The 134,941-nt window shown below is 50.8% G+C and overlaps 42 protein-coding genes across 42 annotated transcripts in view; 24 read left to right on the top strand and 18 right to left on the bottom strand.

The window, feature by feature from the left end:
* KD926_008639 (putative capsular associated protein) overlaps positions 1 to 1,204 on the top strand; it is a gene marked incomplete at both ends in the record, with an annotated part of 3,192 nt that extends 1,988 nt beyond the window's left edge. The window contains one exon of the mRNA XM_053101384.1: positions 1 to 1,204. This exon is cut by the window's left edge and continues 354 nt beyond it. Within this exon, the coding sequence (XP_052955057.1) occupies positions 1 to 1,204 (1,204 nt within the window).
* Positions 1,205 to 1,704: 500 nt separating this feature from the next.
* Positions 1,705 to 2,926, bottom strand: KD926_008638 (glycoside hydrolase family 16 protein; the record flags this gene model as incomplete). Its single annotated transcript, XM_053101383.1, has 3 exons — positions 1,705 to 2,025; positions 2,096 to 2,519; positions 2,577 to 2,926. The coding sequence occupies 3 exons, from the start codon at positions 2,924 to 2,926 to the stop codon at positions 1,705 to 1,707; spliced, it is 1,095 nt and encodes a 364-aa protein (XP_052955056.1).
* Positions 2,927 to 3,756: 830 nt separating this feature from the next.
* On the bottom strand, positions 3,757 to 9,095 carry KD926_008637 (CORVET complex membrane-binding subunit VPS8; the record flags this gene model as incomplete). The annotated part of the gene is made up of 4 exons (XM_053101382.1): positions 3,757 to 3,973; positions 4,255 to 8,206; positions 8,273 to 8,711; positions 8,769 to 9,095. The coding sequence occupies 4 exons, from the start codon at positions 9,093 to 9,095 to the stop codon at positions 3,757 to 3,759; spliced, it is 4,935 nt and encodes a 1,644-aa protein (XP_052955055.1).
* Positions 9,096 to 10,247: 1,152 nt separating this feature from the next.
* KD926_008636 (alpha/beta hydrolase) lies at positions 10,248 to 13,459 on the top strand (the record flags this gene model as incomplete). Its single annotated transcript, XM_053101380.1, has 5 exons — positions 10,248 to 10,496; positions 10,562 to 10,700; positions 10,758 to 10,866; positions 10,919 to 11,617; positions 12,775 to 13,459. 5 exons carry the CDS (start codon positions 10,248 to 10,250, stop codon positions 13,457 to 13,459), a joined length of 1,881 nt encoding a protein of 626 aa, XP_052955054.1.
* A 1,448-nt stretch (positions 13,460 to 14,907) lies between these two features.
* On the top strand, positions 14,908 to 15,913 carry KD926_008635 (uncharacterized protein; the record flags this gene model as incomplete). Its single annotated transcript, XM_053101379.1, has 2 exons — positions 14,908 to 15,478; positions 15,552 to 15,913. 2 exons carry the CDS (start codon positions 14,908 to 14,910, stop codon positions 15,911 to 15,913), a joined length of 933 nt encoding a protein of 310 aa, XP_052955053.1.
* A 350-nt stretch (positions 15,914 to 16,263) lies between these two features.
* Positions 16,264 to 19,517, bottom strand: KD926_008634 (DEAD/DEAH box helicase; the record flags this gene model as incomplete). Its single annotated transcript, XM_053101378.1, has 9 exons — positions 16,264 to 16,295; positions 16,357 to 16,471; positions 16,519 to 16,939; positions 16,997 to 17,443; positions 17,500 to 17,661; positions 17,712 to 17,883; positions 17,944 to 18,424; positions 18,479 to 18,661; positions 18,726 to 19,517. The coding sequence occupies 9 exons, from the start codon at positions 19,515 to 19,517 to the stop codon at positions 16,264 to 16,266; spliced, it is 2,805 nt and encodes a 934-aa protein (XP_052955052.1).
* A 5,873-nt stretch (positions 19,518 to 25,390) lies between these two features.
* Positions 25,391 to 30,675, top strand: KD926_008633 (DNA-binding E3 ubiquitin-protein ligase SNT2; the record flags this gene model as incomplete). The annotated part of the gene is made up of 2 exons (XM_053101377.1): positions 25,391 to 26,162; positions 26,273 to 30,675. The coding sequence occupies 2 exons, from the start codon at positions 25,391 to 25,393 to the stop codon at positions 30,673 to 30,675; spliced, it is 5,175 nt and encodes a 1,724-aa protein (XP_052955051.1).
* A 4,536-nt stretch (positions 30,676 to 35,211) lies between these two features.
* On the top strand, positions 35,212 to 38,462 carry pdeB (3',5'-cyclic-nucleotide phosphodiesterase PDE2; the record flags this gene model as incomplete). Its single annotated transcript, XM_053101376.1, has 4 exons — positions 35,212 to 35,383; positions 35,457 to 36,057; positions 36,129 to 36,191; positions 36,248 to 38,462. The coding sequence occupies 4 exons, from the start codon at positions 35,212 to 35,214 to the stop codon at positions 38,460 to 38,462; spliced, it is 3,051 nt and encodes a 1,016-aa protein (XP_052955050.1).
* Positions 38,463 to 39,476: 1,014 nt separating this feature from the next.
* Positions 39,477 to 40,606, bottom strand: KD926_008631 (SelT/SelW/SelH family protein; the record flags this gene model as incomplete). Its single annotated transcript, XM_053101375.1, has 3 exons — positions 39,477 to 39,571; positions 40,009 to 40,213; positions 40,418 to 40,606. 3 exons carry the CDS (start codon positions 40,604 to 40,606, stop codon positions 39,477 to 39,479), a joined length of 489 nt encoding a protein of 162 aa, XP_052955049.1.
* Positions 40,607 to 41,920: 1,314 nt separating this feature from the next.
* On the bottom strand, positions 41,921 to 42,339 carry KD926_008630 (guanine nucleotide-binding protein subunit gamma; the record flags this gene model as incomplete). Its single annotated transcript, XM_053101374.1, has 3 exons — positions 41,921 to 41,983; positions 42,043 to 42,100; positions 42,188 to 42,339. 3 exons carry the CDS (start codon positions 42,337 to 42,339, stop codon positions 41,921 to 41,923), a joined length of 273 nt encoding a protein of 90 aa, XP_052955048.1.
* A 1,570-nt stretch (positions 42,340 to 43,909) lies between these two features.
* On the top strand, positions 43,910 to 47,345 carry tif32 (putative eukaryotic translation initiation factor 3 subunit EifCa; the record flags this gene model as incomplete). The annotated part of the gene is made up of 3 exons (XM_053101373.1): positions 43,910 to 43,951; positions 44,096 to 44,320; positions 44,391 to 47,345. 3 exons carry the CDS (start codon positions 43,910 to 43,912, stop codon positions 47,343 to 47,345), a joined length of 3,222 nt encoding a protein of 1,073 aa, XP_052955047.1.
* Positions 47,346 to 47,931: 586 nt separating this feature from the next.
* KD926_008628 (uncharacterized protein) lies at positions 47,932 to 49,005 on the top strand (the record flags this gene model as incomplete). Its single annotated transcript, XM_053101372.1, has 1 exon — positions 47,932 to 49,005. The coding sequence occupies one exon, from the start codon at positions 47,932 to 47,934 to the stop codon at positions 49,003 to 49,005; it is 1,074 nt and encodes a 357-aa protein (XP_052955046.1).
* Positions 49,006 to 49,553: 548 nt separating this feature from the next.
* KD926_008627 (putative GARP complex subunit Vps53) lies at positions 49,554 to 52,319 on the bottom strand (the record flags this gene model as incomplete). Its single annotated transcript, XM_053101371.1, has 3 exons — positions 49,554 to 50,315; positions 50,383 to 52,178; positions 52,247 to 52,319. 3 exons carry the CDS (start codon positions 52,317 to 52,319, stop codon positions 49,554 to 49,556), a joined length of 2,631 nt encoding a protein of 876 aa, XP_052955045.1.
* Positions 52,320 to 52,881: 562 nt separating this feature from the next.
* On the bottom strand, positions 52,882 to 55,224 carry KD926_008626 (mRNA export factor mexA; the record flags this gene model as incomplete). Its single annotated transcript, XM_053101369.1, has 3 exons — positions 52,882 to 52,929; positions 52,988 to 54,571; positions 54,805 to 55,224. 3 exons carry the CDS (start codon positions 55,222 to 55,224, stop codon positions 52,882 to 52,884), a joined length of 2,052 nt encoding a protein of 683 aa, XP_052955044.1.
* Positions 55,225 to 56,116: 892 nt separating this feature from the next.
* Positions 56,117 to 57,589, top strand: KD926_008625 (retrograde cargo receptor ERV46; the record flags this gene model as incomplete). Its single annotated transcript, XM_053101368.1, has 3 exons — positions 56,117 to 56,309; positions 56,389 to 56,569; positions 56,653 to 57,589. The coding sequence occupies 3 exons, from the start codon at positions 56,117 to 56,119 to the stop codon at positions 57,587 to 57,589; spliced, it is 1,311 nt and encodes a 436-aa protein (XP_052955043.1).
* Positions 57,590 to 58,552: 963 nt separating this feature from the next.
* Positions 58,553 to 62,266, bottom strand: KD926_008624 (PH domain protein; the record flags this gene model as incomplete). Its single annotated transcript, XM_053101367.1, has 4 exons — positions 58,553 to 61,534; positions 61,616 to 61,773; positions 61,831 to 62,181; positions 62,251 to 62,266. 4 exons carry the CDS (start codon positions 62,264 to 62,266, stop codon positions 58,553 to 58,555), a joined length of 3,507 nt encoding a protein of 1,168 aa, XP_052955042.1.
* A 5,681-nt stretch (positions 62,267 to 67,947) lies between these two features.
* Positions 67,948 to 69,611, top strand: KD926_008623 (uncharacterized protein; the record flags this gene model as incomplete). Its single annotated transcript, XM_053101366.1, has 3 exons — positions 67,948 to 68,587; positions 68,647 to 69,395; positions 69,477 to 69,611. 3 exons carry the CDS (start codon positions 67,948 to 67,950, stop codon positions 69,609 to 69,611), a joined length of 1,524 nt encoding a protein of 507 aa, XP_052955041.1.
* A 1,562-nt stretch (positions 69,612 to 71,173) lies between these two features.
* KD926_008622 (uncharacterized protein) lies at positions 71,174 to 72,808 on the bottom strand (the record flags this gene model as incomplete). Its single annotated transcript, XM_053101365.1, has 1 exon — positions 71,174 to 72,808. The coding sequence occupies one exon, from the start codon at positions 72,806 to 72,808 to the stop codon at positions 71,174 to 71,176; it is 1,635 nt and encodes a 544-aa protein (XP_052955040.1).
* Positions 72,809 to 73,838: 1,030 nt separating this feature from the next.
* KD926_008621 (uncharacterized protein) lies at positions 73,839 to 75,669 on the bottom strand (the record flags this gene model as incomplete). The annotated part of the gene is made up of 2 exons (XM_053101364.1): positions 73,839 to 75,523; positions 75,591 to 75,669. The coding sequence occupies 2 exons, from the start codon at positions 75,667 to 75,669 to the stop codon at positions 73,839 to 73,841; spliced, it is 1,764 nt and encodes a 587-aa protein (XP_052955039.1).
* Positions 75,670 to 76,082: 413 nt separating this feature from the next.
* On the top strand, positions 76,083 to 76,851 carry KD926_008620 (DNA-directed RNA polymerase core subunit RPO26; the record flags this gene model as incomplete). Its single annotated transcript, XM_053101363.1, has 4 exons — positions 76,083 to 76,117; positions 76,258 to 76,548; positions 76,620 to 76,739; positions 76,818 to 76,851. The coding sequence occupies 4 exons, from the start codon at positions 76,083 to 76,085 to the stop codon at positions 76,849 to 76,851; spliced, it is 480 nt and encodes a 159-aa protein (XP_052955038.1).
* A 2,206-nt stretch (positions 76,852 to 79,057) lies between these two features.
* Positions 79,058 to 80,452, top strand: KD926_008619 (MCT family MFS transporter; the record flags this gene model as incomplete). Its single annotated transcript, XM_053101362.1, has 2 exons — positions 79,058 to 79,245; positions 79,324 to 80,452. 2 exons carry the CDS (start codon positions 79,058 to 79,060, stop codon positions 80,450 to 80,452), a joined length of 1,317 nt encoding a protein of 438 aa, XP_052955037.1.
* A 636-nt stretch (positions 80,453 to 81,088) lies between these two features.
* KD926_008618 (peptide alpha-N-acetyltransferase complex B subunit NAT3) lies at positions 81,089 to 81,918 on the bottom strand (the record flags this gene model as incomplete). Its single annotated transcript, XM_053101361.1, has 3 exons — positions 81,089 to 81,260; positions 81,388 to 81,619; positions 81,750 to 81,918. The coding sequence occupies 3 exons, from the start codon at positions 81,916 to 81,918 to the stop codon at positions 81,089 to 81,091; spliced, it is 573 nt and encodes a 190-aa protein (XP_052955036.1).
* A 605-nt stretch (positions 81,919 to 82,523) lies between these two features.
* KD926_008617 (uncharacterized protein) lies at positions 82,524 to 83,850 on the top strand (the record flags this gene model as incomplete). The annotated part of the gene is made up of 2 exons (XM_053101360.1): positions 82,524 to 83,218; positions 83,286 to 83,850. 2 exons carry the CDS (start codon positions 82,524 to 82,526, stop codon positions 83,848 to 83,850), a joined length of 1,260 nt encoding a protein of 419 aa, XP_052955035.1.
* Positions 83,851 to 85,111: 1,261 nt separating this feature from the next.
* Positions 85,112 to 86,166, bottom strand: KD926_008616 (60S ribosomal protein uL10; the record flags this gene model as incomplete). The annotated part of the gene is made up of 3 exons (XM_053101358.1): positions 85,112 to 85,803; positions 85,864 to 85,933; positions 85,993 to 86,166. The coding sequence occupies 3 exons, from the start codon at positions 86,164 to 86,166 to the stop codon at positions 85,112 to 85,114; spliced, it is 936 nt and encodes a 311-aa protein (XP_052955034.1).
* A 295-nt stretch (positions 86,167 to 86,461) lies between these two features.
* Positions 86,462 to 88,056, top strand: trm82 (putative tRNA methyltransferase; the record flags this gene model as incomplete). Its single annotated transcript, XM_053101357.1, has 3 exons — positions 86,462 to 86,871; positions 86,925 to 87,608; positions 87,669 to 88,056. The coding sequence occupies 3 exons, from the start codon at positions 86,462 to 86,464 to the stop codon at positions 88,054 to 88,056; spliced, it is 1,482 nt and encodes a 493-aa protein (XP_052955033.1).
* Positions 88,057 to 88,316: 260 nt separating this feature from the next.
* KD926_008614 (uroporphyrinogen decarboxylase HEM12) lies at positions 88,317 to 89,615 on the top strand (the record flags this gene model as incomplete). Its single annotated transcript, XM_053101356.1, has 4 exons — positions 88,317 to 88,371; positions 88,427 to 88,468; positions 88,566 to 89,489; positions 89,542 to 89,615. 4 exons carry the CDS (start codon positions 88,317 to 88,319, stop codon positions 89,613 to 89,615), a joined length of 1,095 nt encoding a protein of 364 aa, XP_052955032.1.
* A 119-nt stretch (positions 89,616 to 89,734) lies between these two features.
* KD926_008613 (cytosine deaminase) lies at positions 89,735 to 90,439 on the bottom strand (the record flags this gene model as incomplete). Its single annotated transcript, XM_053101355.1, has 4 exons — positions 89,735 to 89,756; positions 89,861 to 90,126; positions 90,201 to 90,271; positions 90,352 to 90,439. 4 exons carry the CDS (start codon positions 90,437 to 90,439, stop codon positions 89,735 to 89,737), a joined length of 447 nt encoding a protein of 148 aa, XP_052955031.1.
* A 1,779-nt stretch (positions 90,440 to 92,218) lies between these two features.
* Positions 92,219 to 93,709, top strand: KD926_008612 (type I HSP40 co-chaperone YDJ1; the record flags this gene model as incomplete). The annotated part of the gene is made up of 4 exons (XM_053101354.1): positions 92,219 to 92,254; positions 92,330 to 92,399; positions 92,510 to 93,331; positions 93,393 to 93,709. The coding sequence occupies 4 exons, from the start codon at positions 92,219 to 92,221 to the stop codon at positions 93,707 to 93,709; spliced, it is 1,245 nt and encodes a 414-aa protein (XP_052955030.1).
* A 1,178-nt stretch (positions 93,710 to 94,887) lies between these two features.
* Positions 94,888 to 95,673, top strand: KD926_008611 (NAD(P)-binding protein; the record flags this gene model as incomplete). The annotated part of the gene is made up of 1 exon (XM_053101353.1): positions 94,888 to 95,673. One exon carries the CDS (start codon positions 94,888 to 94,890, stop codon positions 95,671 to 95,673), a length of 786 nt encoding a protein of 261 aa, XP_052955029.1.
* A 4,958-nt stretch (positions 95,674 to 100,631) lies between these two features.
* On the top strand, positions 100,632 to 103,283 carry KD926_008610 (SLC26/SulP family anion transporter; the record flags this gene model as incomplete). Its single annotated transcript, XM_053101352.1, has 3 exons — positions 100,632 to 100,932; positions 100,985 to 101,674; positions 101,746 to 103,283. The coding sequence occupies 3 exons, from the start codon at positions 100,632 to 100,634 to the stop codon at positions 103,281 to 103,283; spliced, it is 2,529 nt and encodes an 842-aa protein (XP_052955028.1).
* Positions 103,284 to 103,979: 696 nt separating this feature from the next.
* Positions 103,980 to 106,513, top strand: mfs56 (putative MFS multidrug transporter; the record flags this gene model as incomplete). The annotated part of the gene is made up of 8 exons (XM_053101351.1): positions 103,980 to 104,352; positions 104,421 to 104,760; positions 104,847 to 104,859; positions 104,915 to 104,950; positions 105,018 to 105,414; positions 105,475 to 105,582; positions 105,665 to 106,359; positions 106,445 to 106,513. 8 exons carry the CDS (start codon positions 103,980 to 103,982, stop codon positions 106,511 to 106,513), a joined length of 2,031 nt encoding a protein of 676 aa, XP_052955027.1.
* Positions 106,514 to 106,788: 275 nt separating this feature from the next.
* KD926_008608 (EMC6 family protein) lies at positions 106,789 to 107,370 on the bottom strand (the record flags this gene model as incomplete). Its single annotated transcript, XM_053101350.1, has 2 exons — positions 106,789 to 107,160; positions 107,296 to 107,370. The coding sequence occupies 2 exons, from the start codon at positions 107,368 to 107,370 to the stop codon at positions 106,789 to 106,791; spliced, it is 447 nt and encodes a 148-aa protein (XP_052955026.1).
* Positions 107,371 to 110,113: 2,743 nt separating this feature from the next.
* KD926_008607 (uncharacterized protein) lies at positions 110,114 to 111,049 on the bottom strand (the record flags this gene model as incomplete). Its single annotated transcript, XM_053101349.1, has 3 exons — positions 110,114 to 110,340; positions 110,414 to 110,780; positions 110,984 to 111,049. The coding sequence occupies 3 exons, from the start codon at positions 111,047 to 111,049 to the stop codon at positions 110,114 to 110,116; spliced, it is 660 nt and encodes a 219-aa protein (XP_052955025.1).
* Positions 111,050 to 111,403: 354 nt separating this feature from the next.
* On the top strand, positions 111,404 to 112,671 carry KD926_008606 (LysM peptidoglycan-binding domain-containing protein; the record flags this gene model as incomplete). Its single annotated transcript, XM_053101347.1, has 3 exons — positions 111,404 to 111,607; positions 111,798 to 112,157; positions 112,264 to 112,671. The coding sequence occupies 3 exons, from the start codon at positions 111,404 to 111,406 to the stop codon at positions 112,669 to 112,671; spliced, it is 972 nt and encodes a 323-aa protein (XP_052955024.1).
* A 1,388-nt stretch (positions 112,672 to 114,059) lies between these two features.
* Positions 114,060 to 114,924, top strand: KD926_008605 (uncharacterized protein; the record flags this gene model as incomplete). The annotated part of the gene is made up of 2 exons (XM_053101346.1): positions 114,060 to 114,154; positions 114,210 to 114,924. The coding sequence occupies 2 exons, from the start codon at positions 114,060 to 114,062 to the stop codon at positions 114,922 to 114,924; spliced, it is 810 nt and encodes a 269-aa protein (XP_052955023.1).
* A 605-nt stretch (positions 114,925 to 115,529) lies between these two features.
* Positions 115,530 to 116,341, bottom strand: KD926_008604 (LysM peptidoglycan-binding domain-containing protein; the record flags this gene model as incomplete). Its single annotated transcript, XM_053101345.1, has 2 exons — positions 115,530 to 115,816; positions 115,927 to 116,341. The coding sequence occupies 2 exons, from the start codon at positions 116,339 to 116,341 to the stop codon at positions 115,530 to 115,532; spliced, it is 702 nt and encodes a 233-aa protein (XP_052955022.1).
* Positions 116,342 to 117,397: 1,056 nt separating this feature from the next.
* Positions 117,398 to 118,189, top strand: KD926_008603 (uncharacterized protein; the record flags this gene model as incomplete). Its single annotated transcript, XM_053101344.1, has 1 exon — positions 117,398 to 118,189. One exon carries the CDS (start codon positions 117,398 to 117,400, stop codon positions 118,187 to 118,189), a length of 792 nt encoding a protein of 263 aa, XP_052955021.1.
* A 1,799-nt stretch (positions 118,190 to 119,988) lies between these two features.
* Positions 119,989 to 120,588, top strand: KD926_008602 (uncharacterized protein; the record flags this gene model as incomplete). Its single annotated transcript, XM_053101343.1, has 1 exon — positions 119,989 to 120,588. The coding sequence occupies one exon, from the start codon at positions 119,989 to 119,991 to the stop codon at positions 120,586 to 120,588; it is 600 nt and encodes a 199-aa protein (XP_052955020.1).
* A 1,082-nt stretch (positions 120,589 to 121,670) lies between these two features.
* KD926_008601 (uncharacterized protein) lies at positions 121,671 to 126,059 on the top strand (the record flags this gene model as incomplete). The annotated part of the gene is made up of 1 exon (XM_053101342.1): positions 121,671 to 126,059. One exon carries the CDS (start codon positions 121,671 to 121,673, stop codon positions 126,057 to 126,059), a length of 4,389 nt encoding a protein of 1,462 aa, XP_052955019.1.
* Positions 126,060 to 127,105: 1,046 nt separating this feature from the next.
* Positions 127,106 to 128,423, top strand: KD926_008600 (cytochrome P450; the record flags this gene model as incomplete). The annotated part of the gene is made up of 4 exons (XM_053101341.1): positions 127,106 to 127,118; positions 127,191 to 127,251; positions 127,443 to 128,158; positions 128,224 to 128,423. 4 exons carry the CDS (start codon positions 127,106 to 127,108, stop codon positions 128,421 to 128,423), a joined length of 990 nt encoding a protein of 329 aa, XP_052955018.1.
* A 510-nt stretch (positions 128,424 to 128,933) lies between these two features.
* On the bottom strand, positions 128,934 to 131,649 carry KD926_008599 (WD40 repeat-like protein; the record flags this gene model as incomplete). Its single annotated transcript, XM_053101340.1, has 4 exons — positions 128,934 to 128,959; positions 129,018 to 129,939; positions 129,988 to 131,448; positions 131,533 to 131,649. 4 exons carry the CDS (start codon positions 131,647 to 131,649, stop codon positions 128,934 to 128,936), a joined length of 2,526 nt encoding a protein of 841 aa, XP_052955017.1.
* A 2,180-nt stretch (positions 131,650 to 133,829) lies between these two features.
* KD926_008598 (uncharacterized protein) lies at positions 133,830 to 134,267 on the bottom strand (the record flags this gene model as incomplete). The annotated part of the gene is made up of 1 exon (XM_053101339.1): positions 133,830 to 134,267. One exon carries the CDS (start codon positions 134,265 to 134,267, stop codon positions 133,830 to 133,832), a length of 438 nt encoding a protein of 145 aa, XP_052955016.1.
* Between the last annotated feature and the right edge of the window lie 674 nt (positions 134,268 to 134,941).

Raw genomic sequence — 134,941 nt, 5'->3', positions numbered from 1 at the left:
TCAGGCCAGATCGCAAGCATTCCCCCCTACCGAAAGTGTAGTAAAGGAGTGGTCGGCAGACCGTGCGAAGAAATGGAACCCAATAGAACCAGCCGACCAAACAACGGAGACCATGTTCACCGACAGCTCCTTCAAAAACATCTTCGACCGCTACGCCAGCCTTGTGTGCCCGCCATCCTCGAGGGCTCGCTCTCAGCGAATCTGGGATCGACACAGCTTATGCTTGGGATGCACACGCCCTCACTCCATTGGTCAATTTCCTTCGGACTGGAACTTTGCCTCCGATATCTGTCACCAGCCAGATCTTGCCTATCTCCACGGGTTTCTCATCTCACCGGCCTCGTTCAAAGTCACCCAGGAGCTTACCCCACTGTTCAGCCAGAGCTCGATCTCCGGTTTCAACGACATCATGTTCCCAAGCCCATGGAACTACGTCGATAAGATCAAATATGAGCCCTCAGATGACCACCTGGATCTAAACTATACTGACAAAACCAACGATCTATTCTGGATCGGCAGCACGTCGGAGGGCGTGAGCCGCAACGGCGAGTGGCAGGGCATGCCGCGGCAGCGCCTAACTCACCTTGTCAATAAAAACATCTATAACAAGGTCTCCGTCCTCCTGCCCGCAAACGACTCCCAAACCTTCTCCTACCAAGTCCTCGACGGCCGCGCTCCCACCGAAACCCTCGGACTCAACACCACAGTCCATCTCAGCAACGTCATCCGATGCCGCAACGACTGCGAAGAACAAAAGGAAGAACTCGGCATGTCCCCGTCCGTCGATTTCCAAAGCCACTGGGAACATCGGTATCTCTTCGACGCCGACGGCGCCGGTTTCAGCGGCCGCTTCCTTCCCTTCCTGCAGAGCCACAGTCTGCCGTTTAAATCCGGTCTCTTCCGTCAATGGTTCGACTCGCGACTCTCCCCGTGGCTTCACTTCGTCCCTGTCGACCTCCGTCTGCACGGTCTCTGGAGCACCCTAGCCTACTTCGCCGGTGTGGATGCCTCTACCAACGAGGGCGGGTCCAAATTCCCCATGGAACGACACGACGTCGAGGGCCAGTGGATCGCCGAAGAGGGACGCAAGTGGGCCGAGAAAGCGTTGCGGAAGGAAGACATGGAGATCTATTTCTTCCGTTTACTTCTGGAATGGGGTCGTATTACAGATGACCAGAGAGATGTTCTTGGATATATACCGTAAATTTCTTTTCTTTTTGTTCGTTTCCGTTTTTTATATGTTGTTCTTGTGGATGGCGCATAGGACAGGATAGAAAGGTCCTTGTGGTTGATTGATCCAGTTATATTATGTCTTTATCATTGGCGCGAAGGATATCTGTCGTCGTGTCTTTGTCTGTCTGCGTGTGCATGTGTATTTGTTTATTGCTGTCATGATGAGATAATGTGTACCTATGTAATTATATAGACGTCTTGCAATAACGATAACCCTTTTTAGTGTTTTATTCTACGGTACCAAATTAGTTTCGCGAAAGACTCTTCCACTTAGAAAATAAGCCATCTCCAACGAATATATAATTCAACCGAAAGAAATAAAGAGGGTATAGTATATAAATAGAAAATTATAACCAATTGAAATCGTATATGTATAGCCAATCAAGCCCATCAATCCCTAGCTCCATTTCCTTTCCATCTAAATCAAACCCTTAATTCCCTAAACGAAGCTCAATATAGCGAGTGACCTTTCTACGCATGAGCATGTCCATGACCATGACCATGGGTGTGGCCTCTGCGGTTCCTCCGCACAAAGGAAGGAGCAGGAGTACCGCTAGGGGCCGGAGTGAACGAAGGAACGGGGAAACTGCTCGGGGCCGGAGTCGACAGGACGTTGTTAGCGACGGCGTCGCCGGACTGGTAGACCTTGAGGGAGTTGATGGTCCAGAAGGCGTCGGTGAAGGCGGAGGGGTTGTTGGCCACGAAGTCCTGGCAGGAGTTGGCCTGGGAGGAGCAGGAGCTGGTACCCCAGGTGTTGCCGGCCCAGTCGCCGCAGAAGGTGGTGTCGAAGACCTGTGTGGAAGGGGTTTGGTTAGTTCGTCTTTTGGTGGCTGGGATGAGAAGGGGTAAATGGTGAACGTACGATTTGCAATCCCTTGAAGTGGGCGTTGATGTCGCATTCGCCAGCGAATCGTCCGTCCGGAGTACCCCACGAGGATGGGTCCGGGTTTCCATTGCCAATGTCGGCGGGGACGTTGTCGTGAGAGAAGTACCAGATGCTGATGGCGTCGCCGGTCCATTCAGTAGCGTAGACACCGCCACCGCCGTTGTTGAACCCTGTGCCAAATGACTGGTCGGAGGGTGCCTCGAGACCGCAGCCAGCGTTGGTATCTTGGCCTTCAGCCTCCACGAAACAGTTGCTGGTCGTGAGGGTGCCGGAGAAGCCGGAGTTGTCGATGCTGCATCCATCGCTTGTGTGGAGCGCCATGTGGTTGTTGGTTTGGTCATTGACACCTTCGATGATATCGATTTCGCCGTTGTTGGGCCAGTCAGGGCCGACGAGCCAGCTAGGGTTGTGTTAGTAGAGGGGACCAGTCAATGTATGAATGGGTAGAAGAGCTTACAAGGCAGGCCAGGTACCACAGATACCACCAGGCATATGATCAAGATCCAGGATGAAAAGACCTTTGTCGTAACTCTGTGTGCTGGTAATGCGCACACTCTGGCGGCCATCCGCAGCCACGTTGGTAGAGTCCACGCCCATGTGGATACCCTCATCCGTATTGATCAAACCGGCATTCTGAGCGGTGTCACGGTCGACATAGCTGACAAACCCATTGGTAGGATCCGGGTCGGTAAAGAAGGTGAACTTGTCAAAGAAACCGGTTCCGTAGTCGTCTTGCAGAGTGTAGGCTGCAGCGGCAAGCTGCGTCGAAAATCCCAGAACTGGGAGAAGAGTAGAAAAGACCTGCATGTTGCTTTCTTTCCGAAGGTAAAAAGGAGCGTGGAATCTCAGAATAGAGAAGAGTTTAGAAAATATTAATAGGGGGGAACTGTGAATCCGCACAGGTAAATATATACAAGCAGAAGGTAAGAATGCAAGGAATGGCGCCCCAAAGCCAGAAGACAAAGGAGTGTAAGAGAGTTGCCGCCGACAGGCAAAGGAATGTTACAGAGCAGTTTGGTGTTTTACCTCCCCCAAAGCGGGCCACCATTCATATATACATAATGGACCAGAGACAAGCGACAAGGAAATGTCAACACGGTCAATGCCGCTATTGAAGCGTGGCGCTCAGCCATGACGCGCCCAGCCGACCTGGTCTTCGGACCTGCTACAGAGCCCATGTGGATGGGGCATGTATCATTCATGGCGGTACGCAAAGAAAAGAGCCAATCCTTAGATCGGGGCTAGTTTCTGGATTTCAGGAATAATGTTTCGGATTTATTTCGAGAGCGTAACTAGAGCACGGGGCCGAAAGGCACGGCAAGGTAAGCACTGGATGACAGCGACTAAAAGACCGAGGAATTGGCCCCTTGGTTGGATGGCGAAATAAGGTTGGTGGAACCGGAAAATTAATTTCCTCAGACGTCCCGGTGATTGGATCTGGATGGAAGTCATTCTTTTACACTATCGAGTGTTTTGACACGGCATGAATCAGATGGAAATCCAATCCCGCCATTCAGCCCGCGAGGAGCAGGATACCTCGTGAAAGGGAGCAAAACGAGCAACTCCAGTGGGGAAATTGGAGGGACGATCCGGAGGTCTTCTCCATTCAGGTAAAGGAAAAGAAGCCGTGATGCGAGTCAGAAGGAGGAAAGCCAAGCGCCGACAAGGTTGGAGGAGGATAGGAAAAGAGAGAAGATCGACCGGTCATTGAGCACTTTTTTGCGCTTCGGACGCCCGGCGGCAGGTGACCGCACCAAGCCCTCTTGGGAAAATCCTCTCCCGCCTTCTTCAGCTTCATCTCCATTCCTACGATCGACAGTCATTTCCACCAGGGTCAAGCCGATTGAGCTGGTCCTACGATGGGTGAACATCCCGGTCCAGAGTGCCATGGGTCGCCATCCTGTGATGCCCCACCGGTCAGAAAATAGGCAGAGGATCTCGAGGACCGGAAATGAACCGACTCAGTGGAATCAAGGCGATGCCCCCAAAGCACTACCCCGTAAGCAACAAACAAGAATACAAATAAGAATAGGAAAATGGAGGTATTATTATCATCGCCACGCTCGTCAACATGGTAAAAATCGCTCGCTCATTCAGTATGTACAGAACAAATTGGACAGGTTAAGTGATCCCACTCCGACTGGGGCGCAAAATGGCCCTGCTTCTCCGGCTTTGAAGGACCGAACTTCACCAGACACGGTCGATGGAAGAGGTGTCGACAGGAGAATACAACCGCAGGCCCTATCGGCATCCCACGGTCATCTCCGGCTGACTCCTGCATCTCATCCGCGTTATTATCCAAGGACCCTTGTTGTTCCGCATGTTCCGCCTCGTGAGGATGCAACGTCTGACCAAATCCCGCTACTGCAGCGGCTTTACCCTTGCCCCGGGTAGTGGCCGGGTCAGCTCCTTCGTGGAGTTGGCGAGCGATACGACGCTGTTGTGCTTCGGCCTGCTTTTGCTCCCAAGCTTGCCAGTGGTGAGATCCGACCCCTGGCCCCCAAATCCGCTGCCGGCAAATTTCACATACTTGGCCCCGTGGCCGCCATCCCCTTTGGCGTAGTCGCGCTACCTCGTCCACATGGACAAATAGATCCCGGTCCAGCATGCCGTTGGCCAGCGACAGCAATGACTTCTCATATGTGTAAGCCGAAAAGATGGACGCCAGGACGGCACGCAGCTCAAGTAGGGAGGGAGACCATTGTGCGGCACGCGTGAGGAACGCGCGCAAGATGCGAAGAAACGCCACGTCGCTGCGCTCGTGGGTAGACGATCCTCCTACCCTGACTGTGCTGGAAAGCAGCGCAGTGAAGACCTGCTGGACGAGTCTACGGAAGGAAGTCATGAGTTGGGCTGCATTGCTCCCCATTTGGGATGTCATCGGCGCAAGATGAGTCAATTTGTGATCGGACTGTTCCTTTTGGATCAGCGCAAAGACGCTGCTGGTGGTGCGGACAATGGCTTCGATCAGATCGAGCCATAGATTCTCATCAAAGGAGAGTGGTTCGTCGACGGCGGTCTTTCTGCCAACATTTCTTTCGACGGCTCGGGGTTTTTTAGCGGTCTTCGTCTGGCCCTGGCAGAGCCATGTTCCCACTCGTGTATACTTGTCCAAGGATTCCACGAGGTCATCAATGGCTTCTGCGGTGCTGTCTGAATCTGGACTCTCCCGGATACTTTGAAGAATTCCGACGAGCCCCGATTCTAGGGTCTTCAGATGAGCGACAAGACGGTCCATGGCGGCCCGAACTTGGCCTTGCCTAGCCAACAGAATGACCGCCGCATCCACTACTCCACTCCCTTCCATTGCAGGCATCAGTTCCTCGAGACGCACGTCGCCAACCCGAAGTTCGTCCACAAAGTCTGCGACGTGAGACGGGTCATATTTACAGAGTAACTGCACGTAACGTTCGATCATGCCGTTCTCTACCGATTTCGACGGTCGGCCCTCCGCAGTGGGTTGCGATGCAGGCTCCACGATGACATTCAGGTATCGATATTGCCCGAAAGTGTCGTTGTGGAGGGCTTTGATCATTATTTCGTGAGTCTCCGGGGCAAAATCCTGCATTGTCTGGGCAGTGGCTTCGACGTCAATTGCCACCAATTGACTGGCATGGTTTTTTATCACGTCAATCACATCCCGCCTCTGCTTCTTGCCAACTCGAGAACCAGAACGAAGACAGTCTTGTAGGCAAGTAAAGATTGCTTTCTGCTCGTTCGGGTCCTCAAGGTAGGTCAGCACCAACTGAGGAAATTGCTTCTCCGAGCGGTAGGTTGATTTTAGGATCCGGAAGAATCGTGCCTGCTTGAAGAGGGGAATCATGCTTTGGATATCCGGAGGGTGGTAAAAAGAAAGTAAATACTCGGCACTAAGTTCGCAATCTTCCGCCATGTCTTGGGTCGGGTACTGGCACAGCCGCTCCAGGACCTGGTGGAGGGTGGTTCCAGAAAGAAGGATATATTGGGGGTATTTTGGGAGATTGCGAGCAATGAAAATGTCGAGATAAATCGTGTCGGTGATGGAGAAACTTGCAGGAGTCATGATTTGCAACAAGAGACTGGTCAGATATTGTCGGTTGATTGAGACTCCTTGGAACGAGTTCTCCTCGGGCTCCTGTTCGTTCAAGAAGCTGTCCTCGAAGGCTTCGTTGAGCATGCTCATGAAACCAGGCGTGTTGAATTTGAGCATGGCTTGGAGGTCCGGGTACGACCCTGACTCTGCGCCAGACGAATTCCCTGAGAACAGATACTCGTACAGGGACGTCTTAGCCCGGTTGGCTTCGGCTTCTTCCATATCATCTCCAGTAGGATAGATGCGACCAGTAAGAACAAACGAGAGGTACGGAAACATCTTCGTAGCATTCGTGTACTGTCTAATCCCATTCACGGAGTCGCCATTGACCAACGTCTCCTGGGACGGAGCGAGCCCCAAAAGCTCCTGCAACGGGCCCACGTAGTCTCCCAGGCAGCGATTCCAGACATATATAAAGGCATCGTATAGGTTGTAGTGCTTGCATAACGTTGTGACTTGATCGATGTCCATTGTGGTGGTATCAAGGAGACATATGATCTCCTCCAAGCGGCTGGCTGTATGGTTAGTGGTGAAATGATTGATGAGTGCCTTGACCGCCGTAGGAGGTAGGGACCGCACGGTCCCGTCGATGATATACGGTTCAAGAGCATCAAGGAAGATTCCTTGCGAGTCATGCTCCTCATACCAGTTGAAGACCTCGTCCCAGAGGAAGTCTTCGTCCGCCATGTAAATACAGGCGGAAATGGAAACCTCGGCCAGTTCTTCGAGTTGCCGACTGCCAAGTCGCTCATTGTTCGCCTCTATGTTCTGACCGAAGGCATATTTCAGAGATGCTGACACCATCTCTAGGAGCTTCTCTCGAACAATTGGCTGTCTCAGGGAGTCTTCATCCGGCAAGCCAACGGTGAGCTTTTCTCCGCTGCCCTGGTAGTAGGAAGTCGCCAGTCGAATTGCCCCGATAAAATCACCCGCCTCCATAAGCGCCAGCAATCGATCTGCCCAGTTGGAGAGGCCTCCAACCAAGGCTTCGTTGTGACCCAACAGAAACAAACGCCCCTTGTATGAGCGGAAAGACATGTAAAAGGCATCAGCCACCACACCATGCATCGAAGTGTCCTCTTCGTCTAACTGCTCAACCAGTGAATGCAGCTGAGAGGAGAACAAATCAGCGTGGTAGATATGTCGGCTAAGCAAGTCGATCGCATCGGTTACGCGCATAGAATAGTCTTCAAGGATAAGCAACTGCTGCGTGATGGTAAGCACTGCTAATACCGAGCGACTTAGCCACTGGACCGCAACGATTGCCTCCTCCGCTTTCCATCGATTCCGTGCCTTGAAATCCAGACTTGGGGGCCTATCTCTGTCCGGCGCTTCTTCCGTTTCGAATTCCGATACGTCCAGGACCGTCAGCACATTCGACCAACAATATACCAGTTTTGTTTTGGACACTTGCGCATCCTTGCCCTTGAGTCGAATGGCAGGAAACCAGGCCAAGGCACCGGTCATTGCACCATGGGCCGTGACTTCCTTCGGACGGGGAGCTTTGTGCTGCGTTTGAGCTACCGGGGTCGTGGAAACGATGACCAGGAGGTAAGGTGTAAGCATGGCAACCAACCCCAAAGAGTCGGTTGGCTGCTCCACATTACCCAGGGGCAGAGGCGAAAAGGCAAGCACCGAGCTCGGTTTGCGCGACCGATTGCCATGCCCGACGTATTGCGGATATCGCCCCAAAATCCTGGTTGTTTTCACCGTCCGTCCCAAAGCGCCGGTGCCCCGGGTCGCCAAGTGAGAGAAGGCCATGCCCCGCTTGTCAGCCGACACCAAAGCAGTGCGTCGGGTCCCCAGGAATCCCACATGGATCACCGACGATCCGGACAAGTGTCCGTCCGAAGTGCGACTGTCAACTTGGTTCATCGGAATGGGCGGGATATGGAGAAAAGGCCGCGCTGACTTGGAGATCTCCCATGTGAATATGTCGCCCGAATCGTGACCTCCAGCGATCGTTGAATGGTCGGCAGAAAGCGCGAGCGACATGATCGCTCCGCACTCAGTAGCTGATGTCAGGAAACCCCATTGTTAGCGACTGATGCTAATAAATACAGAGATAGCTTCAATCTTACCCTTGGTTCCCGATCCGATTATAGTTCGCAGGTTTTGTTGGTAATCAAATACCAAGATTATACCTTTAGACGTCCCTATCACAATGCTTGTAGACACCGCCATGCAGGTCGGATAGCCGAAATTTCGTTTTCCGACCTCCGAAAACGCATGTCCGGTTATTTTCCTTAATTTGGTCCATCTCACTACATCCCAAGGACCCTGAGCTTCGGAATCGGAGTGAACGGTGGCCGGGGACAGTCGACTGGTGAGGGACGAATTTCGAGAGTGAATCTGGGCTAAAAACGGCGATGACGGGCGGAAGCCACTCAGCGACGAAGAGGAGAGCCGAGATTGAAAGCGAAGGTCGAAAGGGCGGTGCGACGGACTGGGGCTGGGGCTGGGCCGAGGGGAGCTTCGAAAGGCCAAAGCACTACTACTTTGTGAGGACAATATAGAACCCTATGGCCGTCAGCAAACATCACAGACCGAAAAGCAAAGGCGATTCCGGCAACGAACATGTAAAGAAGGGGTATCATCAGGGGTTGATGCGGTTTCGTCAACACTCCCGGGAGCGCCAGGCTGCCCGGGACGGGGAGAGGCCGGAGCATCGTTCGCATCAACGTCAACGGGAGGGGCGTTTTTCGCGGGAGTCAGGTCGGGACTGTCTACACCCGGGAGATCCTCCTCAATATGTGCCATTGAGTCATCTCCCAGTCCATTTTCTGGCCTCGCATCATCCAGGGAGCCGTTGGGTGTTGAGTGGGGGTATTCCAGGTCCTCTTCGCCCAAGTCGAGCTCGTCTTCTCGTGCCCGGTCATCACTGCCCTCAATCATGGAGCTCATCGGCAGAGTGTAGGCAGGACCATCGCTCCCACACCGATTTGCGATAAAGTATTAAGGAGTATGGGTCAAGGTCAAGGACGGCACCGAGTCGGTCAAGGCGAAATGGCGACTGATTCCCAACCAGGATGTGTACAGAGCTTCAGTGGGCGGACTGATCGGGTTACGGGTAAAGCGGAGCACGAGGAAGACGCGAATCAGGGATTCAGATGGTGGGGAGTTTCTATAAAGATGCCCGATGGGAGATGAGGCGAGAGGCGCGACGGTCGGCTCGACGGCAGGTAGAGGATGCGAGGCTGTGTTGGAGTCTTGGAGACGGCGAGCTCGGCGGGCTGAAAAGGTCGGGGAAACTGGAAAGCACGAAGATCAGTTGAGGGCCTGGTTGCCTGGTTCCTGGGCCGTGCTCGGAGTCACCGCTCGCCGTGGCATTGCGTCCCCACCGCCGTCATCGCGCACTTCTGGCGGCAGAGATCATTCGGCCACTTTCATGTCAATATCACCACAGCTCTTATGCTGCTACCTCACTGTCAAGGAGAGAAGGTGACGGGTTATTACAACATCACTTCTTCTCCGTTCTCTTTGTTGCATTTCAGCCATTCTTCATCGGGGACATTTTCCGTGGTTACACCAGCCACTCATGTCTTAAGCGACCTAATGCCTGGTCCATTATTACCTCCACATTGACCCGTTTTGAACTGAAACAGATCTCCCGTCATAGAGGACACAAACGATTTATAGGTTCTATGCATCTGCCCGGAGAGGATTCCACCAAATACATACATTATTTCTTGACGAAGCACGTACACAATTCCTGCATGCGATAATCCGAGGCATACCCTTTTAGAGGAGGAGCAACGGCTAGTTTCGGTATGTCCCAATGTAATAAATACAGTAGGGCGTAGGGCGTAGGGCGTAGGGCGTAAATCTTAAAGAGCCAGCTCACGCCATAATCCTGTAAATCCGGGCCTTTACTTGGAATATTTGTTCCAGTTTGGGGGCAATGACTGGATGGATCATCTCGGGTATTCCACATCCTCGGCAAGTTGTCCGAGGCTCGCGATTTTCAAGCATCGGTCGATAGTCAACCACTCAGACAGAAATAAGACACTAGGCATCGCGTGTTTGGACCATGACATATCACTACTTCCTCACATCATGTTGACCCGCTTGAGGCCCACCCTGTCGCCCCGTGGAAGGGTATTATTGAGACGGGAAATGTCACACTTCAAAGTCATCGAACATAATGTCCGATGCCAGAATATACGCGAGCGCCCTGGCGCCGTTGAGCCCGGATTTGAGCATCAATTAAGGCTCGCCGTGAAGCAATACATTCCGAAGGATAACCCTCATCCTCGAGAAGGAGATGTGACGATCATAGGAGCACATGGAAATGGTTTCCCAAAGGTATGGAAGCATATGTGCATGATCTGCTCAACAACATAAGGAGATCGTTGACTGACAGCCTGCAGGAGTTATACGAGCCCTTGTGGGATGAAGTATATGAGAAATTGCGCGCCGCCAACCGACAGATTCGGGGGATTTGGATTGCCGACGTAGCTCATCAAGGTCAAAGTGGTGTCCTGAACGAGTCCATCTTGGGAGATGACCGTACGTGGCCGAACCCTTTTAACTAATCAGGCTGTATCATACTAACACATAGGCTAGCAAGCTTGCTGGATCATGGTCGTGACCTTTTCGCGCTGGTGAATCGATATCAAGATGAAATGCCCCATCCCATCGTCGGCATTGGGCATAGTATGGGTGCATTGCAGCTGTATGTATCTCCCATCAAGTGTGCATGAGAGTGACTAAACATAAGACACCAGGGCTCACCTTTCTCTGATGCATCCATCCCTGCTCCAAGCTCTGGTATTAGTCGACCCAGTGACCCAAAAAGGAAACCCCGGCAAAGAGCTGGCTCTTCTCACTACATACCGACGCGATTGGTGGTCATCACGCAAGGAAGCGCTTCAGAAGTTCCAGTCCAACCCTTTCTACCAAGCATGGGACCCGCGGGTCTTGGAGAAATGGGTTGAGTACGGACTACGCGATACTCCGACCAGGCTGTATCCTCAACCCAACGAGAACGGTCAGCAAGCCGTGACTTTAACCACAACCAAGGCCCAAGAGCTTTTCACATTCTTGCGGCCATCTTATATAGACAAGCGGTCAGGGCTTCCTCGCGGGACCCCGCATGGAGAAGTGCATCCGAGTGAAATTGACGACTTTCCGTTCTACCGTCCCGAGCCGTCACATATATTCCGTCATCTTGGCGAGTTAAACCCAAGTGTTCTATATGTCTTCGGGGAAAAGTCGCCTTTCTCCACACCAGAGGCACGAAAAGAGAAGACACAGGCGACTGGCACTGCGCTTGGTGGTAATGGCGGGGTTTCTCGGGGGCGCGTGAAGGAGGCTATCGTTCCCAGTGGCCATCTCGTTCCCATGGATAATGTGACTGGATGCGCTACTGCCAGTGCTAGCTTCATTCAGGATGAGCTGCAAGGCTGGGAAGCACGAACGAGGAAGTTGAGGGAAGCCTGGAAAGGGGTAACTCAACAGGAACGAGTTAGTATTGATGATCAATGGAGGGAGAATATTGGGGAGTCACCAAGGAAGCCAAAGTTATAGACAAGTTAATTCCATATTACATAGAGATATGACTATTGACATAGATAGTACCAAATAAACGAAGACATTTCAAGCAAGACATGTCCCAATGATATTAGAAATGATGAGAATTAAGGAAAAGGCTAACTTAAAAAGAAGATAGGGGATAGTGCTGGTGAAAACTTGAAATAATAAATGTGAAGTACAGTCCCATCAAGTAAAACATGGGCAAATCATTGGTTGCATGAAAATGCATTGCATGCATGGAAGGCTCCACTCAGGTGCAGCATGCATCGATGTAGATGATCAAGAACATGGAACTATCCGGGCTGAAAGGATTGGAAAAGACACCAAATTTCTACAATGATACCATTTGATATCACGAATGCATTCCCCGGTAAGGTTAAGATATCCTGTACTGATTCTGCTTCTGCTGCTTATATACCTATAGACTAGAACTTGCAAGGACCTTGGCTCACTTGCCCCCTTTGCAAGACACAACAATCACAGAATGAAGTTCGAAGACCCGCCGCCCGTTCCGTACAAATTAGTGTATCTATGTCTTTTAGCTCCCTTGGGTATTCACATCATTGATACATGCCGAGAAATCATACAACAGCATCAAGTCATAGAGTGTGCAAAGACCTTCATTCCGTCGCCCTCTTTGCCAATCTCAGAAATCACAATACTGAGAATTGAAGCTTGGTTTAAGAATGATCTGGCCAATTATTTAACCTATGGCTTCTAATTTTATTGTTTCTGCCCAGCATTTACCTGTTGCTGCAAATCCTTGATGTGTGTCGATTGATGCTGATATACAGGGTTTATAAACACATTATAAACCCCATTAAAGAAAAAGCCGAATCAGACGCAGAACAATCCCGTCTACTTTTTCAAGAGAGGCTCAAACCAATAGCCAAATCAAACACAACCCCTCCTCCACTCCTTCAAAAGCCCCTCGAAACAAATCCCACTTCAGACACAAAACCTCTTCCTCCCCCTGCTATTCCTGCCCCTCCTCCTCCTTCTCTACCACCTCCTCTGATCGAGCTGGACAGCTAATTACTATCGAAAGTTCTCGACCTCGCTCTCCAACCAGGATATTCCCATTCTACAAAGTGCGTGACCACTCGAAATGGCGTTCCAATCGTCGCGCGCAGAGAAACAAAATCGCTATCAACGAAGGCACAACCAGAATAACCAGTCTTGGAAACAACATCCCCATCGCAACCGTGGCCGAAGACCAGGCAGTGGATTACCTAGCCCACCGAAAGAAGGTACTAGGCGCCCGGAGATATCTCACAGCAAATATCCCAGTCATCGCAGCCATGATCTCTCTTCCTAGCTCGAGACCTAGAGCCCCCGGGTCTGTGAAGCATATCGGCGGTCCATTCACGAAACAAGAGCGTACGGCCACATGGAAAAGAATGCAGAATTCACTGACGACTCCGATTATGAAAATAATCCTCGCCAACAAGTACACGCCAACGGAGAACCATGTCGCTTATGTGCGACGGTGTCGGGCGCTCTTTGCGGAGCTACGGGCTCTCAAGGAGGTTGAGGACCGGATGGAGCTCGATTGTGTCATGGAGCCATTGCAGCACGCCGTGTTAAAACCATTCTTGAGGTATATTGCGCAGGAGAGGGTGAAATTATCGCTGGATGATGTTTATGCCAAGTTCATCGTTCATGAGAATGTGAGGAAATCGTACTTGCCTCTTTGGCTAGGCGATTCGATGCCTGAGTTGCTCTGCAATTGAGAGCATAGGGTATGGAAGTGGTCTTATTCTTATTCTTCTCATTTGTGACTGAATCTATGTACATGGCTCTATTTCTTCTTTGCCACTCGCATCCTAATAAAGGATTCAAATACTTAAATTTAGGCTAGACAGTCACGCAGATACAAATTCCCCGCATGGGGTACATAAACCAGGCTATCATGCGCACAGAACAATCACGGATAGCAGATCAGCAGGTCAAGAATAACCAGCATGGCTGCTATTACGACTTAGTGGACGGAAATACAGAAGTTGAACAAATTGAACAAATAGAAGAAAAATCCGCGAATCGAGCATGAAGAACGAAATCTAAACAAAAATCCAAAGCGATCAGCATATCCGGTCTGACAAGGCGGGGTTCTTCAAGGATCGGGCTTGGCTGTTGTGTTTCCCCTCGCGGGCTCAGGAACAACCCTCTAGAGGAAGATGTTATTGGTTCTGCATTTGATTTGCAGGTTCATACATGAAGGTAGATCTTAATCTTTCTGTTCAGGATTAGAAGTTGTGTTGACCACCTAGTACTTACATACCTCGACCATAATTTCCTCGCTCTTTATCTAGGTATCCCTTGTTTCAGTAGGTGATGTGAATAACTACCTACAGTACAACGAGTGCTAGGTAACTATCCATACTACCAACTACCAGCTGATCCCTCTTCCAAATAAACCCAAAATACAAAAACGTCCCATAAATCATCTACGGTGTATGTTGATAAACTGATCCCTACTCCTACCAGCCAGCCATCATGCGCCGCCCCAACAAGACCAAGACCCGAGGACCCGGTGCTCATTGGACAAGAATCCACCACAACTAATGCAACAAGGTAGTACCCTCTCTCTCTCGGCCTCGCCGTGACCGACTACAACTGTTTCGTCCGTTTTCAGCTGAAGCGGAAGGATGAAGGAAGCTTAGCTGAAGGATTCGGTACCTGTCATCTTCTTAAATCCCCCTTGTCCTGAGATCCATCAGGGGACTCTTCAGGGAGGGGAACGGGTTGTTATTGTCAGGAACAGGGGTACGCGTGATCACAAGGGACACCAAAGTGACTTGACTGGCTGATTATCGTCAGCATACTATCCACCAACATCCATAGGTCCGGAAATACTCCGTACTGCGGGATGATTTGATCATTTACTAAGTGTTGAGGGCAGGCAGCGGGCGTCTCTTTCCCTGAGGACTCGGTCGATGGGAGGTATAAATGCAGGAAGTGCGCATGTTAAACACTGCCTGCCTGGGTGTTCATTTTATCTACAGATCATGGAGGTATTGGGTATTTTCTCGCCTTCTCATATTTATATATAGCTGTTCATTTATCGTGAGCGGTTAGACACTCACTCGCTCATACAGTACTTTATACTGTTTACCTTTTTTTCATTATAGCTTCACCTTCGGTATCTTGAAGAGAGAAGAACCCAAGAAAAAAACCGACCATGGCTCGCCCAACACTCTTTTCCTCTCTTCTGACTAGCTTCATAATTATCTTCTCCATCATCCCAACAACCATCGCCGCCGCAAACGCAACAGCAACCTCCTGCAACGGCCAATCCGCCTTCTGCGACCGCAAATACTCCAACATCACATACCTCGGGGCGCACGACAGCCCCTTCGTCGGCCCTCTCCCCCAACACAACCAGAACCTCAACGCAACCGCACAACTTGATTTCGGCATCCGCTACCTCCAAGGGCAGACACACAAGATCGAAACCGACGACGCCCTCCGTCTGTGCCATACCTCCTGCTTGCTAGAAGACGCCGGGACGCTCGAGTCGTTCCTCGTCACGGTCAAGACCTGGCTGGACGGTCATCCGAATGAAGTGCTGACTCTGCTCCTGACAAATGGCGACGGGGTGCCGGTGTCCAAGTTCGACGAGACGTTTACCAAGGCGGACATTAAGAAGTATGCGTTCGTGCCGGAGCCCTCGTCAGAGGTCCTGCCGCTCGGGTCGTGGCCGACTCTGGGAGAGCTGATCAGTAAGGGAAAGCGGCTAGTGGTTTTTTTGGGTATGTTGTGGAACTTTTGCTTTGCGTGAATGTCAGAATAAGTCGAGGCTCGTGATATTGACTTTGGTTATAGACTATGGTGCCGACGTCGCCACTGTCCCTTACATCCTCGATGAATTTGCCTATTACTTCGAAACCCCGTTTGGCGTGACCGACCGCAAGTTTCCAAATTGCAGTATCGATCGGCCACCAAATGCGAATGCAGACGGGCGCATGTACATCGTTAACCATTTTCTAGACGTTGATATTCTAGGAGTCTTGATCCCCGACCGTCTTCGAGCCCCGAGGACGAACGCTGTCTCTGGGGAAGGGAGTATCGGAGCGCAGGCCGATCTCTGCAGCTCGAAACATGGCCGACTGGCCAATGTAGTCCTGGTGGACTTTGTCGATCAAGGCCAGGTGATAGCGGCCCAGAAGAAGTTTAACAGGGTTTAATGTCTGTATCTTGGTTTGAATCATTGTGGATGTTGTTTTTGGATGCTTTCTGCATTATTGAAAGCGATGAATTACTGGAGTAGCATTTCTTGATTGGTAGAATCGTCAGTCCATCATTTCATTAAAATCCTAGGCTTCCAAGTAATGCACAGCCCAAGTTTTCAATCCGTGTCTTTATTCCAATCAAGACAAAAAGGTGGATATCTATCATGTATACCCTTAAAGATCAAAAATATCACCGTTAAAGTCTAACAATCAAATACACAAAGAATGAACTGAGATCGCGTACCCAGATGTTTTTCAAAAAGATACTTATGCAAAAAGATACTTATCTAATATAATAAAATATGTCACTCTTCCAACTCCATTTGCATCTCGCGTTCTGTACAATTTCAAAAAAGGTTAGCTGCATCACCATAAGAACAATTAGGTACTACACTTACCCCAGATTTTGTTCGCTGATGCGATGATGATCTCGGCCTTAGCCTGCAACTTTTTAGAATAGCGTTCAGCTTCGCTAGGATGCAGTTGACTTTTTTGCGCTTTGCGCGGATTAACCTAAATCGGGTCAGCATCGCATACTCCGTTATGGCATGTCCACATACCATCATTAGAACAGGGACAAGATCCTTCGCATCTGCCTCTGCCAGGGCTCGCAGGTTTCGGAATCCGTTATCCCTAAGCAGCCGTGCGGTCCAACCCTTCACATAGGTCACCTGGGCCATCTCCAGTAGATCGGCGCGAGCTCCGGCTTCCAATCGATCTCGCATGTGATCGAGAACTGCCGCGAGCATGCCCCATCCCATCCGTTGGCAGAACTTTACCATGCCGGCTGCAAACCCATGGCACTGTTGGGCCAAAGTTTGCACCGCCCCACGAGGGATTCGATACCGGGCGGCGATTGTTGATAATGGCACCTCATTGCTCAAATCACGAAGTTGGAATGCAGTATAGGCGCGTCGGTAGATTCTAGCAGTTTTCACCTGGTCCGGAGTACTCTCCTTCAAAGACGCACCGCTCTGTACCCTATGACAATGTTAGCTCCTCAGGATATGTGAATTGAGCACCGGCTGGCTGGCGTACATCGAATTTACAAACCCAGGCTGCACGCCGACAAATTGTAAAGCTCGCAACCCACTATCATCAAGAAAATCCAACTGATCTCGGAAAATAGGCCAGTCAATCTGAGTGTTAATCGCCACTTGGAGAGGAGTAAACATGTAAAAAATGTGCATGTCCCCGTCCATCACAAAGGCTTGCAAGGCTCGCTTCAGTTCTTCATGGACAAAAAGGCCATCTTCGGGAGCGAAGGCAGAAGCAACCACGGCTTGCCCAAGCAGTGTCGCTTCATACGCTTCATCTTCTTTCTGTAAAAGAAGCTCCTCATCAATCAATTCTCGAAGCGCAGAGTTCATAATGCTGTAGGCTAATTTCTTGTCTACCATTCGACAAAGAAGAGTGCATTTCACATATTCCTTGACTGCATCGAATCCCGAGACGAGCCCTGTTGCTATAGCCTCCAGCAGTGCCCTTCAAACACTGGTTAGCAACCATAGTACCCAAGACGCATGACTCAAGCCTCTTACCTTTTGAGTCCTCTTTTTTCCGGGGCAAGGCAGCTTTCAATGGCAGGCATATCGGCTTCCAACAGGTCGCATACAGCTTCAAAATCCGACTTGCCGCAAATGAGATATGTCTCACCTACTTCGTCCTTTCCTTTGCGGCCTGCTCGCCCACACATTTGTCGTCTATTTTGGTTAGGACGCTCCATGCATTCTTCATCATTGAGGGAGCTTACAGCATCGCTGGACCGACCAAGTCCCGACCCATCCGTGCACCGTTTATAATTACTCTTCTTGCGGGAAGATTAACACCCGCAGCAAGACTGCAAGTAGCCACAAGTACCCTCAGGGTCCCTTGGTCATAAGCCTGCGCAATAAGTTCACGTTCCTCCGCAGTCATCCCCGCATCTGAAATTAAGTCAGTCGACAAAGCGGACCACATAAAACCATGCAAATAGGGCATCTCACGATGAAATCCTACTCCTCTAATAAGAATATTCTCTAGGGCGGGGTCAAGACCACTAGGCAGACTTCGTAGTTCGGCAAGTAAATCAAGCCGCCTGCTCAGTTCCTGGGGGTCGACCATGGAAGAGCCGGGCATTGCCTCGCTTATGATGGCCGCATGAAACTGACAAGCTTGTCTGCTGCCACAAAACACCAGCGCGCCATATCCCGCAGCGGCTGTATTCACGGAGAGCGCCACCATTGAATTTGTCGACGGGTTCGCGAGTTCTCGGAAACTTGAAGCTTGAATGATACTATGAGGGGGCATGGTATCCGCAATAGAGACACTTGTTGATGCTAATTTAGTAATTGTGTGAAAGAGCTGTCGGGACGTTGCGGCAGGGTAAATTGCATTTTCATAGACAAGATAGTCATCAATTGGAATGGGCCGATAAGTCGAGATATAGTATTCTGCGTTCATCCATTCCGCCAATACTTCCGTATTCTATACTTTGATGAGTCTGTGGAAATGCTATGCCACTAGAAATTGAGTTCATACCGAAAGGGTGGCACTCATGCCGATGATTTGGATGTCTTGCTGTAGCAAAAGCAACTTGGTGACCATCAGTTCCATAAGGTAGCCCCGATGTTCATCGTCAAGCATATGCAGCTCGTCTAGAACGACGACGCCTAGGTTTCCGATGGTATATTCTTCGATCGCGGTGTTAATCAGTGAATTGGCCTAAAAGGCAATACAGCAGTCAATTGGATATTCAAGAAATACAGGAGATGCCCTTAAAGCAGACCTTCTCTATGGTACAGACAGCGATGTCCATATCAGCCCAGGAAGCGGTGGTCCTGCTGCCGCCGAAGAAACCAGTGACACGGATCGATTTCTGGAGTTTCTTCCATCGCTGATAGTAAGGCTTCGCCCGAGTTGGATCGTCGTCGTCGTCGTCATAAACATGCTTTTCAAGATCCTGCACAATGCGTCTGAGCCACTTCAACTTCTCCTGCACCAAAGCAACGTAGGGGAGAACTAGGATCGCTTTGCAGGAGGGATTTTCTATGATGCGTTTCAGCATCAAGACATCAGCCACCAGGGATTTGCCACCGCCCGTTGGGGCTGTATAAATTAAATGCCGCTTCCCTTCCAGGAGGCCGGGGGCCAGCAAACATGCTGATTGCCAAGGATAGATGCTGCTCACCCCGACCGCCGCAAAATTTTTGACGAGAATGGGAGGTAATCCATATCGACGATGTTGCAAGAACAAGATCGGATCTCCGTTTAATTCATGACTCACGGTATCCGTTCTTTGTTGTTGAGGGACCTGGGCAGCCGCGACGGGAGATATTTCACTAGCAACCAAGCGATTCTTGGGAACAGAGGAAGTTACACGAGGCCGAACGAAATCCACCGAAGGCGTCGAATGACCTGATTGCTTGGAGTTCGAGACTTTCAAGGAGCTCTCAGGGGACCGATCCGGTAGTCGTTTCTGCCCCGCCAGGGGAGCTACAGAATACGCCTGTTGGCGAGCAATATCAACCGAGGTTTGAAAGCCATGAGACTGGAATGGCTGTCCGGGCTGTGCAGACATGCCTTGAACGGCCCTCTTGGTTATCTAGGTACGGAATAGTTATCTAGTCAACGGCAGAGGCGATTCCATCGATCGTATACCGGGAACAGGGAGGAAAGGCAGGACCTTAGGTAGATGGGCGCTTATAAGATGTCTTTTCCCTCGAATCTTCCCTGCCAAGGGTGAAACAGATTACCGGATGACCTCGGACCTCCCGACCGTTTGTTACGCAAGTGGAAGGCGCAACGCGGGTGCAACGGACGCGTTTCATTTTGGGAAGGCGCAGACAAGTTGTGATGCCTCAGGCCAGTAAGGCGGCAGAAGCGGCACTGAGACTAGGCGAACTAGCCGGGCAGCCTAAGGCGTTGTTGACAAGCCGACAACCCTGCAAGCCTTCCAATGCGGAACGTTCCTGGATCGTCTCGTCATCCGCTAATCGGAGCCCTGCTGATCCGCATATTCCCATATGAATGGATCGGGGGGATGTCTGCTCGCTCCGAACGGGTTTAGCCTGCCTGTGCAATTTCTGGCCTTGTCCTTGACTTTTTTCCTCCGTGAAAGGCAAGCCAGATCATTGTCATCGACTCATTAATTAATCATCATGCTCCGAGGTGACCACGATTCCACGCGACCGAAAAAAATAAATAAATATGATAAAAATAAAATAGCACGCAAATCCGTATTTTCTTCATTCTCTCGAATTGTTTGATTTGATTCTCATGCTGACTACTCGCCTCCATCGCGGGAAAAGACTTCCTGTGGCAGGGAGGGCGAGCAACTGGAACCATCTACCGACTCCGCCCGTTGATCCTTCGAGTCGAGAGCACAGACGGTATGGAGTAGCAGGTACACATTCCTCCGCCACGCTTTCTTCTTTTTCTCTGCCCCGTACCGCGTACGGGAATGAGCAAGGGCTACGTGCTATTTATGAGGTGCGTCTTCCACAGAGAACCTCCATAGGAAGCAATTCCCGCACAGGAAAGCAGTCACTGCAGTTTGAACGACTTGCACATCACTCTTTTGCTCACATTTATTGTAGACTCCCCCGCCCAACGGGGTTGTTGTAGGCATCTACCAACACGCCAACTGCTGGTCACCTGACAGCGCCGGTTTACTGGCCTGGACCCAAAGTAAGTGTTGTTTCTGACTGACCTTCCTAACCAAACCCTGCTCCGCATGAGCAAATGGTGGCTTATGTACAGAATTGTTATTATTGACATGCCCCTTGACACCGATAGTTCCAACTTAACTCGCCCCCGCCTCCCCTCACGTCCTGTCGACGCAGATCCTACTTTTTGGTTGTTAAACAACGACAACAAAGAAGATTTAAGTTGATGCCCGTAATAATAAGCACACGGAGTCTAGTCGTCCGTAAATCCCAGGTACGGATGTCTCGGCGGACGCGCCATTTAATCTTCAGCCTTGACCCGGAGTAATGGCCTGAAAGCAGAGGGAAAAGGGAAAAAAGAAAAAAGAAAAAGAGGCCACCTCGAGGGACCCACTCCCGGTTTGCTCAGAGGGAACCATACTACGTAGTATCCGTACGGAGTAAAAGATATATTTATCTACGCAATACTCAAGAGTCAAGACACTTACTACTCCGTAATGTGTTGACACCAGGGGTTGACTATAACTACAAGATGTCTTCCGAGATAACTCCAGCCTAGGAAATATTCGGATTGTTCATCGATGGTAAAAGTATTGAATTATCGAACGGTCTTTAGCTCCAATTTTCCTTTCATCCCGGTCCGACGGAAGATAATACCCCAATATCTTTTGCGACCTCTACACTCGACCAACACCATGTCCCAACTTCCAACGTATTTAAGCGACCGATGTGATTGGGTTTCGCAGGCATGTGATAACCCGGATCCCTAAACCGTAATTGAATGATATTCTTGGTACAAGTGCGTTCAGGCGCAGGACTCGCCCTTATTCACTCTCACGGAACATGGATGGCAGGTGGCCGGGTTAGTAACAAACGCAAGAGAGAGGTGTGGTATTTCGTGCACATCCCTCGCAGTAAGGAATAATGCCACCCAAATCATATATCGGTCAGGAATAGGCAAAGCATCTCGAGTCCTATCAGCTCATCAAGCTACAGACACACCCTGTCGACGACTAGGCAAGAGGTACGATTAGAATCGGTCATTCCACAATCCACATCAATAATCCCGAGCCCAAGGATGGGGCCTCTGCTTTCGGTGGTGTGGCAGGCTAGTCGTCGATTGTAATGTGGCAACACAGAGTCGGGACGGCCACCAGGCAGCAAATCATCGGCCATGGAGGTATTTTTTCCTGCAGCAGAAGACATCATTGGCTCACATCCCGAGTGGTATATCACCCTCGGAGCACCCAAGGTACGTAAGTCGCTTGACCGTTTTGCATCATGGCAAGAGAGAATGCCAGTACTAGTGCGGCTTGGGGAGCGATGCAAGATTCCCAAAGCGATCTGATTTTACCAAGCACAACGAAGACAGCGGAACCTTTGTGATATTTTTTTATTTATTATTTTGTAACTCTGCTACATGCAACGATTGTACGGAGTACTCTACATACAATCGCCTAGAGGATCATCGATCAGCTCCAACAGGCTGCCAGATCAATGGGTGGCCAAGAACGTAAGAAAAAAAAAAAAAGTAAGAAGAAAAGAGCCCCGTCGCGGCGGGGAAGGAAAAGGCATTCTCCTTCCCAGCGCTTTTCAGCCGGCAGGAATAGCCAACCATATTAATGACTAGGTTTTCCGGAGGCGCTAGCAAAGGGTTTCCCTCCAGATTGTGTTATCATTTGACTCAACTTTACCACCAGGCGATCAGCACGCTGCCATGGCGCCTAGTGATACCTTGAGGAAGAAGAAAAAAAGCTGCTACGTTCTCTGATATTGTAGTAATAAAAAAAGAAAGAAGAAATTAGATCGAACCAGCGGCTATACCGTCCGCCCTTCCGATGGCAACGCCGCCCGGCGTATGGCAGACGGTCCGTAGTTCGCATAAGAACTCGCGCCCATGCCTAAGGATCTACTGTGTAGCTGCTAATCATCACTAGTTGGTTAGCACTGCAGGAGCCATGGAACCCGTGTTCTGCTCCCTTTTCGGTGCTGTTTCTGAAGTTCTGAACCGAGTTTTCGGTCGTCTATTTGGAGCTTTACCATTTTCAGCGCCTCCCCATCCATGCTCTTTGAGGCCCTCTTGGGTGGTACAGAAGTCCCATTCTGCAAAATGCCCCTCCCCTTGGTTTAGCTTCCCTTTGCCCCCCCGTAATTATTGTTGCCGCACTCGGTTGAATAATAAATTCTTACACTCGACCTCACGTCAGGGGAAGGATGTTCGACATTATTTTACTCACTCCTTCCCTTCTTCTATCTCTTTATATAAGAGACTTGTCAGGCTTTGCTATTTTCTTCTTTTTTTCTTTCTCTTGGATTCTTGACATGGTCTTGAAAACAGTCCCAGCTTGTGCCTAGTTTCACTAGGTATCATCCAAAGCAGGCAGTATCATACCGATGTCATCTACATCTGTTACAAGACAAACAAGGGAAGGAAAGGAAAGGAGGGCCCCGTAAATTGGGTATTCAAGAATCATCATCCATCCTTCTTGAAACCTCCCTATGCTGATCTTATCTATATCCACATTCAACCCAGAGAATGATAGTGATAATGATAATAATCTCATTGTGAAAGCCGGAGTCATGGATTATTGATCAGTAGCCCAACGGGATAAAAACAGGCCGTTGACCAGAAGATTCCGACCTACAGTGCTCCGAACGGTAGGGACTTGGGTTGTCTGCTGCGCCTGCAACGCCATTTAACTCGGAGGACTTGGCAATTTGAATTTCAGATCCAACGCGCATGCGCTGCCCTACGTGACAACATTCCTGCCACAGATTATTATTGTGCATCCATACCCTTTAGGTTTCCCTCGGGTCGACTGTCCCTCTGCGGTGTACGGAGTACAAGCCCGTAAGAAAGAGAGAGGAAGGGGGGAGAGAAAAGAAAAAGAAAAAGAAAAAGACAACGACCCAACCCTCGATGCTAGTTTAGTCTATCTGTGTAAGAAATATAACCATTTCAGCCCTGACCCAATCAAAAAAAAAAATCTAAAATAATAATCAAATAAAATCACTTCCATTCCCTGAATCGTTTACCCGTTTATCTTCTGTTTCTGCCTTCCCTTGATTCCACTGCCCATCCGTCTTTTTTTCTTTCCTTCCCATGCCCCCTTCCCATATACCGCCACCAGTGGTTCGGTCCACTCGCAATCCCTTTCCGCCAGGACTGGCGACAAGGCGTCTATAACTACTCCGATTCCTTCCCGCTAACCCAGTTACTACTTACTACGTAGATCATTCAACGGGGCAGCATGCCATTCGAAGGGAGCAAGGGGAGCAACCACCGATCTAGTTATGGTTTTATATAGTAATCTTCCTCTGGGAAAGAAGTAATTCGAGACATATGAATTGAATAATGATCGTGATCATGATAGTCAAAACCCCGAGGCGGGACCAGCGAGATGACCACCGGCACGCTGGGCCCGGCCCAAGTATCAACCCATAATTCATGATTATTATTTTTTTTTCGCTCAAAGGGCAAGGAGATGGTCATCATGAATTTTCTCTGGTTCTTGGTGGATGGAGGATCCGTCATATTAACACATCGGGACTAGGGGCGAGGACGTGGACTGGTCGGGATCCTGGACGGCTTTCCTGAGTCTTCTGTTCTCTTTCTTTCTCGCTTCTGCTCTTTTCTCTTCCTCTTCTCTCCTCTCCCTCTCTTCCTCACCTTCCCTACCGGCGACTCTCTGCCACTCTTGGCTTAGTCGCCTTTTCCTCTCTTGTGTCCCTCTACCCGACTCCACTGACCCACCGACGTTTGTCCTTTCTCTCTTCTTATCCCTCCTCCCTTTCCCGTGGTGTATTCGCCTCAATATCCTCCTCAACTCCCATCTTCCCTCCCCCCTTCGCTGCACTTGCATACACCCGGTCAGACTATCCACTAGTTCGAGTCTATTATCGGCTGGCTACGTCTGTTCCAGATTCGTTTACTCTTCATTTACTACACTCACGCCACGGGGTCTTCTCTACACCCCCCCCCCAATCGGTTCTAAGGGCTTTGTTCTTGTGTTGCTTTCACTGCACTGTTACTATCATTGGACTACAAGCACCTTTGACAGCCCGTTTTCTTTTTCTTTCCCCTTCCTTTTTTTAATTTCTTTCCTTTCTCTCCTTTATCTTGTCTCATCTTGTCTCGTAAATTTTTCCTTCCTACATATATTCGTCTTTCGTCTTTTGTCTTCCCTGCTCGGAGGTCTTCGAAGGTTCGATTCTCTTTCGGCTAGTAGTTTATTCTTGTCATTCCCGGCTGGTTGTCGATCCTGATAGTCGGGTACGCCTGTGTGCCATTTTTCGTTTTCCTCAATTCGCCATTGACCTTCCAACTCCCTTGCGGAAAACCAAAGGCACCATTCAAAGGGGAAAAAAAGCAGGAAACGAGAAGGGGAGATAGGACGATTACGATTTTCTAACCTGGGCAACGAAAGTGACGCTCTAGTCCATTTTGGGCCGACACTCTTGCCCTCCAGCACCTTTTCTCCCTTTTTCGTTTTCCCCCATTTCTCTTTTTCTCTTCCTCCCTCTTCTGATACTCGGCGGATAGTGTTCGACACCAACCATCTGCACCATCACATCTCATGAGGGATCTTCTACCCGACACGGCCCGTTGCTGAGCTTTTGCATCTCTGCGTCCGAGGCATTCGGTGTTCCCACCCGTATCGAAGACCCTCCGACGCAGCGCTGGAGGCGCATTGCTGCTTCCTCACGGGTCTTTGATTTTTGTTTTTCATTTTTTTGTCCCTGATCTTTCATCCTTTTTTTCTCCTTTCGCGCTTGAGGGTTGGTCATGGCCTCGGATAGGTCACCGCCCCAGAAGTCGCAGCAACACGTGAGTCCCGACTCTCCCTCTGGTGCTCCTGTTGCTGCCGGCCAACGACGCATGCCCACCCCTGGTCAATCTTCACGAACGGAATCGGCCGACTCTCCCACCCCCCAAGGGGCCGCCACCGTGAATGACCCGCCCACTCAACTCATGGCCACCAGCGCATCTCCTTCAGAGGCTGCTGGTACGGAGCCACCCAGCACCTCTGCTACTCCGGCTCCTTATGGCACCCGTTCCAGAGGCCGTAATGCTGCTCCCCGTCCTAACTACGCGGAGGATCGCGACATCGACATGGATCTAGAGGCCTCCCAACCCGCAATCAAATCTGGCAAGCGGACGAGTGGTGTCAACCCCAATGCTAACAACACCCCGAATGGCTCAAAACAAGAAGCCGAAAAGTCAACGCTGTCGTCTTCAAACGCGCGGAAAAATCAAACGGCGGTGAATGGTGCAAACGTCGCCTTCGCCGCCAAAGATTCGATTCCTGGCACTTCGTCCTTTTCTGCCAAGCCTGAGGAGACCGGCGGGTCGTCAACTTCGAGGAAACGAAAACAACCCGCCAGTTCGTCAAGTACCAACACCCCCAATGGCAACGCAACCAAGAAGGTCTTCACAACAGCCCCGGGAGCTACCCAGGGACACGGTGAATCTAACATGGTCTCTTTCGAGAGTCGCGGCGCCTACTTGGAAGATGGAAAAATCACGGCTGACGATGGCACCACATTTGCGGTGAATGGTGAGTGTCTGCCTTTATTTTTTTTTTTTTAAATTTTTATCTTGTCTTGGGTTTTCCCCAGCCTTCGTTTCTCTATTGAAATTTATTATGATTGACTCTTCCCCCTTTAGACCATGTTTATCTCATCTGCGAACCGCCGGGTGAACCGTATTATCTGGCGCGGATTATGGAGTTCATCCCTTCCAGAAACGCGCCCTCCGGCCCGATCGAGGCGCTGCGGGTGAATTGGTATTATCGACCACGTGACATTCAACGCAAGGTGGCCGATACGAGGCTTGTATTTGCGTCGATGCACTCCGACACGTGCCCGCTTACCTCACTACGAGGGAAATGCCACATCGCGCATTCGTCGGAGATTGAAGACTCCGACGAATATCGGAAGAGCCGAGACTGCTTCTGGTATGACAAGATGTTCGACCGTTACATCCATCGGTATTATGAGGTAATTCCCACCAAAAAGGTGATTAACGTCCCTTCGAATGTCAAGAAGGTTCTGGATGAGCGCTGGCGGTTTGTTCTTGTGGAAATTGGGAGAGGTAAGGAGTTATGCAGTGCGGTCAAAACTTGCAAGCGGTGTAGCTTGTATGCCGCGAGCAATAACTCTGTGGACTGTGCCGTTTGCCACGAAACATACCATATGTTATGTGTACGACCCGTCCTGACCAAAAAACCGGCACGAGGATTCGCGTGGGCCTGCGCCGCCTGTAGTCGAGCCCAAGAGCGCAAACTTGAGGCTCGACATACTCCGGTTCTCGGCGAAACGCAGCCAGAGGTCGAGGAAGAAATCGTCGAGGAGGAAGAAGAAGAACCACATGTCGCAACCGATACGGCCGGTAATACCCCCGCACCCGTCGAGGAGCAGGCGACCCGACCAGCTACGGAAGAACAGAAGGCGCAAGCGCGGATGTGGCCGTATCGCTATCTAGGCCACCATTGCAACGTTGAAGATGCTCTCGACTACGACGACCGAATATACCCTCGAGCGAGTTCCCGTTTAGGTGGACGACACCAGGCTCAAGTCACTGAGTGGCTTGGACGCCCCGTGAAATACGTCAAGCCGGTAGACATCAAAAAGAAGCTCCCCAAGGGCTCCAGCAATCGGAAGGATTCGAAACTCGCCAAGGAAGCACACGCCGCCCAAGAAGCCGCGAAGCAAGAAAGAGCCAATCGACCGAAATATGTCCTAGATGAGCCGAAGGGGTACGTACCAAGAGGCGAGGATGAGCTGGTCACCGTCGACGGGAAGCAAGTTTACACCGCAGAACCGCTATTCAAAATGCCCACTCCGACCCAACTTTCTTTACGCGGCGAGGAAGACGCCCCCGGCGCAGATCTGAACCCCACCGACCGCGAGCAGTTTATCGATCGATACATGGCCCGGGCAAAGGAAATAGCGCCCGACCTGGATGTGACACCATACTCTACGAATTTTCTGGACAAAGCCTTGGAACTACTGTACTCTAATAGTTTCGACGCTGATGTCGCCCTAGGCAAGTTGAAGCAGATGAACAAGTACGAGGACCTCAAGGAACCGCATCTGAGCCCGGATGAGGTGAAGCTGTTCGAGCAGGGGGTCTCCAAGTTTGGGTCGGAGCTGCGTCATGTGACCAAACATGTCGGCACGGTGCCGCATCGTCAGATTGTTCGCTTTTATTACATGTGGAAAAGGACGAATCGCGGTCGCCAAATATGGGGCACCTATGAAGGTCGGCGGGGCAAGAAGGAAGCTAAGCGAAGCAGTGCTGCAAAGCTTGTTGACGACGTGGCAGACGACCACGACGACTCCGCATATGACAACGACAAAGCAACCGAGAAGAAACGCGGATTTCAGTGCAAGTTCTGCTTGGAACGAACATCACGCCAATGGCGACGTGCCCCGGGAGTTCCGCCCGGCACCACGACGCCGAGCGAGCCGTCTTCTAGGCAACGCGACAAAGGCCCGCAGCTTACCGTGGCCCTCTGTCTGCGTTGCGCTCTGCTGTGGCGGAAATACGGCATCCAGTGGGAGAGCGTTGATGAGGTCGCCAAACGCGTTAACCAAAGCGGCAACAAGTCGTGGCGCCGGCGCATGGACGAAGAACTGCTGGTCCAACTTCTCCTCGGAACGGAAATCCCAATCAGCATCAGTCCCGCGACCGCGGCTACGGCCGCCTCGATTGGTGTCGTGGTGAACGCCAATCCCCAGGTGCAGCAAGAGTCGACCAAGAAAAGGAGGCCCATTAACGACAAGGATAGTGGTGCCAACTCTACAGCCACTTCAGTCGAGCCCCCACCGAAGAAGAAACCAGCCCCCGAAAAGGCTCCGGATCCGCCGCCCATCCACCCGGATCCTCCCAGGGCCAAAACGCTCCCTTGCGCCGTTTGCAACAAGATGGAACCCATGGGCGATCAGCATCTTTCCTGCCGAGACTGCCGTCTAACCGTCCACCGAAGATGCTATGGCGTCAGCCCGACTAGCAATTGTGTCAAGTGGTTGTGCGATATGTGCTCGAACGATCGGAGCCCGAAACTCTCGACTCGCTACGAATGTGTCTTGTGTCCGGTGACCTGGACTGAACATGAGCTGATGGAGACCCCGAGATCGACCCACAAGAAGAAGAGTGAACGAGACCGGGAGAAGGAGAGACTGGAAAAGGAAATGGTGAGCGAGGCCATCAAGCTGTATCGACAAAGACAAGAAGCCGTGGGGAAACCGGTCGGTCCTCGAGAACCACTCAAAGCGACTACCGGCAGCAACTGGGTTCATGTTACTTGCGCGGTCTGGACGCCGGAAATCAAGTTTCGCGACGCGAAAAGTCTGGAAGTTGCAGAGGGATTCGGACTCATTCCCTCGGAACGGCATCAAGAGGAGTGTAAGATTTGCAACTCCACCCGGGGAGCATGCGTGCCGTGCCATTTCAACGGCTGCAATGCTCGGTTCCACGTCGGCTGTGCGCACCAGGCGAACTATCTTTTTGGGTTTCACGTGACACCCGTCAAAGGCTCGCGAAGAGATTCCGTGAGTAGCGTCAAGCTTGGCGAGGAGACGGGAGTCATCACGGCAGGGATCTGGTGTCCTAACCACACCGTGACTTCCGTTGTCCACGAAATCGGCGAGCCAACTGGGGAAGATGGCGAAAACGCCCTCGCGCGGTTTTCTGAGATCTACAAGCAAGCGGATCTGAGCAAGACCGAGACTGAACGGAGGGCTGCCTCTGTGCAGCAATATCCTAGCGCGTCATCGCATGGAGGGACATCCGTGATAAGCCGCCGGTCGGCTTGTGCTGCCAATGGTATCTCCAATCCCCAACCGATTACTGTCAAGGACAATCCGAAGAACACCGTTACATCGCCCGAGGCTGCCCCGGACGAGATGGACATCGATTCCGACAATCGCCCCCCGGCCCGGATCCTCGGCGGAGGAGATACGACGAAGAAATGTGCACGTTGCTCGACCGCGTACAGCCCCAGGTGGTGGCCCGTGGATAAATCACGGTTGGCGACCATTGTTCATCACGGTACGCCATTGCTCAATGGTGGAGGCTTGAATGAACCTGCCGGACCCAGATATCCGAGTGCTGCATCGGCGAGCCCACCGTACCTTCATCGAACCCCCTCGCAGCCACCGCTCCCGAAGCTCAACGGGGAGTACAGCCTTGCCGAGCGAAATACGACTAGTCTCGACGGACCTGGAGGCCCGCAAGGCCAGGCGTTGTACGAATGCCATAAATGCCACCTCAAGAAAATAGCGGCTCAGCCATCTCCCGAGCCACGGCCGTCTCCGTACTCCGCTCAGCGTCCTGTCCTTCCGGCTCCTCGACTTGCCGAATACCACGGCCACTCTTACGCGCCTCACGCGCATCCTCCGCAGACGGGAGGAGTCCTTCCAAGGCCGATCGCACCCCCGCAAAATGGACACAACGGACCGGAATGGTACGCGGGATATGAGCAACGACCGAGTGATTACGGCGACAACAAGCTCCGAAACGGCATCCCAATTCCCAGTTACCGCGGAGGGCCTCCGGGACCGCCGCCGCCGCCGCCGACAGCACACCACATGAATGGATATGCGCCTTCGCCTTCCCACCACGCGCCTCCGCCTCACTACAGCGGAGCTCATCCTGCCCACCCGCCTCCTCAGCCGTACCCACCCCATCAAAGTCCCTACGGGCCCGTCGCCATGTCCTCGCCTCATCCCTCACACACGGCAGGGTCACGTGCGTACGCGCCATCAGCCTCACCTCCGGACGTGCAAGCAACAATGGTTCGACACTCGCCTCCGCATTCGCTCAGTGCCCTGAATGGCGGGCCGCCGGCACGTGTCTACTCGGTTGACCGCGTCTTGAAGGCGGCGACCCAGTCGCCGCCAGTTTCCCAGGCGCACGTCGATCCCCGGGGACTCACCCCGGCCAAGTTGGAGGAGACGCCCGTCCTGGCACCGGCGGCCCTCACGAGCAGCAGTCGGCACACCAACGGCACCAACGGGTCGTCTGGTGCCAGCGCCAGCCCGTCGTTGAAGAACTTGCTCTCCTAAGGCAAATGTCTTAGCCTTTCCACCTACCCCTTGTGTACGATAGTTTCTTCGTTTCCTCGATTTCCTGTTTCCCGTCTCTGGCATTTAAAAGTGGGGTTTGGGATACTTGCCATCAGCGTTGCTTTTTAGACTTTTAACCGATTTACCTCTGTTGTTCTTTATTTAATGTTCGTTCATTTTACCCTCGACATGTTTTCTTTTCTTTTCTTTTCTTTGTACCCCATGAATTTTATTCCTTTTCGATGTTTCCGTGTGTATTTTCCTTGGTCCTACATTTTCTCTTCCATGCGTTTTACGGAAGCCGCCGTGTCTTGATTACACCGCCATTTACGAGAAGTCTGTCTGGGATTAGGAAGTTAGGGGAAGGTGCATGGGCAGGTTTCCATCCCTCAGCGTTCAGGATTTTGCATTTACAATCGCACCGATACTACCACGACGATGAATGAGAGAAGCTAATCAGTTCTAAATGTACACTTCTAAATACGATGTCCAATCCCGACCCCGGATTCAAACAAAGGCGACCCCCGGTCCCGGGTCGACTTGGCCCGCCACGGCGATGCGGGGTAGCGTACCTTGTCTGTGGACTTGGGGGGACGAGAAAACCTAGTAGAACGAAACGACATGGATGGGACTCCGGGGTAGAGGAGAGAGGGCGAGAGGACGGCGGGGATGATCCCTGAATGCGAGGGGGTCGATGTTCCTATTCCGCAGATATATAGTGGTCGAGCCACATGCGACCGGCCTTGGACTCCCTACGTACAGCATATACCGACCTTAGTAGCAGGAGCAGGTAATATGGGTGGTACGATGTACTCCGTATGTCTCCAGATAGGATAGGATCTCGCGGGATTCCTTGCCCAAGAGTAGGTACTCCGTCGTAAGTAAGGTACGCCCTCAGATCGGTGGATCGTCGACTGGTAGGTGAACAGCAAACATAGAGTTTAAAAGAGCTCGATCTGTTCGACCTCCTCACATGGAACACAAAGAAAGTCCAGTTGGTTCCCGGGGAACTAGGCTACCTACCTACACCGTCCTACTGAGTAACCGTCACTGGGGAACCTAGTCTACTCAGTACTCCCCGCCCTTTGGCAGACGCGGAACGAATCGGCGTGACGGGATTTGCAAAGACTATGGCCCCAGGCAGTCAGGCAACTAATTAGATAATCGGCCGACCTGAGTCCACTTTTTCCTGCCCACTTTCTCAAGACGAGTCCACATTTACTTGCAAGAATAATATTCAGGTAAATTGATTAAGCATGAAAATTTATCCCGTGGGTTTTGAAAGTCCCTCACCTCTGCTAGTCAGTGCCAGCCAGTGCCAGTGCCAACCCGGTTAAAAAAAGAAAACACCGAAAATTAATGAGTAATAAAAAAAGATCGAATCATCGTCATCGCGAGGGAGGGATGCTGGAGACCTGATCGCATGATCGCATGATCGACCGTTACCCCGGAATGCAGCGTAAATTGAGGACAGGGAGAAAAGAGAGAGTCGAGGACTCGGACTCGAGAGTTCGGCAATAACACAATCAAATAAATCGAATCAATACTCCCTACTCATACTCCGTGTACAGATGTTGCCTCCTACACCTCTGTACCACGCCGATTATATCATAATGCATCACCTTCAGGGAGTTGCGTCAGTGGTTGGTTGCCACCCCTGAGGGCTCCAACCAGCTCAGCTTCCCCTCAACGTGTTGCCAAGTCAGTCGCTGCAGGAATGCGGATGGAATTTCTAGAATCACAAACAAAGATCGCCCAAAATTACAGCTGGCTTTTTACTTACTCGTAGTACGGAGTACGACTGGTACGTAGTACGAAGTAGATGATTGCTTCCCTCCACTCTGTACTCTGTAGATCTCTGCCTCACTTACCCAGGCTTTCTCTCTTCAGATCAGTCCACAAACCACGCCCGGTAGCGAAAATCAAAAGAGAAAGAAAAATAAAAATAGGAAAGACAAGTGATGACTGACGACTGAGTCAGTGGGACACGATGCGACCGAAATCCTTCGACCATCCTGTGAGGCGGAGGTTATTCTTAGTCTGGCGTAGTCGATGGATTCCGTCCAGCCCGCGAGATTCTAGAAAACCCACGAAGCCTGTCCTGGACTAACCATTTCGTCCCCGCTCCACTCTCTCCGCTCACTTTATCTGTCTCTCTCTCTTTTTTTTTTTTTTTTTTTTTTTTTTTTTTTTTTCCTGTCTACGGAGTATCTTTCCGTCGGAATGGAGGGATGGATGAGTATCTAGTATATACTCTGTACTATCTGTACGGAGTAGACAGGGTACAGGGATCGTGGGGTGATTTCTATACGGTGTACTCCGGATGTTCATCGCTCCTCTCCCTAGATGCTGGGGCTGAGGATTCGATCCCTGTGTGTAGGGTATTAAGTATATTAGGTACATACCTACCTACGACGAAGAAGAGGAGGGAATTCATGCCTGGACTCTGGAGGACTAACGTGGACATTTTATATCGATCCCGGTCACGGTCCCGATAGTGAGTCAAAAAACAAGATCCAGGCAGGCCATCAGATGATCGTAATATCGCGGGCAGAATCTAGACTGCCTCTGGTGAGGAGGACCGACGGAATAAATAAAAATACCAGTACCGGATCGGCCCCATCGGCGAGTCTCTGACGACGCCCGCACCCGCCGTGCCGCGACCTTCTGGAAGTCTGGAAGAATCATGTCTTCTCTGCAAGTCGTTTCTTTTGCCAGTCATCCTCACTGAATAACTACTCAGTACTCAGTAGTTAGTTAAACAACGGAGCTGAGTAACGAACACCTACGCAGTAGAATCATTGATCCAGTGCATACTCCACACTCTCTATCTCCCCATCGGTCCCTCAGTGCCAGACGATCGATTCGAAGCCTTGGATCGCACTGCCCAAAGAACCTCAACCCACACTTTCCTCGCCCTCCTCCACTTTTTTTGCCCTTCGTCTCTCCCTGTCTTTCTCTCTTTCTCTCTCTCGGTTCCCATCCTTTCACCTCTCATTTCTCCTCTCTTTTTCCCTCGCTCACCAATTATCAGCATCCCCGGTCATATCGCCTGTCCGAACCTCTGGCCCGTTGCAGGCCCTCTCGCCATCCACTCCCCCTCTTGTTCTGCCTCTGTTCATTCCCTTCTCCTCACTTTACCAAGTTACCATTTACTGCCACTGACTGGCAACCTTTTTTCTTTTTCTTTTTTCTCTTTTCTTTTTTTCTTTCTTCTTTTTTTCTTTTTTTTCTTTCGTTTTATCGTTGTTCCCGGGTTCCTATTTTCTTTTACTGGAATTATTGCAGTACGGACCATCCTCTGAAGCCCGAACCTATTCCCACATCACATCCACACACCCTCCGCCCCCCTTGCAAGTCCCTCCCGTCTGGTCTCGGGACTTGTTTTCCCTTCTCTCTGTCTGTCTTTCTGGCTTTCTCTTCAAGCCATTTCGGCCCCTTTATCTGTGACATTCACCCCGTACTTTGCTTTGCTTTGCTCGCGCTCTCTCTCTCCCTCTCTTCCTCCTCTCTTCTCCTCCCCCCCCCCCGGGTCACCCACCCGATCGATTTCTCCCTCTCCACTTTCCACTGTTTCGTCTTCATCTTCTCTCCGTTCAGCCCGGTTGGTGGCCCGTCATGACGCCCTAGTATTTTCTTTGTCTCTTTTTTCACCCCCTTCGAATTTGGACTGGACACTCGATCCTTGGATGTGTCGCGATTCCCGTGCGATTCCCCCGATTGAATACTCCCGGCCGCCTTTTAGTCTGCGTGGAACGTCGAAGTGACCCTCTCGAGTACTACTTCTAACCCCATTGCCTTCCTTTTCGGTCACCTTTCTCGCCGCTCAATTCCTTTCTTCTGTCGACCTTGGTCGCTTCTTAATTTCTTTCTCGACTGTGAAATGTAAGTGATCCTGCGTCTCCGGTGGTCGCGGTCGGTGGAAAGCGACAAAAAACGTGCGTGCGGTACAAAGAACTGGGATTATGTCTCAGGGAAAAGGGGAATTTCCGACAGATCCTGACGCTGGCCACCTCCCTCGATTGTCACTGGGTCATTCAATCAATCTGCCGGAGGATAACCCGCAGTGGACAAATACATTGTTCGATTGAGCGCTCCGACCTGGATCGTTGTTCGGGGATCTCCGATTCTCTGGTCGCATATCGTGGTTCGACTGTTACGCCGTTGTCGCCTTTGCCCCGATTGCACCTCCTAGCTCTCTCGTGAAAAAATGAAAGAAAAAGGGTTACTGACGCAGTTATACAAATCAACAGAACGAAACCTTACATTCACTCCCTTGATATTGCAGCAATTTTCTTCTCACCACCCAAGACGTTACCGTCGTCGCTTCCCTTTTGTATATTTTCCGCCTGCCGCTCGTTTCTCCCACGTCTCGGCTTGCCCTCAACCATTGCATCTCAACCTTATGAAGGTCGGGTGCTAACCGAGTAGAACTTAACGTCCTCTTCTCTTTCTCTCGCTTCTCGTAGTGCGTTGTGAAACGGACTGCGACCTCGAATTTCCTTTCCGCTTTGTGTACCGAATCCAACCGCCATCATGGATCGCATTGAATGTTCAGCAGTATATATTGATCATCGCGTTAGTTCGGAACGATGGGTGTCAATCGATGGATCGGCAGATACTGCTAACGCCAATACCTTTCTAACTGCCGACGAGCCCGAATCCCTTCGCTCCGACGTAAAGCTTTTGTTGGGAGTTTCCGATCGAAGTATGTACCTTGCGGTTTCGCTATAGCCACCCTGTGATTAGATCCTTGTGCTAACGATGGGGTTGGAATGTAGTCTACCTTTGCCAATCCGGAGCTTCTCTCGCCTCGAAATTGGCCGAATGCAATGACAGGGGCATGAAGTCCTGTTCGCCCATCTTCGCGTTCTTCGATATCGACATGAACGACACCGAGTCCGGCCTATCTCGGCGCAAGAGCAGCCGTGGTTCGTGGCCAGAAATCGCCCCTCCCTCACCGACGTCGTTACATCGCCAATTCACATTTTCGTCGCAATCCGAAGGAACATACGATCTGAAGCTGCTCTCCGGATTATCCGCCGATATTCAAGTCCAGGAAACTCCGAACCTCATCGTGCCAGTCGCAATTTTGCGCTCGCCGCAAGGTGTCCCCACCAGCGCTCCTTCCGATGACCAGCGCGGCGATGTCCCGGTTCCAGGGCTCCAGCAGATTTCGAGATGTTTAGATGCCGGCGCGGTGGACGTTCTAGCGGCTCCTCTAGACAAGGCCAGAGTGCAGGGTCTCATCGTACACGCTTTCAGGATTCGGAAATCTGCGCTGAAGGAGCAGTCGCGCTTCTTATCGAAGAAGAAATTGCGCAAACACTCGTGGGTGGGCGTGCATGATGAGCAGCCCTATGCTTATTTGAGAGAAGCCATGTAGGTTTGCGCCGGAGGGGAATCCTTGGCCAACAGCGAGTGGTTGCTAATGAACATGTGTTTTTTCGCAGGGTATCGAAATTGATGAAGGGCATCTGCAACCCCGAAGACTTTATAGAAGATTTTCAGGAACGGTAGGCGAAACGTCCCACCCTTTTCCTCCGGATGATTTGCTCATGTTGGCTTGCAGGGAACTGGACATACAGCCCGAACGCTTGGAACTCATAAGAGAGAAAATTGGGTCATGGTCGTACAATGGCCACGATTTCTCCGAGGATGAGCTAGTGCAAGCTGCGTTTGAGATGCTCCAGCACGCCTTCACCCTACCCAACCTGGAACATTGGCATCTCACGTCGGATGAGCTCTTGGAGTTCTTGCTTGCCTGCCGCACCTCCTACAACTCTTTCGTCCTCTATCACAACTTCCGACATGCTATCGATGTTCTGCAGTCCGTATTCTGTTTTCTGCTCCACATTGGCGCCTTGCCGCCCGTTGGATCCGTTTCCCAGAAGCCTGAGTCCATCTCGCCGCTCGCAACTCTTCTGACGCCGTTCGACACTTTGACGTTGCTGATTTCTGCGATTGGACATGATGTCGGCCATCCCGGTGTGAACAATTTTTTCTTGGTCAAACTCAATGCGCCTTTGGCCCAATTGTACAACGACAACTCGGTCTTGGAAGCCTTCCACTGCGCCGCGTTCTCGCAAATTCTCCGTCGCTACTGGCCCGCAGCCTTCAAGGATAAACAACTCCGCAAACTTCTGATCAGCTCGATTCTCGCTACCGACATGGGCGTTCACCAGAAGTTCATGGAGCGGCTCGGGTCGTTACAGGAAAAGTTCCACGAGAATGGCAAATCTCTGGACGGGTGGAAGCCGCAGGATCTTGATATGTACAAGACGCTCCTATGCGGCCTGTTGATCAAATGCGCCGACATCAGCAATGTGGCACGCCCGTGGCACGTGGCGGAAAAGTGGACCAAAATCCTGCAGGAAGAATTCGCCAACCAGGGAGAGATGGAGAAGGAGGTCGGGATGGAAACGGCTCTGTTCGGCGGCCCTCCGGAACTGGGGAACACCTTCAAGCTTGCGACGGGCCAAATCGGGTTCATGTCGATATTCGCTCTCCCCCTCTTCGAAGGCGTGGCGGACATCTTGCCCGGCATGGAGTTCACCGTTGAGCACATCCGCAACAACCAGTCTAATTGGCATCTGCTCGCCGACCTGGAGCGAAAGAAACAGGCGTTGCGCGGTGAGCTCAACCCAGAGGACGTGCTTTCTCCCCGCACGCAGAGCCCCGCGACCAGTATCAGAGGTCTTCAAGGCCTCCGTGCGCCGTTGGCCACGCCGGGCCCTGATACGCCGGTCAAGCCAGTGTTCCCGCCCACTGCGACGAACAACCGAAACCAGGCCAATGATTACTTTGGATCGATTCGGTCGCCGTCGGAATCCACGTCGCAATCGGGAGATAGCCTGAACGAAAACGCCATCAGCCCGGTAATGTCGCCGGATACGCCCGGCCCATCGATGGACATCACCGGAATTCCCTTCACGACCGAAACGCCGACGCGAAAGTCTTCCAGTGCCGTGCCTGATCTCGCCAGGATGTCCATCGCAGAGGCATCTCCGGAAACCGAAAATGCGACGACGCCGGTGCCATCCCATGCGAATGTTGCAGGCCACCACGCTAGCGGTGATGCGAACGGCTCTTCAACTTCCTCCCAAGACCCAGCTGTTTTGGCCGCCGTCGTCTATGCGCAGGAAAACCAAGACCACGATGACTCGGTCGAGGACGGCACCGGAGAAAGACCCAGCAGTTCGCGCAACATGCCATACCGCCGCCATCACGCCAACACCGGCTCGTCCGGTCGCACGTCGGGCCCGTCGAGCTCTCAACGGAACAGCTGTACTCGGACGCACAGTCTCAGCAATTATAGCAACAACATGACGCCCATCTCTCCTGCGACAAACGCCACCAGCTTCCTCACCGTGGACAGCGGTGATGAAAAGGGTCTTTCACCGGAGGGCAGCCCAGACCAGGACGACTTTGGAAGGGACAGCAGCGCACGCCCTAGCTCGTCGAGTTTCGCCGACAACAGTGGGGAACAGCATCCCCGATCTCCCAACAGTCCCACCTCCCATCCGATGGACGACGCTAGCAAGGGTCATCACCTGCACTTGAACTCGCCGCGCCGAGAAAACGGTGTCGGCAGTTCTCATTCTACGTCGACCGATGCGAGTATGAAACATGGCCATGATCCGCACCACTGGAATGACATGTCCGGTGGTGAACAGCAGCAGCAACCGCAGCAGCAACCTCGCAAACGCCGAAGCCGTCTCCGGTTGGCCTTTTGGCGGCGCAAAAATCATCATTCGCATCAACACGAACTGAGCGGCGAATCATGAATGATTTTGTTTCTTATTACTTACCATTCTTCTTATCGAGGAAAATTTCCATCATTTTTCCCGATCTATGTTTTGATATATCTACTTCTTTCACAAAAAACGGTGTTTGTAGCTGGGAAATCCATTTGGAAATGAATGGACAGGTATATGGTGAGAGCCTCATCCTTTGGGACAATGGGCTTCTCTTTACGATGGAATTGCATGATTGTGACGACAATGCTCGGTAAACATACGAACATCGAGCTATCAAACCAAAAAACAACACCTTTTCTGACTGGAGGGCGCCGCGATATTCGAGTCGCATCCGAGTTCTTCAGGAACAACTCTTCACCCTTCTTTTACGAATATCTGACGATATTGACGACGCTATCCGGCGCGACCTGACGAGAGAATGCCTTGGTTGGCTTAACTCGTTTGCCTAGAAAGTGGACGGTCTCGATCTATTCGACCGGCTCAGTCGATGTCGGATGGCCGACGATCTCCGACGGATTTGATTATCTTTTTTTTTTTTTTTTTTCAACGAATTGCAACAACAACATGGAGTTGGGGCACTTACTTTATTCACTTATTCACATATGGTTCTGTTCTTTGCCTCGCAATAGGGACAGGCAGGCTCTGGGTTTTGGGAGGGTAAATTTAGAGTCGGGGGCGTGCGTGTTTGGCGTTTTTGAGTTGGAAGAATCCAGGTCTACCTGGCCTTTCATTTCTTGAGTTGCTCTTGGGGATTCTATATAGTTTCCTCCTGTGCATTTTGCTTTCATCTTGATCTTCTTATCTTGTCTTGTTCGTTTTATTTTTATTTTTCTTTCATATTAGCATAGTATGGTATGTTTGTGAAATGCACATGCCTGCCTGGTTTGGATATATATTGAGATATTAATATTTATGAAAGTATTAATATCATTTCATTTCGAATGAGACGTTCTTGTCGAGGATATTGTCTATCTATCTATTTTCTAGTTATCGATAGTAATAGTAGATCCTTGTATCCTTGCAACCCCTAGTGTAGGATTATCACCGACAATCTTCACATTCCTTCGTCCCTGCATCTGCATTTGACTCTGACTGACCCTGTCCCTGTGTCTGCACATTCGACGAGGTCGAAGTGACTGCAGGGGTGAAAGTGGATGTCTGCCCCTGTCCCTTATTCAACGCCCGATCCGTATGTCCGAGGCTTCTTCCAGGCGAGACGATGTTTCTGACGAGTGATTTTAGGACTTTTACTTCTGTTTGTGGGAATGGGGAATTGGATGGGTTGTTAGTTTTATATTGTATCAGGATCAGTAGTGGTGTGTTTGTATAGATGAGGGTAGGTAGGTAGGTAGGTATATCTTATCTTGCAGAGTAGATAGATATGGTGATGGAGATGAAGATAGATGGTGGTTCCAATCATATACCATACATAGCATAGATATAATAGAACAAACAAGATAGAATAGAGACGAGGGTATAATCAAACAGAAAAGCCGAGGAGAAAAATGGAAGCGGAGTAAGGAATAGGGAATAGTAATGAGAAGGGAGGGGGAAGGGGGGGTATAAGACGAACCAGGAAACCCGCCATCAGTCTTGCGATCCCAGAGCCGCGTTGCGATTTCTTGTCCGTCAGATTGAGTACTCTGAGTAGTTTCTGACTCTGACTCGGTACTGCCCGGGGTGTGATATATCGTCACGGTGAAGATCCCGCCCGTGCTCGGGACGAGGGAGACTTCTTGGAGGTCGGTGGAGAAGGTGGAGAGGAGTTCTTGGGCGAACTATTATTCATGGATCATAGATTAATGGGTGTAGGTTTATAGGGTATGCATGTATGTATCCAGGAGGATGTATATATGTGTGTATATACCACCAACAGTATACATATACCAAGTAGGTACGTCTACCGTAAGTACGCACCCGCCTAGCCAAAAGAGAAAACCCAAAAAGGAAACCAAAAAGGGAAAAGGGAAAAGAAAACCTACATAGGCAGCCCTCAACATCCACTTACACTGCGTACAGTATTGGATGGCAATGCGCGGACGAGGACCAGGACGGCTCGGCTCCGTTCCAGCGGCGCCAATGCCAGGGTTGGCACTGGCTGTGGCGGCGGAAGGAGGAGGGGTTGTGCCTGTGGTGGTGCCGCTGGTTGGGGGCGGTTGGTGCTCGGACATCGTTTCTTTGCTTTCAGTCTCTTGACCGCTGGGTGTGGCTTACGGAGGGCCAGAGGGGAGAGGGTATTGGTACAGTGTATATGGAAATATTAGCAAAGAGGTCAAGTGTAGGAATCAATAATAATATGTAAAAGAATCGGTCCGTATAAACCGGGAATTTGATCTGCAAGAGGGGCTGTCAGACTCACGGAACTGAGGGGAGGGAAAAGGAAACGCAAAGCAAAGCAGAAGGAATGAGACTGTTGTTTCGGAGGGCGGATGATGTCAGCGGCAAGGCTGCTTTGCTTGGGTCTGGATGGATGTGGTCCGTGTTTATGGATTCTATATTCTATCTGGTTGATTTTATCTCTCTCTGTCTGATGATATCGTTTTTATCATCATTGTGATCATGAGTTGATTTAACATTTTCTGATACACCCTGCAATATACACTGCATTCTGGCTGGATGTCGATCGATCGGGTCAGTGCAGATGATTATTGCATGGCACATGATTCGGATGCATTCAGCTAACCAGAATACTTCTGTGTACAGTGTACATGCTGACTGCCACCTGCCACTGCTCACCTTACAGAATGATCTTCGTAATTCTCCGTCCCTCAGGTGGGATATGATGTTACGCTCTACCTACCGAGGATCATGGAAATGATGACAGTATAAACACTAGTCGATAACAACATCTATATTACATCGGTCAGGCTTGACTGAGTGAAATTATTCTGTTCTTTTTTTGTTATTTAATCTGCTTTTGTCCATCCAGGCGGCTGATAGTTTGATCCCACAAACCCGTCCATAATTCACTGACTGCTGCAACAAAGGAAATCCGGAGAATAAGGAAATAAAGAAAAGGAAAATTGAAAAGAGATAAGTCGGGAGAAATTGACACAGATTCCACGGTCAAGGAGTTTTTCAAAAGACGAGTAGGGAAAATGCGATAGAAAAGAAAAAATCAAAAAAGGTCATCAACAATCCGAACCAGGTTTTTCACCGGTCAGCATCCGAAGTTTATGCAAGTCCAGCGCGATCCTTCGGCGGCCCGTGGAACGGCCGTTCTCACTCCATCTTCGAAAGATTCTCTCCCCTAGGTAGTATAGAAAGGTAAAAAAAGGTAGGACAGCGTAATATCCCAAGACTGACGAAGTGAAAAGTGATAGAAGAGAAGAAGTTAAATATCACGACAAATAAATTAGGGTAGTAAGAAGTGAAAAAAGGTCATAGCGATGAGGATATAATATGCGGCAAATAGAGAGGCAAGAACTGCGACCCGACACAGTCCTGTTCAATTTCAAAAGAGACGTCGAAATGTCATGAATCCGTTACATGACCGTGCAGCAACCCTTTTGCTGCGGAGGAGCATAGGGGTCATCGTGCTTGGTAATCTGGATGCGTGGTTAGCGATCGTCGGGGAATCTCCTTGAGAGCAAAAGAAATCGCATACCGGACCCCATACGGACGGCACCATAAAGTCGCGAGTGTTGTTGCAATAATCGATCAATCTGCGAAACAGGAACGAGGCAGATTAGTACACGTGGGCAGGCCAAACGAGGTTGAAACGCATTGATGATGGGGAGATCCCAACGTACGATCCTGCGGCATCCGACACCTTCACCCGGGGGCGGTCCAAATCCTCCTTCAGACGAGCATTGAGCTCGGTCAATCGTCGGTACTTCAGGTCGGCCACACTTTGCTTCTTGTTCTTCACGTCTCCCCCCGATCGGAGTTCGTAGGCAGGCATGTTGATTTTGGCGTTGTGGGATGGTGTCGAGATCGAACGTCGGCAGCGAGGGAAATAAGATTAACGGTATGACGCAGGTAATTAATTAAATCGAATTAATTAATTAGACGTAGGAATTATGCGACGACGTGGGCAGTCGAGCGAAGAGAGTGGGTTGAGAGAAGACAATTGCAGGCAAGCTCCCAGTCGCGCGCTGGAGCCGGCAGTAAGGGGAAGTTGGTGGAAGGTCGGGAAAGGCGGGCGCGACGGGGAAAAGGAGGAGAGGAGGGGAGAGACGGCGGTTCGTCAGAGAGTGAGCGTGTGTGGAACAAAAATTAGAATCTCCTGTTTCCTTGTTTTGGTTTTTATTGTCCTCCGTAACAATGGGGGGATCAACACAAAAATATGGAGAGAGCGAACGAATGGTTGATCCGATATATCGAACTAGGGGAGGGATTAAAGAAGAGGGAAAGAAGGAAAGGAAGGAGGGAAAAAATTAAAGAAGGGGGAGGAGAAAAAAGGCCCCAAAAAGACGAATTGAAAAAAAGAGAGTGACGGACGGTAAAAAGAGGAGGCGGAGGGAAAAAGGCTAAGAAAAGAGAGGAGAAGGAGGAGAGAGAAATGAGAATAAGAGAGAGGAAGGGAGAGTCTGAGTGAGAGGGAGTTCGTTAGTGCCGTCCGGGTGGTCTGTGAGTGGGAATCTTTTAATTAATTCCGGCCAAAAGTCCCCTTTTAGTTGTCGCGGATCTTCGTGCTCTTTTGGCTCTCTCCCCTGACGATGCTGGACGTTGGTGACAATAATGGGGTGCGAGAGAGGTCAGAGCAGGAGATCTATCGACCTGGACTTGGGATCAGGCAAGAGAGCACAATTGTAAACCCAACCAGGCCAAGGTTTGAAGTGCGATGACGTTGGTTGATCTGTCTGTCTTCAGGTGAGCTCCTCTTGTCTCTTGTCTCTGGTCTGTCAGTCTGTCGGTCGCGATGCCCTCACGTGTCCCCTCTGTATCGGTATTGTCACCCTGTGGTCTTCATTACCGGATAGCCCGTGGATACACCGCCAGGCAGAATCAGCGAGCAGAGTCGTTGAGTCAGCAGAGCCACGTGATGTGCGGATGGAGGCAGCCCATCCGCAAGAGACTGGCGGGGAGACTCGGTCGTTCGTTCCTGACGACAACAGATGTCGATTGTAGGAATTCTACCTTCACCGTAGTATTGAAATTATAGTCCAGTAAACCATTCCGCTCATTGTATACACCATACACACCACCCTCCCCTATTTCCTGCTGGAACGCCCTCTGTGGCCGACACCACGTGACCCCCGTCGCTTAACCCGAAGTGGGAACGCCCGGCCGGCCTGTTTTTTTTCGAGATTCTCGCACAACGCCTCTGCTTGCCTGCCCCAACGATCCATCTGGGCCATCTTATCGACCGTCGCGTGGCAGCGTCTTTTTCAATCCAGGCTCCGTATCGCCTTCGACTCTTGCTGCCCGCCCACGTCGTTGTGCCAACTTATAGCCTCCCCGTGTGTTGGCTTGTCTCGACCTCTGTGAATCGCTTATCCTAGACGAGACCTGTTCTCCCCTTGCCCACCATGCCGCCTCCACCCCATATCAAACCGGAGAATGTCCTGAAGGTGAGTCGGTCCCTTCCTGTCGCCGTCTCCGTCCGGATGAATTCGATGTGGAGGATAAAAGCATGGAGGAATTTTGGACTGGACGGAAACAACAACCAAAAAAAAAAGCCCTCGTCGCTAACGCAAGATTTTCTTCACCCGTAGCGGGCTCAGGAACTTATCGCCGTCGGTCAGGCTCCCGCCGCCCTGAACGTCCTCCACGAACATGTCACCTCCAAGAGGACACGCAGCAGCCCCATCTCCTCGCTGGAGCCGGTGATGCTCCTGTTCGTCGAGCTGTGTGTCGACCTGCGCAAAGGAAAGGCCGCCAAGGATGGATTGTACCAGTACAAGAACATCGCCCAGAACACCAACGTTGGAACCATCGAGGTAAATTTCGACAGTCTATGGATATTGGAGAGGATGAACACTCCGCTGATACGTGTTACTTGCTATATAGGTTGTTCTGAAGAAGTTCATCGAACTGGCCGAGAAGAAGGTCACCGAGGCTCAGACCAAGGCCGACGAGATCCAGTCTTCGTTGGAATCCGCCGCTCCTTCTTCCAATGTCGAGGATCTGGAAGCCATCGAGACTCCCGAGACCATTCTCCTGGCCACCGTGTCCGGTGAACAGTCTCGGGACCGTACCGACCGTGCCGTGGTGACCCCCTGGTTGAAGTTCCTGTGGGAGACCTACCGTACCGTTCTGGAGATCCTGAAGAACAACGCCCGTCTTGAGGTCATGTACCAGACCACCGCTCTGCAGGCCTTCCAGTTCTGTCTGAAGTACACCCGCAAGACCGAGTTCCGCCGTCTCTGCGAGCTTCTGCGCAACCACGTCCAGAACGCCGCCAAGTACTCCGCTCAGATGCACGCCATCAACCTGAGCGACCCCGACACCCTGCAGCGTCACCTCGACACTCGCTTCCAGCAGCTGAACGTCGCCGTTGAGCTGGAGCTCTGGCAGGAGGCCTTCCGCAGCATTGAGGATATCCACACCCTGCTGAGCCTCAGCAAGCGCCCTGCCAAGAACGTCATGATGGCCAACTACTACGAGAAGCTGGCCCGCATCTTCCTGGTCAGCGGCAACTACCTCTTCCACGCTGCCGCCTGGAGCCGCTACTACAACCTCCTTCGCCAGTCCGCCGCGACCCTCGCCGTCGGCCAGGGCACCAAGAAGGAGAACCCCTCCGTTTCGGATGCCGACATGACCAAGGCCGCTTCCTTCGTGCTCCTGTCGGCCCTCGCTATCCCCGTTATCAGCACCTCTCGCTCTCGTGGCGCCCTGGTCGACGTGGACGAGGTCCGCAAGAACAAGAACACCCGCCTCACTAACCTGCTCGGCATGGCTCAGTCCCCCACTCGTGCTGTTCTGTTCAAGGACGCTTTGAACAAGGGTATGCTCCAGCGTGCGCGCCCCGAGATCCGCGACCTGTACAACATCCTGGAGGTCGACTTCCACCCTCTGTCGATCTGCAAGAAGATCACCCCTATCCTCAAGCAGATCGGTGCGGATCCCGAGATGGAGAAGTATGTCGGACCTTTGCAGCAGGTCATCCTCACCCGCCTCTTCCAGCAGCTGTCTCAGGTCTACGAGTCGGTTGAGCTCAAGTTCGTCTACGAACTCGCCCAGTTCCCCGACCCCTTCCAGATCACCCCCGCCATGATCGAGAAGTTCATCATGAACGGTTGCAAGAAGGGCGACTTGGCCATCCGCGTCAACCACATCGCCGGCGTGTTGACCTTCGACACCGACGTTTTCTCCTCCGCCAAGGCCCTGCACTCCGGCAGCGCCGCCGGTTCCGCCGAGAGCGACATCGGCACCGTCCAGCGCCTGCAGAACACCCCGGCTGAAATCGCCCGCCTGCAGCTCACCCGCCTGGCCAAGACCCTGCACGTCTCGTGCATGTATGTCGACCCCTCCTACAACGAGTCCCGTCTCCAGGCCAAGCAGGCCGCCCAGGCCCGCGCCCTGGCCGGTGCCGCCAAGGAGCACGAGGAGACCCTGGCCCGCCGGGTCGTTATCGACAAGAAGAAGGAGGCCGCCACCGACGCTCTTCAGCGCAAGCAACGTGAAGAGGAGACTCGCAAGCGCATTCGCACCCAGCAGCTGCAGGAGGCTGAGCGCCAGCGTCTGGCGGACGAGCTCCGCGAGCGCGAGACGAAGCGCATCAAGGATGAGCAGGAACGCATTCGCCAGCAGGAGCTGAAGAAGCAGCTAGAGGAGCTCAAGAGCGGCGTCAAGGGCATTGACCTCAGCGAGCTTGATCTCGAGGATATTGACTCCAACCGCATCCGCGCCATCAAGCTGGCCCAGCTTGAGAAGGAGAAGAACGAGTTGAACGACCGCATCCGCACCACTGCCAAGCGCATTGACCACTTGGAGCGTGCCTTCCGTCGCGAGGAGCTGAAGCACATCCCCGAGGACTACGAGGAGCAGAAGAAGAGCGACCTTGAGCTGTACGAGGCCACCAAGGCCGACACCCTCAAGGATGCCGAGAACACGCACAAGGAGGCCGTCGCCCTGAAGCACCGTCTCAGCCGCCTGGTACCTCAGTTCTCCAGCTTCCGCAAGGAGGTCTCCGAGAAGCGCCACGAAGAGTTCGAGAAGCGCCGCAAGGCCGCCGAGAGAGAGTTCGAGGCCAAGAAGAAGCAGCGTGTCAAGGAGGTGCAGGACCGCCGCCGCCGCGAGAAGGCCGAGCGGGAGGAGGCCGAACGCCGCGAGAAGGAGGAAGAGGAGCGCGTCAAGCGCGAGGAGGAGGAGCGCATCGCCAGAGACGAAGAGCGCCGTCGTGTCATGACCGAGGAGAAGGCCAAGCGCGAAGAGGAGAGAAAGTTAGTGTCACCTTCTGCTGGATGCCATGATACATCTGCTAACCTTTTGTTTCTTCCCTATAGGAAACTCGACGAGATCGCTCTCCGACAGAAGCAGCGCGAAGAAGAGGCGGAAGCCCGTCTTGCTGCCAAGAAGTCTGGCGCCGCCTACGAGGCCCCTGCTGCCCCTGCCGAACGCACCGCTCCTCGCCTGAACCTTGCGTCTCGCCCCGGTGGATCGAGCTGGAGAGAGCGTCTGGCCGCCAAGGAAACTTCGGGTGCCCCCGAGCCCCCCAAGGCCGAAGCCCCCAAGGCCGAAACCCCCAAGGCCGAAAGCCCCAGGGAAGAGGCCCCCGCTCCCCGGAGGGCCGGTGGCGGCTACGTGCCTCCCCATCTCCGTGGCAGCTCCAACGCTGCTCCCTCGGCTCCTCCTTCGGCTCCCTCGAACGGTGCCTCTTCCGAACGGTGGTCGCGTCCCCCGCGCGACTCCGCCCCTCAGCCTCCCTCCCGAAAGCAAACTCCCGCCAGCAGCTCCGACAAACCCGAGGAGTCCAAGGGCGGTCCCCAGAAGTGGGTTCCCCGCTGGAAGCAGCAGCAGTAAATAATCCGTGTGTGGTAAAAAAGTTTCTTGGAATGACCGGGGATGAACAAAATAGGGATATGAGTTGTGGTTTTTTTCTTTTTCTTATCTTATTGATTGACGCCAACATTATCTCCCCTTCCCCGCCTACGATATCTTTTTTCTCTCACCTTTAGTTTAGCTTTGCTATTATCTTATGAATGAAGCTGGAGATGTTTGGGGGACTTGGATTATTTCGTTCCAAAGGTCCCTGGTTGTTTTTCATTTTCTTCATTTTCATTTTCTTTAGTCTCTGGGCCATCTTATGTTTGATAAATGCATTATGTTTTTATTAAATGAAGCTTTCTCATTTTTCTTTCATTTATTTGTCCTATCTTATCTCATTGCATCTCTTTGTGCCCCTGCGGGTACACGGTTTGGACTTCAAACGACATCTTCCTTTATGTTCCCAGCCATTTGATACATTGAGAGCCTAACATGTCCGACTGGCTGTCTATATCATACCCTTCCCTTCCACCCATCCCTCTATTCCATTCTTCCATCTCTCTCACCTTGTTCGCCAGTCACATTGACCACGCCAAACCGACCAACCCAGACGAGAGAAACCATGTCCACTCCTACCACCGACGCTCCTGTCCTTACCCAAGATGACCCCCCTCCCACCGCAACGCAGCTCTACAATGAAGGCCGCAAACTCCCCGAAGAGCTCCCCAACCTAGGCGACCTCCCCGATCGCCTAGAAGGCATCGCCAACTACGACAGCTGGTCCTACCTGATCGAAACGACGCTCGAAGTCGCCGACATCCCCCAAATGATCCAGCCTTCCATCCCTCACCCATCCCCCTCCGACCCATCCTACCCCCTCTGGCGCCGCACCTCCATCCAGGTCAAGAACTGGCTCGTCCGCCAACTCAAACCCGATGTTCTCTCTCGTGTCCTCCGCCGCCCAACCCTCCTTCCCCGTTCTTCCCCCTCTGATAATAACCGCGCGGCCCCCAGATTCGCAGACGAAATGTACACCCATATCCACCGCGTCATCATGAATTACTCCCCAGGCCTGCAAGCCCTGAACTGCGAAATGGCCTACATTAACTGCATCTTCATGACGCGAGGAGCCCACCAGACCCTGCGCGACTTCATCACCGCGTTCCGCGAAGCCGTGCACCTGACGAATCAAAGGGATTGTGACGTGACGCCCTACTGTGCTGCGCTGATGTTGTTACGCAGGGTGCGTGACGATCTGGGTGCTGTTTTTGTGGGTGGACTGATTCGGGAGTTGGATCGTCCGAATGCGCCGACGAGGTATTCGTTTAGGGAGTTTGATACGTTGTGTGATTTTTTGATGTTGAGGGATCGGGTTGAGGAGCTTGGAGAAAGGGTAGGGGATGGGAATGGGGAGGGTGATGGTGGTGGTGGTGATGATGGGGATATGGCTAGGGGTGGGGATCAGGATGGAGGTGATGGGGATGAGGTTGGGGTTGCGCTTAAGTTTGTGATTGAGGTTAGAGATGAAGATGGCGATGGCGAGCATGATGGCGCTCAGGATGGGAATGAGATTGCGAATGCAAATGCGGTTGCAGATGAGATTGAAGATGAAGATGAGGATGAGGATGAGGATGGACAGGGAAAGGGGAAGAAGAAGAAGAAGAAGAAGAAGAAGAAGAAGAAGGGAAAGAAATGAGATCAGGCTGATGAGTGGAGGGGGGTCTCCTTTCTTATTCTCTTGTTTTGGTTGCAAGTGCATACATACTTACATTTATGTACAATGAGCATCATCTTTCCTACCTACACTGCCTTCTCTTTCGTATTCTACTCATATGTCTTTGCTATTCTCCATAACTCTTAATGAAGAAAGTAAAGCTTTGTAGGTCGATGAAAGATATTCACAACCAAGTATCTGACAAATTTACTCTCGATACTTTGCTGCCTGGGTGCCTGGATTGGTCGGCTTACCTACTATTCTTTAAGTATGAATATGGTAGAGGGCGAGTGAGTAGGTGTGTACGAATGTAATGAATTCCATAGATATATCCACAGCTATGTCTATGGCAAACAACCTATGCTATTGAGTATGCTGATGCTGATGCTGATGCTGATGTCGATGCCTGTCTAAAAGAAACCCCATTCATATAATTACATACACTCACTCTCACTCTCACACACTGATATGTATATACTTGCTTTCCAAAATGCTAGACACGTAGAGAAGTAGGTAGGTAGTCATCCCAATCAACCATCATCACCGCTTCTTCCGAACCTTCCACCAAAACCACCTAGATCACGACGGAAGAACTTGCCGATATTCTTCAAATTCTCGTTCAGATTCCCCGAGGTCGAGCCGCTGCTTTCGCCGGGTTGGGTGTTCTGTCCGGGACCCGACGGACCACCATCACTGGGGGTCATGGACGCAGAGGTAGCAGTGTTGGCGAGGGTAGCGGATCCGGAGCCTACGACACCAGCAGCGGCAGAGCTGGCATTACCAATAGGGGTGCCGAAGCGGTCGACGCCGTCTTTAGCGGCGGAGATGAGGGCAGAGCCGAGCATGGAGGGATCGAAGCGGGTAGGGAGGTTAGAAGCGCCGATAGAGGCGGCGGCGGAGCCGAGGCCGAGGCCCTGCGAGACGGAGCTAGAAGAAGGGGCGTTGGAGGTCTGGAGGGCGGCGAGGACGGGGTTGTTTTGTTGGAGGTTGGGGGCGTGGCGGTCGGAGGCGCGGTGGACTTGGAAGAGCTCGACGAGGTGGTTCTGCTCCTGTCGGCTGCGGATGCCCTTGAGGTCGAGGATCTTGCGGAAGTTGGCGTTGTTGCGGTCCGCGATGTGGATGAGGTATGCTTGTACGAGGGCCTCGGGAGGGGAGGGGTTAACCTGGACGGTCTTGAGGAGGGTCTCGATCTTGGCAAAGCTATTGTTGACGCGCTTGACGAAGCCGGCGGGCGCCGGGGCGGGGAGGAGCGAGGAGAGGCCGGTTTTGAGGGTATAAGCGTCCAAAAGCATCTGCGGGATTGGTTAGTAAGAGATGGTGATGGTTACGCTAGAGGAAGATGGAAGGGATTGAAAATACCTGCTCTGCTCCCGTCTCAGAAATGGGCTTGCATTGGGATACTGTCGTGATGAACAAGTTGGATATCAATTCCACGACGTGATCTGCGAAGGCCCTGGCATATTGCTGCTTATGCAGGTGCTGCAGAATGTCCGAAGAGCGGGTCTGCGTCTTGGACAGGAGCTCGCCAACGTAAGAGCTCTGATCACTGACAGCCTCCAGCCGGTTCCAAGGCGTATTGCGCATCTCCCGCCAGCAAGGCTCTAGGTCGACCTCGACCTGTCGCACAAGGCCTCGAACAGCGGCTGATGCGATTCCCATGAACGAATCAGCCTGGCTTTGGAGGTCCACCGACTGTTTCAAGTTCTTGTCAAGCCGGCCTTTGATCTTCTCCTCTAGTTGGTTGCAAGTCGTGTAGCAATAATCGGCGGTGTTGAGAACCGAGATCAGATCCTCTAGAGAAGGCACATTGGACGGGGTGTGGCCGGTAGGCCGCTCGCTGATGTAGTATAAAAGCACCTGCTGCGCGTACTGATCTAAATACTTCGCAAAGACCTTCGCGAGATCGGCAAGGCTTCCTCCGGTCGAGAGTTTCGCGCACTGCTGCAACGCATGGCGATAGAATGTGAATAGCTCCGTCGAAGACGAGATGACGATGTTGGAGTCAAACTCCTCATCTGGGGGCCGCAACGGCTGTTGCCGATACTTCGGTACGAGCGCCGCAAGCTGTTTGTCTTGAGCCTCCACCCACACACTGAGATAGGGCTCGAACGCCTCCGAGATGGCTTGGCTAAACAAGGAAGTCTCCGTCGAGGCGAACGTATCTGTCGAGGGTCGCGACGGGCTCACAAACCGTCGTTCAAGAGAGTGCTCGAAATCGAGCGTCTCCTGCAAGCAAGACAGCAGAAGATTAACATCAATCGCCTGCCCATTCCGCACTGACCGGGACAGAATGCCCTTGAAATCCTCCCGGGTGCCCTCGCAGAAAATATTCGCCAGGATTTCGTTGACCCGCCAGGAAGCCGGGAAGATGGGCGCGTACTCCTCATCGTAGATCTTCAAGATGCGCCGGAACCACGAATATCGCCGGGATATGTTGTCCAACGAGCCCGCCTCCTCATTGTTCCGGAAAACCTGCCGGTACTCTCGCAGTTGGAAATTGCAATACCAAGTGACCAGCCTGGTCTTCGCATGGTCTCCCAGCGCATCCATGACCAGACAGCCCTCCGCGAGAATGGTTCTCCTCTGTCCGACTTCCCCCTTGGCAAACGCCAGCTCGAAGTCCTCGCAGATCTGCTCCAGAAGCTCCCGCTGAATATCCGCCACATTCCGACTGAGAAGCGCGATCTGATCGATCGACCGGTACGACTTGAAGTGCGCCATCAGCTGAATGACGGCCTGCAGCAACTGGGCGCAGTCGCGGTACTGCCTCGTCTTGCCCAGCACGCGAAGCTGATCGTACGCCGTCGTCAGCATCTGCAGCCTCTTAAGTGCGGTCATCGACTGCGTAAGGTTCTTCTTCGCATTATCCAACTGCTTGATATCTGCCGTCATCTCCGTGATGGCCAGTTCGGTCCGGGAGGCGCGGTCGCGCACGTCGTCGATCTTCTTGAACAACTCGGTGAGATCTGCTTTGGCGGCCTGGATGCGCTCAACGCTCTCAGCATTCGAGATAACCTGGTCCTCGACCAGCGCGCCGATATCGTTGTCGAGCTCATCTTCGTAGGTTTGTAGGGTGTCGGAAACCTGGGAGACCGAGGACAGCGTGGAGGGGTGCGAGAAGATCGAGTTCAAGTGGTCGATTGGGTCATAGTCGGCTTCGGGTTTGGGTCCGGAGGATTAGTGGACATTTTCAGCCTCTGGGAACTCCGGATATTCTTCTCACCTGCATCCAGGGGATCGAGGTCGGCCGCTCCGTTGGAGGGCGAATGGCCGGGGGGTGTAGTAGTGGTGGACATTCCATTAGCTCCTCAACGTAAACGCAATAATCATGCTGCAAGTCAAAGAACAAAGCATCCACGGATCCACTCCAGCCGTGATCAATCACCAAGGACAGATCAATCGCGAAAAGGTGGTACAGACCGGGGAGTTGTCGAGGGTGCGCGGATTGTTGATCGCAGAAGCGCAGGCGCCGCATTGCTGTCCAGTTTAGCGCCCGCCAAGCCGCTGCCGCCCGCCGTTATTTGATATCTACGAAGTATACGGAGTAAGGCATTGTTGTGAGATCAAGCAATTACTATTTTGTTCCTTTTTTTGGTGGGTTGTTTCGTCCCCATCTATATGGACATAATCATCGTGACCTCTAATGAGGTGCAGCAAATAAATACAGGTCTGAGCAAAGATAAACCTCCCAATAGCCTTTCGCCTAAGCCATGCAAGAAAACATATGGTATTTATTACAAAGTAGAATTCTTTCTTTCCTTCTCTTTTTTATTTGTTTTTCTTCCTTTTTTGTTTTGATTCCATCCCCGAATAGCAATCCGAGAAACGTTGGCTTATTGTTTGAATAGAGACAAAAGCCTAAATGGTTCCCGGAAGAAAAGCCTCGGGGGGCAACTGCCCTTGAGTCTGCAATAAAAATGCTGTTAGAAAAAGCACATTCCAATACCTAGGATGTGATGCTCACCTTAAGTTCCTCGAAATTCTTCAATGCAGCCTCCATGTTCCAACCATTTCCTGATAGCGCCATCTCTGAGTACTGCAGAGTCATTCTTGTTTTGGCACTCATCTCCATGACCAGCTGTTCCTGCTGCACTTGAGCCTCCGTTTTTGTGGGTGCGGGCATCCCATAACCTTCTGGTGCACCCGGGAGAGCCGCGTGCTGAACGGGTTGAACGGGTGGAATTAGCTGAACGGGTTGAACAGGTTGAATGGGCTGAATTGGCTGAATTGGCTGAACGGGAGGAGCAGGCTGCGGCGCTGGTTGACCTTCCGGCACCCATGCCTCGTGTCCACCGTATGCGCGCAGACAAAGAACGTCGCTGATGACCCTGATCCCTCCCATTCCTCCGCCGGGTCCAAGAATAAAAGTTCTGTCGAAACTCCGTGTCTCCACCTTGCCTGTGTTCATTTCATCGAATTTTCCGTGGACGATGATCAAGAAACCTCCCACGCCGAACGGACTCTGCCCAGACGAATCCGGAAGACCGGGGATGGGCGTGCATTCGATGAGCCATTGTTCCGGGTGTGCAGCGATGTCGGGGTGTCGGGTTTGGGGAAGATTGTCCCATAATTCGCGGATCTTGTCGGGTCCCGTGAAGGAGCGAGACATACGAGCAGGCAAATGGCTGATTTTGAGAAGATTTCTGCTCTTCTTGATGTAGGCATCCCAGCCTGCGGTTTCAGTTTGCTGCGCTCGCGGGGCGGATGTGTTGACGTTGAGTGTAAAAGTAGATCGGTTGTCGTAGACGCTGTTGATAATCTCACTGCGGTTGTTGTCATAGCCCGCAAAGAAAGCCTTGACAAAGTTCTCTGCAATCTGAGACTCGTCCACGAAATGAGGCGGTTGAACGGGGATTGGCGTCTTTTTCTGCGCAGCCACTTCCTCCGCCGTTCGTACCTCCAAGTTGTTAAGCACGCGCAGTTTCGGGTACCACTTCAGCATGGTGTCCTTGAAAGACGGATCTGCGCTGAAAGGATTCCCAGTGAGATCGAGGAATTCTAGGTTGCGAAACTTCCACCGCCATCCGATCATAGCCTGAGCGTCCTTGAAACTGTTGTTCGAAAGATCGAGGTTCTTCAAGTCCGGGATAGACTGAGCCAAAGTAGTGACGACGGTGATGTTGGCAAGCTGGTTGTCGGCAAGACTGACGCTTTCGACAGCCTCTCGCCGCGCCGTCGAGTTGTCGAAATTCAGCTCCCACACTTTCATGAGAGCCGGGAAGAATTTGGATTCAGTGGAAGTGCTGTTGAATATGCCCATGGCCAAAAGATCCGGTTCGCTACCCAATTTCGAGAGGTCGAGTAGTTTCGATTGCTGGTAGTAGCGTTTGCCCAGGATGGTAGTCATTTTGGACTTGGTATCGGCAGTGGAAGGGTTTCCAGCGTTTCGCGAGATCTCAGATAGGACGGGCTGGTCCGTCATTCCGTTTTCGTCGCGCTTCTCGATCGTGAGTGGCGCGCCGGCGAAGCTAAAACCATCGAGCTGAAGCATTCTTTCCAACAACTCCGGTTTGATAGACGCGATAAGGGCATCACCTTCAATTCGCGACTAGTGAACGTTAGTATGGCGTAAGAGATTTCCATGGGGGCGCAAGTCACTTGGGGAAGCAACAAGCGCCTAAAATTTTTTTTTTTTTTTTTTTTTTTTTTTTGAAAAGCAGCCCAAAAAAAAATTTGCCGATCGTCGTCCTGGAGTAACCATATCCTGGGATGAAAAAACGGAGAGGAAACGACGTTGCGAATTCATGTCGGTAAGATCGCCAGTTCTGGTGTTGCACATACCTTAGTTATCCTTGCGCGTTGGCCAGATTTCGAGTCGGTGTTGAGTTTCTTTTCGAGGAAGGTGAGAAGGCTCTCGAGGCCGCCGTCGCGATTGGACGCCGCCTTGCTCTGTTTCCATCCACGGACGATGACCTGTTCCAGGCTAGCCCCGCGACCGCCCTGGCGAATGTTGGCCTGGGAGTCCGAGTTGCTGGTGATCGCTTTTTGAATCGCATCGAGCGCCCTCGGCCGTCCTCCTCCTGCCCCCGCCGCACCAGACCGACCGGTTTCTGTGCGCGCTTTCTTGCCACGGTTCCGAGCGGATCCTGCATCCATAGAGAGATCTCCATCTCGATCGACCTTGGTGGCCGCACCCCGCTTGCGAATCCCCCCACGGTCCGAACCACCAGCACGACCACGAGAACCTTTTCCGTTCTTCATTTTCGATCGCAGATGTATAGTAATTCGTCACAAGTGTAGGGAGGCTAAGCTGAATGTGGGACGAGTCGGATTTTGTTCAGGAATTGAACTGCAAGGCGGACCGAGCGCTGCGCGCCTTAGATGTACAGAGACGGTCCAGTCGACATGCAACGTCAGAGAAGAGGGGAGGATTAAAAAGCGAGAGGATAGAAAGGAGGAGAGGATAATAGATTTGTCGTTAAAAAAGACACCGATATGTGTTGGGGGAGGTGGCTGGGGAAAAGCAGAAAATTTTACCCCGAAAGCGAGGCCTGAGTTGACTTCAGATGAATCAATCAATCGGGCGGAAGCAGAAAAAGTGACGTGAATCCGTCGCAGGCAGCCAGTCACCTGATCGCGCGGCTGCCGGGGGATGTCTTGCAGATTCACGTGACGTGGCACCAGGCACTCTGGCGGAAATTGGCCAATCAGAGGCTGCTGTCTGTCCTTTGGCGTATCTTGGTAATACAAATACAAATCCCTGCCAAGGAGGTGGAGCTCATTACATACAATACACTCTATGCGCCCCGAACCATCAGAAGGACAGTTTGCGGCGAAAGGACGATTCACTCCGACTCGACTTCGACTCGGTGAATCCAACCAGCGTGCGTAAGTGGACTTTTCTCTTCTTTTGTTTGCTGACCCATTCTCTGCTCAATGCGAATGGATCCTTGTCCTCTTGGCCCCCTCCTCCCAAACAAACCCTAGCTTTATTTACAGTTCACTGACGGAGGTCTCCATGATGCCGACGATAGACAGCTCCCATCCCCGCTGGCCCTCCCATCGATTCGACAGGGTCCTTCCATTCCTTTTTCTTTCTCGTTGTCTCTTTATTTTCAATCCCGCCGCATGATCGCCAATCGTTCATAGAAACATGCCGGCGAAATCGCGATTTACAAGGCTAGATGCTTTTGCAAAGACCGTCGAGGATGCTCGCATCCGCACGACCTCCGGCGGTATCGTCACCCTAGTTTCACTTCTCGTTGTCCTCTGGCTGGTCTGGGGAGAATGGGCAGAGTACACCCGGGTGGTGGTTCTACCAGAACTGGTGGTCGATAAGTCAAGAGGTACGGCACGAACTCGCAACAAACGAATTGCGGACAATAGACGGAACAGAAAAGGACAGAGACTGACCTGTGTCAACAGGCGAAAAGATGGAAATCCACCTGAACATGACCTTCCCCCGACTTCCGTGTGAACTCCTCACCCTCGATGTGATGGATGTCTCTGGTGAACAGCAAGTCGGCGTTGTCCACGGTGTGAACAAAGTGCGCCTGAGCTCGCAAGCAGACGGCGGCAAGGTGCTGGACATTCAGGCATTGGAACTGTATGTTACCCTCTCTCCACACACCCGATATTACCCATTGGCACTCCCCATCCTACGGCGACTAACCAACCCCCTTCACCTAGCCACTCAGAGCAAGAAAAAGCCAAACACCTCGACCCGAACTACTGCGGAGACTGCGGCGGCGTGCCCCAAGACCCCAACGACAAACACTGCTGCAACACCTGCGAGGAAGTGCGCGAAGCCTACGCCCAGCACCAATGGGCCTTCGGCAAGGGCGAGAACATCGAGCAGTGCGATCGCGAGGGATACGCGCAACGGATCGAGGCGCAGCGGCGCGAAGGCTGTCGCCTAGAAGGCGTAGTCCGAGTGAACAAGGTCGTCGGGAACTTCCACATCGCGCCGGGCCGCAGCTTCACGAGCGGTAACATCCACGTGCACGACCTCGAGAACTACTTCGAAGGGGATCTGCCCGACGCAGAGAAGCACACGATGACGCATCTCATCCACCAGCTGCGGTTCGGGCCCCAGTTGCCCGACGAGCTCTCGGACCGGTGGCAGTGGACCGACCACCACCACACCAACCCGCTGGACGAGACGCGCCAGGACACCGACCAGGCGGCCTACAACTACATGTACTTCGTCAAGGTGGTCTCGACGTCCTACCTGCCGCTGGGCTGGGATCCGGTGGCGTCGACGGACGCGCACAACGCCAACGAGAATGCTCCCCTGGGCTCCCACGGCTTCGGCTACGGCAGCCAGGGCAGCATCGAAACCCACCAGTACTCGGTGACGTCGCACAAGCGGTCCCTGATGGGCGGTGACGCGGCCGACGAGGGACACAAGGAGCGTCTGCATGCGTCCAGCGGTATTCCTGGCGTCTTCTTCAACTACGACATCTCCCCCATGAAGGTGATCAACCGCGAGGTTCGTCCCAAGACCTTCACTGGCTTCTTGACCGGCGTTTGCGCCATCATCGGTGGTACCCTTACCGTCGCGGCGGCTGTGGACCGTGGACTGTACGAGGGTGCTCTCCGTGTGAAGAAGCTTCACTCCTCTTGAACAAAAACAAAGGGAGTTTGGTTTGGCCATTGAAGTGAACCTTATCGATTACCTGATCTACAACTAAAAGAAAAAAAGAAAAACAGAAAACAGAGTCGTATCTAACTAGAGAAGAGAACAAGAGACAGTGGGAGAACAATTACTGTGAAGAAGTTGCAGGCATCAGCTCCCGCAGTAGAAAACTCCGGGATCACAGATGATGAGAAAGTAGTGAGTTGGTCAATTACAGCGAGCGAGTGGGTGAGTGGGAAGGTTCAGAGTAGCCACGGCGTTTCGGTCTACAAATTTCTTATTTTGGTCGTGTCGCGTTGTCTCTGGCGCATTCAGATCATATCATCAAATCTACAAATCTACTTCATTGGGTCTTCGTATTTTGCCAAACTCCATAAGCAAACACTGCCTTCCTAGGATGCTACTCTGTGGGATTAAATCCCATCTATGAGGGAGATCAGGGAATAATCAAGATTCACCATCCAATATCTGCATTCTGCACTCAGAATCCCAGTAAGCAAGGTGCGCCTGTATGTACATGCATAAAGCTGGCGAGAGAAGAAAAAAGAAAAGTTTATCCCGCAGGATCCGCACCAATAACGAAGCAAAGAAAGAGAGCAAAACGAGGTGGAAAACAAAGAGAAAAGCAGCAAGCAATAACCTAGGGCGCCAGACCTATTCTTGCAACTCCATTTGATGTGCGAAGCATCGACGAGGTGAACAGCAACTGACGTTTGTTTCCAGATGCGAAGATCTGGTATTCTAGATCTAAGATGCGCCGCCATATGAAGCGTGGAGAAAATTCAAAGAAAAGAAAAAGGAAATATCAAGGAATGGCCGTAAAATGAGATGAAAAGCTAAAACACAGGAGATGCCAAAATGAAAATATCCGAGGGAATGGACGTCAGTGACATAATCTGCACAATAGAACACGAAGAAGGGGTCGAAAAAGAAAGATGAAGGAAGCATAGATCAATAATGCATTGCGTTGGTGTTGCCGTAGTGGCCGGGATGCTGACTGAAAAGCTGGCTTTGCTGGTACGCCGGTGGTTGCTGAGCGGCACTCAGTTGGCCGTACCAAGACTGACGACGTGGCTCTTCGGGCCGATAAGGCTGGTTCAGAGCATCCCAGGTGCGGCTTGCGGTGGGCATGTTGTAGACGCTGTGGCGGGCGTTGGAGGGTTCGTAAGGGTTGGGTTGAGGTGTCGGCGCCGGCTGCTGGTGCTGGAAGTGATGCTGGCGCTGGGCAATAGCATGTTGCACCATCTGGTTCGACATACCCTCTTTGATACCCTTCTTCTCCCTCTCCCTCGCATCAATTGCGCCAACCAGACCCATGGGGTTGACCTGAGGCTCGTGTTTCTTCTTTTCGGTGGAAATGTTGAAGAATGACGAGCCGGTCACGCGAGCGACGTGCTCCTGCTCGCGGGCTGACAGGTGGGACGAGATATCGTTCATATTCATCACGCTGTTGGCGCCACGAGAGTGGGGGCGAGGCGGCGGACCGTCTCGTCCCAGATTCATTGTGGACTGGGATCGAGAATGAGCCGTCCAGTCACCGGATACGGGTCGCACTGGCGGCGGTGATGTAGAGGAGTTTCGGTGGTGCATGTGGACTGGCGGGCTGGGTGCCGCCCGCTGTTGCACGAATTGCTCAGCCGAAAGCCCGGCCCCCGGTGTGGTTGGACGTGCACCGGCCATGCCGGGTTGCCACAGAACGCTTCGTCGGAATTCATCTTGGCTGGGGGATCGAGAGTGAGCGCGATCCATCGGTTGCGTGGGGACGGAAATGCGCTGCCTTTCCGTTGCGTCAGAATCACTTCTCTGGTGAGTCCAGTTCTTCAGCGTGTCTGAGGTGTTCGGACGACCGGTGGTGGGCAAGTAAGTGAGCGTTGGCCCAAAGTCGAATGAAGGGATGTCCGGGTTTCCTTTCTCTGGTTTGTCCAGGGAATAATGGGCATCGCCGATAACTAAATCCTTGGCCGGCGCCGTTCCGACGGTCTTCATGACGCCCATTCTTGGTCGGACTGCTGATCTGACCGATCGTTTGCTGTAGACAGAGCCACGAGTACTAGCATAATCGGGGGATGTCGTGGAGGCATCGTCGTAAACACTTTCTTCGTCCTGGTGAGTATCCTTACCAGGCGACGGCAGCGATGGGTGAGCGCCAATTCTGTTGAATGCGTCCTCATCCATCGTGTGGCGCAGATCGTCGAGGCTAGGCTCTCCGACGGGGCTGGGTATGCTGAGATCCTTGCTCTGTTGATAGGGCAAAGGCTTTCTCCTCGTGCTCTTATTGAGTTGAAGGAAGCTTGGACCGTTAGCCCTGACAGTAGAGTTGGTCCGTGATGCCGGAGCGTCGAAGATAATGGGACCCAAGTCAATCTGCTCCTCGTTTGAGAAATAAGGGCTGTCGGGAACCGATTGTTGCGGGCTTGGTTCGTGAGAATACGCTGATCCTTGGCTCCCCGCTGGCGAGTCAGTACGTAGCAGGTTTTTGTTCCCAGAAGCGGCGACCAGCTGGGTAAGCGTGGCGTTCGACATTCGGTTTGCTTTTCTCAGGTCGGGTGAAGGCTGTGGTCGTGTTGGCGGCATCTCTCCCGGTCCGTGCGTGAAAGCAGGCGGGATAACAACGGGGGAAGGGGGGGAAGGAGACCGGAGCTGCTGTCCAATCGCCTCGGCTTGAGGATCCGGCTGTTGCTGCTTCGATTCGCCTTCGGAGCTACTCTGGTCATTGAAATCGCCGGTGCTAGACTGCTCTTTGCTCTGCTGCGCGACGTCCTGAGCAGATGACGAGGGCGAGCTCTCGGCGAAGGACGCCTGTGGGGGTTTCTGGAGAGGAGACATGCCGGTAATGTCTGAATTAACCCGCGAGTGCAAAGCGGAAGAGAAAGACTCATCCGCCGGCTCTTCACGGACAATTGCATCGGTGGACTGGTTGAAACCGGGCTGGCGTTCGGGGTAGGTGGCATTGCTCCGCTGAGACGGTCCGCCGGGCACGTGGCTATAGCGGTTGGGGAGGCTGGAGCGGAAACGCGGCTTGCTGGTGGACATGCTGCTGGTTCTGCTGCCGGCGGCTGCCATTCTGCGTGCAGTGGCCTCCTTGAGCTGCTGTCTCCATTCCGCTTCGCTCCAATTCTGGCTGCCAGGCGTCTGCATCAAACCCGCGATATCCAGTATGTCCAGATACCCGTAGCGACGTTCATTGGGGAAGGCGAACATGATGCTCTTGATGTGGTTGGTGGCCGCAATCAGGCGTGTCGGCCGACCGTAAAGATTGAAGGTGTCAAACGTGGGAATGAGGAATCTGATCATCATCTCAAATCCAGGAACAGCCGGATGTGCCTCCGGCATGACAAACACGAATCCCTCGGATGTGGATTCGGGTTGCGTATGGATGGTGACGGTTCCTTCGATCTTGACCAAAGTCGATTGGTCCATCAGGGGTTTAGACTGGGGATAAATAGCATAGGCACTATAGGCGTTGGTTATCGTTGCTATCGGTTTTACCTTCTTGGTCTTCTTCGTTTCGTAGAACTTGATGTCTCCCAACACCAGTTTAGGCGCTCTGTCATATGCGGACTTCTTTTTGAGCGATTTTTGGGCCTTCTGATACTCCTTCTCATTCGGAGGTGTAATGACAAACCAGCATCGTCTCCACGGCGTACCAGCACCAAACCTAACTCGAGCCCAGTCCTCGTGCTTGAATCGACTCCGCTCAAGAACCGATCGGATATTGTTAAGGTGTTTGCCTTTGCCAGCGATGATCGAGCCAGTATATGCCTCGTACAGGGACGTGTGCTCGAACAAGGATAGACGGATCGCAGCCGTCCACTGTGTAAGCGAATGGAATGAATTGAAATGTAAAAGGTATCGGTTCTGGCCAGCAGAACAGATACTCAGCACATTCTTGAGAGCCGGAGTGGCTTGATTTCGGGTCGGTAACGTTTCAATCTATGTCAGAAGATTGTCAGTCATGGCCATTGACGACAACCGCACATCCGCGCATCTACCAGAAGAGCTGTCGACACTTACCATCTTGATTGACGCATCTGCCAAATTGATGAAAGTCGGAGGGACGTCCCCCTCGTCCCCTGCTGCGTCCAGCGCAGCAGCGTCCCATAGAGAGAGGGCAGTCCCCACGAGCTGCGCGTAGCATTCTACCCACTGGCGATCGGCGCATGGCCGGCCATCTATACTGCAAGTTAGTCTCTATCCTAGATCTACCGGTCTCTTTGCCGAACACGTACGGTTGTCCAGGTCATTCAGTTTCAAGAAATACCCCTCATGGTACAGCTTGTTCGCATGGCTATTGAGATAGTTGAATATCGGTTGTAACTCCGCGGGCGTGTCCCCCGACAGCTCCATAAATGGAGGGTCATGAGAGAAGAGGGCCGACCCCGGCCTTGATGCACGGCGCTCCCCGATGGTCGTGATCCCCGTTGGTGAGGCATCGGGAGGGGTGGGCGTATCTGTAGAGGACGTCTCTACTCGAGAAGGAGACGAGGTATTGAGGGTAAAGGAGGCCGATGACGCTCGATTGCGTTTCCCGGAGTTATCTTTGCGCGACGGACCACCGAATGCCGAGATAAAAGAAAGCACTGGAAAAGCAAGGAGGGTCCACCATTAGAGTCTAGATGATACAACAGGGGTGAAAATTTATCGCTTACCACGCGAGCGAACCATGATGTCTTAGATTCCGTCTTCTGACCTAGGGTTGTAGATCCGACTCTCAGAGCACAAATTGGCGCACAGTGTACAGAAAGCCGATGCAAGCGAGCGAAAGCAGGAAGTTAATCGGCTGCCAGAGAAAGGAAAGGCGAAAAGGTAATAACGAATCCGTTGCCTCCGCACGGAGATAAGGACGATGTGTCAGGACCCGCCAAGATTCGGTATAGGAACTAGAAACTTGAGTCCATGGAGGTCCCTGCGGGGGGAAGGTGCACTCTGAACGTTGCCGGGAAAAAGCTCAAATCGAATGAGATAAAGGAATTCCTATAAAAAGAATGGCAGGAGGAGTCAGGGCGAAAGTGAATTGCCAAGTGACGGAGGTTGGCGCGAGGTCAGATTCCAAGCGCCTGACTTTGGAAATGGGTCACTAGGACGAACTGATGTCTCAGTTAGCGGAGGCCGGTAGACGGAATGGCGGAAGACCAACAAGTTGGTTCAAAAAATGAGGGGAGGGAGCGCGAAAGAGAAACGAGCGAAACCGAGAGTGGGACAGAAGTGCGCAAGAGATGAAAGGCAGAAAAGGGAAATGGCAGATGAGGAAAGCGGATGGAAAAGAGATGACGGAGGCAAAGCAGAAAGAAAGGGAAACAGTAGTAGACCTACTCCGTGGTCCCGTAGTGTACACGGCCAGACGTGGGTCTGGAGGTGAAGCTGTAACACCTAAAGGGTTTTAATGATACTGGAAATGCCGTCGCTGGTCGATGTATGTACGTCGAAAGCGATACGGACACGATTGGGGATATCGGAATAAAAATCAGGAGAGAAGAAGAGGGAGTGAGAGGAAGAAGACAGAGGAAGAAGAGCCAAGGTTCAGGCAAAAAAAAAAAGACGTGAGGATCAAGTAATTGTTAACTACCTCAAAAGGAAGACATGAGGTAATACGTGCGCTTTACCGTACTGGCCAAGTGGTTCTGGCCTTTTTCTTTTTTTTTTTCTTTTTTCTTTTTTTTTTTTCTTTGGTTCGGAGAGGCTGGCGTCATCGGCCTCCCTTTTTTTTATTTTTTTTTGTTTTTCTTTTTGGATTTTCGTTTATTTTTTCTCCTTCGTTTTATTTTCTTCCGTTTCTCTGACCGGAGATCATCTCCTACTATTTTCCTTCATAATATGATTGTGAAGATCTTCGCGGATAATTATTTCCATTAGTTTAAATAGACGGGCTCCTCCAGTATCCATTGCAACAGATCTGCCTCCTGATAAGTACGGAGTACGTAGTCCCTGATGGCCACTGTATGGAACCCTCCGACTAGACGTCTCCATGCTGGACTTAGTGGACTAGCGGAGAGCGGCGTAACTGATCGTATTCTTTGCCGCCTTTGAATAAGGGTTAATGAATAATAATTGGTGGTGATTGCAAAATGCAACTGGGTTATTTTCTCTTATTGTCCATCCGCATGGGCCAAATATAGCAGCCTGTTGGCATCCAGTCCTGCATGTCTTACCTGATTGCCGTCCCCCTTTCCTGGCCCTTCCACACCCATAAGTGGCATTCAATCTTCTTCTCCGCCTTCTGTCCGCCATTCCCTTTGTCTGGCCGACTTTTTTACTTCCGTCCTACCCTGTCGCGTTTCATTTATTTTTTTCACGTATTTCTCCTATCTCTTCCACGAGGCTAGGGTGCCAAGCATGATTGAACCACCAAACGGTGACCGTTAATGTCGAACGACACTAGTGCATGCGACATACTTTAGCAGTCTTACCTTTTTTAAAATACTCGTTGTGATTATCCCCAGCAACCGTAGGGACCCGAGTGGCCAATATTCGGGGTACAGCCACACTCTGCGACCGCGTGCCACAGCTACAATCGATGATAAGGAATATTAAATTCACCCTTTGGGAGGATTCGGTGAACAATGAAAGGTTTAGGGAATAACACCAAAAAGGAGGGACAACAAGAAAAAGAAAACTATAAAAAAGATTAATTCCAGCCGAGCCCAAAAAATGTGTTTGTCCTCCAGTTTCTGAATCGTCGCGGGTCAAAAGGATTGCGGGGATGACCGATGTATGCCCAAACTTGCTGCCCCCCCCCCCCCATCATGCAATTTAAACATCAAGCGACTCAATGGAGTACAGTAGAAGCTAAGCAAGATTCATGTCCAGTACCCGCACCCCCCGGCGACAATCAGGAAAATCGCACAGGGATTTCCTAATTGTGATCGCAGAGGGGACTGGGGAACCTTCCGGAAGAATCACGATGCGGCCCCCAAGGTGCATAAGATCGGTAGCTAAAAATGTCCCTGGCTGCATTCCTATGGGCGCCGGGGAGGCCAAGCCGATCCAGTCGGGTCTGAAGCGGCGGGTGTCATTTTGCCTCCGATGGCACTTCCTCTCACCACCAATCCTGCCGTGGCTGCCATCCAGCCACCGAGATATATCTCGCGCGGGACGAGGCCGGAGGGCTTGTAGAATGTACACCGCACACCGTATGTACACCGTAGATAGAATGGAGCCGGTCGTCTTGCCCCGGTCTGCACGTAGGCTATCAGACTCGCCGACGTCTTGGCCTTTTCTTGGTACCATACATACATGACATGGCACATCCCGGTCAAAATGAGGGGTTCGCCAATTCCTGGAAATCGCAATATTGCCGCTGTCACTGTCGGTGATCACGGATGATGGCATCATTCAATTAGGAATATTCCCGGTACGAATTATCCAGTATCAATCAGTATGCAGTGTCGTTCCTGAGGCAGTTCAGGAACCAATATGGTAAAGTCACGCGACGGACCTCTAAAAGACCCACTGGGCTCATGACACATTAAAACGCCTCGACGAGGCCAAATTGGCCCGCTGGCGTAATGGTAACGCGTTGCTCTCCTACTGCGTCCATTGACGGATGTCGAGGTATCCGGCGAAGCAAAGATTGGGGGTTCGACCCCCCCGTGGGTCGGTCGATTTTTTTGGTGTTTATCTTGGTCGGCATAGTTTATTTATTATAATTGCGAGGCGGCATTCAATTAGACATATTCACTGTATAAGTAGATAGATAGGTAGGTAGGTACTCGCTCGGTACATGAACAAAGGAAGACCTAGATACAAGACATACAAGATTATCATCCAAAGAGAATACTTCGTATGAAAAGGTCCAGCCAGCTTCACCGATGCGTGAGCCACGAATCTCCCTAGTTGAGTTAAAATTGCGGAGCCCAAAACCCGAACCACCCAGACCACCAAAGACTCGGGGGGGCTGACGCGCACCCTTACAGCGATCATTCCTGAACCGGGTCCTCCCCATGCACTTATGACCTCAGCGGCGGGTTGATTGCCTTGTTTCGACACTAACCACGTTGCAGTCCATTCCATTCCATCCATTCCATCAAACCACCTTGTCGGGGGGAAGTGGCCCTGCGAGGGCGCACGGTCTCAGTCGGTCAATGTCGCTTTCGCCGGATGTTATTGGAACACGACATCCGCCCAGCTTCAAGACCGGTGAAACAAGGTAAAACAGCATTCCTGAAGTTTATCGGGGATCTTCGTTGACTGACCCACCAGATTAAATCCTATCATACAATATACACCGATGGGTGTTGTAAATATTGATCATGGAATAAACGCCTTTCTAGATCTTATATTATTGAAACAAGAACAAATACAAGGCATCAAATACTAAAAGGTATCAGGCTTTACAAATCCCTACGACTCTGAGACCCGGGAACAGAACATATTTAGCACTTCATCAATTCCTACGGATCATCACTGTCGCAATTCCAACACGGTCAAGTAGACATCCAAGGAACTTTCTACACGATCTTGCAGTCCCTCGGAAAAAGAACGATGCAATTCTCGTAAAGACACCCCATCCCCTCCCGATCTCCGCAGAAACAACCCTTGAAGACAACCGACATGCCACTCCTGCACGCACTCCGCAACAACTCACTCTAGCACCGACATCCACAGTTTGTATACGCAAGTCGCAAACGCTTTGCCAGTGACGCAGTCACACTTGTCGGACCCACCCGGGCTAGCCCTGTCTAGAATCTAAATCAACCTGGGAAGGCAGTGAAGTCCATACGGCATACGAACTGGGCGGATTCACATTGCGGCTTGCCTAGCTCGTATTGGAGATTCCTCCAGCCCAGCGCAGAGATTATCCACTAGTCAGTCCACTTTCTGTAGATCGCTTCTTGTCCCTGCCAAGACCTCCAGATGGCCGTGATTGATGCGTTCATCGTATTTGGGGCTGTGCGATTGGATCGGACTCTGCTAGTTCGTCATTCTTGAAGAGTAGAGGTCTATGTGCTCTGTCTGTTGACTCTGTTATTGTGTGATGATTCTTACGGAGTACTGTTGATCTATCATCATCTGGTGAAGATTATCTTTCCGTAGTGTGGTTATTTATATCTTGCGTTGAAGAGGCTAAAAAGACAGAGATGCATTAGCAAGGCTGGCTGGTATGTATGTATCTCCTAACTTTAAATTAGGCCCTGCATAATCGAAGCGGTCAGTTTCTAGATTCAAGTAGCATAAATTTAGGGCTGAGCTTCTATCCAGAAGATTATATCGTCGACAATAAATATTAGCTTAACCCCGGGCGCAAGTTGAATATTATGATCACAGTATATAAACACGTCCTATTTGAGTTTCAACCAGGTTTTCCTACATATTTTTATACTGATACACATCGCCAGGTGTAGTCAAAAAGACATATTGTAATATTTTATAGTAGCCTACATGAAGATGTACCGCTTGTATCTAGTTAGTGAGAGCGGGCTATTACCACAACTCCAGCATGGCCCATTAGGTGCCGAAAGGAGGAGGATGGAATGACACACACAGTTGAGTTTTAACGAACTGAATCGTGGCCCGCAAGATAATTTATCATGAGATTATCTAGGAAAAAGAATGAGGATCACATTGACTGTATAGAGAGATGCCTTAGGTTGCGTTGTGCCTATTTCTGGCAAAGCCTATGCATGAATTCTGCATCATGATAGTGTTTAATCAAATGAGCCAAGCTAGCATGGTGGTTGCCAATCTGTAGCGCCGTCAAGGAAATGCCCACTATCAACTGCCGATCTCTTCAATCTGTTCCAGACACAAAATTTCTTGTGACTTTGAGGCCTGCTCACTTTGCTAGAATCACAGCTCATAAGCCATGAGTGTACCACCAGGCACCACTACATATGATTGCGGGTTAGGAAAAAGAGCAGAATGTTGAATAACTCTCAAGGCTCATCAGTATGAGACCTCTTGCCAAGCCAAGTGAACATGGCAGTATAGTATACCCAAAAATGGCAGTGTAGTTGAAATGAAATTTTCTGATACTTTCCATTTTCTCCATGTAGAGCTCTGTTGCGTTCCTCAGGCTCACCTCATACTTACTTATATTCACTAAAGCTGTCAAGGCTCCTATTTGATCAGGCATCCTCCGCCCTCCGTTTCTCTTTTCTCCCTACTTCCCTACATCTCTCCCCTTTGACTTCCACATCTACAAGTAGATTGATCCAGCGATTGAAACCCCTCTCTGACAACAAGTCACCATCTCGTCCCAATTTTCTATTCACCGGTCCTCTTGCATCTTTCATATTCAGTGTCTATTCTTTGTACTGGTCATTGCTCTTGTTAGTTTGATGAGAGTTCCAAGAGTTCCTCTGTATGTCAATTGGAAGAGAAAAGTGTTTTTTTTTTGAGCTTTCAGCATGGAAATCTTCGATCTCTCGCTCACCCCTCCATCGCACACTCCTCCATTGCCGACTCCACCACCGTCCACCCTCTCATCGAGCCCGTCCGACTGGCGAAAGATCCCTTATGCTATTGACGTCCCCGCCGACGATGAAGATACCGCATTCCACGATATCGCCGAAAAAGACGCCAACGGAAACGCCATGCACCAGACTCGCAAGATAGATCTCCTGATGGCCGAGTTCACTAGGGGATTCGACCCAAGCACGTTCCAAGCTGAGCTTATGGCGGAACTTCCAGAATTGGTCAAGAACGTGCTCCCGGGATCCTATGAGCAACTTCTCGTGATTCTCCTGGAAAAATCCAAAAACGTGGACAAGATTCAGAGTAAACTGCGGGAATGGCTCCGCAAGCGTTACCCGCAGCTCATGAGCACTTTCCCAATCGGCACCGAAACAATGGATGAGAGTTACTTTTTGACGGAGATTCAGATACTGAGAAAATTGTTGGAGCCTCTGCGTAGTGAGCCAAGTACGCCGATTTACTGGATGAATACTAGACGTACCAGCGTCTGCGAGCAACTGGAAGCAGCTGTGAAGGTCATAGAGGAGTTTAAACTAGACATTCTGGAAGCGCTCGAGAATGATACGGAAGACAGTAAGTCGATGAATGGCCTGAAGAGCGATATTCTTTTGTGTATACTAACTGCTGTCCAGGAAGCTGCTATAGTACCCTTCCCGTGTCTAACCCCCGGAGCTCATTGATGAGCATGAAAGAAGTTCGCATTGAAGCCTGCAAAGCGTCACTCAAGTGGGACGGGCTTGCTCACGCAGAAATCGAGTTGACAAAGTTCTATCACTTCTACAGGAACGATCTCATCAAGAATCGGCCGGAGAAGGCGCGTGAGGAGGGATGGCTTCCACCGACTACAACCAAGATACCTCGTTCATCTACGGAAATGTCGGAAGAAGGCGATCTCGTGGTCTGGCCAACTCACAAAGGCAACGAGAAGCTTTTCAATATGCTACTCAAGACTGCACTTTGGTTGGCTATGGCTCGAGGACTGGCCGCGGTCCATCTATTTTGCGATGTCGCCAGACTTTTCACAGCCCATGAGCCCTCCAAGGAGGCCAACAAAGCTTATATCAATTTCCTGAGACACCTGGCCCAGATCAGAGCCAACGACAGAGCTCAGCTCGATGTCGACGCTCCGTTTCCCTACAGCGATAGTCTCTTGGCTAACTGGAACCCTGACTACTTCAAAGATGTGTGGAAGGTAAACCGCACTTTGATGGCCAAATTGAATGAATGCCCATCTCTTCTAGTGAAGAAGAAGGAATCACCACCTTCAAGTCCTACTAGTTCCTGCAAAGACGCTCAAATATTCTTGAGGGCCCGTTCAGGGTCCGCCTCTTGGCCCAGGACTGCTACTGCCTACGTGAATCGGGGTTCTTCGGTATACGAGGTAAGTTCCAATCCTCTAAGTTGTCCGTGATATTTCTCGCCAAGAATATCTGGCTAATCGAAAATTCTCTTTCTGTTGTAGGAAAGTACGGTAGCGCCCCGTCGTGTGATTCCAAGATCTCGGTCCACCACTGGCTTTCAGGTGAAGACGCCTTGGCCTTCGCGACACAACGGTGTTCTGGACGCTGACGAGGACGTATCCAACGAGCAACTTTAGGGGACAATTGATCATCAATGTCTCTGATGGCCTCAAAACCAGTCTTCGAATGACGTTCATCACTTAACTAATACTCGATCATGACTGCCTCATTCATTTCTCGAACATACTCTCCGCTCATGAACAAATGCTTTACATAGAACGACTAAAAAAATGAGATAATCGTTTGAAAAGAGATCGATTGCCGTTGGAGCACAGGCCGATCAATACCATTGGGAAACTATGAAAATGCGTTCGATCTCGACTGTGATTACATTGGGTCTGGTGGCAATGGTATGTTTCGCTACTATATCTTTTATTTCTCTTTCTGGACTCTGGACATATCGACACTTATCTGCTCCTCGTCTCATGCCTCCCCGGAGAGTAGTAGACTTTCCACAAACGGTCCAACGGGGATCTCACGGCAATGATCGCAGGGTATTTAGTTTCTTTCTTAAGGGTGAACAATCTCCGCTCAATGAGCAAGAGCAAGCATTTGGCCATAGCATAGTACATACACACTTGTCACAAAACCCTCTCTTGCTTCATTCATGCCACACCTCCTTTGTCTCAAGTTTGTTTTTTTCCCATTCATGCCAAATCACCCCGAACCCTTGTCGTTTGATTTTCTACGACGACTAAGCTATCTCGCGACTTGCCTAATACAGTCGTCCTGTCGTCGCTAGTGCCGTTCTGATAGGTACTGAACATTTTTCATACAATACAGACACAGCATGGGATATTGGACATCTATTTCCATTTTATCTAAATGTGGAGTGATTGAAAATGTGACCACTAATGATCTACCGTGTCTAGAGGTTTTGTCATGTTCATTCACAGCCTAATACCGGAGGAAATTGCCTTGCATCTTCCCAGGACTATTTACCTATCACTAGGACATTGATTGTTGTTAGTTTCTCTTTAACAATAGTAAGGTATTAACCGGTGAATTCTATGGACCTTTTTTTAATCTGCTCAATCTGGAGAAACGAGATGAGGTACCTACCTATAACTACCACGTAGCAACATACAAATGGATCATGATTCTCTCCTGTTTCTGTGGTATTTCATCATCCAACCCATTGCCATCTAGGTGGTTGGATATGTGGGTTCAGCTGACGGAATATTTCTTTTCTACCCCGGAACGTCATGAATGATCTGCTAGTTATGTTCGCTTAATGATAGTTTATGAATCTGGTTAAGATTAGGTCTATAACCAAGTTAGTTGGAGGCCACCGGAGTTCTCAATCAGAATCAAGAGCTACAGTAGATTCGGAACTCGAAATTAGAATTGATTCAGTGCTTGAACTGTAGTAAGAACTGACTTGGTTCCAGAACCAACAGCTGGTTTCTAACCAAACAAAACCGCAATTTAACAATGGTTTCCTGATAGATTACTTTGCTTCTGCACTGCAAAATATGTGTATTCCCAGTACGAAGAATTCCATGCAGCCGTTCCCCAGTCCACAAGAGCAGCTACCTCATTTTCATCGCCACCTACTGTCAATTTTAGCTGTACTTAAGCCCTTTATTCTTGACATGGTCAGAAGTGTAACCGTTGCTGCTTTGGTAGATGATAGAAACTATTCGATCGAGAAGGATGGTACCGGAATAAGGTCATCCGCAACGTAACCACAAACCCTGGCAACAAATTCGAATTCATGATCGTTTCTGCAAGTTGGTAGGTCTGACCATTTCTCCTTCAAGATGCGTTGACACTCTCCATCGCCTGCTTTCTCATCCTGTAGATGAGCAGAGTCGAACATGTACCGAAGCACTGCCCGACAGCCCATCTGCCACCCAGCGCGTCGCAGGTAGTTCTTGGTGTCCGGTGGCCACTCGCTCCGATAGTGACAGCACCGCACGAGATTCTCTGCGGTGGGGACTCTGTTCGCATTGAGACACTCCACGGCAATTTGGAAAATATTCACAAAGCCTCTTCGAAGTGACTTGTTGGTTTTGAGGTTCTTTCGCACATCGGGATCGAGGTGCACGAGGAGGTCGTCGTTGGCCTCTACCCAAAAACCCCCATCATCAATTCCATCCTGGTTAAGATCGTACATAGTTTCACCATGAAAGATCAAGGAGCTCCTCATTCGGGCGGATAGAAATCCTCCCAGGCATTCTCCGCATGTACACCCGTATCGGAGGCATACGCCATTAAGCAGCGAAGTATCCCGTTCGGACAGCAAGGCGAGACAGAGCACTGCAGAGTCGGGATACCCTTCAAAGTAATCTGATAGGTCCAAAACCCTTGAACCCCCCCACTGCTTTTGTGTTCGCATTGTCTCTAATTTTTCTTGCAATGCTTCGAGCGGCGTGTACCCGTTAATATCACGAGCCGTCTTCCATACTTTGGCGTGGTGAACATTCTCAAGTAGCCACGATGTACACAGTGGCTTGAGCTCGCAAGCTGTTAGATGCAGAAGCGTGGCTTCAGATTTGGTCACTCGATCCCAACCAATCTCATCGTCCGCATGAGTGACGAAAAAGGCTTTGAGTTCTTCGTCTGCCAGAGTGAGAGCTGCATGATGCAGCGGCAACGCGTCACGAAGTCTTTCCATTTTCAGTTTCTCAACATCCGTAAGATGATTTGCCTCATAGATAACTCTGAGTTCTTCATTCTCAAGAGCTTTAGTATGGCTCCTACGCGGGTCGAAATCAGAAGTCGCTGCAAGGGCGCGAGACTGATGGTGGAGGTCGAACGAAAATGCAAAACAGCGAGATGCGCCGATTCGACGAAAACCGCATGATCGCCAAAAATCAATAACACCGGATTGAAATCGGATCCGTGTCATCAAGCGTTCTTCTGCGGACTTGCCCACTAACTGCGGTTCGATATCAGCTGCCAGTATTCCGGGACTGGCCAAAGCATGTAGGGTCCATGCTCGCTCGAAGGCCTCGTTAGAACCGTAGAAAAGATCTGCATATTTGCCGTCTGGCTTGTCATCTAGGCAGAACTGCTTGGCTTTGTTCAACATTAAAGCCACTACTTTCTGCCCCAGCCCTTTCCGACGCAGTTCCAGTGCTGAAACATGAAGATTTTCAATCAGGAAAAGAGGGCCGTTATCAAGCTCGTTTCCCCATACACCAGTTCCTCTTTGCACTGGATGATCTTTATACTTATTCTTGGCTGTTCCATATCGATCAAAGACATCGAAGGCCACATCGCTTGTTTCCTCGCTGGGCTCTTCCATCTCCTTCCAGAATCCACGCATACCATGTCGATGAATATACCGGGCTATAGCGGTGGCGACAGCGACGCCATCACAAGTGCATTCGGCGACATATTTTCTTATTCACCTGGGCTGGAATATTCCTTCATCAGACACAAAGAGCCGAATCTTCACCGTTCGTGCCGTGTCACCGGGGATAGTATATTCATGCTCTTCAATGTTCTGTTCTGCGGGAAAATATTCGCTCTCATCTTCCTCATCTTCCATTTCATTTTCCTCCCACCACCATGCTTCTTCCTCCGAGTCATCAAATTCATTGTATTCGAGCCATTATCTGTCGACTCATGGTCTTCGAAGTCCGCCCCTAGCCGTGAAAGATTTGTTAGCATGCCTCACGCCTCTTATATCACGCCCCCTTTGTGTTAGTGGAAGGGAAAGAGAGCACGCACTGCTTCGCTTCAAGGATGCTTGCCCCCCCTCCATTTTCTCCCCATTGTTTTCCATTCTGGTTATCAACCTTGCCTCTTGACCTGGTTTGAGCAAGGCCTTGATGAGATAGGAGAAGAACAGCAGGTGAGCAGCCAGAGGGACAAGAGAGGCGGGGTCAGGGGTCCGTCACCTAGTGAGAATTAGGAGTGTGATACGAGCCCTCAGTTGCAGGGGTATAGACACAAGGCCATTGCACCGCCCCTAACGGCGCGGTGGGCGCGTACTTATGTTATCCATTACATTGCCTATCTGAGACCCCTATTAGGAGGTTATTAAAGTACTTAAACAGAAGAACGAGGCATACTCTTTGGACTCATTTCTGGCGTCGAAAGCGGTCATTTTATGCGTCGATTCCACAGATCCTCATATATTCTAGTTGTATAAAACACTTCGTCATTCGATTCAGATTCATTAGAACTCGAAGCGAAACAAGAAATAGAATAGCAGCTCGCTCAAAGACTTATTGTAAATACTCGCATGCGCTATAAAACAAATATTAATCCCGAAATTATTCATCATTATCATCACAGCTTTTGGTTAAAGAAAATAAACAGAAAAGGTATTGGGTATTGCTTGTATGCGTTTATGCATTGTCCATCAAATTGTACGCCAACAAAGGATCAATCATGGCCATGTCATCTGCATTGGGTATCTTAGAACTGAAATCTTGCATCATTAAATCAGAGCCGAGTTCCGGTTTGACGGGTAGGTCGGCTGAGTTGTGGTCTGCGTAGGGATCGACAGACAGGGACGGAGCGGAGGTCGCGCCTAGGGTGTATGGGTTGTAAGAAGAGTAGGACGGGTCTTCGTGGTCGAACTCGAGACCGTAGATTCCGGGCATGCTGTCGGAGAGAAGCAGGAGAGGGTCATTGTTGTTTTGGGCGTCGAGGGTGGTGGTCGAATCCGCTAGGAGCGCGCGCTTCATGAACAAGTCTCGGATTTCGTCCTCGAGAAGACCGTGCTTACTGCCCATGTGTATCCACAAGTCATAGTTGCGGAGGAAGCGATGGGGACAAGACTCGACAAGACAGGTGATGTGGCGGCCTGATTCTTCGGCGTAGCCTTCGCCTGTGAGAGCGGTCAGCGCAGAGAGCCTCGGCTGCGAGGAATTCTGGTGTTGTTGGCCCTTGCTACCGAGGCCGAGACGTTGTCGACGCTCGGCTTTGGCGTTCTGGAAGCCAAGATGGGCGGTGCGGATGTGCTCTTCGAGAGCGAGCTTGCTGCCGTAGCGTTTTCCGCAGCCGTCGGCGCCAGTCCAGCCGAGAACCTTCTTGGAGGCTGAGAGGTCGGTCTCGCCGCAGACGAATCGTCGCTCGCCTTCATGGACCGTCCGGACATGCACGGTCAGGTTTCCCTTCTTGGTGAAGCTGCGGTCACAGCCCGGGACGGAGCATGGGAAGAGCTTTCGGTCTTCGATAGTTACATCGCCGTGGGCGACTTCGAGATGGCGCCGTAGTTCACGAGACGTGGAGCAGGTGATTGAACAAGTGGGACACTGAGGAGGGTGTACGGATTTGATGTGCGCCTGCAACAGCGCATACGTGGGGAAGGACACCGTCAGGGACCCAGTTGCCGGCTTATCGGTCGATGAGGCGGACATCAGGTCCGTGCCTTCGGCGCAGTCCTGCTGGGAGCACTCGGCACAGGTGAATCGTTTGTCGGTGTGAACTCGACTCTCGTGGGCGCGAAGATGGCCTGCGGTGTCGAATGCCATAGAACACTTCTGGCCGGTCGTCGCGTCGACATGTGGGCATTGGAAAGGCTTTTGTTTCAAATGGCACGTCATAATATGCTTTTGGAGCGTCGAGTGTTTCCGGAACGTTTCATTGCACGGCGGGTGTTCCGTGCAGCGATACTTGTCTCGTCCATCGTGAGCCGCCAAATGTCGACGGAGACGGGAGCCGGTCACGAAGTTCTTTCCACAGCCCGGACGATCGCAGACATAATCCCGAACTCCGGTATGCGCACTCTTGATATGGTGGTTCAGATGGGAGGCTCGCAGAAAGGTCTTATCGCAATCTTCATGGGTGCAGCTGAATAACCGCTCATTATTGTGGGAGCGCAGGTGCTCTTGGAGCCGAGCCGGGCGATTGAATGCCTTGGAGCAGCCGTCGAAAGGGCAGCGATGAGTCTTCAGTTCGGAGGGATACTTGGTTGAAGTTGTCGAGAAGGGAGTTGCCGGGGTATCGTGTAGACTGTCGCCGGTAACGACACTCTCGTTGGAAGAAGCATAATCATCATCGGAATAAGCCTCCTCGTAGATAGGATCTAAAGAAGAAAAAAAATTAGGAAAGAGTTCATTTTTGGATGGGATTGCTGCTGAGAATGCGCTTACCAGTATCATCCAGCGCCGTTGGCTTCAGGACCTTTTTCGGCGTTGGGAAGCCTTCAGAAGCTTTTCTTTTCTGGCCCATAGCCCCGACGGAGATTCAATTTTGGAACACCACAAACAACGACCCATTCAAAGTGGTGAACAAAGAAAGCAACACACAGTGCCTGTTGAGAAGCGAGAACAAAGCCCCGAGAATAAAATCGCGAAAGCTGAAAGCCGATGAAGAAAGACAAAAATTTTGCCGGGAAAGACCGTCTGAGGCGGTGAAGCAGGATGGCTCAAAGCGGACTAGCAGCAGGCCGGGACAAGGAACTTTTTCCGCCGCCTTTTGCTTTTGGGGAATCGCGATCTCAATCTTCTTCACCGTCGCATCGTCGATCCTTTCGCTCAACTCGCCCGGGACGTGGTGTGCTCTTTCCTTTTGCTTGTGTAGCTGCAGCATCACCTGATCTCTCTTTTTCCCTATTCCTTCTTGCGAGCTCTTGAATTGGCATCATGTCTGACTACGGTGATCACGGCGATGAAGACAAGTAAGAGACCTTTTTTTCACGATCCTATCTCCCGGTCACAGCAACAAAGAAAGGCGACATCACTCTTGGACATTCCCCATTGAATCGATATCATTCAAGTTTGAGAATTTTCCAATCATTCTGACCTGGCATGTCTCCAGCTACGACTACGACCCCGCGGAGCAACTTGACGACCACGAGCCCGATGACTTCTTAAACCCCGAGGATGTTGACGGCGAAGGAGGCGCTGACGGATATGGCGACGACTCGTATGCGCCGGAGGCCAACGGCGATCGCGTCGTCGTTTCGGGTGACCCCAATGCTGGCTACTCGGGCAAGGTGATGGAACAGGCGCGGGAAAAGAAAGTGCCGAATGAAGAGCGCACGACGACTCCCTACATGACCAAATACGAAAGAGCGCGAGTCCTGGGTACCAGAGCCCTACAGATCAGGTTCGTTTGAAGACATGCGCTTCAATGTTGCACGAAGATGGGGGTTTCTTTGTGACTGACAATATCATCAGTATGAATGCTCCGGTGCTGGTCGATCTTGAAGGTGAAACGGATCCTTTGCAAATTGCCCTCAAGGAGTTGAACCAGAAGAAGATCCCTCTGATTGTGAGGAGATATCTGCCTGACGGATGGTAAGCGGCTTTTCTAACCCGATCAAAACCGAGAGAGATTTGGCATAGCTCGTTCTAACTGCTCTTCTCGCACGATAGGTACGAGGACTGGACATGTGAAGAACTACTTTAGATTCGTGGACGGACTGGGTGGCTGTATATTGAAATTGGGTACCTTGACACTTTACTTTGTATGTTATTCTTTCTATTTCTCTTATCCGGCATAGCGTGTGGAGTTTGGGAGCAGGAAAAACAGACCGTAATGGCTCCATCGGCCACTTTGGTCTTTGGGAACGGGGAAAAGAAAAAAACACAAGACATAGCGCAATGCAGAATTCTAGATAAAATAAAGAAAAAAAAGTTTGATGTTTGATTACGACCACGTTCTGCAATCTACTACATGGCATTCTGCCAGAATCTGGCACAACCCTAACTCTGACATGTCACAAATCTATAGCAATTGCGCAGTGCCGAGTCTCCTGGTCTGATTCATCATTAAAAGCAAGCCGAATGGACTGAACGCTGGTGAGTAGAGCCTGACACTAGAATCTAGTCCTGTGCTTAACAATATCTGCCATATTCCGAGGCCCGTAGCCCGGCCTGAATCGGAGATTAGGAACCCTAAATATAATCACCCGGGCCTTTCTGCTCTGTTAGTGACGATATAACCCTATCCGGTGTCCGACTGGAAGGTCTTCAGGAGTTTAAAGGCGTCCGTGTCTATATGGTGGTGTTCGCTGTCCATACATCCTCCCTTTAAGCCCAGGGCTAAAAAGTGAGACCAGTCCATTGCGTTATGCTTATGCCGATCAAGGATACCGTCGGCGGAGAGATCAATCGGGATATTTTCATCCATGCACAGGCCTAATTTTCCACATGCCGATAGTTATGACTGATTTCTCTCGTGTCGTACTTGCTCAGCGTAGTTGCGGGATTATAAGCCGCATATGCAACAAGAAGAGTCACACTACTTGCCAATATTCGTTCGAAGCAACCTGCTGACATTGATGGATTTGAAATCAAGCTTTGATAGTCATATGTAAACATTGCTTCTATCGCGACATCGACTAAGCATGACGAAAGGGGATATGCAGCCGTCGATCTGGGAGACTGAGGATGATGCTTGGAAATCCAATCTGACAGGGGAATGATGACGAGTCAATCGGTTTAACAATGATAATGTATCAGATTCGGGAATGGACAGGAACAAGACTCGGAAATCGGAATCGAAGTGAATCCCATGTCAAATACGAGAGGATTACCTCAGCAATCGGAGACACCAACTCTCCCCGGCCCACTTTCTTTCCTTCTTCCACATTCCTCGACTGCAAGCATCTTCTTCCTTTTGTTTGCCATCTTCACCAGTTCGTCCACTCTTTGATATGGATCGTTAGGGTCGGTGTGGATACCATCTCGCCTCCCCAAAGTCACATTGAACTCTTCTTCGAATCAGAAACCGAGTTCTATCCCACATCTCACATCCAACGCCATTAATAATGATCCCAGCTTCTTCCCCGCTGGATAAGTCGGCACGCTGCCCAGACTCGATGACTAAATCTTACTTTCCCCTGAACCAATGGATGCTAAACTGGTAAACTGCTAACCCCCCGGCGGTGCTAGATATCACTGGGTTTAATGCAGCTCCAAGCGTCAATAGGCGCTCTTGTGAAAGGATTGGTGCCCGAGATGTTCGTTTTCTCTGCAGGTTGACGGGTCTGATCCCTGAGGCTTTCTTCAGTGTCGGTGTGAACCGACAAAGGTCCAATGATACCCTACAACAGATGCGAGTGACTCGGCAATGGGGGCAAGATATCTTTCCCGGCTCCAAGGTTGTGCTCCCGGAAATCCACTCGGCCTTTCGGCACTCCCCGTACGTGTCCATGAATGGGTCGCTTGTTGGCTTGACTCATTTGTTCACTTCCGCAAATATGGATGCTCCCGTGAGGGTGGATCAACCCTCCTCGAGGGTCTGGCGTGGCCTGCTTTCATCCTTTTTAGCTCCCATGCTTAGCCCGTTAGGTGCCCCGCTAGGTACAAGGAAGCTGAGAATTTTTGAATCCAACGTTTATATATTACTCCTCCCCTCCGCTTTAATCTCGATTCTTGACTATCTTTTCGTCGCCTTTTGTTCTGCGGTAAAGGGTTCATTGACGTCGACTTTTTATTTATGATTTTCACTTTTGAATTCGATTTTTAATGCGCTTTGCTTTCTACCGTAAATAATTTATACTCGCATCTTTCGCTTTATTCCTCTCGGGCTCACACGTTTTACCTTCGGGCTTGGCCATCCTTACCTGTCTGTCTGGTGCAAAACCTTTCGACCTCATTCGGAACTAAACATGGGAACAAATGCTGATGCAGAGAAGACTGTTGTGGACTCCTTGAATGACAGCGGCAATGGCAACGAACAGACTTCTAACACACCAATTCCTCTCGATGAGAAACCCTCGGAAGAGCCGACTTTCGACACCGGTCTAACAGCGTGGCTACAAGTTCTAGGATCATTCTTCTTGTTTTTCAACTCATGGTATGTGCGATAATCAGCGTTTCCACGTGCACTTCTTTCGATAGCAGATTTTCGATTTACTGACCATGTGTTTTATAGGGGTGTCATCAACACGTGGGGTGCTTTCCAGACCTACTATGAACAGAACATCCTTTCTGACGTGTCGTCATCGTCCATCGCATGGATCGGATCACTACAGTCTTTCCTTCTTATGCTTTTTGGAGTCGTGACGGGGCCTTTGTTCGACGCAGGCTATTTCCATGCCCTCGTTGGCTTCGGAACTTTCATGCTCCCCTTTGGGCTTATGATGACCAGTATTTCCACACAGTATTGGCACTTCATTCTTGCGCAAGGTGTCTGTATTGGATTGGCTAGTGGTTGCCTTTTCGTGCCCTCTGTGGCCATTCTACCGCAGTATTTCAAGAACAAGAGGGGTTTCGCCAATGGACTGGCGGCTTCGGGAAGTAGCATCGGCGGTGTCATCTATCCGATCATGTTCAACCAATTACAGAGCAGGGTTGGATTCCCATGGGCAACTCGCGCAGTGGGGTTCATGGCCTTTGGATTATGCTGCTTCTCCTTTTGTCTCATGCGGATGCGATTCCAGCCGAAGGAGAAGCGCAAGCTGGTTCAGCTCTCGGCGTTCAAGGAGCCAGCTTTTGTGATGTTCGCTATTGCGATGTTTTTGGGCTTCCTGGGATTCTACAACTTCTTGTTCTACGTCCAGTCATATGCCATCGACACCGGCATCGTGGATTCCACACTGGGCTTTTATCTGTTGTCGATGCTGAATGCCGGATCCACCTTTGGACGAATCCTCCCCAACTTTATCGCCGATCATACCGGTCCCTTGAACATGCTCACGCCTGCCGCCACAGCCACCGCTATTCTCGCTTTTGCCTGGATTGGTGTCCACAACGTTCCCGGAATTATCGTCTTGGCTATCTTGTATGGTCTGTGCTCTGGCGGCTTTGTGTCGCTGCCTCCGGTCGTGATGGCCAGTCTGACGAAAGACATTCGTGACCTGGGTACGCGCTTGGGCATGATCTTTGCGACTACATCTATTGGGCTGTTGATTGGAACGCCCATCGGTGGTGCTATCTTGAACGACACGCATAAATACCTTGGAGTGCAGCTCTTCACGGCCTGTTGTCTAATTACCTCGGCCTCGATCTTCGCGTCCCTGAGATTCTCACGTACTGGACCGAACTTCTTTGTCCGAGCATGAAAAATAAGATGTGATGATATTAAACTTCACTGGACGACGAATCCTTCGTTGGCCTTCGGACGCTGAGCTACCTGGAATTATATGACCGCCTTGTGGTCAGACTTCTATTCCAGTCGCACTTGCCGCTTCCGTGTACGTGCGTACCGGAATTCTCGAAGACTTTCAACTTCCCGGAATTTCCGGGGTCTTTATCCAACACCGTCGATGACCTGGCCGTTATCCCAACGGCGCCGTCGAGCTAAAACCTATCAAGCCAATCTGGCTCATAATTATAAAAGCACTATCTTTGCATCCTGGGTTGGCGTTATGGAATAAAAAGTAATGTATATACTCATCAAGGGACATATGGATAGGCTGTCATAGATCAGGGAATCGATACATACAAGCATCCTACAGACATTAATCTACAACTCTACACACGAACAGCAGGCCCTCGGCTAGACAGTAGTATGTTCAATAGGTCTCATCTGAACATGGATCTTCCACATGGCATCTAAACTCGAAGATAACGAAAGAAGCGACTCACGAACTCCCCCAACACCAAAATGCTAACCCAACAATGACAAACCACTTTTGTATCTCATCCTTTGAGTTTCCCGACGCTGCGTTACAAAACCCCAATTCTTCCCGCCACGATCATAGCACATCTTCAGGCCCGACGGGGAAATTCTCGCCATTCTCGCGCACATGCTGTAACTTCTTATCTCGACTGCAAGGTTTCCGCATATCGAACGCGTCCTCGCCTGACTCTGACATGCCTGTTGGATCGTCGCTGTAATAATTGACCACGCGACGGAAGACGGAGTACCTATTTGGTTAGGACCATGGTATCAGTATAAATTCCAACAAAGCGCAGTACGCTAACCCGGCCGATAAACCATCGCGACCCAAAACAAAATCAAAACGCAAGGAGTGAAACAGAAAGTGAAACATACCCCATGCCCTTATACATATCCACCGCGACCTTATTCCCCGAGCGCACGTACAGATCAACGAACCAGGCATCGTTGATATCGGAGCCGCGCTCCAATCGCTCGGTCAGACGTCGCGCGTGGCCGAGGCGGCGCGCTGCAGGTGCAACGGTCAGAACGGTGATGTGGCCGTGCCAAGGGGTGTAGTGTTCCGAGTGGCGCATGGAGGGGTGCTGCTCCTCTAGTTTGCCCATGACTTTTTGTTTGTTGTGTGACGTTAGCGTTTGGTCTGGTCTGGATTCTCTCTGGGGGGCGGGTGGTTTTGACGAGGATTGGGGGAGTGTTGGGTAGAGGTAAGGGAAGCCGAGAGAGAGTTCAAGACATACTGTAGCCAACGATGCCGTCGCGACGATCCTGGACGCTGCTGAAGAGCGACGGCCAGCGCATGAGGTAATTGAGGTAGAATCCGAGGTCATAGTTTTCGGTCAGGGGGTCGAGGTTGGTCAGGTTCATGGACAACAGGTCCGTCGGGGACATGCGACGGATGGCGCTCATCTTGACGGTTGGAACAGGAACAAATTGAGGAAGGAAATGGAGGGGTGACAGGAACCGAGAGAGCGGAAGAAGGTAGGTAGCTCAGGCTTAAGGGAAGCATCCACGGCGGGGGAAGCAAAAAGCGGTCCGATTGGGGCTTCGGCGGTCACGGGGGAAATTCCGGCTCATTTCGGCCTGCGACTTTGTTTCCCTCGACTTTCCTTCATCTGAATGAAACCTGCAGGGTTGACCTGGTCTCTTGCCGTCAACCGTTTACACCTCATTTTTTAGCCTTTTTTTTTGTCTGTCTCTCTTTGTGGTGCGCATCCTGGTGATGCGATCGACAGTCCGTTGTTGACATCTCCTATCCTTTCCTTTCCTCCCCCCTCTCTGCCTGCCCCTTGTTGTTCAACACGTTCGATCGGAGTTTAGCTCGCAGCTGCAATTCGCGGGTTCCCCCTCCTGAATATTAAAGGGGTGTGTTCTCGGTTTCTCAAATTTTATTAGTTATTTATTTTTCTGCTTCCCCCCAAATTGTCATTCATTCCCTCTCTACATTCCTGCGTGATCGACCGTTATCCGACTACCGAAATTCTCCTTAACCTGCATATCCGACCATCTCCATCATGCCATCCGTCCCTCCCCTGAAATTATCTCACCGCCATACGCAGAGTCAGGCGTCGAGCGTCGACTTCGACCCAATCTCCCCCGGCACATATGCTCCAAACCATTTCTCCCACGGCTCTCCGCGGTCGTCCGCCCCTAATTCTCCCGGCCTACCCCGCCAGCACCATGCCCAGAGCTTGAACGGATTCCAGAGGATGTCGGGCGACTTTGGCGGTGCGGCCGACATGGGTGGGGGGCTGGGGAATCTCGCAGATGAGCTGGCAGACGCATGGGAGGAGGAGGAAGGTGGATACGGGTATGCGTCCGGACAGGAGATGGAGAATGCCCCCGGAGCTTCACAACGTGCGGACCGCAGCGACACCGAAGATGAATACCACATGGCCAACAGAACCCCCTCGTCGGGCTACTCGTCCGAACGGGGCTCTCTGCAACCACCGCGGCCCAAAACACGGAATGGTGGCAATCGGCACCGACGACATGAGTCGCAATATGACGGGTCTGATTACGGACACGAGTCCGACTTGGAGGAGGCGGATATATCACCCAGTTTGGAGAGTCAGATGGCGGAGATCGAGAGCCTGGCTCGGCGTGGCATTGAGAACAATGGCAGCGAGAACGACCATGTTATTCAACGGGCCGTCGAAGCTCTTCGAGACCTCGGTGGTCAGAGTGGCATCGAGAATAATGCAATGAGGTTGGTCTTTCTTGGTTGTTTTCATCTTGTCGATGGACTTCACATGCTGACCCTTTTTGACCTACAGACTCATCACAGCACACTCCTCTATCACGTCGCATCTCACCCATCAAACCCGCACTCTACAAACCCTCACCCACCCTCTCCTCTTCTCGCCGTTCCCGATTCTCTCTCCAGATGCCATCGATGCTCTCATCCCCCTCATCGACGAAGATCTCCTACCGAACCTCCCCTACCCATTTCCTGACCCGTCTCGATCTCGACCCGACACGCCCTCGCAAACCTCATCCCTTGATCCCCTCGTCTCTCTCCAAACTCTCGTCTCGCAAACCTCCGACATCACCCTCTCCCTCCGCGGACTAAGCGACACCCTCTACGAATCCCGCCAGCTCACCGCGACCGCCTCCCGAAGACTCCGATCCGCACGAGAACTCGTCGCCGAGCTCCGGCGCGAAGAAGAAGGTCGCGAGGAAGGCTCCCGGTGGATCGAACGAGGCGACTGGGATCGTCGACTCAAAGACCGCGAAGCCGGCCGTGAGTGCGGCGACGTGGTCAGCGGATTCGAAGCCATCTGCGGCGAATGGAGGGAACGACTCTTCGGTGCGGCCGGCGCTGAAGTCGCCGCTGCTTGATTGATATGATTCCCCCAGTTCTTTTGCCTTTCTATCAAGCTGAATCTTTCTTTTCTACTTATGACCTTCATACATACACACATACATGCAACTATCTATTCTGCATTTTAAAAAACAGCACATACACGTGTTTTTCCTTTGAGGTCGCGGCATACCCCAGATCAGATCGTTCCTTTTTACTTTACTTTACTTCACTTTTCTTTTCGTTTCAAAGTATATAGACTTCTAGTTTTGTTGGTTTCTCAAGTGGGTATTTCTCTCTCTGCAAAGGATTTCTTTTAATTATTGTTGGGGATTGTGTATTTCATCTAGATAGATGTCAAGTGAAGAATCGTCGTCTATACATACATTCATACAGGAGTGTTGAATCATAGTCATACATACAAACATAAATACATATTTTCTCACTTGTCAATGGCCCTACAGGATATTATTGAAATTTGCTAGTTCAGCACAGGATAAAGGGGACAAATATTTCAGGTATCTAGGACACCGACAATTTTTTGCGTGACTCCCGGCGCTTCAATCTTCCATCGCAAGTCAAGCCCGTTTCTTTACATTCTCCAACATGGTATCGATCACCTAAGAGCAATCCATAATAATCCGAAATTTTGCAGAGGGTGAAGTAGTATAAGAGCGCATGTCGAAGCTGCAAGCCAGGTTTTAATTAATGCAAGTTGAATGAGATGGAAAAGAGAATCTGAATTGACTAGTCTATGAGTAACTAACTCATGTAAACCCCTTATCACTCCAGCCATCTACATCCTCTCAAAAAAAAATCAACAGCACGATGCCTCGCCAGAGCTACATGAACATAGTGCCATAGACATGAGATGCCTGTTCAACTACAAGAAGACCTGAGACATATGTTAGCAATCAAATATTGCCAAAGTCATGAGTGAAAAGCAAGTTTCAAAGTGAGGCTTGGCGTCAGCAAAAAATTAGAGTGTTTGTTGTTGCATATTTTTGATCTTCAGAGCCACCCACCAGGGTGATTGCTCGGAGTTAAAAATTGTATCATCACTCGCCAAAATGTTGTGGTGAAAGAGGGAACGAACAAGGGAGGGGGGAAGAGTCATAAATGACAAACTCACCATTCGGGTCAAGAAGATAATGGAGCGTGACTACGTTCCATATCTAATTGAAAAGGAGTAACCGATTGCTCGTCATCCATGAATCATTTTCATTATTGCCAGACAATTAAGCCTCAGCATAAAATCTAATACATGGTAGTTGAATCTCGCGGATTAAGACGAGAAGTTTAGTCGAAAAGACCGAAGCCCATGTCGGCGTCGGACTCCTCCTCTTCCTCCTCCTTAGCGGCAGGGGCAGCCTCGCCGGCAGCGGGAGCAGCAGCGGCGGCAGGAGCGGCGGCAGCGTAAGCGTCAGGGTTGGCGATACGGTCCTTGAGCTCCTCAATCTCAGGCCAGCTGAAGTCGGTCTCGATGGCGACAGCGAGGACCTTCTTGTAGCTGTTGACGAGAGAGTGCATGACAGCGGGGAGGGTGGGGAAGCTGGTGGCCAGGGAGATGGCGGTGATGGTCTGGATGGCGGTGCTGAAAGCATCGAGGAGCTGGGACTCCTCAATGTCCAGAACACCAGCGCTGAAGGTCTGACCCTCCTGGTAGACCTGCTGGATGGTCATACCGTAGGTGAAGGGAGAGATGTTCAGCAGGTTGAGCAAGGTGGCCTCAGAAGGACCGACCTTGGTGCCAGCCTCAACGAGCTTCAGGTCGGACACAATTTCGATGGTACCACGAGCAATCTTGGTGGGGACACCAAGAGCCTGGAAGAAAGAGGTCTTACCGGGTTCCATACCGGTGTTACCGGCGGGAATCCAGACATCGCCGGGGGCGACGGCACCAGCACGAGCGGGGGCAGCGACACGGTTGGCCAGGATCTTCTCCTTGGTGGCCTTCAGGTCGCCGTTGGTGAAGATGAAACCAACGTTGCCTGTCAATCAGACCAGTCAGAAATTGGCCTCTGTTATAGAATGATTTGTTGGGTTCTTACCGCGGACGTGAGGGAGCAGACGCTCGTACTCGGGGTTTTCAGTGACGAAGCCCTTGATGGCACGGCGAACCTAGAAACAATCGCGAGTCAATTGACGCCCAATGAGGTCCGAAAGCCGGCAAAACGTACCATGGTGTTCTTTCCCATGAGAACAACACCCTCGCCACGGAGACTCAGACGAATCTCGTGCATCTGCTGAGAGCTGACATTGTCGACACCGACAATGAAGACGGTAGAGTAAGCATCGAGAAGGGCCTTCAGCTTCTCGAAGTAAGCGGCCTTGGTAGCAGACTTGCCCCCCATTTCTCCTTAAATCAATGAAGATAGGTTGTTTAAGGGCAAGTGAAAATTTCTTTTAGGTGAACGTGGTGATGGTGTCCGAATTGAATCGCGACGTTGGAGGTCGGGAAGAATTTCGATTTTGGGATTTTCTTTTGGTGTGCACTTCGCCTAGTGCGGTCACGTGAGTGCGCTACTCGCTGCCGGGCGGCTAGACATGCGATAGACTAGCGTCGCATTCTATGAGCATCGGGAACTTTTTTTCTGCCTCGAGTTGCTCGATCAATTGAGCTCGCTCGTCCCATCTACATACCCAGTCATGGTCGCCATCTTCCAACGTCCCTTCCAGCGCCTTCAGGTCGTGGACCGGCAGCATGTCGGTCGTCAGAACCTCATCGTAGCGTCGGCCGGCTCAAAACTCTACTCGTATGCGGCCGAGACCGGACAGCGGCTTGCTAGTTGGCCCCAGGGTGAAGACCAGAGCACTGTTGAGAACCAGGGTCCGCCAGAGAAGAAGCGAAAGCTGTCCGCGACGGATGAGACGGTAGTTGAACAGCCCACCCCTACCAATGAAGCATCGGGGAAACCCAAAACCCCATCCTGGTCGAGCATTCCTCTCGTGGTAGCTTCTTCTACCGGCGAGCATGTGGTTGCGATGACATTGGAGGATAAATGCGTCCGTGTCTTCCAACTGGGCGAGGGCGGCTCATTCCAGCAGTTGAGTGAAAGGTGAGTGACCGTCGAGTCTATGGCTAGGGCCCTCCTGCTCATCCGGTTCATAGAGTCATGCCGAAGCGTGGCTGCGCGCTTTCCTTGGTCAGCAATGACAGTTTGATCCTACTTGGTGATAAATTTGGAGACGTCTATTCCCTGCCTCTCATTCCCGGTGACGAGGAAGTTGCGGCGCCCAAGGTTGCCGCTCGCAAGATGAAGCATAACTGGCCCGCAGCGACGAATCTAACGGTGCACACCAAAGGAAACCTGGCGTCTTTGGAACAGCAGAAGCTCCAGTACGACGCAAGAATGAAGAAGCTTTCGGAAGAGGGTTCTAGCTTGAAATTCGAACATCAATTGCTCGTTGGCCACGTGTCTTTGCTCACAGATTTGGCTTTCGTCTCGGTCCCCGTGGACGCGTCGGGCGATAAAAAGCGCACTTATATTTTGACTGCGGATCGAGATGAGCATATTCGCGTTTCTCGCGGACCTCCTCAGACGCACGTCGTTGAGAATCAGTGCCTGGGTCACACCTCGTTTATCACCAAGCTCTGCGTTCCCGTATGGTCTCCAGAGTACCTCGTTTCCGGTGGAGGCGACAATTATCTGCTTGTGTGGAAATGGGCCGAAGGGCGCACACTGCAGAAGGTTCCTCTGGTGGAGGAGACGTCAGAGTCTGCTCCGATTGCCGTTCGTGGTATCTGGGCGACATCATTCGACACGTTGAAATTGATCCTGGTCGCGATCGAGGGGTGAGTAGCTACCAAAATTATCCAAGTCAAAAGATTTACGAAGCTCTAACCAAGCGCTAGATCCACGCAACTCCGGTGCTTTGTGCAAGAATCAGACGGCACGTTGAAAGAGCAGCCGTCCGTTAGTGCTTCGGGCAACATTCTCGATGTGACGAGCAACGAGAAGGAGAACACGGTCATTATCTGCGTTGACAATGTTCGAGAGGCAGGATCGACACAGGAATGGAGAACCAGCCCTGCTGCGGCTCTTGTCGAGGCTTTCCGTGCGAAATCCGAGGGCGAGAGCTTGTCTTGGGAACCGGTGACGGACTCATCGATCACCAACATCAACTCTAGCGGCACTTCCGACTTGGAAGCCATCGCAGACGCCAAGAAACGAAAGGAGGCCAACGACTCACTATATGGGTTGGGCAATCTGCGAAAGAAGCATATGGGCGAGGATGACTGAGAACAGTAATATCGGGAATAAACACCTGTTTTGTCTATAGATCAAAAGCTATTCGTATATAAATTTACATTATTTATCGTAATAATATCAAAATCCCCCGTAGTGACTTGTAGTATGCCGCTGTAGATTTTCTGCTGAAGACTCCGGCAGTCTCCGCATGATTAGCGGGCCGAGACGCCGGGCGGACTTTGACTTGGACTCCCCTCATCCCACTTCGTCCCCTCATTCTACACTTTTCCTGTGCTTGATCAACCGTCAAAATGCAGGTGAAAATTGAGCCATTGAAGAATGACCTTTTGTTGAGGGCCGCAAGAGGTGACTTTCTGATTATCCGTTGAAGCAGAAATTGAATAGGCTGATGTCATTGCAGGCGAGAAGGTGGAACGCCCTCCCATTTGGGTTATGCGCCAAGGTACGCATTTCACTCTGGACCCTTTCCTTTTCCCATATCCTTGCAGCTGTTCGCACTAGAAGATAAACAATTACTGAACGAGAATTTCCTCATACAGCTGGTCGTTATCTCCCCGAGTACCACGAAGCCAAAGGCGGCCGCGATTTCTTCGAATGCTGTCGCAGCCCCGAGGTCGCCTCGACTTTGACCCTCCAGCCCGTGGAACGGTATGCAGGACTTATCGATGCCGCGATCATCTTCTCGGATATTCTCGTCATCCCCCAGGCCATGGGAATGCTGGTGGAAATGGTCGACAAGAAGGGGCCGCACTTCCCCGAACCACTCAAGTCGCCGGACGATGGACAATATGAGCGGGTCATGCAGAAACAGGTCGATGTGAAGTCGGAGCTGGACTACGTCTACAAGGCCATCACGCTTACCCGCCACAAGCTGCAGGGTCGCGTGCCCCTCATCGGCTTCTGCGGTGCCCCGTGGACGTTGCTCTGCTACATGGTTGAAGGTGGAGGCAGCAAGCTGTTCGTTCAGTCGAAGACGTGGGTCTACAAGTATCCCAAGGAGTCGCAGGCGTTGCTGCAGAAGATCGCGGAGATCTGCGTGGAATACCTGGCTCTCCAGGTCGCGGCGGGTGCCCAGTTGGTTCAGGTCTTCGACTCGTGGGCGGGTGAACTGTCCCCGTCGTCTTTCCAGTCGTTCTCCCTTCCTTACCTGCGCTATATCTCGGCCAACTTGCCCAAGAAGCTGACTGAGATGGGACTGGAGCCGGTTCCGATGACCGTCTTCGCCAAGGGTGCCTGGTATGCTCTGGAGGATCTCTGCGAGTCGGGCTACAACGTCGTTGGACTCGACTGGTTGCACGATTCGGCTGAGGCTATGCGCATTGCCAACGGCCGAGTGACCATCCAGGGTAACGCTGACCCTGGAGTGCTCTACGGAGGCCCGGAGGCCATCACGCCGGTGGTCGAGAAGATGGTCGAAGGATTCCGGAAGGGCAAGCAAGGATGGATTGCTAACCTGGGCCACGGTAAGAACCCGATCCTTGTGCTTTTGTATATTCGAGATCCTAACGGAAGCAGGTATCACACCCTTTGTCAAGCCAGAGAATCTGAAGTTCTTCTTTGAAGAAATTCACCGTCTTACTGCTGCTTAGAATGGTCATACGTGATCATATTCACCGTTGATTTATGCAGTCCTTAAAACTTATGTACATGAAAGACCATCCATCCACCAATCAACGCTGGCGTGTCTATAGCCATTGCAGGGACATATCTAGACGGCAATGTCCTCGTTCCTGGTTCTACAGTCAGCATTCGGTGGACATGAAACCTTGAAACAGGGAACAAAAGAAATATGGACTTGATCGCATGCAGCACGATACAAAAGAATAAAACGTACCAGAGCTCCGGCTTATCCTTGATGAAGTTCTCCATTAATTGCTTGCACTCCTGGCTGTCCAGAACGATGACATCCTTCCCGCGGTTCGTGAGGTACTCCTCGCCGCCGAGGAAGTTCTTGTTCTCGCCGATGACAACGCGCTTCACCTTGTAGAGCACGCAGGCACCAGTGCACATGTCGCAAGGTGACAGGGTAGTGTACATGGTGGCACCCTCGTAGGCAGAGGCGGGGAGACGTCCGGAGTTTTCCAGAGCCGACATCTCAGCCTACGTAGGTGTGTTAGTCTTGGCCCTTGGGGACGGGTGATGGCTATAGATAAGAATCTCTCCATCGAACTGACATGTAGCGTTGCGCTGCCCTTCTGAACACGCATATTGTGTCCTCTACCGAGGATCTTGCCATCCTTGGAAACTAGACACTGTCAGTTACGCCCTTCACATAAACACTCGTCCATGACATAGACATAAAGCCGAGGAAACTTAATCACATACCCAACGCAGCACCAATGGGGACTCCGCCCTCGGCCAGACCCTGCTTGGCCTCCTCCACGGCAGCGATGAATCCGGGGTCCTGCTCCATATTGGCTAGATGAAAACAAGTGATTTAATAAAAGATAGGTCTGCTAAAATGTAATGCAATGCAATGAATAGGAAAGAGATACTCTAATCTCTACGCATTAAATCAAAGGTGGGATCAAGCGGTACAAGCTTAGTAACTGCGGGCAAAATTCTGTGGCCAACTGCCGTTCTGGTGCTAGTCCGACCCGCCTTTTTGATAAGAGATATGGAGAACCCCTCATGCTGGCCGGATATGTGTTTACCAGGTTGGTAGGGGCAGAGAGTCGAGGGTGGGATGTGGTGGGTGGTGGTGGTGGTGGTGGTGGCTTGTACTGTACTACTTACGAAACTAGGTTGCGCATCTACTCCGTACATACTTTAGTTTGGTCGCCAGTGCTAATGTCATGTCATGCAGGAAGTCTGGTCTGTCAGAGGCGAACCGGGTAACGGTTTGTAGATCAGGACCTTGTGGTATAAGGTATATGAGAATGATTTGCAGCAGCTAGTGATTGTGGTATTGGAATATTTTTAGATCAACTTAAATTAGATGTGCAATTATTACCTTCATGTATCTGTGGTAGCCGTCCTCTGAAGTGAACCAAGTTAGTTCTATGAATGATATAGAACAAACTACTCCGGCATACTGTGTAGGGCATTCATGGTTCCTAAGGCAGCCCAGCCATTGATATTGGCGCCTGACACCCACATACACCGTAAGACATCCCTGGGTCCCTGAAAAATGAGAACTCTTATTGTTTGCCTCCCCCTCCTTCCACTTCGGGTCATTGGCCAAGCAGTCGCTTATCGATAAGGTCTGGGCCGCTACATTCCAGCCTGAGGCAGGGACCTGCGCCACCCGAAAAAAAAAAAGAACCAAAGAACACAAAACTTTAAGCCAACTCGTAATGTGTAACTAACTAATAGTTACATCTAACAAGATTAGTAACCTCTGGCTGCTGCTTCTGTGTGTCGCCCTGTAGTTACGAAGGGATGCAGTGGTCAGATCAAGCGCAATTCTAATCCCAGCGCTTGTATCATCAATCTGACCTGTCCAGCATGCGTCAATGGAAGGCGATGGAAATCTCCCTGCAAGGCTCTGTCAGCCCGGATGGCCGTCACGGGCGCGTAATTTACGGGTTGGAGTCAGCCGTGGAATCGCGGCGAAAGCGATGGAAGACTGGAGAATCGCATGGAAGTCGCCCGGCCAGCGCTCGAGCCACGCATTTGCAACCGATCGAACCCCGTCAGGATGGACGACTTCAGGGTTGGAGAGAGGTAAAACCGGCACGATTCGCTTCCAGGTGTGCTCCAATATTTTCAATTTTTTTGTCAATATTGTCGTCTCGTTCCGATCGATTATTCTAGTATATTAGAATTCCCTCCCAGATAGATCGGGTCGCCGTATCCTATCTCCGGTATCGAAATACCCACAAAAAAAGTGCGTTGGTGCCTGGTCCTGGTATTGCCCTTACGGCCTTACGATACGCAGCGGTAGCCGCTTGTCGCCGCTCTTTGATAATAATATTAATCTCCAAGCGCCTTCACAACCCTTTTTCCTCCCTCTCATCAACAAGTCCCACCTTGGCTCCTTCGGATTCGAGGCATCTCCCTTTCTCTCCCCTCTAGTCTCCTCTCCTCCCAGAAATCACCCGGTGATTTCCCTTTCGCCTCACTCTCCGTGCTTATCGTTCTTTCGCCGGCTATAACCCCCCATCCGGCCGATCGTTCTCTCTTTTCTTTCCGTGTCACTTTTAAAAAGTTCTGGTTTCATTCTCCTTACCTTCGCTAGACTCAGTTCACAATGGTCAAGGATACCAAGTTTTACGACACCCTCGGGGTAAGTTGTTTCGTTTTGTCTCATCCAGTCGGATTCGAAAAAAGGACAAGAAAAACTGACGGCAAGACTGTTTAGGTCTCCCCCACGGCTACCGATGCCCAGCTGAAGACCGCCTACAAGAAGGGCGCTCTGAAGTTCCACCCTGGTACGTTCGATCCGACGTGAACAACCGCCGCAACCGGGATCAGTTGGATCTTGAGCGAGCGGATTCTATTTAGAACGAATCTGAAAACTAACCCGAATGCTCGCATAAAGACAAGAACGCCGATAACCCCGAAGCCGCCGAGAAGTTCAAGGAATTGTCCCACGCCTACGAGATCCTGTCGGATTCTCAGAAGCGTGGAATCTACGACCAGTATGGCGAGGAGGGTCTTGAGGGTGGCGGTGCCGGTGGCGGCATGGGTGCCGAGGATCTCTTCGCTCAGTTCTTCGGCGGCGGCGGTGGTGGTTTCGGAGGCATGTTCGGCGGTGGCATGCGCGACCAGGGCCCCAAGAAGGCCCGTACCATCCACCACGTTCACAAGGTCAACCTGGAGGACATCTACCGCGGCAAGATCTCGAAGCTGGCTCTGCAGAAGTCGGTTATCTGCCCCGGCTGTGATGGTCGCGGTGGTAAGGACGGTGCCGTCAAGTCGTGTACCGGCTGTAACGGTACCGGTATGAAGACGATGATGCGCCAGATGGGTCCCATGATCCAGCGCTTCCAGACCGTCTGCCCCGACTGCAGCGGAGAGGGTGAAATCATCCGTGAGAAGGACCGCTGCAAGCGCTGCACCGGAAAGAAGACCGTCGTCGAGCGCAAGGTGCTCCACGTCCACGTCGACAAGGGTGTCAAGAACGGCCACAAGATCGAGTTCCGTGGCGAGGGTGACCAGATGCCCGGCGTCATGCCGGGAGATGTGGTGTTCGAGATCGAGCAGAAGCCCCACCCCCGTTTCCAGCGCAAGGAGGACGACCTGTTCTACCAGGCCGAGATCGATCTGCTCACTGCTCTTGGCGGTGGTACCCTCAACATTGAGCACCTCGATGATCGGTGGTTGACCGTCAACATTGCTCCTGGCGAGGTCATCACGCCTGGTACGTTTATTCTATCCCGCACTTGACGATTTGCCTGCTAATTTTATCTTTTTTTCATTAGGTGCCATCAAGGTTATCAAGGGCCAGGGTATGCCCTCGTACCGCCACCACGACTTCGGCAACCTGTACATCCAGTTCGACGTCAAGTTCCCCGAGAAGGATCAGCTGCAGAACCTCAACCTGCTGGAACAGGTTCTGCCTCCCCGCATGGAGCAGTCGAAGGCGCCCGCCGACGCCATGGTTGAGGACTTCGAGCTGGAGGATATTGATGGCAGCGAGTACTCGCAAGCGCGCGCCCACGGTGCCGCCGGCGGTATGGACGAGGACGAGGACGATGTTCCTCCTGGCGCCGAGCGGGTGCAGTGTGCTTCGCAGTAAACGTGTTGCGTGAGGGAGAAGAAGAGATATTGCGGTGATGGTGATGATGACGATGACGACGACGGATGAGGATGGAGTGCTGGGGCATTGATGAAGTTCGCTTTATGATACCATGTAGGGGCGAATATCAGCCCTGGTACGACTGTTAATTTTCCTTTTTTCCTTTTACACCTTGGTTTACACTCGATGATTTGCTCTTGCGATGGCGTTTGCACCGAAGATTCGGAGGAGATGATCCGGAAGATTTTTCATATTCCTTTTCCATTCCCATTTTATTTTACATTCTCACAAACCCTTCTGTCTTCGATTCCCACGCCTTATTAATGTTTCCCATTTTCTGTGTTCCTGGGGGTTATGGAAGACCCGGCACTGATGAAATGGATGAGATCATGGTATATGGCAGTCATCTTTTCTTCCAGTTGACTCCGGGATGGGAGTGGGAGCTGGAGAGTGAGTGAGAGACGAGTGTTTCACGTATAGACTATAGCGCTGACTTGGGTATGAATATTTATTATGATACATTCGCTATTCTAGAGTCGTAAGAGATCAAGTTTTGAAGTCGAACTCTACTTATTAGCTTGCATCTGTATACATAACCAGAGATATAGGTAAAGTAACCAAAGCCAACCTTTCCCCATTTCTCTCAACCTGGATAACACAATATCAACACAAACAATTCTACTCGTCCACTCATCCACGGTCTTAGGACTTAATTATCTACCCCTCCGCCAAATTCGACATCTTGGCGGACTTAAACGGGGCTAAAAGATGACCGGCCCCTTCTTCATACCTAGATGAGGAAATCCAAACGGGAATTCGCGATCACTGGTAGGTAGGTAAGAACTTAGGGGCTGGAGGGATGAGTATCGTAAGATATATGCTTATTGCTTAGTGCTCACGAAGGTTGATTGGGTAGGTAGGTAGGTAGTGTAGGTAGGGAAGTATTCTGGAGTAGTATATATAAGACCGACGGATCTGGATCTGACGTTTTCAACTTACCCCTCTTTTTTTTTTGTCTTACTCTCTTACTATTGTTTTTCCGATTTGGTCAGTCAGTCAGTCAGTCAGTCAGTCAGTCAGTCAGTCAGTCAATTGAAGATTCTTCAAATTTATCTATCTATCACCCATCCATCTACCAGCTCATACCGAACCCCCCAAAAGAAAAAGAAACACTCAAAATGTCCACCTACAACTACACCCGCCTTGCCTCCAAAAACATCCTTATCATCGGCGGAACCTCCGGCATTGGCTTCGCCGTCGCAAAAGCCTCCCTCGCCGCCCAAGCAAACATAACCATCGTCTCGTCCTCCGCCACAAAACTCGCCTCGGCGGTCTCACGTCTGAGAAGCGAGTTCCCCGCCACCGACGCGGGGGCCATCTCCGGCGAAACATGCGATCTGTCACAGCCGTCCATCGAGGCTGATCTGGAAGCTTTGTTTGAGAAACTCGCCGCCAATGGCCCGATTCATCATATCGTGTATACGGCAGCGGATGCGCCGGCGATCATGCCCTTGGCTGCGGTCAGTCGCGACGCGATCCTCGCGACGGGTCAACTGCGACTCGTGGCGCCGATCCTGGTCTCGAAGGTGGGCAGTCGCTATTTGGCACCGGGGCCGGAGAGCTCGATTACCTTGACCACGGGGGCTGGGTGGGAGCGTCCGAATGACGGGTGGACGGTCATGGCAGGCTACCTGGGTGGGTTGGTCAGTGTAGCGCGGAACTTGGCGCTGGAGTTGAAGCCGGTGAGGGTGAATGCTGTGTCGCCCGGGGTGGTGGATACGGAGATGTGGGATGGGTTTCCAAGGGAGCAGAAAGAGGGGATGTTTAAGTTTTTTGAGGGCAAGTTTCCTACGGGGAGGATTGCGGGGCCGGAGGATGTGGCGGAGGCGTATGTTTATTTGATGAGGGATTGGAATGCGACGGGGAGGGTGTTGGGGACGGATTCGGGGGCTTCCATCGTGTAGGGTTAAGAAGAACGGTAGGTTTTTGGGATAGTGCTGGAGATGAAATTGATCTCATTTGGGTTTTGGATGGGCTGTTCTTCCAAGAACATGCTTTGTATGTATCCTCCTGCATGGGTTAACGGTCCTGATATGCAGTCCAGTATGCAATCAGATCCAGCCGTTTTCTTGTCAGAGTCACGACTGGAAGGTTTCATCGCCGGATTGGTTATGACATAGTTGTGGATATGTGAGGTAGTGAAATACACTTTCCGTTTGTAGGCCTGGCAGTGTCTGGCTACTTGTCACTGGTAACGTAGTTAGTCTTCATGATGGTGGGTTAGTGTCCATCTTGGATGTAAATGGCGACACCCTGAAGTAGGCAGTACTTTAGCCCGGTATATCCAATTTGGCAGCAATTGCAGCCAAATCGCAGGGAAGTTTGCATTTATATGGCCAAAACTAGAACGGAGCATAATTGCAAACCTAAGCATGCACTGTCAGCTTCCCATGTGCAGCCCCGAATACCACGTATCCTCGGACTACCCCACAAACCCTCCCCCGGTCACAGGTCGGTATCACATCACCCTGCAGATGCAGATGATCAACCTGGCGGCTCTCCGCGCTCGGATCTCCACCCCGACAATGATATGACGCAGGGATAGAAAAGGTCAAAATGGAATCCCAGACGGGAGTATGTCTTCCGACGAACCTGACAGACAAGGCCGGCGGATCGCGTGACCGAACCAGACTAAGAAAACGACAGGTAAGAGAAGATGCTCGATCTCCACGTAGCTTGTAGGTCGGAACTGAGTTCAGGTGAGACGGACAACGTAGAATGACGTCAAGCGAGATCGACGAGTTCGCGAAGAGTCATGCATGATTTCATTTTAGGCGCTGGTGGTGTCTGGGGTAGGCATTGGGCGGGTTTCGCTTTGGCTCGGGTGGATTGACCGAGGTGGTGGCAGGTCTATGCGGGGTTGGGCTGGTCGGGTTAGCTTGACGATTCGATTGAGATGGACGGCAGGGAGGGACGCGCTAGAGAACATGAAAGCGAACTTACGCTCTTCTGGGATCTGATTGCATGATCTCGACTAGTTAATCAGGTGAGCTGACGGTTCTGTTGTTTGGGAATGTTTGTTCCATTCATTCATTGACCAGGACGGCGGAAACCGGTCCATGTGACTGATATGACCGTGCATGAGGTGTTACTCTATATCGATATTCAGTATATCAAATCCAAGACTAGTCGATCAAATCCCAAAGCATGGTCACGCGAGACTACACCCCAGAATTTGGATATATCGTTTGGCGGGGTAGCGCAGTCCGACGCTTTGTCCGGCATCTTGGCCATGGATATCCCCATCCTTGAACTTGAGTTTAAGGAACACCTTTATAAAATTACCCGGTCACAAGGATCTGAAATGTGACACCAGATAGCCGTAGACGCAAAATGAACCGATATGGAGATGGGGTTGATGCAGCCCGGCCGTGTTACTGGATATCGCTCACAGCGACGACCGGGGTAGATCTGGCAGATGCACAGAAGTCTCCTAATTGGCGAGTAGATGCTGCATGATAAGACGAGTTGCCTTAATGCACCATGCAAGGCTCACTGCCGTATGGTCGTGTTCTGCCAATGGGCGACAGCTGGAGGAGTCACGATGTCGCATGTCCTCGAGGTATCGACGAGGCTGAGACGTGTTCGTTCAAGAAAAGCCGTGTTGACAGTATGCATTCCGAGGGAGCCCTTGCATGAGGTCCCGTTGGACAAGCATCGCTCTAGGCACAATGTCTCGTGTCATGTCTGGTGTGAACTTTTCAGTAAATGGCAGCACATCAATACTTCGTAAGGTGCCAAAGACCGATCGGCAAGGGGCCCAGTAACGAATACGAGCGACAGGAAACGAGACCAACAAAGACTGTCTGGGTAGTTGCCTGCTACCCACTGCTGCAAGACTGAGACATCTTGTTAAACTTATCAAACGATGTGATTAGAAAGCAGGCTGCATCGCTGGATGCGCCACATTCCGGATGTATCCAAACGGTATCCCACGCCGAGACGAAAGCCCATAATGTATTACTAGAATAAATTGAGCATGTACTTGGAACCCAGAGCCACAACACGACAAACGTGTCAGACCATCTGCGACGTTGAAAAAAGACCTCAACCAGGGGCTACATGGTCGTCGGGATTGACCATACAGAGGCGTGGACAAGACGCTAAAAGTGATAAGATCGATGACGCGATTTTGATCTGGATGGTGTTATAGTGGGGCGCAGCATGCAAGAGCTTAGTTTGGCTACGATTCCAACATCCCTGCAAGTGAAAATGTCCGGAGTACACCGTACACCGTAGTGGAACAGGACGAACAGAGTTGGTGCTCCGATACTTGATACTGCGTGGTACGGCATGGCATAAAGGAGTACTTTGGCAGCGGACAATCACCGAGGATAGATGATTTGAGATGTTGTGACTTGATGCTGGACTGAGAGTCTGTTGGACGATTGTCATCAAGCTTTCATTGCGAGAGGGGTTACTGTGGTCCGAGGTTTTGAGCAAATCCGTCGTGGCAATCTCCGGAGGATAGAGGCCTCTGGCCATACTAGATGCAATACCTAGGTTGAGCAGATGGATGAAACGACAACAGCAGCTCCTGCGTGGTCGATGAAGCCTTCCGGATTGGGACGGATGCCTACACCATAGTAAAACTGTGAATATCTCCATCGGTCGGGCTAACGGTCGGTGTACAGACGGGCCACGCTATTCCCGTCTCTAACCTCGATCAGTATGAAGGATCATACGTAGTATACTCCGTCGTTCCCAGACAGTCAGGGATCATCATCAATTACTGGTTTAGGCAGCACAGGAGTGACAGCATCTGAGCACCGAGGAGGTGGAAGTGAAAGTGTTCTGTTAGTCATAAGTCAGCACCAAAAGGACCGAGTCGGAGATCGTTGACGGCTTTCCCCAAGCGGGCGCTGCATTGCCGAAGGGTCTTGGCATGGGCCGGAAGCTCGAACTAAGTCTAAAAGTCCCCAGTTTAGCTGCAGAACTTACCGCGGCCGGTGGAGTTGGGATTAGGTTTCTCCGAGAGGTCTTTAGCTTATTGCGAGGTTTACGGAGTACGAATGGTAGTCAGGTTGATATTAATTCTGGAGATCTGGCCGCGGACTACGCGGACTACTGGTTAGTGTGACTTTGGTATGCTCCGTCGAGCATCCGAGTACGTATACTTTAAAAGGAGGCGCTCTCCTCAACGGAGTCAGTGTATAGATGAGATGGAGGTGTCGCAGAGAATGTTATGGAAGAGTCATGGCGCACAGTTGAATTTGTCAGAAGAGAGAATGAAAGAACAAAGATAAAAGAAAAATCCGAATCAAAAAAACCCACACGTGGATCGGTGCTTTCACCATCAGCCTGAGCGATGGCGTGTTCTCTGACGTCCCCCATTGGCGGGTGGCCGCACACGACGACATCACCCGCCCCGCTCCCGGGAGTCTCGTGATTGGCTAGGCCCTCGTTTATGGTAGGCCCGGTAGGCGGTGAGGCGGGGCAGTATCGCCGATCGAGCCCCGGGGATTCCACACGGAACCTGTGCGAGTCGTTCGCCTACCACTGTTCCAGTGTTCCTACGGTGCAGGTTTTAACCTTTTGCCTCCATTGTGGGGGGTCATTCTGTCCCCATCGTCAAACCAAAGCAAGGAACGGTCAAGTTTCTCTGTTGTTCTACCGCAAGAGTTTCCTGGGAAGATGCCCGTTGCTCGCGGACTGACTACGGGCCCAGAGGGGGAACAGCGGAACCCATCTTGCTCCACGATCCAGCGTCATCACCACTTCCAGGCCCTCGTCACTTACCCACCCCATGCGGTACGCTCGTCGCTCTTACGCCAGCATCTCCGGCCTGCAGGTTTAGGAGCGTTTTAGCTGCTGTTGAGGATTTGGGTGCTCCCGCCGGCCTCGTCGTCTTGCCTTGGCGATCCGGTGGATCAGCTGCCCCCCTGCCATGGAGCACGGCGATTATAATTATTAAAACATAAGAAAATAGAAATAAAAAAAAAAGAATTATGGACGCATATCGGATCGGGTACTTTCTTCCCTCTTCGTTGGTTTTTTGCCTCCCCTTTAAAACTGTCAATTCCCCTTCCTTTCTCGGGAATGTCATTATTCTGAGACTGGATCATCTCCGGTACAGAGTACTACGAAAAGGAAATCCCCTGAACGGAATTACCGAATCCAGTGGGCTCGTTGTTTTAGACTCATTGTTGCTTCCTCTTCGGAGCCCCGTTGTCGTTTGATCAACGCTTCCTTTTCCATATCATTCTCCTCGCCTGCCTTTCTCCACGGGCGACCCGTGTGGCCTTACTCTTTCAGACCATTCGAGACGCAAACCGTCGAGACGATCTGGCCGGGAGCTTGTTTTTAATCCTACCTTCCCGCCCGAACCTTTGATTGATCTTTCTGTTCCGTCTCCTCCCCGAATCTGGTCGCACGTCGAATTGCCGCCGTCCGTGCTTGGAATCCTCCTTTGAAGTCACCTTTGTGTGCTTTTCGACCTTTTTTATCCTCTTTACAACCCCCTCCATATTTTATACCTATTTAAGTATTCAATTTCTCTTACCAATCTGCTGGTTCGTGTTAGTGCCACTGCAGAAAAAGCTTGTGTATTCGCATTATCGGTCCCTGATCACGACATCGCATTAGTCTCGTGATCCATACTTTTAAGCATCCACCCTTCCAGTTTCCATTCTCGGTACCACTTTGACATCTGGCTCGCAATGCCCATTGTTTGAGTTTGTGATCTGATATTACTGGATTTTCTTTCTCTATATCTCTTTCGATCGATTGTTTTACCATTCGACTAGAGGAAATTCTTCATCGGTTCTTCCGGATCTTGGTGATCTACTACTATTCTCGGGCTTTGCCCCAATCTTGAACCGGGTCTTGTTCGAAAACTCTCTTCCGTTCTCTCACATCAGCCATGCCGGAAGACACGAAGACTAAGGTTGGCCACGGCGTAGCCAAGGCCTTGGGCATCAAAGTTGCCTATCGCGATCCCCTCGGAGCCAATTCGGACCCCGTCACCAGAGGCGAATCGACTTTCTCGGTTGGAACCGTCGACACATACTCCTATCTGGAGCCTGAGCCTACGAGTCTCGACTGGCTGAAGGAGCTGTGGCCTACCTGGGGACAATTTGGCCGTTATGTATACAGCCTCTTCCCCTTCCTATCCTGGATCGGGCGATATAACTTGCAATGGTTTATTGGAGATTTGATTGCCGGTAAGTAATGGCCACCCTCAACTATTGCAAGCCACGCTAAACGTTCCCTCAGGTATCACGGTCGGTGCTGTGGTGGTCCCGCAAGGTATGGCGTATGCCAAACTTGCAGAACTGCCTGTCCAATTCGGTCTCTACTCGTCTTTCATGGGTGTCTTGCTTTATTGGTTCTTTGCCACGTCCAAGGATATCACTATTGGCCCGGTCGCTGTGATGTCCACGCTGGTCGGAGAGGTTGTCATCGAAGCTAAGAAGATCGAGCCCGATATTCCCGAGCATGTCATTGCATCTGCCATGGCCATCATCTGTGGTGGTATTGTCTGCTTCATGGGCCTGGCCCGTCTCGGATTTATCGTCGACTTCATTCCGCTCCCCGCCATTTCGGCCTTCATGACGGGATCCGCCATCAACATCTGTGCCGGCCAGGTAAAAGACATGCTTGGCGAGTCGGCCGACTTTTCCACCCGAGGCGCGACCTACATGGTGATCATCAACACCTTGAAGTATCTTCCCTCGGCCGGCATCGATGCCGCCATGGGTGTCAGTGCCATGGTTATGCTCTACGTCATTCGCTCGGGCTGCAACTACGGTGCTAAGCGATTCCCTCACCGTGCTAAGATCTGGTTCTTTGCGTCGACCCTGCGAACGGTGTTTGTGATTCTCTTCTATACTATGATCAGTGCGGCCGTGAATTTGCATCGTCGGGATGACCCAATGTTCAAGCTCCTGGGCACGGTTCCTCGTGGTATGTTCCGAGTCCCAATAGGCCCATTCCCTTCATGTCCGGACTTTGCTAATGTTTGTGGCTCGTAACAGGTTTCCAAAATGCAGCTGTCCCAGTTGTCAACGCCCGGATTATCAAGACCTTCGCAAGCCAGCTCCCTGCGTCCGTTATCGTTTTGCTCATAGAACACATCGCCATTTCGAAGTCCTTTGGTCGTGTCAATAACTATACCATCGACCCCTCTCAGGAACTGGTGGCTATTGGCGTGGCGAACCTCCTTGGTCCCTTCCTTGGTGGGTACCCGGCCACCGGGTCTTTCTCCCGGACTGCTATTAAGTCCAAGGCCGGAGTCCGAACGCCGCTTGCCGGTGTCATCACCGCTGTTGTTGTCTTGCTCGCTATCTATGCTCTCCCGGCCATGTTCTTCTACATCCCCAAGGCTTCTCTCTCCGGAGTCATCATCCATGCCGTGGGTGATCTTATCACTCCCCCTAACACGGTATACCAATTCTGGCGTGTTTCGCCGTTGGATGCGATTATCTTCTTCGTCGGAGTCATCGTTACTATCTTCACTACCATTGAAATCGGCATCTACTGCACGGTCTCCATTTCTTGCGCCATCTTTCTGTTCCGTGTGGCCAAGGCCCGTGGCCAGTTTCTTGGCCGGGTCACTATCCACTCGGTGGTTGGCGACCATTTGTTACAAGGAGATGGAAAGTACGGTTCTCCCAATGAGCCAAACGCCTCGTCCCACGACGATGTTTCCCAGCGAAGCATTTTCCTCCCGATCAACCACACCGACGGATCGAATCCCGAAGTCGAGGTGGAGCAACCTTACCCTGGAATCTTCATCTACCGCTTTTCGGAAGGGTTCAACTACCCGAATGCCAACCATTATACCGACTACCTCGTGCAAACCATCTTCAGCCAAACGCGCCGCACGAATCCCTTCGCCTACGGCGCACCCGGCGATCGACCCTGGAACAACCCCGGGCCGCGCAAAGGAAAGGCGGAGCCCGACCGTTCGCACTTGCCCACTCTTCGCGCTGTCATCCTCGATTTCTCCTCGGTTAACAACGTGGATGTGACCTCGGTGCAGAATCTCATCGACGTTCGCAACCAGCTTGACCTCTATGCCTCCCCGCAGTCCGTGCAATGGCACTTCGCGCACATTAACAACCGCTGGACCAAGCGAGCCCTCGCGGCTGCCGGTTTCGGTTTCCCGACCCCGACATCCGAAGATGGATTCCACCGATGGAAGCCGATCTTCAGCGTGACCGAAATCGAAGGAAACGCGTCTGCTGCGGCCCACGCGGAAATGATGACCAACGAGCACGCGTACCAGGCCAGCCACAAGACCGGAGACCTCGAGAATGGCCTTAAGCACGAACCCCATACCACCGAGCGCGAGACATACGGAATCGAGGTGTCTTCCGACGGCAGCAGCGGCCAAGAAGACAAACTGCAGCACGATCTCAAAGACAGCAAGGCGTACCAGAACCGACGCAAGGTGGCTTTGGTGCAGGGCATCAACCGGCCATTCTTCCATATCGACTTGACGAGTGCTCTGCAGAGTGCCTTGGCCAATTACGGCGAGGAAGAGCCTGTCAAGCCGGCTCAAGATGCCTAAGCGGCGTCTTTCATGTCATAACCTCCCTGGTTGGATGGTTCAAGTCCTCATGATGATACCTTCCATGTTATCCTCCATTTAATTGTGTATTTGAGCGATTTGTTGTATACTTGATCATTTATCTTTCATATTGTCATTATACCTCGACGTGATATGTTGCTTGAGTCATACCCAAGATATAGCTCCTTGTATATAGATAGACATTCTTCTGCTTAAAATGATATTCACTCATGAGACTGAATTTGCAAGCAATACGTAGTCGTTAACTAAAGAGGCAGCTGGTTAGTCAGAAGGTTGATGGACAAAGCTTTTTTAGGGCTGAGCCCGCTCGCTGCCTAGATTCTACCGCTGGCCGCTAACGCCCGATCAGGTAACCAGGTTGTCGCACAGGTTACCCAATCCGGAAAATGATCGTTGGCCGCAGTTTCGCCCAATCAGCGGCCTCAGATCCAGTCCTTCAGGACTAAATGTCCGGTGCTAAGCCTTTGTTGATACGAGTCTTAGATTCTACATGGAACTGACAGCTTCGCTCGCAATGTATACCCTAAATACGGCAGGTGTTCACTCAGTTCGATAAAGAGTTGCCTAGCAGCTCTGGCTGGGTATATAGGTCGACCATGGCGGTTCTTTCGAATTGGGATTGTCGTCTTCAGAACTATTCCCTCTTTCATCCTTTGTTGTACTGCCTGTGTGAACATGTTTGTGGCGTACAAATATATCCGTCAAAAGACTAGCAAGTCCGGCGAGACGTCATCGCAGAAGAAACCCGAGAAACCTCTCTGTTCCCACCTCGCGCGCCAATCCCAGATCGAACATACCCCTACAAGAGATACCAGCGACGAAGTACCGTTGCGAGAATTAGGATCTGGGTCGGCACAGGGCCGATACGCATCTCATAGCTCCACGCGTGGCGATAGAGATAGAAAATGCCGACAATGCGAAGAGCAACGACGTCGCGAACGAATCTACAGCTGGAAGTTGATCGGTGGACTCTGTTTACCGTTTACGTTGGCGACATTGGACTTGACGATTGTAGCCACTGCTGTGCCGTCTATTGCTTCGCATTTTCGTAAGCTTTACTTCCCTCACGCGCTCCATCGACAGAAGTTTTAGACCACATATTAACCAACAGACTAGATAAATTCGACGAACTCACCTGGGTCGTCACGGCCTTCACCCTGACCTCAACAACCTTCATCCCTGTATTCGGTCAACTAGCCGATGTATTTGGCCGTCATGCCGTGCTGCAACTAGCGCTGTTCCTGATGCTGATCGGGAGCGTGCTGTGTGCTGCCGCTCAGACATGGGGTATGTTGCTTCTGGGACGTGCGTTGCAGGGCGCGAGCTCTGCGGGACTCATGAATATTATTATGATCATCTTGGCGGATAAAGTGTCGTTGAGAGTCACAGCGAAGAACAATTCGTTGTTTACGATGGTAGGGGGTGTGGGGTATGCGATTGGGCCGGTTATAGGGGGGTGAGTGGGATTCCCTTTAGGCTCAGGGTTGATGATACTTGATGGTGCTCGATGATGATAGCCAGTGCTAACTGGTTTGTGCTCAGGTATTTGACAGATGTAAGGTGTCAGATTGAGTGGTGTGGTTGTGAGTATGGATGGCTAACGTGGACAGGATAATTGGAGATATTGCTTTGTGATACCGATTCCTGTAGGTGTCTGTCGGTGTTGATCGAATGCTGAAGAGTTATCTACTGACAGATGAAATTAAACGATAGATCGCATTCATCTCGCACATCCTGATATACATTCTACTGCGAAAGGAACTTGTCGAGGGAACGATCTTCCGCAGAAGATCCGGCATATCGGCTATACTGCCAGGCCTGGCGACTGTGGATATCTTCGGATGCATTCTGTTCATGTTCGGCATTGGTCTGACCATCCTGGCGACGGCCTGGGGAGGAGCCACGTATGCGTGGTCAGCGCCTCAGGTTCTCGGACCTCTCGTTGTCGGAGGGATCTGTTTTGTGCTGTTCTTCGTGTACGAATATTTTCTGGAATCGGGTAGGGTGATCGCGAGGCTGTTTCCGAAGCAGGTTCCCATGCTGCCGTATAGCATGTTCACGAGGAAGGATACTATATGGCTTACTGTAATGGAGGTGTCGATAGGTGCATGTATGTCTCTCTCTTGCTTGCTTGCTTGATCTCAAGTCGAAAATAAACTGATATCTCCAGCAATGTACTCCGTCTTCTACTTTATCGGCATCTACTTCACCCTCATCGAAGCCTACCCTGCCTCAAAAGCCGGCATAGAGCTCCTCTACTACATCCCCGGTCTAGGAGGTGAGCAGCACAACCCACCCCCCTCACATCTATCCAAGGATATAAATAAACAAAACCTAACCCCCAAAAACCACCCGAACAGCCGGCGTCTACCTCGCCATGCTCCTCTGCAACGTCTTCCCCGCACAAACCTTCCACCCCCTCAACGCCGGCACCATCCTCACGACCCTCGGCCTCGCCCTCGTCATCTACGCCATCCACACCCAAAACACGCCCCTCCTGAACGGCATGATGGTGCTTACCGGCGCAGGGACCGGACTCCGCTTCATGCCCTCAAACCTCCACGCCGTGGGCGTCTGGCCGGAACGAATCGCCCCCGCTCTGTCACTGATGCGTTTTGCGATGCCGTTTGGGGGAACGATTAGCTTGACCATCATGGGGAGTGTGTTTAATAATAAATTTCAAGCGGCGGTTGGAAGTCACAATCATAGTGGTAGCGTCGCCGAGAGCGGAAGGGGGAGCGGGAACTTGAATATGCAAGATACGTCGTCTTCGTTGTCGTTTATTGATGGATTGGCGTCTGATGAGCAAGTGGTTGTGAGGAATATGGGCGGGGATGCTATCATGTGGGCTTATATTGCGATTATGCCGATTATGGGAGTTAGTTTGTTAGTGGGGTTGGTAATGGGGAATGTTTGGATCAAACCGGATGATGGTAAGTCTGATATATCGAGGGATAGGAGGGTTGAGGAGGAGCAGGTTGGTGTGGAAGTGGCTCAGGAAGAGATGAGACATAGTGAAGTGATTTATGTGCCGTTTTTGTGGGCTTTGGTTAAGGTGAGCTCTCTTGATTGTTTTGCTTTTTCGTTTGGATGGTTGGTTGGGGATGATGAGGCTGCTGACTCTGACTGACCCTTGGTAGGGAAATGTCAATTCGTATAAGCATGTCAGTAGGCCGGTTTCTGAGACGGAGAAGCAGGCGGGTAGGTAAGGGTATATGCTGGGTGGATTTGCATGAGTGTTGACATAGACCAGAGAGTGATATGAGAGAGGACGAGACATAGATAGATAACAGACAACCTATCCCCTCAACCCCGTCAGTCAATATAATAAATAGTAAAGTACAAACTCTCCCTCTCCATGCCAAACCAGACACAAGAGTAACCCATCAGCCCTTCCCCCTTCTCACCATATATCAAATCCCCTAATCACAAACGCTCCTCCCCCTCTCAGCCTCATCTCCAACCAGACCCGGTCAAATAAAAATCACCTCAAAACCCCCCCAACACCGGCCCACCCCAAGACGAACCCCGAAAGCGCCTCCCCAAAAACGCCTCCCCCCAACCAAACATCCCTCCAAGCGCCCTTCCTTTTCACCGTAACTCCATCCTTCCCATTTCCCTTCCCGATCAAACCCCGCGCATTAATCCCCTCAATCTCGCCCGGCGTAGAACCCGGGAAAAACGCCCCCGCGCCTGCCCCGGTCCCGGATCGCGAAAGCAGCACGGCGTGAAAGACACCCGAGACGACGACCGTGCCGAGGAGGTAGAAGATGAAGCCGGTTGCTGATTGCAGGGCGAGGATACCTGCTGTGAGGCCGAGGAGGAAGGAGGTGAGGGAGTGGAGGTTTGAGAGGACCTAGAATATTGATTTTGGTGCTTAGTGAGTAGATTCTTGTAATGAGAAGTTCAATGAATAGGGTAGGAATGGAACTGAGATTGAGATAGGGAAGAGGAAGTAGAGGAGGAGAGCGCAGGGGCAAAGCAAACGTACGCGATTATTATGCTGCACCGACTCCGGGACGAGCGGGTTGATGAGCAGTGAGAGCTCTTGTTTCGTGGGCGCCATTGTTGAGGTCTTTTTCTGGCCCTTTGGGATTATTGGTTCTGGGCGTGTGCTAAGCACTGCTGGAAGACGGCGCGATCGGTCGAGGATCAGATAAGTTGATGATTCCTCGGCGTTGATTGACTTGATGGGTGGATTGAATGATTGATAGACAGACGGAGGTGTGGAGATAAGGTTGCGTTCTGCCGGAGGATACCGCCCTTGGGGTGGACTGGCTGACTCACTCGTTTGTGAAATACGTTAATCCGTAAGCGAGCTGGCCACCCCACCGAGAATTGGAATTGAGGCTATTCAAACATCGATATCACCACCAAAATGCCCAAATCATTAAAAAACGCTACAGAACAAGAGGGAAGACTCTCCTTGGCAGTTGAGGCTTTTCAGAAAGGCCAATTCAAGTCAATTCGTGAAGCAGCTCGTGTTTTTCAAGTTCCTCGCTCAACACTTCAGACACGCTTGAATGGTGTCATTTTTTCGCAAGGAAACACGTGCTAATTCAATGGAATTGACTTCGTTGGAGGAGGAATCGCTCGTTGAATGGATCCTCTCTATGGATCAACGTGGCGCGCCGCTGAGGCAATTCCAAGTTCGTGATATGGCGTCAATCATGATCCGGAAGCGCTCCCAAGATACAAAAGCCTTTATTGGAGAGAAATGGGTATATAACTTCATCTCCGGCATGAATCCTTGAAAAGTCGGTTTACTCGTCAGATTAACTATAAACGGGCGAAGTGTGAGGATCCTGAAGTTATACAGACCTGGTTTCAACGCGTACAAGCTGCTATTGCCACATACGGCATTGCCAATGAAGATATCTACAATTTTGATGAAACAGGCTTTGCCATGGGCCTGGTAGCCACAGCCAAGGTGGTAACGCGTTCATCCTGCGAGGGAAGACCCTTTTTTATACAGCCAGGAAATCGGGAATGGATAATTTTAATCGAGTGTATCAACGCCACCGGCTGGGCATTGCCGGCTTACTTGGTAGTAAAGGCGAAGACCTATATACAGGCCTGGTCTGAAGGCGATATACCCTCTTCATGGCGTATCAATATATCACCAAATGGATGGACTAATCGTGAAATTGGCGAACATTGGCTTAAAGAACACTTCATTCCTCATATCAAGGACCGGAAGACGGGCCAATATAGCCTTTTGGTTCTTAACGGGCATAACTCCCACTTAACACCTCAATTCGATGATATATGCCGTCAACATGATATTATACCAGTCTGCATGCCTGCCAATTCTTCTCATCTCTGCCAACCGTTGGATATAGCCTGCTTTTCACCCTTGAAGAGGGCCTACAGCAACCTCGTGGAAAGACTTATACGAACAGGATATCATCATGTTGATAAAGTCGACTTTCTTGATATCTATCCGGAAGCCCACGTCCAAGCCTTCAAGAAAGCAAACATCTAGAGTGCCTTTCAAGCAGCCGGAATTGTGCCTTTTGATCCGAAAAAGGTTCTGGATAATCTTATCTTGTATAGAGAGGAGAGCCGGCCAAGCAGCCAAGGAACTACTTCAACCGTTACCAAAACGCCTATGAATCTGAAGCAACTCAAGAAACGTGAGTCAACGTTCTCTCAATTAATCCTCCGGCTTCACCCATGCAAACAGCACTATCATACATCTTTAAGGGGGCAGAGATAGCCTTGAATCGGGTAGGTCTCTTAGAACATGAGAACTCTCAACTCCGTGAGGCTGTTGAGAGACGAAGAAGGAAACAGCAGCGTAATAAACATCAAATGAATGATTTGGATGGCTTTACAATTCAGGAAGCCCGTGAGGCCTACGCCAACGCGCAGGCTGTAGAGGAAGCAGGCCCTGATACACCCGGTCCTCGCCGGCGGGCACCGCCGCGGTGTAGCCAGTGTCATATTGTTGGGCATATACGTACGAGATGTCCGAATCGAAATTCCTAATTCTGAGGTTTCAAATGATTTAATATATGTGGGAACAGTTTCATTCTTCGTGTTTTAATCAATATATGCGTGTAGGCTGACCCGCGGAGCCGGCCTGCTTGGCAAAGTGGCCAGCTCGCTTACATGGCCAGCTCGGCGGGCCAGCGTATATACCTATATGATTCTTACACCAAAAATGAAGCTTTTCATATCCAAATTAAACTGTTTAGAAGCCCGGAGTTAGATAGTTTGATTCGGGCATCTTGTACGTATATGTCCAACAACATGACACCGACTACACCGCGGCGGCGCCCGCCGACGTGGCTGACTATCCAGAGGTCCTGTATCACCAGCTGTTTCCTCCGCAGCCTGCGCGTTGGCGAAGGCCTCACGGGCTTCCTGAATTGTGAAGCCATCCCTGACGTTAGCTTAGCCTCATCTTGGCGGGGGCGGAATTTCTCTGGGTTTCCCACAACATCCGCCCCCATCCGCCCCCATCCGCTTGGGGTTCCATCCGAGGGGAGATGATGCCTGTTCCTGGTGGAGAATATTTGGAAATCCAGACCAGTTGTTATGGTCTGACTCGTCCCATGAGCGTTGTCTTCATCTCCGAGGCATGTCTACAAGATGCCGTTGCGATTAAGGTAAGGTCAGGTTGCATAAAATAAGCTTAGATTGGCTCCCTCGGCAAGTCGTGGGTGTTGAGATTGGATTATATTACTGCAGGATTCCAGGTACTTTGAAGATGGAAGATCCAATTACTGGACTCCTTGGAGAACTCTCAGGCCGCATGACCCCGAAATCTGCAGACTTCCATCTTCTCGACGAAACTAACCTTGCTAGTTCTCAATGCGAGCGCCGCGGGTGCCGTTGTAGCCGGCTAATTCGATCAAGTCGGTGGCGTTCATCAGGGCCCCTGTAAGCCCTTCTAGGCGGGAGGTGAACGGATCCAACCGGTTTTCCCAGGCAATCTGGCCATGCTCGTCCAGCCAGAGAACCTTGATCGATCCCGTCTCGATGGCCTCTCGATCCAGCAGGTACAGGCCCGCTTGGAACCGTAGCTGCGCTAGACTTAGCTCTCGCCACTCATCCTCGCTCTCCTGGGCCTCTGCGATCATCTCCTCGTTCGCTCTGTCTACTGATGTACTGCATATTGCTTCCGTCGCCATCCATGTCGATAATGCCTCGGAAGTCGGTGATACCAGGGACACGGACTAAGACTTGTCGCCATGAGTCTCCACCGTTGTCGCCAAAGTCGTAGCGAGAGGGGTCGTCCAGGATCTTGTTCTCTGAGACACCCCCTCCGGGTACGTTGGATTTCCTTTTTATCTCCTCGTATTTGGTTACGAGGGCTTGGTCGTAGCATGTACGCAGCCAGACAGTCTGCAAGCCATCACTGCTGACTAGACTGATCATCCGCTCGTGTGCAGTTTGGTGGGCGCTGAGCACGAGTTTCATCTCCTCGCTAAGCTCTGGTAGAGAGAACTGGGCGCGGTGTTGATACGGCTAAGGGACAGTCAGGTCAGGTTGGGGTATCACTCGGCCACCGGGGAAAGGAGAGAATCATACCCAACGCTCCATTAGCGTCAGTTCCTGCCATTCCCAGACGATTTGCTCCCATTGTTCCCGACTGTCGGTGGGGGAATCTGGATTTCAACGCTCCTGTGCCAAGATGGAAAAGAACGGAGCCAGGAACAGGCAAAACCTACCGAGCAGAAGATGTCAAATGGGAGTTTGCCGTAGTCGGCGTTGCTTTCCAGCGTTGCTCCGGACATTTGGGGGCCGAATTGATGAGGGGAAACAATCACGGATGGAGGAGGTGAACCGGAGAAGAGGAGGATGGAGGGAGGAAGTCGGTATCATTAGATGGTAGAAGCGCTATTTTAGCATCTCCGATGTGCTAACGTTACCAACAACCATGCACTAGGGTAAGACATGATACCGGCAGTTCCGCTGCAACGCAAATTGCTTTATTTCCTCTCACCTGCTTAGTGCTAATAGATTACCGCTAGTTCAAGTTTGGAACGGTTTCTGGTTAACCTGGAACATTACATGCCTTACGAAAATGTTTTATATCTCAAAGGGAGAGGCCAATTCCCCCTTTTGATCCATTCCAAGGACCAGTCACCATGAGTCTCCGACGTCTGTTGCCCTATTCTCTCCTTGTGGGAGCTGCGCTGGCGAGTCCCCGTTTCAACCGACGGCAGGATAGCCCGGTTGCCTCTGATACGGCGGCGGATTGTACTTGGTACGACACGGCCCTCGACTCGACCTATAACTGCGAATGGTTCGAGCTCAACTGGGGATTGTTCCATGCCGACTTTGTGTCCTACGTGTGTATCCCTTCATGCAACCCAACCGTACCAACTGACATGAAGTGTAGAATCCTTCCGTACTGGACGACTGCAGTGGTCTGAAGTGGGCAACTCCTACTGTGTCGAGGTCAACAATGGCCAGCCTCGATCGACCACGACGACGTCTACGCCGACCAGTACGACTACCCCGAAGCCGTCTCCTACGTAGGACGGGCTGATTGACACCTGCACGGCCTTCTACTACGCGGTTGTCGGCGACACTTGTGACAAGATTGTCGCCAAGTATGGCACCTTCACGACGGCCGAGTTCATCGCCTGGAACCCGGCCGTCGGGTCGGACTGTAGTGGCATCTGGGCCAAGACCTATTACTGCGTTGGTATTCCCGGCACGCCGACGGCCAACCCTTCGTCGACGACCACGTCGACGGGAGGACCCTCCCCGACGCAGGACGGTATCATCTCGACCTGCACGCGCTACTATAAGGCCGTGGCGGGCGACACATGTGACAAGATCTCTGCCTCTTATGGCACCTTCACAAGTGCCGACTTCATGTCCTGGAACCCCGCCGTAGGAGCGACCTGTAGTGGTCTCCAGTCGGGCTACTACTACTGCGTTGGCACCCCTGATACGCCGACGACGACCACGACGACCACGGGGTCCCTCGCCTACGCAGACGGGGATCATCTCCACCTGCAAAACCTTCTACCAGGCTGTCAGCGGTGACACCTGCGACAAGATCGTCGCCAAGTACGGCACCTTCACGCTGAGCCAGTTCCTGAACTGGAATCCTGCCGTCGGCAGCGACTGTTCCGGTCTCAAAGCCACGTACTACTACTGTGTCGGTGTGCCTGGAACATCCTCGACAACCAAGACCACCACCTCTACAACGACCACCTCCACCTCCAGCGGGCCATCCCCAACCCAGACCAGAATCATCTCCACCTGCAATCGATACCACAAGGCCGTCGACGGCGACAACTGCGCCGGACTCGTGAAGCAATACGGCACCTTCACGCTAGACCAGTTCCTCGCCTGGAACTCTGCCGTAGGCGCCGACTGCAACGGCTTCTGGCTGGGATAATACTACTGCATTGGTACGCATCAGTCCATCCCTTCTCATCCTCGTTTCTTACCCATTGCCGAACTAACATGACTTCATCAGGGGTTCCCGGAACCGCGACGACCAAAACGACCACCACGACCACCACGACAGGCTGCACTAGTGCGCTGACCCCGACACAACCCGGCGGCATTTGCGCATGCAAGAAGTGGTACAAGGTGGCGGATGGAGATACCTGCGACACTATCCGGGCGAAGTATAGCATTACTGCGGCCAACTTCAATAAGTGGAACCCGCAGGTAGGGACGACTTGCTCGGCGCTGTGGCTGGGATACTATGTGTGTGTGGGCGCGTAGGGAGGGCAGCATGAGTATGGTCTAGAGCCTTTTTCTAGAATGGAGGTATTTATGTACTCTTTTGATCTATGATCTCATAGAATTCACAGTGCTTTACGATGTTGCCCATTTCAAGGTGGAATTACGCTTTGCAGTTGCGGAAAAAGGATAGAAATCAACATAATTTCTAACAGACAATCTAAACACTTCTTTCTCTCTCTGTTGCTATGTGAGCTTACCCCACCCTATATCATACGGTGATAATATGTACTTGTTTGATAATCGTGAGATACGCCGGATTTCCCCGCACGACTGGTTTCGCTTTTGAGCCCCCCGCTGTTGTTTAGGGTGGTTTAATGGAGCCATTCGGACTTCGCCGATTTTTCTTTCCTCAACTCCGTAGCCTTCATGCTTCCCTTTCGGAGCCTACGGGAGGTGAGATTCCCATAGCCTCAGAGAATTTAAGAAGTGTTAGTTAGCGTCCAAGTTTGGCAAAGAAAAGCTCTTAACTGTAATGGTAGTATAGACAACACAGCCCTGAAATGAGCCCTAGTATATACCACCCATCCCATCTGACCCCGTAGTCCAAATACTGTCCAAGATGCGATAGACCATGCAAGCTAAACATCTCCACCCAAGAAATCAGCCCTCTCTCCACAGTTTTCACCCCCGCAATCGACCGATCAGCACTTTCCGGGGAACAGACCCACCACATCATGGATGGACACATGGAACATGCTCAAGTCAGCCCAGCTGCAGAGGATCCCCTCCCCGTCTCGATGGAGGCATCGAGGAAGTCCCTCTTCCTTGAACCCCGGTTCTGGTATCCGACTACATGCCTTACTAGGTACCACCGAAAGCATACAGCCAGGTGACTTACTCCTCGATGTGGTGGGTTCTCGGTCATTTCCGGGTATATCATCAATGGTGTGTAGTGCTCCGGATGATCCCGAACTCGCCTGTATGAAGCATCCTTTACTTGGGTGCGGTGAAGCCTGCAAGCACCTGGAGAAAATAATAAGAAGATGCACCAAGCATTCAGCTGAAGGAAGACAGAGTGTTTGAGATTGGGCAATGCTCAAGCTTAAAACAGATCAGTTCAAAGACGTCCAGGGAACTCTGTCTGTGTATAAGGCAACAATCAACCTGGCACTTGGTAGCGCGAACCTGTAAGTAAGGAAACAACGCCTGATATATGGGCAAATTTTACTTACCGAATTACAGCCGCCAACGTCAAGTTACGAAAGGAACTCTTGATAAATATAACGCTATGATCCTGGATACAGTAGGAGCTTTGAACAATCACATAGGCCACGTTTATGACCACCTAAACAACCTACGCTCACAGAGGACCAGCTCCTTCAATGGACAGGAGGAGTTAGAACTGATGTTGAAACAAAAGTATCGAACCAAACAGTGTCTCTATATTTACCAAAAAATCTCAGAGTCAATCAACCGTGGGCGATTGGCTGTTCAAGATGGTGCCTACATAGCTGGTAACACATCATATGCGCCTATAACCGTCAACGGCAATTTCAACGCGGACAAAATAACTGCCAATTTTCCTGATAAATTTTTATTGGGAACAATAAAGACAGGTGCAGAACTTGAGCGAGCCTGTCAGTTGATACAAGATAAACCCAAGCAATTTCCAGCCCACAGAATTGAGGAGGTCGACGAAGTAATTGCCGAACGGTGCCGGAGACGAAATGAAAAAGACATGTTTACAGGATGTCTGTCGATTTGCGATAATGCCACTCGGAGATCAGAACAAGCCAGGATCAATGTTTTTGAGGATATTCATGCTGCTGAATGGGCTGAACAGTCAGATATATCCGTTGTCGGTGATCTTATCTCTGCCAAAAAATATCACAGCAAAGCCGCATTCAGAGCAGGTCCTGGGGCAGGTATCAGCTCCCAAGTTTTTGAATTATCGTAACCGGGACACGAAAGAGGAGCGCAAGAATGGGACAACGGACGCACACAGAAACGGTCTTCGTCGGTCGTACAACTTCGCATTTGGGGGTTTTACGAACTGAAGGATGTGATTATATTGGTATTGATTATAGTTTTACTCCGGCATGTGTAGTAACTCGCTTCACTTACTGAATGCGTATTGAGTGGCATAGATCCTCCATTAGCAATAATTTTGCCTGAAAGTTTCCATCCAAAGGTCACTTTTAAGCTACGTAATATATTACTCTAAACAAACAATAGCAGTATATTTAACCTTTCGCACTGGAAAATACAACTTTGTATCTTAAAGGAAGCTTTATGGCAGGGGTTCTTTCTACAACTCCTTGCCTGCATATTTACTATTTTCCAAGCCGACAAGGCCACATGCATACGGTCGCATGAAAATACTGATACATTATTCTACCCGTAGGCGTGTACAGAGCATGTTAGATGATGTATAACTGTATAACGGATCGTATAATTTAAGCTATATTATAGGTGTTATTTATTAACCTTACGACTAGGATACAATAGGTCCTGGGGCCGATCCGGCGATCCGACCCGCCGTGGCTTCCTTCGACTGCAGCCTCAGACGCCAACACAAACGTAGTAGCCCAGCCAGAGGTTCGTGCACCCTGCGTCGATCTCCTTGTTCCACGACCGGAACTGGGCGAGCGTGATACCTGCCTCCTTATCGATAGACCAGCAGCTGTCCCCATCCTCGATTAAGTGGAATGACTTGCAATTATCAATGATCCCGGGCATCTGGGGCGTGGGCTTGGGCTTGCCAGTCGGCTTCGGTGGTTTTTTTGTCGTCGTGGTTACGCCGGGCGCGTGGACGCAGACGTAGTAGTCCAGCCAGAGATTTGTGCAGTCTATCAGGAAGAGCGTTAGGTTCTGAGATCTGTAGGACAAGGGAAGAAAGATGGTCACATGCCGTCGTTGATCTCGCTGTTCCAGCTCTTGAACTGGGCTACACTGATACCGTGCTTCTTAGCGATAGTGTCGCACTGGTCTCCGGAAGAGACCTTGTAGAAGCCGTCGCAGTTGTCAACGATCCCGGGCATGGTGGGGGAGACGCTCGAGGCAGACTTGGTAGTTGTGGTAGTGGTTGGAGCCTTGGTGGCTGTAGTCTTGAATGTACTGCTCGAAGGGTCCTCGTTGACAGTGCCGAACACGCAGTACATCTTGCTAGTGTCGGGTTTGGGGCAGCTTATACCGGGGTTCAGCTGCTTGAGGGTGTCGACTGACAATCCCCAGCTACTGGCGAAGGTCTCACAGGTAGCGTCAAAGTCAGCACTTGCGTGAAGTCCGCAGTTAATACCGCGGCGTGAGAGGGATTCATGAGCCACAGCATGACCCGAGACGAGACTAGCGGCAAGAAGGTGTGCGAGTTGCATCCTTGAGAGTAAGGACTCCGAGAACAGATAGGGTGACCAAGAAATATAGAGGCTAGAAAGAGTTAAAGGTTTGTGTAGTTGAGAACGATACGCAGTGAAAGGTCAAGTTAGATGAGAAAATGATCATAGCTAACGATAGTTGTTACAGGGGGTTTTATAACTTTCTGACGCTGCAATGGCTCCTACATCTTCCGTCCAATTCTCGATGATACTAATCCTCTTGGTGCGGTCTCGCTTGTGTACTGATATATTACCTACCTGAGATATAGATAGAATTGTGCGATGTCTCATATTGTTACATCACTAGCCATGTTTTCATTTGGAGAAATCACTAAATCAAACGCAGAAACCGGTAGATGCTGGCCAGGCTTTTGGGATGTACTTTTGGGAAACAGGCTAGTCGCGTTTCCTGCTATCTTGGTCGACCTGATGCCGCAGTCAGCCAAGAAATTAAACGAATTAGAGTAATTTGGAGGATGGAGACACGGTGATAATCCGAAGGCCAAAGTCTAGGCTCGAGGAATTACTGGCGAACGGACTTCCAGTCTAATGCTGCAGTGCAACACCGCACTGAATTTTCTCTCCCCTGCATATTGACAGTTCTCCGATTCTAACGGGGAGGGTAAATAGTATACGATCTATCATGAGACCGACAACGGCACCATGCGCAGTTTGCATAGTACAATCTTGGCAAAATGGAGAATGCTACATACAAAGAGGGGTTGCGCCTCAATTGCCGCCTCCAGAGATTGTAATCTATAATCCCTGTTCAGACCAGCCAGTCAATTCGCCTGAACCAGAGCAAATATCGAGCGAATAAACTATCGTTTTGAGTCGGAGCAGACACTGCGCGGGCTTGGCAGCCCCACTATTAACTGTGCGAATCTCCCGGTCTATCAAAATCCTGCTAGGAACAATATGGCTTAGCCTACGGGATATTTCATTAGCACATCTAAGGTACTGCGTTCCCACCAAATGTAAAAGGTGTTTATTTTCTCTCTACACTCTCTACTGCCAAAGTCAGCCTACGATTTGGAATTCTCGCTTTTGCTCAATATGCGTTTTGCCTGGTTGCTTGTCGGCTGCATGAGCGTTATGGCCAAAGTTGCTAGCAACGTCCTGGAAGTGGACCTAGTTTTCCCGCGCAATGATACCTATGCGCCTGCCGATTTGTTCCCTATTGTCTTTGCTTTTCAGAACCCCGAACGTGCGCGACTTCTCAATCCTGATATCTTCTATACAATACGGGACTGGGATAACATGTTTGGGAATAATAGTTTTGGCATTACCTGGTCCCACGACTTGAAGTGGGCGAACTGGTCCAGTCACGACCCCTATTTTGTATACACCTTTTTCCCTGAAAGCTTCAGAAGGGAAGGCCATTACTGGCTTACCTGGAGCATTGGCTGGAATAGCTGCGACATGAACGCCTTTTCTAACCATGGAGGCGGTGACATTGTTAAAAACGACTCAACTTGGTCTGTTCTCTTCACCATCAAGGACTCTGCGCAGAAGGTCGACCTCGTCGCTGCGACAGCCAACAAAACATGCCCCAAAGAGCTTGGGACTGCTATCAACGTTACTGGTCAAATGACTCTGAGAAATGGCAATACTTGCGCAGTGGTGGCCTCGTCTACCCCGACGCCAACCCCTGACCCTTGTCAGGTCAAGATCGATTCGGCCATTGTCGCAAGCATGTCTGCCTCGCAGCATGCTACATTTTGCAAGGGCTTGCACCCGCCAGCTGACTGCCCCGAAGAGGATAAGAGTGCTGCCCAGCAACTGATGGTTATCGGCGTGTCTTGTTTTCTAGCCGCGGTGGGAGCGATTGGGTTCATTCTCATGTGAATACATTGGCGTTTTTCAACTACTCGCCATTTGACGTAATTATTTCTGGAAACAACTAATTACACAACGTTTCAATCGACTGTAGTTTGCCCCTGAGAACCGTGTCTATCTGGCCCCCTTTTCGAAGTGCGCGTGGGCCTAGTCTTCCCTTGGCGGCGTTCGAATGTATCTCGACCAAGGCCTTTTGGACAGGTTTTCGCACTATAGAACAAGTGCCTTGGCAAACTGGTACCCAAGACGGTCCGACGGCAACAGCCCTGCTCCAGTGGCGAGGACCAGTGCGGAGAGAGAAGAGACGTGCCTGGCAAGAATGCATGATTAGGCGCCTTGGCTTTGGTCTAGCCTCCGACTTGTTATTTATACGACACGGAACACTGGAAAGGCGGCGTATTCAATCGAGATAACATAATTTACAGCGGAGATACACGCCTTACGTACAGCGAGACCGCATGAGCTAAGGGCTCTGGCTGCTCGATCGCTCGCCAATCTGCGGCCAGAAATAATATGCCAGGATAGGCTACGCGATCAGTAGAGCGGCTCAACTCACCAATTTCCCATCAAGGTCCCGGCTGAAATTCTTCCATCTAGGTTGGTCATGTCTCAACAAGGATGTTCGGAAATTAGCCTCGTCGGATTTGCCTTCCAATGGCCCATACGACCAGATCAGGGGCCTACCGGGGCAATGGCAGAAGCAATCCGATGCAACGTCAAGGAAGAGAGAATGATGGACTCGAAAGGGATGAAAGTGTTTGGTGAATCAACCTGAAGGTTCCAAGGAAGAAGCGAAGACTGCGAGGTTGTATAAAGGTTACTGCGTCGGAAGGTCTTCACGCTCTCACATCATTCTTTCTTTATCTGTTTAACACCAAGGTTTTTGCTGAATCCATTGTGAAAACATGGTAACTATATCATGGCTCACTTTGGCACTTGGGGCTACTAGCGTTCTTCTTCGTTTTGATGGAGCTGTGGCCACGCCAGGATACAGGAACTCTGCTAGTCCAAGCTACCGCAACACTGGTAACTGCCCAGAGCGATGCAGCGTTTCCGGACCCAACACTGAAAACTTGTCACGGACTGTGACCAGCCTCCGAAGACGTTCCTTCGCGATACCCTATGACCTAACTACCCGATCGGGACTAGCTTCACAACGTAGCTTAGTTTCTTCGTTGAATGCATATCCTACATTTTCGCGATTTCTTATCGCCAGCGTAGCCGTTCGTCACACCCAGTTTGTATAGTGAAATTCTTGGCAAATTGAAGAATGCAACATATGAAGAGGGGTTATGCCTTAAGAGCCGCCTTCAGAGATTGTAATCTGCAATCCCTGTCAGACCAGTCAGTCAATTCACCTGAACCAGTATCACTTTGAGTCGGAGCACACACTCCGCGGGCCTGGCGGCCTCCACTATTAACTGTGCGAATCTCCCGGTCTATCAAACTCCTACTAGGAACAATATGGCTTAGCCTACGGGATATTTCATTAGTACATATAAGGTGCGGCACTCCTAACGAATGTAAAAAATGTTTATTTTCTTTCGTTACATTCTTTTCTGCTAAAGTCAGTTTACGATTCGGAATTCTTGCTTTTATTTAATATGCGCTTTTTTTAATTGCTAATCGGCTGCATAAGCGTTATAGCTAAAGTTACTAATAATGTTCTAGAAGTGAATCTAGTTTTTCTGTACAATGACACTTGTACATTCATCGAGTGATTTCCTGTTGTCTTTACTTTTCAGAATCCCGACCAGACGCGTTATCTCTATCCTGAAATCTCTTACTCAATTCGGAATTGGGATGACATGCTTGGGAATGACGGCGCCTCCTGGACCTACGACTTGAGGCGGACGAACTGGTCCAGTCACGACCCATACTTTGCCTACACGTACTTTGAAAACTTCGGGGTTGAGGGCCGTTGGTGGCCAACATGGGAGATTACGTGTCAAAGCTGCGACGTAACTCCCGCATACTATACTCTGGGCCCTGATATAATCAACAACACCTCAAGCTCGTCTATCCTCTTCACTACCGAAAACTCTGCGCCAAAGGTGGACCTTGTTGCTGCCACAGCCAACAAGACCTGCCCCGAGGAACTGGGGCTTGCTATCAATGTTACTAATAATGTCCTGTCGGTCCCCACGCATGTGAACTGGAGAGGTGGTGACAGTTGCGCAATGGTCGCCTCGTCCACGCCGACGACAACCCCGGACCCTTGTCAGGTCAAAAATGACTCGGTCATTGCGGCAAGCATGTCGGCCTCACTGAAAGCAACCTTATGCAAGGGTTTACACCCGCCAGCCGACTGCCCCGAAGAGGATGGGAGTGCCGCCCAGAAATTGGTTGTTATCGGCGTATCCTGCTTGCTAGCTGCCATCGAGGCGTTTGGTTTCCTCTTAATGTGAGCGTGGTCGGGTATGGACGCTTTGACAATTGATGGCCCTAGAGCCCTAGGTGATGCATTAGCTTCTTGGAAAATTTGCCCCTGAGTATATTGTGTCTAGCCATCACTGTTTAGTTCGCTTGTGCGCTCCTGCCTAGTCTGTTATTTGGTTTTAAGAGAATCTGTTCTTGCGTACCTGGAAAGCGTTGTTATCCTCCCGGACAATTTGACGAGGATTTGGCAAAAGGCTCAGCGAAAAAGTCCCATGAGCCCACTAAATTTGCAATTTCGTGTGTTTTCCATGTATGTGGGTTTTTGAACAGGATCCTTGTCTAGCTGTTCAGACTAGAGAACAAGTGCTTCGGCAAAATGGCACCCAAGACGGCTCAAGATGGCCGTTCTGGAGGTCGACCAGAAAAATACCTTCGACCCCAGTAGAGCACGCGGGTCTGCGCAGCTTGCGGGACAGACATATGGAGAGGGGCAGATACTGTCCCTGCAGGCCTCAAATTTGAGGATGCATGGTTAGGAGGCCACTAGATACCTTGGCTAGAATACAGCTAATTTTGAACTTCCTATACAATGCAAAACGATTATAAAGCCGCGTATTAATCGGAGAAAGTGTATCTTACAATCAGAATACGTGCCCTACGTACAGCGAGGCTACCATACTAGTAGGTACCTACATGTGTTTAGTGACTTGGCGATCGTTGTGGAAGGAGTAGACGCCGACAGACATCTACCTACGCCAGTAGCAAGTCTGCCTCAGCTATGCCAGCCGGAAGGCTTCCAGCGAATATAACCGTGTCTCGGCAAGGATGCTCGGAAATTGGTTTTGTCGCGCTCGACTTGCAATAGTCCCTACATCACGACCAGGGTGCGCGGTTAGCTGATTTGAGCCAGTGCGACGTTGGAGAGAGGCAAATAATGGAATGGGAAGGGAAGAGGAAGCTAGAATGCTTCGGTGTGGTACTTTCAAGAAAGGGGCTAAGTCGGCGAGGTTATATAAATGCAACCGGATGGGAATGAAATCAATGATCTCCCATCATTTTTGCATCTTTACCTGCTTAAAACCAAGGTTTCTGCTGGATCCATTGTGCAAATATGGTGGCTATACCATGGCTCACTTTGGCACTTGGGGCTATTAGCGTTCTTCTTTGTTTTGATGGAGTTGTGGCCACGCCAGGGTACAGGCATTCTGCCAGTCCAAGCTACCGCAACGCCGATATCTGCCCAGAGCGATGCAGCGTTTCCGGATCCAATATTGGAAACTGGTCTGTCTATCCCAGTCTCAATAAGATCAGAAAGTGCAAGGAGACTCTATTCTACGACTTCTCGCTCTACGACAACGTTGACGACCAAGCCTCCAACCATCGCATCCAAGCTTGCTCGTCGTTCGGTCCCGACTTCTCCAACCTTCCCTCCTCGAGCGCACGAATCGCCTCTGGTGAGCCTCTTAACGTCGAATTTGAGATTGGGTGGTGGCACCCGGGCATGGGCCTGGAGGCGTCCGACATTCGATCTCTTGTTAAGCAGATGCGCACGTACGCCGACCATGGTCACGGAGCCACAGACAGGCCATTCATCATATATGGCCAGTCTGGTCAAGCTACTATTGGTCTATACATTGGCCAAGGACTGCTGAACCAGGGCATCAGCCAATCTGCCCTGAAGATCTTCCAAGATAACCTCGAAAATCTTGACGTCTCGACACCAAGCTTAGCCATGCAGCTATGCGAGCCACGGTATGACAGCACGCACATTTTTGGAATTATGGCATCTAGCAATGGAAAGTTTGCTTCCATTCAAGATGCTGTCAGATCTTGGGCCAACGCGACATGCTTGTCTTTCTCGGGATCCACCAAGTTTACTGGGTCGGCTATGCTTACAACACCACTTCTGCACACAAATGGCACCCAAAACTTGACAGTACGGGCTAAAGATCTTTACAACCGCGCAGATGGGAAGTGTAAGACGGTGCAGGTCGATGCTGGCAACGGCTGTGCCGATCTGGCTAAGAAGTGTGGTATTTCGGCTGCCGACTTCACCAAGTACAACCCGGGATCTAAATTCTGCTCCACGTTGAAGCCAAAACAACACGTTTGTTGCTCCAAGGGAGAGCTTCCAGACTTCAGACCCAAACCGAACGAGGATGGTTCATGCAAGTCGTACAAAATCCAGGAGGGCGATAATTGCGACAATCTCGCTGCCGAGTACAGCCTCAGCAAGAAAGATCTCGAGGATTTCAACAAGAAAACCTGGGGCTGGAATGGCTGCAAACTTCTGTTCAAGGATACTGTCATGTGCTTGAGCAAAGGCACATCGCCTTTCCCTGCCCCAATTGCCAACGCAGTATGCGGTCCACAGAAGCCAGGATCAAAACCACCAACCGACGGCAAGGATATCGCTAAGATGAACCCTTGCCCGTTGAACGCCTGCTGCAATATCTGGGGTCAATGTGGCATCACAAAGGACTTCTGCGTTGACACAAACACCGGCTCCCCGGGAACTGCTAAGCCTGGCACTTATGGCTGTATTTCAAATTGCGGCATGGATGTTGTCAAGGGTGACGGAGCCGGTGCTATCAAGATTGCCTACTACGAAGGCTACTGCTTGAGCCGAGAGTGTCTATTCCAGGATGCCTCTCAGATCGACACTTCACAGTATACGCATATCCATTTTGGTTTTGGCACACTGACTGCGTCCTACGACGTTGAGGTTGGTGATAAACTCTCTACATACGAATTTGGTGAATTCAAGCGCATTTCCAACGCCAAAAGAATCTTGTCATTCGGCGGTTGGGATTTCTCGACCATGCCTGCGACGTACCAGATTTTCCGCAATGGTGTCAAACCTGAGAATCGTCTCAAGATGGCTACAAAGATTGCCGATTTCATCAAGAAGCACGATCTTGATGGGGTTGACATTGACTGGGAATATCCTGGTGCGCCAGATCTTCCTGAATCCGACCCTGGTAAGCCTGAAGAAGGCGCGAACTACCTCAAATTTCTTGTCATTCTCAAAAATCTCCTGCCCGGAAAGTCTGTCTCTATCGCCGCCCCTTCTTCCTACTGGTACTTGAAGCAGTTTCCCATCAAAGACATTGCTAAGATCGTGGACTACATTGTCTACATGACCTACGATCTCCATGGTCAATGGGATGCCCACAATAGCGAGGCCCAAGAAGGGTGTGACAGTGGCAATTGCCTACGCAGTCAAGTAAATCTGACGGAAACAAAGCAGTCACTTGCCATGATTACAAAAGCAGGTGTCCCTGGAAAAAAGGTAGTTGTTGGCGTAACAAGCTACGGGCGGTCCTTCAAGATGGCGGAGGCAGGTTGCTGGGGCCCCGAGTGCTTATTCACTGGTAGCCGCTTGAATTCAGACGCGAAGAAGGGAAAATGCACTGGTACGGCTGGGTACATTGCTGACGCGGAGATCCACGAGATATTGAAGGATCCAAGTCGTGTTGTCAAGAGTTTCGTCGACTCAAGCAGCCACAGTGACATTCTCGTCTATGATGAGACCGAATGGGTCGGCTACATGAGCAGCGCAACGAAGAAACAACGCACAGCCCTCTATTCAGCATGGGGTCTTGGGGGAACTTCCGACTGGGCCAGTGATCTACAAGAATATCATGATGTTCCCGGACCATCAACGAGCTGGGGCATATTTACTGAATTGCTCAACTCCGGAAAGGACCCTAAGACAGACCACACGCGCAATGGCAACTGGACTGAATTTGATTGCACGCACCCAGCGATTGTGGACTTCGCAGACTACACGCCCTCCGAACGATGGAGGGCGGTAGATGCTGATGCTGCATGGAGAGACGTTGTCAGGATCTGGGAGGATACGGACTCTGAGCGAGCCAAGTTCACATTTATGCAGTCGGTCACAATGACCCTCAAGATCGGGGATAAGAACGCATGTTATGACGTATCCAGTAACGACTGTAACATGGAGGAATGCCCAAAAGGAGCGGACGAGGCGCTCTCAGGACCTGCAGCGCAGCTGATTTGGAACTCACTGGCGGAGGTCCACAAGCTGCACAAGAGATACTACGACGAGCTGCTTGTGGTCGGCGTACTTGGAAGCTTCTCACTTAAGAAGTTAGAGAACACATTTGCGCCCATTCCCCCAGAGTCAGACGACACGTGGCTGTTGTTGCTTCTTGACCTCATTACTCTTGGAACCCTCGGGGCCGGCGGGCCAATGTTCAACAGCGGCCTCAAGACGCTTCCCTATTTTGCCAAGAAAGGTGGCGCTTTCGATAACGCAAAGGATACCGCAATGACCTTGATAGGACAAAGCACAACGATTGCCAAGGATGTGTTACCAGGTAAAAAGCCTCCTTGGACGGCAGAGGCACAAGATGCCTTCTCTAGCTACATGGGCCAGGTGATCAAGGCCTGGCGCAGGATTACCGAGGTTGCGGTCGAAGACTTGTTCGATGGAAGTCCCAGGTCAATTGAAATCCTTCAAAAAGCCATAGCCGAAGGAAAGCTGATCGATGGAAAATGGGACGGTACCGACTCAGAGGCCGGCGATGGATCAGACGAACTAGAAAGCAACATTGCCAGATGTTTCTACGGCTACACTATCCCGGCTCTCTGGCAAGTCTCACAAACGTACGCCTTTGTGCTTGATTCGGGATATAAGTGTGATGAAGACAAGTCACTCAGCCGGTACCTCGAGGACGACACCATGAAAGCCACGGGTGTCTGTATCGATGGCCATCAATACTACCTGGTACATCCGGAAGGCGCCTCGCAAAAATGCAAATGCGAGATCTTGACTGGGAGCAGCTGCCAGCAAGTATGCGTGGATAACCAGTTCTCGATACCCCCGGGTCTGAAGACACTCCCCGAACCAGACTTTGGAGACATCACCAAAGAGGACTTGGTCAACGGCTCTGTGCGTACCTGGATTCAGAATGGCAAGGAGAACGTCGGCGGCTTCGCGGACATTACCAAACAAGTTACCATCGATAATCTGCTAAACGTAGATATCACGACGCCGGGATTCATGCGCCTCCCCGTCTGCAGTCCGGAACGTGCGTTTAAGGCCTGGGACAACGCCAAAAAGGGCTCAACCAAATTCTACCCCTGTGACCCTCCGCCAAACAAGGACCATTGCAAGGAGTCAACTTTTGTGGACCAAACCAACGGGGCGTCACCCTTCGTCAAAGACTGCCTTACCATAATCAAGAATATCGAGGACGACTACACCTCTGAGTGGAAAACTGGGGTGCTCGCCCAGCCACACCGCAAAATCCTCGGGTACGGGACTTGTATATTTGGCGTGGAGGCCGACGATGTCAAAGGTAACGTACAATTCTGGGTCGGCGGGCAAGACGTCATTGATATCATCAACGACGTGGTTAAGGATTTTAGTAAGGATGGGAGGGTAGCGGCATATGGAAAAATGCAATGCAAAGGTAACATCAAAGACCAGAAGGTTAAGTGGAGTATCTACCACGTGGACGTTTAGATGTGAGACGTGGTCGGTATTCTATAATCCGTCAGTCTGGAGAATGTCATTCGAAATATCTGTACTAATATGAGAATACTTAACTTTCGCTGGAATCGATAATGCAATAACCATATCGGATCAGAGGGTTCATTCCGTAATGAAGAGTCAAGAAGAACGCATCATTGAGTTACATACTTGACAGTAGGTAGGTAGTTTGTGTCGTGCTCAGTGCACAGATTTGGGAGAAGGCATGAATGGCAGGGAGGAAACAGAACAAAGGGGCTGTGGGGGAGGCATTTCGCGTAGTATCAGAATTATATAGCTCTCACACCAATATTGAAAGGCTGGTGTATGAAGGAGCTTCCTCTTACAGGCTTGCTGTCAAGCCTACTGTCCTGTATATGCATATGGCATTGACAGCACCTGTCAAAGACTCTCGAGCTTCCATCTGGCAAATTGTGTCCCAGAATGCACAAACAACGAGCATCATCTCGGCCAGGACAGCCTGCTTAGTATTCGCTCCGATGCAACGTAACCACGAGGCTGGCAGGATCGACATTTGGGTGGGCCGTGCAAGCAAAGAAAATCCATGGTGGAGCTGGAGCAGGCTGTGCGGCCAGGTGATAAAGGGAGAAAGGAGTCTACTTAACTAAGACCAGGATGTGCCAACATGTCTTAGGCATTGGTGAAAAATGATTTCTCAGTTACAAATCCAGAAAATATAGGGTGCTTTCCAATCGCAGCCTTGTGTGGGCGATCGTGTGGAATTAGCAGTATGGAACGTGGCGTTTGATCAGAGAACACAGGCAATATCGTGTCAGTAAAATTCTTCCAGCAGTTCCTAGAATACATTTATTTTGGCTTACTTTTATGAATTCTTTTAGGTAAATTGGTAGGCGGTTAAAAAGCCGGAATTCTTAGTAAAAATCTGATTTTGCATTTGGGTTGTCAACTGACTTCGATATCCGTCTTTCATTCAAATGTCCCACAGTGAATGCGCAAGGTCCTGCAATATTCCGGTAAGATACTTGCATGGTTTGCATATCTCGTTTGGCATAAAAGATATGCTTCCCTCCTGTAAGCAGGGGATTAATAGAGCAAAAATTCTTCTTTTCTACCACCGAGCTGAAACAGTAAACATTACTATAGCGATCACAAGCAACCTCCTGGGCGCATTTTCCCTTATCGAGACCTTGTCTCTCGCTGTCCTGTGCCTGGTATTTATACTATCCCCTTGTCATATCATCTACAAGACTAACTAGAAAAAGACCACCGAATATATAATCCACCAAGTCTGGCTTCATCCGCTGGCGCGTTATTCCGGTCCCTTTTGGGCGAAACTGACAAATCTCTACTCTATCTACTATGCCTTTGAAGTGACCGACACTGCGATCTATACAGACTACACCAGCAATACGGCCCTATCGTCCGGTTCGGTCCAAACCACATCTCCATCAAACATGTGAAGGCCTTGAAGCCTATTTACAGCCAAAGGGATAACGTAAAGAAATTCCGCTGGTACGAGTCCTTCTACAGCGTAAGCATCTTTAACGCGACTGACAATAGCGTCCACGCGCGCAAAAGACGGGCCATGTCTCAAGCCTTCTCGGACCACGCACTTTGTGGAATGGAGCCTCATATTGTCTCTAGCATTCGAGAGTGGTATTGCGCGATCGGCGAAGACACAGGTATCAATAATGCCGCGCAGGACGGCTGGACAAGGCCGAAGGACATGGCGCATTGGAGCGCGTGTATAGTCTTCGACGTGCTGGGCGAGATGTGCTTTGGACGGAGCTTCGAGACTTCGACCAAAGAGGAGAACTATTTCTTCTTTCCGCTGATGGCGCTAAATGTGCGCATCTTAAATATTTTCGGCCAGTTGCCTCCTCTACGGACCTTGGGGCTTGAGGCGTACTTTCGTCGAGGGACGGCGGCGAACCGCGAGAGGCAGATTAAGTTCTCGAGAAAACAGTTGGCGGATCGGCTCGCGATAGATACGGAAGTATCGAAACGGAAAGGTATCATTTACTATTTTCAGAAGGCCCGAGATCCCGACACTGGCGAGGCGTATTTACAATCGGAGCTGATTTCGGAGACGACTTTATTGCTGGGAGCAGGTGAGTATTTTATCTGGCGTAAGGAAGCATGTCTGCTTGTTGCTAACTGTATTTGTAGTCAATAGGCTTCGGTACTGCTAACACAGCCTTGGCCGCAACGTTCTACTTCCTGTACAAACATCCACTAGTCCTCATGCGGCTCTCCGCCGAGATCAGGAGTACCTTCTCAAGCGTGGAAAGAATCGTGTGCGGTACTAGTATGCAGCGAATGGTATATCTACGTGCCTGTTTGAATGAAAGTGTGACAGTCTACAAAGGAGCCTAGTAAAAGACTGGTTTGTTTATGACTCGTAGTCAAGGAATTTTCCCATGGAGAAGAAAGGCTATCTATGAGGGAGGATCTCTCCTCTATGTACTTCCTGAGGCTTCGCCTCAGGTAGGAATGCCTACCGGAGGTTCCTCCATATCAGGAAGTTCGTATCGGAAGTTCGTACTGGGAAGTCCTTGGCTCAGGAGGTGACAACAGTGAGAAAGGCGGTGGCGAAAGGTCTTGGTATAAATATCAGATTAACCCCAGACCCCCTTTTTATAAAGAGATTAGAAAATAGAAGAGTAAAAGGCAACGTTGAATAACATATACAAATCTATATATTCCTGATATATCGCGGGGAACAGTAGGGTGGCGATAATCAATCGGACTTTAGCATAAAGACTCGTCCTGATGTGAAACCGATCCAAATGGTTGATTGTGCCACTGTAAAGGTTGAAACCCTGTGTATTGATGGCAACTTCAATAAATTCGCCGACTTCCATGTGATCCAGGTTCTATCAGAACTCAGTCCAAATCCTTCTGAATATGGGCTGTCCAGAATAATTGGAAAGAATGGCGGGTTTGCGAGGCAAGGCAAGGTAAAAGTACCTTCGTCAGTTTGAAGACATGAATTGATAATATCGAATTTGAGAACCAATTTGCCACTATTCTCCAGGGTATGCAGACACACGCCGCTGCTGGCATCCCACAGCTTAACGGTCTTGTCGTAGGAGGCGGAGGCAAGCTTTGTGGAGTCGGGTGAGAAGACCACCGACATGACCCAGTCATCATGGCCCTGTAGCGTCTGCAGGCACATGCCGCTGCTGGTATCCCACAGCTTAACGGTCTTGTCGCCGGAGGCGGAGGCAAGCTTTGTGGAGTCGTGTGAGAAGACTACCGAGGTAACCCCGTGATCATGGCTCTGCAGCGTCTGCAGGCACACGCCGCTGCTGGCATCCCACAGCTTAACGGTCTTGTCGTCGGAGGCGGAGGCAAGCTTTATAGAGTCAGGTGAGAAGACCACCGACCTGATCCTGTGATCATGGCCCTGCAGCGTCTGGAGACACACGCCACTACTGGCATCCCACAGCTTAACGGTCTTGTCGCAGGAGGCGGAGGCGAGCTTTGTGGAGTCGGGTGAAAAGACCACCGACATGACCCAGTCATCATGGCCCTGCAGCGTCTGCAGGCACACGCCGCTGCTGGCGTCCCACAGCTTAACGGTCATGTCGCAGGAGGCGGAGGCGAGCTTTGTAGAGTCGGGTGAGAAGACCACCGAGTTGACCCTGTGGTCATGGCCCTGCAGCGTCTGCAGGCACGCACTCCAGCTTTCTTCTATAACGTGTTTCCCACTTATCCGCTCTAGTTCCTTAGGCTCAAATTGACTCCTTGTAATACTGCTCCGTGGACTGAAAAACATTGCAGAAGTATAAACTTGAAGTGGATAATCCTCTATCATCAGTCTGTGGTAGATTGTAAATCGGTACGCATCTTGGACTCTACAGATCAATTCTGTATCTCCTGCCTTTGCCTAGAATCTAGTTAGACTTTAACTTTATCTGCACTTATAGGAAAATACCTTGAATAATCCTTCAAGTTTTATTATAGATTTAGCTCCTTCTGACAAGGCTTTGATCAAGCTAAGAGCTTCAAGCCAATGAAGCAGATCCTGGCGAAGAAAAGTATCAAGAAGAATAGTATTCTGAATCTCGTCATTTGTTCCCTTGCTGCTGATGTAGTCGTTGAAGTGATCCACCCAGAATAGGCATGCATATCGCATCGTAGCTAAAGGGTCTGGATCTGGCTGTTTGACTTCACTGATAGGAAGTGTATGATTTTTGATATTATATATATCCCGTTTCAAATTTGCATGCACTCCTTTCAAAGACTTAGAGAAGATAGAGTAGTGTATCTCTTGTATCCCATTAGAAGCGATATTTTGAGATGCATGTGCCTGAAGAAAGTCTTGTGCAGACTGATGAACCAACGTAATTGTGCAAGTTTGCAGAGTAAGAAATGATCCACAGAGTTTTACAACATCTTCGAGATCATTGCTGGTGATTTCGTCCTCTGATTCAAGATATAATGACAACTCATCCAATGTAATAGGACGATAAACAGTTGTAACAATTCTGAGCAACGACAGACATAGCTCGGTGTCATCGTCCAAATCCTGAATATTTCTGAACATTCGACGGTAAAATTCATCAAGCCCAGGAGGGAAATCCTTGAGCTTTTTCTTTAGGTGTCTTGGCCAGATATCTTTCAGTTGCTTGCAAACCAAGGCCACCCAGAGAAAGGTTCCTTTTGCATTTCGTAACAAGTGATTTTCAACCATCTCTCTCGTTTTCAGGGTGTATTTCTTCCTTTTTGATAACTCCTCTACTTTATACTTGATAAAGAAGTCAACAGCAGCAGCTATATTGTCTTCGTTCAGCTCAAGCTGAAGTCTGATTCCTGTTGCATTGTCGAGATATTCCTCGATACTCGGCCAATTTCGACTTGACACAATCCATTTCACATGTTCATAACCTGATGAATGCTCTTCCAGAAACTCAAGAAGTATATCTTGATCAATAATACACTCGTCCAGTGCATCTATCATGAGGTAAGTGCTTTTAATGGCCGGGTCTTGGAGTATCTTCCGAAAGACGTCGCGTAGTTCGAACCACCCATTCTCATTGTCAAGGAACTTTGCAGGAATGTGGGTCTGGAGTAGAGGCTGTTGCTTCCCAAGCATGATAATAAGTCCTTGTAGAATCGCTGTGGCACTGTTAATACGGTTATTGGTGGCTTGGCAGAAAAAGTAGGCAATGTTAATATTGTCTTGGGTAGCTTTCTGCGAAAGCTCATCAATAATACCGCAGATCAACATTGTCTTCCCTTTGCCAGGATCACCCTTGATCCAGAGCATCTGAGCACCTGCAGTGTTTCTCCATTTTTTGAAATCATCATGCTTGAGCACCCAGCAGTATGAGTCTCGAAGAAGGCCACCCTTCTCTTTTTCAATTCGCTGCTTATCAAGCTCAGGATGAATGGCCTATAATAGAAGAAAAGTATAAGTTTTTCAATATTCCAAAATACAATTTTTTGCTATTTCAGTATTACTGATTATCTCACTAACCTTTGAATTATCTAGTTGGTTGTAGTAATTATAGTAAAATTGACTGTTGATCTGCCCAGGATTCTGACCGACCTGGAGTCCAGTATTATGGCCAGTAAAAGATGCTATTGACTTCATCTTGCCAGTTAAGATTTTGGGAGAGTGTGTATAACTGGACGCAGAGTTGAGACTAGACTTAAGGCCCTTTATATGCAAGTCCCCTGGCCACGTCACTCAGCTACCCCGCACCACAAAAAGCAAACATTGCGTGCGTAACCACAAGGGTCCTGATTTCAGCAGTTCATTGTAAGTCCCAAGACGCCTCCTGTATAATGTAAAAGTTTCTTAAGCCATTTGATACTCACTTATCAAATCAATGAGGCTTGAAGATTTAACAATAAGCAAGGGACTAAGCATACAATATTAGATAGATGCTGCGGTCAAAGTCGAGAGGAGATATCCGGTATGGCCACGTCCAAGCGGTGGGCATTTTCTGTGCAAAGATCAATATCATTGGCAGGAACGGAACTTGATTGAACCGAATCTCACGATGCCATTCATCAGGCTACGTAGAGCGTTTGCTTGATGAACATTTCCTACTGCAGGACAGTTGACAGACATCGCATGATGCACGATGGCTCCAAACTTGAAACCCACACAACTAGAACTAATCTACCACATGATTCAGAGTGGCTCTCTGAAAACTTCTCAGATGGCTTATGTCGCTGGCTGCAGCAAACAGTCAATCGTACATATTCGCTTCTAACCTGCAAACATTCGGCAACGTCCGAGCACCGCGCAATGGTGTAGGTCGCCCACGCAGCATTACCCCACCCATGCTCGAAAAACGGTTGAATCGCATACCTGTTTCCAGTGGGCATTGGAAGCTGCTGAAGGTCTTCATTACATACATGAGAAGGGAATCATTGACGCTGATGTTGGGTGCCATAACCTTCTTGTTGACCGATCAGGTCATATTAAGTTTATCGACTTCGCTGGCTCTGGTCTTGACGGAAATGAGCCCTTGGTCTGCTATGATTGGTGTAGTTACCGACCAGGTTTTTCAGTTGATATCAAGACGGATATATTTGCGTTTGGGTCGACTATGTTCGAAATCGAGTCGACTGGAATAAACTGCAACTGATCCGTTTGTGTTGATATCAAGCTATCATCAGGTAAGCTGCCCAGGGGTGGGCTACAGGGATGACGTAGGCGAGCGACCAAAGTTGCTAGGGGTAGCGACATATTCGAAGGTGTTGTCCCAGTGATCAGCGATTTGAAACTGTGAGCTGTCGTCGACGTAGGATGAGCTGTATGTCATTGCCCCAAGAAAAACAGCGCTAATCAATCTAATGCTAGTGCCATGTTCGTGTCAGTATCACAGGTCAATACGCAACAAAGAACGCTCAGTTGAGGAAGCTGCAGCTGACAGGACAAATAATATGGTGAGCGACGGCATGAGTCTACGTCACAGCACTGTTTGTGATGATGAGTTCGGAAGTTTATTTTCTCAGTTTGTCAGAGATTAGAGAAATTTGGGTTGGAAGTCCCAGACAAAGCTGGAGATGTTGACAGATTGCCAAATGAACCCAGCGCCGTCACGTGGTTGACTGGTCTATATGGAAGATTCACTCCTGACCCAGTCGAGGTACCTGGTCTCCTTGATGTGGCAGTTGAGGAGTACAGCAAGTGGCAGCAATCACGGGTGAGTAGGGACATTCTCAAGGACGACATCCGCAAAGCACAAGACTTAGCACTCGCCAATGGTCTGGATCTCCAGCAGATCCATTGTGATCAAGACCCAAATTTCTTTATTAAGCAGGGAATTAGTGTGGGAGTAGCGCGCCGGCTCGTTTCTGAAATCACCCATTGGGTGAAATCGTACGCAAGCGTTCTTCAAGTTCAAATAGAGTAGAGATATACAGAGAATCATTATATTAAATACTGCAACTCAAATACCTTCTAAGATGAATAAATATGATCACCACTTTGCCTCTTTTGTTGAGGTACACTGGGAGTCAAGGCAAGTGATAGCGGTGTTTTGAACGATTATTGTCCGTATTACATCTCAACATTATCCTCAACATTAACGCCTGCATGCCGGAAGTGACCGTTTGCGCTTTTCTCTCTTGCGCCTACGCAGCTCACACACCACTCTAGGAAATCACCAAAGTCTTGGTCAGGATTATCCTCATAGAATGCCTAATGTCTCCGGATAAACGCTTTGAGTTCAGCAAAGAACTCCTCGATAGGGTTCAGGTCTGGTGAGTATGAAGGCAGGTACATTACTTTCACACCCGCATTGAGACACATTTTTTCTATACGAGAACTGATTTAGGTTCAGGCCACTTTCCGCAATGCTGCAGGAGTTCCTCAACGAAATCCTCGAAAATTGACCCGTCGGTCGAACCCTGAAACACTCGTGACATGACGATACCATCCTGGGAGTAGGCTGGCAGTATCTGGTACCGCTGATCGCGATGGAATTTAGAGAGCTGAACCGGTGCTATGCCGAGCGACGACCAACCGGTTCTCCGGAAGCCAAACCGTTTATCACACCCGGACTCATCGATATACACTAGATGGTACGACCGGAACTCGGACAAATTGTGTAGATAACAATCTCGTAGGTCGGCATTCCGTTCCCTCGCCTTCTGTCGCGCAGTCTTCTTTGACCATTTCTTGGAGATCAGCGCTCTCCTAATGCTGGAGGCGGTTACGTATGTGCCAAATTCATCCCACAGAAACAACGCCATCTCGTCGAGATAGAGTCAGGATTTTTCCAGTAAACGGTCGCAAAGAGCATCCAGCATTAGTGGCGTGATACTACGCGGTCGACCTGCTCGAATAGAGGGCGCTCTGGTATCACCGAACTGCCGCAAATTGCTGCGGATGGTGGTGACGGAACGCGCGCTACATTCTGCGGCTTCAGCGATCTGGGCCGTAGTCAGTGATTTGCTCATGATCATATCGCGAATGAATTCTCGGGTGGAGGAGGGTAGATTTGGAGCCATTTGTGTCGTAGGTGTTCATCTCTTGGTGGTGGGGAGGGAGGACCAAGGTGGTAAGTTGCGACAGCTACGAATGACGTATAGTCGTTGTATTAGTCTTGTCAGGTACTTTACATTTCCGTTCTGACGCTCGGAAATGATCCGCAGTCTAGCCAGATTGAGACTAGGCAGTTTCACCATCGGCTTGGCGTTAGGGTCTGGGAGAGTTTCTCTGTGTAAAATGTGGAAGCCAATTTCGAATTTAGCTGTACTCTTCTATATCAAGTTGATCCATATCAGGTTTCAGTCAGCAAGATTGGACTACTCGAGCGCACTAGCGCAGACGCTCATGCCGCCAATGTGTGTGACGGTCTACAAAGGAGCCTGGTAAAAGACTAGTTTGTTTATGACTCGTAGTCAAGGAATTTTCCCATGGAGAA

This window comes from Aspergillus affinis (assembly GCF_023601865.1).
Source record: "Aspergillus affinis strain CMG 70 chromosome Unknown NODE_58_length_197389_cov_86_389201, whole genome shotgun sequence".
Taxonomy (NCBI): domain Eukaryota; kingdom Fungi; phylum Ascomycota; class Eurotiomycetes; order Eurotiales; family Aspergillaceae; genus Aspergillus; species Aspergillus affinis.
The sequence above is the reverse complement of the archived record's forward strand: the minus strand, read 5'-3'. Positions and strand labels throughout refer to the sequence as shown.